This window comes from Panicum virgatum, chromosome 6K (genome assembly GCF_016808335.1).
Source record: "Panicum virgatum strain AP13 chromosome 6K, P.virgatum_v5, whole genome shotgun sequence".
NCBI classification, from domain to species: Eukaryota; Viridiplantae; Streptophyta; class Magnoliopsida; order Poales; family Poaceae; genus Panicum; species Panicum virgatum.
In genome coordinates this window covers 13,962,872-14,107,050 of record NC_053141.1, presented here as the reverse complement: position 1 = coordinate 14,107,050, position 144,179 = coordinate 13,962,872, and the positions used below count along the sequence as shown (strand labels likewise).

General features: G+C 43.6%; 6 protein-coding genes and 1 pseudogene across 10 annotated transcripts; 2 read left to right on the top strand and 5 right to left on the bottom strand.

Annotated features, from left to right (window-relative positions):
• The first annotated feature begins 16,591 nt into the window (after positions 1–16,591).
• LOC120711831 lies at positions 16,592–20,357 on the top strand. 5 transcript variants are annotated; one of them, XR_005690497.1, is made up of 4 exons: positions 16,599–17,198; positions 17,296–19,245; positions 19,689–19,848; positions 20,079–20,357. XR_005690497.1 is itself a non-coding variant. In XM_039997494.1 (2 exons), exons 1-2 carry the CDS (start codon positions 16,944–16,946, stop codon positions 17,893–17,895), a joined length of 855 nt encoding a protein of 284 aa, XP_039853428.1. In that variant the 5' UTR covers positions 16,592–16,943; the 3' UTR covers positions 17,896–18,511. The 5 variants fall into 5 exon arrangements, 1 of the variants encoding a protein (XP_039853428.1); XR_005690496.1 differs by having other exon boundaries at positions 17,296–19,602; XR_005690498.1 differs by lacking the exon at positions 17,296–19,245 and having other exon boundaries at positions 16,592–17,198.
• A 6,729-nt stretch (positions 20,358–27,086) lies between these two features.
• Positions 27,087–28,913, bottom strand: LOC120639104 (the record flags this gene model as incomplete). The annotated part of the gene is made up of 2 exons (XM_039915143.1): positions 27,906–28,913; positions 27,087–27,503 (listed from the first exon to the last, which is right to left on the bottom strand). Coding segments are annotated over exons 1-2 (1,425 nt in total), but the record flags the coding sequence as incomplete, so codon positions are not given.
• Positions 28,914–41,749: 12,836 nt separating this feature from the next.
• On the top strand, positions 41,750–43,376 carry LOC120713269. Its single transcript, XM_039999259.1, has one exon. It carries the CDS (start codon positions 41,766–41,768, stop codon positions 43,374–43,376), a length of 1,611 nt encoding a protein of 536 aa, XP_039855193.1. The 5' UTR covers positions 41,750–41,765.
• A 20,977-nt stretch (positions 43,377–64,353) lies between these two features.
• LOC120639103 (dirigent protein 11-like) lies at positions 64,354–65,746 on the bottom strand. Its single transcript, XM_039915142.1, has 3 exons — positions 65,410–65,746; positions 64,878–65,079; positions 64,354–64,637 (listed from the first exon to the last, which is right to left on the bottom strand). The coding sequence occupies exons 1-3, from the start codon at positions 65,694–65,696 to the stop codon at positions 64,602–64,604; spliced, it is 525 nt and encodes a 174-aa protein (XP_039771076.1). The 5' UTR covers positions 65,697–65,746; the 3' UTR covers positions 64,354–64,601.
• Positions 65,747–80,287: 14,541 nt separating this feature from the next.
• On the bottom strand, positions 80,288–81,191 carry LOC120713267 (annotated as a pseudogene).
• Positions 81,192–99,694: 18,503 nt separating this feature from the next.
• Positions 99,695–120,113, bottom strand: LOC120713266. Its single transcript, XM_039999258.1, has 4 exons — positions 120,023–120,113; positions 103,160–103,954; positions 100,226–100,416; positions 99,695–100,057 (listed from the first exon to the last, which is right to left on the bottom strand). The coding sequence occupies exons 1-4, from the start codon at positions 120,111–120,113 to the stop codon at positions 99,695–99,697; spliced, it is 1,440 nt and encodes a 479-aa protein (XP_039855192.1).
• A 480-nt stretch (positions 120,114–120,593) lies between these two features.
• On the bottom strand, positions 120,594–121,985 carry LOC120639102 (dirigent protein 11-like). Its single transcript, XM_039915141.1, has 3 exons — positions 121,649–121,985; positions 121,117–121,318; positions 120,594–120,876 (listed from the first exon to the last, which is right to left on the bottom strand). Exons 1-3 carry the CDS (start codon positions 121,933–121,935, stop codon positions 120,841–120,843), a joined length of 525 nt encoding a protein of 174 aa, XP_039771075.1. The 5' UTR covers positions 121,936–121,985; the 3' UTR covers positions 120,594–120,840.
• Positions 121,986–144,179: the final 22,194 nt, after the last annotated feature.

Sequence of the window (144,179 nt, the reverse complement as noted above, 5' to 3'; positions counted from 1 at the left end):
GAGGGACAGACGTGACAGGAGTCGAGTCTGGCTGAGTGGGGCGAACAGCGGATGGACGGAGCACCTCAGGCTGTGAGGGTGACTTGAAAGTGAGCGACTGAGCTGACGGGTGCTGAAGCTGATGCAGGACCTGCTGCTGCCTAAGGAACTTAGCACGCTGCTCGGCAGTCCAAACACTAGGCTATGGAGCAGGAGCCGGAGCAGGAGTAGAGTAGGAGCAGGGCTGGCAAACACCCCGGTCTGAAGAAGAGGTGACATCGGGAAGGACGCCAAGGGTGTCTACACAAAGATGCCAGCATGTGGAGCAGGAGCAGTAGGGTCGAACTGAAGCTCCTGAGGAGTGGGAAGCTGTGGCTCAGGCAAACCAGTGTGATGATAGAGCTGACCGAAGCATCCCGAGAAGAATGTGAACATCTGCTGCTGAATCTGGGACTGCTACTGAAGCTGTATCCTCATGGCCTCCTGCTGCTGTCGTATCCCCTCAAGCACAAGTGTCTGGGCCTCTCGCTGGCGAGCCTGCCCTGCTTGCATGCTTAGCTGAGCTGCAGCAAATCTGTCCTGCTTGTCAGAGAGCCTCTGAAGAATAGCAACAAGTGAATCAGGCTGAGTGACATGAGCAGCGGTAACTGGAGTAGCAGGGGCTCTGGCTCCGCTAGAGGGTCCTGCCTCATCATCGTGATCACCTCGGGTGACTGAAATAATAAGAATGTAGTCATCCTCGTCCTCCGAGTCCTCTGAGTCTATGACCAGGTAGTGTAGGAGCTGGGCCTCTGCTGCTGCGAGTGAAGCATCCTCAGCTGCCGTGGGATCATCCACAACTTTGCCCTCAGCCAAGGCATGCTCATACAGAATCCGCTGTGCTCTGCGCTAGCCTCTCGGGCCGCGACGTCCGTCTCGAGGAGTAGTAGGTGAGTAAAAACTAAAGTGCGTCCTCGACTGCGCCAGCTCATCCATATGAGCATCCTGACTGAGCTGAGCGAGTATCCAGTAGATCCAATGAGCAAAAGGATGGCGACGGTGAACTGTCATCCCATCCATGATCACGTCCTCTAGCTCGCAGATGAAGAAGTCGACAAGGTCAGAGTCTCGACCTGTCACGATATGCAGTAGTAGCCACTACTGCAGAGCTGTGATCCACTCATTGTACCCGATCCTGAACAACAGACTCTTCCTCAAAGCGAGATGTATGTTGTGAGCCACTGGAGTCAGGTTATCCGGGATCCTCGGAGTGCCTAGCAGGTAGGGCTGCTGAAAGAGGACACTGACCTCCTCGTCAGACGGGAAGTGAGTCTCGTGAGGACGACAAGGAGGCACCGTGTTGCCATATGTCTAATAGTGCAAGTAGTGGGGCTCCTCGGCAATCCGAACTCCAAGCAGGGTAGCCAAACGTGCTCGAGTCGACCGATAGTGTCTGTCCTGGAACATGAAGTCAATGAACTGTCGGTCCTCCTCAACAAATAGGGTAGCGTACCCACTCTCGGATATATCTAGACCTCTCACTGAGTAGTACTGGCAGCCCATCATAGTGCTCAAAGAATGGGAGTACTGGAACTCCACCGGCTGCCACACGCAAAGCGACCCAGTGAAGCATCTTGCGCTCACTGATCTTGATGTCCATCTGGCAGTAAGCGTGGTAAAAAAGACTCCTGGAGCAGGGTGTGAAAATGACGGTCAACTCCAATGTCCCTCTATTTGGAAAACCATGTCTCCGGGGTGACATATCTCAACCCCTTGACCCTAGGTCCTGGAATGCCCCGGAGATCAAGTAGCTCAACCTGTGGAGGCTCCTCCTCTGCATCACTGTCCTGACCAGCTGCCTCTCTATCACTGCCACAACCTGCTGCCTTGTGAGTACCACCACCTCGAGTCCGTGGACGAGAGTGGGACTCAGGTGTGGTCTGAGCTGTCTCTGGCAGACATGTACGCCCTGAGTGACGTAACCGCTGCTGTGGCTCCCCCTGAGCCTGAGGATCCCTAATCTGAAGCGAGTCCTGCCTATCCGCAGCATCTGCAACTGCCTGAGCTCGCTCTCTCTCACCATCCTCACGGGTGCGCTTCTTTCTCTGCTGCACCACCTGCTTGCCCTTACCCTTCTTATCTCCAGCCATCTGTCATAGAGAATCGATAGAAGATAATAGAGTAAGATAAGGAATTACGCATATACGAGATATCCACTAAAGGAAAGAATGTCCTTAAGCAAAGCATGGAATGTTTTGAGCCTATCATGGTGAAATCTAGTGGATAACAACTGAAAGGGCACACTTACATTGATTTCACTAACTCAAGAGCAAGTGTGTGTGTGAGAGAGAGACGCAAGACAAGTGACATGTGAGTGAAAGATGTGAGAAAAGGTGCTACACCACATGCATAGGATGATCAGAAAAGTACCCTTGCAGATCAGAGAAGAAAATCCCGATGAAATCGACAAATCTTCCTGCGGGGCAAAACGTCAAACACCTTGCGTGCACTCAAATCAAAGGGTGGAGAGGGCCGGTCTGTGCACAAGCTCTCGCGTGTGGAGGTCAGGAAGGTGAAGGGGTGCGCGGAGGGAAGAAGTGTCGCGTGGAGGAGGCGCAGCAACCCGGCGAGTTGCGGCGCAGGCGAAAGGCGGCGGCGCGCAGGTGCAGAGCTAAGCGCGCATAGGGCCGGTGTGGTGCGCGGGCGCAGCGAGGCAGGATGCAGTGTGGCGCGGAGTAGACGCAGTGGCGGCAGCGCGGTGGCGCGTGGGCACGAGCGGCGGCGGCGATGCGGGTGGAGGCGTGGAGCACGGGCACGACGGTTCGCGTGGAGAAGAGAAGGTCTGTGAAACTGACACGCGGGGCCTGTGGGCGGGATAAGTGAAACTTAACGAGCGGGCCCGCAAACCCTAAGGGGCATCGGAACGACCGACGGTCCAGGAAAACAGGCATCGGTGTATTGATCGGAGGAAGGGTGACCTAGATCTGAAAAGCTTGAATGCGGTCAATAGAGGGGCACCGGATGATCCGCCATCGGGGCATCGGAGTATCCGATGGGCATCGGTGTAACAGGCGGAGGTTTGTCCAGAGAGACTGCAGGGGTCAAGGAAACTTTGCAGTAGCACCGGAAGAACCGCCAACAGGCATCGGTTAATCCGTCAAGCACCGGATGCACCGGTGGTCGTCAGTGTAACTGCCAGAAATTGTTCCAGAGACGTTGCAAAAATCAAGCCACAAGAAGTTAAGCACCAGTTGAACCGAGGAAGGGGAAAACAGGGCGTCGGTTTAACCGATGGTTAAGAAAAATTTCTGCTGAACTACAAGCTCTACTTCTGATCCAAATATCCAAAACTAAAGCCATAAACACTCAATTTGGACCATTTTCGAGAGACAACTTCACCCCTCAAACACTCATACTTATAGTGCTCGCAAGCTTTTACATAGACATTGGCAAATTAAGATCCAAGCAAGGTTTAAACACAAAAACCAAATGTATGAGCCACTTTGCCTATGAACTTAGAGATTGAAACTTTAAGTTCGATAGGACGTGGCTCAATAGGCATGAAAGCGCAACATTGATCTTATCACCCTTGTAGAGTTGATATATCATATTTAGCATGAATATCTTTCTCGAAGTGTGATTTGCTCCCTTGTGATGCTACTAACGTGATGCAATGCCAATGCAAAGCGAGAAAATAAACATGAATGCATTCTATATGACAAGCACAATGCATTGCAAGAAATTAAATCTATCTTGTCAAGTTTGAACCCTTGGCAAGCTTCTTCATGATGAACCATTCTTCATGCCATGAGTGAAACCAAGACCACCGGCTCATGCAAGACCCATGTTCATCACTATCTTGACAAGGTTAGACAAGCTCCTAGCATATATACATATGAAAGCATCTATATGACAAGGCATTTACATGACGTTAGAAGCATCTAGAATGTTAAGCTCACTTCGCAACCTACAAAAGGTGCTCTCATCTAGAGGTTTTGTGAAGATATCCGCCAATTGATCTTCGGAACGGACACCACAAAGTAGTATATCATTCCTTGCCACATGATCTCTTAGAAAGTGATGGCGAATATCTATGTGCTTGGTGCGAGAGTGTTGAACCGGGTTATTAGCAATCTTAACGGCACTCTCGTTATCACAAAGGAGTGGGATCCTATCTAATACTACACCATAGCCCAAGAGGCTTCGCTTCATGTAGAGGATTTAAGCACAACAAGCCCCGGCGGCAATATATTCCGCCTCCACGGTTGACAAGGCCACGGAATTTTGTTTCTTTGACGACCAAGAGACTAAGGAATGCCCTAGCAAGTGGCACCCACCCGAAGTACTCTTGCGATCCACACGACATCCGGCAAAGTCCGAATCAGAGCATCCCAAGAGTGTAAAACTAGCGCCTTTGGGGTACCACAAGCCTATGCTAGGCGTATGCTTGAGATATCTAAGGATCCGCTTAACGGCACTAAGGTGTGATTCCTTAGGATTAGCTTGAAAGCGAGCGCACATGCATACGCTAAATATGATATCAGGCCTAGATGCGGTTAGGTAAAGAAATGACCCAATCATAGAACGATAGAGTTTGGTCAACCGATTTACCTCCCTCATCTAAGTCAAGATGTTCATTAGTTGGCATTGGAGTCTTGATCGGCTTGCAATCATCCATCTTGAATTTCTTGAGAATATCCTTTGTATACTTTTCTTGATGGATGAAAGTCCCTTCCTTCAATTGCTTGATTTGAAACCCAAGGAAAAAATTGAGCTCACCGATTATGTACATCTCAAATTTCCTAGCCATCATTTCTCCAAATTCTTTGCAAAGAGTGGGGTTAGTTGAACCAAAAATGATATCATCAACATAGATTTGACATACGAATAGCTCTTCATTGATGATTCTTGTGAATAGAGTTGTATCCACCCTCCCGATCTTGAAGCCCTTGTTGAGAAGGAAGTCACGAAGGCGTTCATACCAAGCCCTTGGCGCTTGCTTGAGCCCGTAGAGCGCCTTGTGCAACCTATAAACATGATTAGGATATCTAGGGTCCTCAAACCCGGGAGGTTATTCAACAAACACCAACTCATTAATAAAGTCATTTAAGAACACACTCTTCACATCCATTTGAAAGAGTTTTATGTTATGATATAAAGCGTACGCTAAAAGGATACGAATGGCTTCAAGTCTTGCAATGGGGGAAAATGTTTCACCAAAATCCAACCCTTCAACTTGTGCAAAACCCTTTGCCACAAGTCTTGCCTTGTTGCGAACCACTACACAATGCTCATCTTGTTTGTTGCGGAAAACCCACTTAGTACCAATGACATTCTTGTCTTGAGGATGTTCTTCAAGAACCCAAACTTCGTTGCGAGTGAAGTTGTTGAGCTCTTCTTGCATGGCCATCACCCAATCCGGATCCTCAAGAGCCTCATCTACATTTGTGGGTTCCAAGCAAGAAACAAACGACTAATATTCACAAAAAGAGGTATATTGATGTCTACGAGTTCTTACTCCACCGGAGGGGTCACCCATGACCAAGTCAATGGGATGATTCCTTGAAGTTCTTGTGAGCCTCTCTTGTGATTGAGACGATGAATCTTCTAGTGGTTCGACATCTTGGGCTTGAGCTTGGGCTTATCACTTGTGATGTGTGTGTCATCAAATGGAAGTTGTTCTTCAACCACTTGTTTATCTTGGGTGTCATGAGGAGGATGTGAGGCGCCATCTTCTTCATCGGATGACTCATAATGGTGATGTGATGGTATACTCTTCTCTTCAACCTTGGAGTCATCCTTGGAAGTGGCTTCAACTTGAGTGGATGAACTTGGTAGCTCCTCAACTTTCTCTTTTGGCTTGACTTGCCCAATGGCAATGTTCTTCATGACTTCCCTTAGTGGTTCATCACCTACATCATCACAAGAAAATTCTTCCCCTTGGGAGCCATTAGTCTCATCAAACTCCACATCACAAGTTTCTTCAATCATGCGTGTGGTATTATTGAATACTCGATATGCTTTGGAGTTTGATGAATAACCAACAAGAAAACCAACATCACATCTACTTTCAAACTTGCCTAGGTGCTTCCTTTTCTTGTAGATGTAGCATTTGCAATCGAAGACTCGAAAGTATGAGATGTTGAGCTTCCTCCCAATGAGAAGTTCATAGGGCGTCTTCTTCAAGCAGTGAAGATAGACCCGGTTGGATGCATGACATGCGGTGTTGATGGCTTCCGCCCAAAATCTTTGTGAGATGCCATAATCATCCAACATTGCTCTTGCAATAGTGATCAAGGTCATATTCTTCCTCTCCACCACTCTATTTTGTTGGGGTATATAAGATGATGAGAATTCATGCTTGATACCAATGTCATTGCAAAACTCTTCAACTTGAGTATTCCTAAACTCCGTGCCATTGTCACTCTGGACCTTCACAACACTTGACTCAAATTCATTTTGAGCTTGCTTGACAAAAGTCTTGAAGATCCCCATAGTCTTGCTCTTGTCCTCAAAAAAGAAAGTCCAAGTATATCTAGAGTAATCATCAACAATTACAAGATAATAGAGATTACCAGCAAGATTTTTGTCGGTGGTTGGCCCAAAGAGATCCATGTGTAGTACCTCCAAGCTTCTTGATGTTGACAAATAAGCCTTCATGAGATGTGATGATGCAAATTGCTTCCCGGCTTGACAAGCACTACACAATTTGTTTTTGTAAAATGTAACATCTTTGACACCAACCACCATACCTCGTTTGAAGGCCTTCTTGAGTTGGCTCATGCCAATATGACCAATGCGGCGATGCCAAAGCCAACCCATGGAGTTCATGGAGAAGTGACATGTCGCCAAGCTTGCATCATTAGATGAGAAATCAACAAGGTAAATGTTACCATGTCGAAATCCTTTGAATATTAAGCTCTTGTCCTCCTTGCTTGTCACTACAACCTCACTATCACTAAAGGTGCATATTAGTCCTAAATCACAAAGTTGAGCAATAGATAACAAATTGAAACTAACCGACTCAACAAGCAACACATTGGAGATAGAAAGATCATGGTTATGGCTACCTTACCCAAATCTACCACTTTTCCTTTTGAGTTATCACCAAAGGTGACATGTTCATGATCGCCCACATCTTCATCTAGTGAGGTGAACATCTTTACATAGCCGGTCATGTGTTGTGTACATCCGCTATCAAGCACCCAATGCTTTCCACTGACTTTGTAGTTCATCTACACACAAATGAATCATTTTTGAGGTTTGGCAACCCAAGCAAGTTTGGGTCCTTTGACATGAGTTACTAAAGCTTTAGGAACCCATAGTTGGCGTGGTAGCTTTCCCTTCATTTGAGTGCCAATGAACTTTTCCTCAACCTTGCCACTTTTAAGCTTGCTTAGCAAGAAATGATGTTCATTGAATTGAGACTTGTAATTAGGAGGCAAGGTAGGAGGTGGGCGAGTAGGAATTGGACACTCCCTTGTATGATGTCCGGTGATGCGACAATGTTGGCAAAATGAGCCAACTTCCTTGTTGAAGCATGTCTTGAGTTCCGGGGACATGGGATAATTTTCCGGAGACTTGGGAAATGATCCAAGTCCATTTTTTCCAAAGTGCCTTGCATTATGGAAGAGAATCTCTTTTTGCAAGTATTCTCCTCTTGTCACATTGAACATGCACTTGATCATGCTTTTAAGTTCCTTCTCAAGTTGTTTCTCCCTATCATGGTTAGTCTTTGAACAAGAAGGAGAAGTAAATGCAAACAAGAGCAGGAGCAAGAACACAAGAATTTAATTGCTTGAAGTAAATGCAAAGGACACGAGACAACCGAATTTTTTTCTGTGGTGTCGAGGAGTTAACGCTCCCCCCTAATCGACATTGGAGCACCCACACAAGGGTATCGCTCCCTTGTTTCACCAAGGAGGAAGTGATCACTAAGAATGCTCCTTCTCCATCTCCGGAACGGCGAGCTTCACGCCGTGTACAAACTTCTCTTCTTGGGACTCCCACAAACTCCAAGAGCTCACCAAGAACCTTTTCGATCACCAAGACCGTCTAGGTGCCGTCAAACACCAAGAGTAACAAGCTCCTAAGTCTTCACTTGACCTACACTCAGTTGGCCCTAGCTCAAGCACACTTGCTACACTTGCAAATGTTGAATTCTTCAAGTGTTGAACACTATCAAGCTCTAGATCATCACTCTTTTACTCAATGCACTCTCTCTTCTTCTCAAGGGTGGCCTCAGGTATTCAATGCATCAAAAGACAGCTTAAATGAGCCATGGAGTGTCCTTATATAGAGTGGAAAGGGTCACATAGCCGTTGGAAGTCTACTGCAGAAAAATCGTGACCATCGGAAGAACCGACGGGTTAGAAAGTGAAGGCGTCGGTTCAATCGATCTCTCTGTGTCCAAATAGTAGCCATTGGGGGTTCTGACACAGTATTCAGGCTTGCGTCATTACACCGGTGCATACTCCGAAGTGGCATCAGTTCAACCAGTGCTGAAGAGGTTTACTGATCCACTCAAACAAACTCTGGAACATAGTACGTCCAATGCACCGATGGTAGTTTCTGAAGCGTCGGTTCAACCGGTGCTGAAGGCGAATCACAGTCACCCAAACATGCTCTCTGGAACAAAGTACGTCAATTGCACCGGTGCTTATTTTTTTTGACCATCGGTTCAACCGGTGCTATAGAGATTGTTGACTTGATTTCTGCTTGCATCCAGAGAAGATAGACCGACAGGGCGTCGGTCCTTCCGCCAAGCATCGGATGCACCGATGCAAGGGGCATCGGTTAAACTGGTGCTTCTGTTTTTCTTCGTTTTCAGCTGAATTGACTTGGAGTTGAATGTAACTTCGATTGTTTCTTCTTTCAAGTGTTGTGTCGACTTCTTTTGACTATCTTGAGCTGTTTTTGAGCGAGTGTGCAAGATTTCTAAGGCCAACTCAATTTTAGTCAAGCTACTAACTTAAGAACCCCTCTTAATAGTACGGTCAAGAACTAAAAACTATAAAGCTTAGCTAAATCAAGTGTCATTCATCTCCTTGTGACACTTGAGACTAGGAAGATCCTTAATCTTTCAAATTTTAGTCCTTGGTACGGATGATTGTTTCGAATTTAGGGGTCTCCTTTCATATTTTATATGAGACTAAACTAATTATTGATTTTTCTTTCAAAACACATGTTAGTCACATATGGTTGTCATTAATCACCGAAATTTATCATTAGCATCTATCGGCCTAGATGCGCTTCACCGCGCTATGTCAGTTGGACAAGGTTGCACAACACATGGGATATGAATAGTCATTGTGTCAGTTTGTTTAGATTCTGATTTCATGGCCTGTGTGCAAAAGGAAAAAGATTATACCAGTGTTCTTTTTACTTCACATTTGTTGAGCAAGGAAAAATAGAGAATGGATGGGAGGAACAGACTGGTACGGTGCTGGTAGTAACAGAAACTAAGGAAAGGAATATAACGAACTTGCCATCAAGACATCCGAAATCCAGTATTCCATTCTAGGTTTGGGTATTAATTCCTAGGTGACCCATTTTATTTTGATTATTCCTGACGCCACTCTCAGTTAACCAGACAACACAAAGTCTGGACTTTTTCGTGACCACATGATGCTGTTGTTGCATGAGTTTTACACCCATATCTTTAATTCGGGGACTACTTAGCTAGATTAAACCCTTGGCCGCGACAATGTGCAACCGACCAATAGCCGTTGCTAGGCTTACCATCGCCTATGCCCACCACTTCGCAATACCCCATAGGCATCGATCCTCTATAGCTGCAGCCATTAATTAGGGAGCCAAAAATTAAAATAATTAACCTACTAGTTTGTGACCGAGATTAATAATTATGTGGGATCACTAAATGAGTGATGGAATGATGGTTCAGAAATGGACGGTAGAACTGACTAGTATTCAGTATCTTAATATATGCTAACTGGTATTAATCCTCAAAGGAAACTGTTTCTTGTGGCTATGATATTTATCAACCCTATTTGTAACTGTAGACACTAGTAGAAAACTTCTCATTCGTCGCTGGCGTTAATACTGGCTGCATTTTGAGCTGGTACTAACGAATGAATTTAGTACCGCTGATGATCGAAGAACAGTGCCCAAAAAATCGTTTAGTACCGGCTGGTGGCTCTAACCGGTACTAATTAAATGTCGTATTTTAGTACTAGCTGTTGTTTTGGCCTGGTACTAAAATGACGGGGCCATTTAGTACCAGTCAATAACACCATCAGTACTAAAATATGACATTTAGTACTGGCCAGTGTTTTAGACCGGTACTAAATGGTCCTCCTCGAGTTACTTCAAAAGAAAAGCACCAATCATCCAGTCACATGTGCGACATAGGTGCAATAGTAAGACAGACTCACGCGAGGTTGGAGGTCGCGGGTTCAAACCCTGGGTATGTGCGTGCGGAGCTCCCTTTATTTTTTACAGGAAGCAAATTATTAGTACCGGTGAGGCAGTACCAGTTGGGCAATTGGTACTAAATGGGGTTTCTCAACTAGTACTAAAGTCTCCTTTTCTGACTGTGAGAAGGATGGAGATTATATATGCCCATAACCAATGAATTAAGAAAGTACTTTATCAAATTATTTTCTAGCATTTTACTTTGAATCACATATGCTGGAGTGATATGGTGGACAAAGAGTTTTTTTTCATCTGACCTCCTGCTTGCGACTATACTGGTTGGGATGTATATGCTGAAGCTGTGGATATACTGCTCGACGGGTGTTTGATGAAATGCCTGCTGTGCCTAGCAATAATACATAATTAGGTATGACTACCAAGCAGAGATCAATTTATTGGCTCTGCTTTTATTTAAGCCACAGTGATGCAGCAACTGGTTTGTATAATGATTTATAATCAATATGAAATGTTAGTACGAAAAATGTGGCCTTCTCCTTTAAATTAATATTATAGTGCACAGTATATATCATTGCGAGGAAGTGGTGGATATGACCTGTAAATTGGAGCTTGCTGTATCTAAATTGCACTCCTTTTATGCAAATTAGAGGAATTATTATGCTATGTGCTGGTCAGAACATGAACTCCAGTGCAAAATTTATAACGGCTTCTTATGTCCTATTATCTTTTAACCATGGGCACAAAGCACTACTAGAAAAACAGCCGTAAGCACCGGTTGTAAAGAGGCATAGGTACCGGTTTTTGAACCGGTACCCCGAAACCGCGACCAATGGCCTCCCTCTTTGTCACCGGGTAAATCAACCGGTGCCTAAAGTATTCTTTGGCACCGGTTGAAAATAACAACCGGTACCAAAGACGTCAGCCGGTGCCAAAGACGGTCACCCCGTTCCATCGCATCCTCTCCCGTTCCCTCGTATCCTCTTCCGTTCTCTTCTCACCTTCCACTAATCATTCAAGAATCGATCAACCACAAAATATTGGATCGACATATACAAAATCCATATATAGATTTATCATTCAAAGAATTGATCACAGGATAATACAATCAACACCCATCTCTATTTCATAAAAATAAGAAAAAAATCACCAACGGCTGGGAGGAGCCGCTCGCCGCCGCGGAGACCCTCGCCGGCCGGGAGTTGCTCGCCTGCAAATTTCCGGTGCAGATGGCGCTGCGCAGACGGAGGAGGCCGGCAAGGGAGGGAGCAGGGGGAGGGGCGGCATGGCCGCCGGGATCCGACCCGCCGGCGGCCCCTACTCGTCTCGCCGCCCAACGTCGCCGTGCCGAGGGAGCTGAAGGCCGCCGCCGGGCAGGACCACCACCGAGCAGGGCCACCGCCGAGCTTGAGGTCTACCATGGAGGAGGAGGGCAAGCACCCGGCTGGAGGGAGGAGGGAGCGGCTGCCGCCGTGGAGCTCGAGGCCGCCCGTGCGAGCTCCGCTGGCTGGCGTTGGAGGCCCCTCTCGCCGTGCGCGCCCACCGCTGCCGCCGCAGGCCCTGCGCAGATCCGGCGGCCGCTGTTGTGGCCCCGCGCGGAGGAGGCCAGCCGGAGATCCGCCACCGCAGCAGAGCTCGAGCCGGGCCGCTGCGCCCCGCGAGGGAGAAGCCGGGACGCCCGTCGCTCGAGCAGGGGAGGACCACGGGCCGGAGAGCCGAGGCGGCGGCGCGGCGCATGGGGAGAGCCGAGGCGGCGGCGCACGCCAAATAGGAAGCGACAAATGTGGTAACATCCTAAGGCCGGCCACAGTGTGGATAGGGATGCCCAAAAATTATGGGACCCACAGTCGAAAAATAGGCATCGCTCTTTGGAGCCGCTGCGTGGAGCAGGGCCGTTTAGTTCCCAAAAAATTTTGGGGCAAAAACTTTTGGAGCCGTTTGATTACTAATTAGGAGTATTAAATTACTGATTAGGAGTATTAAATAAAAATTAATTATAAAACTAATTAGACAGATGGACGGAAAATCGTGAGGCGAATCTATTAAGGCTAATCAATCTATCATTAGAGGTGGTTACTGTAGCACAACATTGTCTAATCATTGCATAATTAGATTTATTAGATTCGTCTCGCGATTTCATCTGAGGGTTAGGGAATGAGTTTTGTCGGTTATCCATATTTAATACTCCAAATTAATGGTCAAACGTTGCAAGTTACTGTAACGCATGAAAATTTTTTGGGACTAAACGGGCTCAAAATTAAAAGTGATGCTATCTACTTTTAGATAGAACCCACTAATAATAAATAATTGTAGCGTCTGTTTCCTTGGCGCGGCAGGAAAATCTCTTCTTTCCTTCCTCCTTTCGCCGCTCCCTCCGTCTTCGTCGTTCCCCACCAGAGCGATCCCTGGATCTCGCCATCCGTCAAATAATTCGAGCTCCCTCCTGGTGATATTACTTCAGCATGAGTTCAATTGCTCGGATCTGGTCGAATCAGAAAGAGAGAAGCAGTAGAGCAGGCAGTCACGCGGAGATCGGCGACGCCGTCGAGCAGGTGGCCGCGCTGGAGAAGGAAGGTGCCGAAGAGCAGGCGGCGCTGTAGAGCAGGCGAAGTCAAGCCCGGGGAGAAGGATGGCGCCGTCAAGCCGACAGCTTCGCGAAGAACGGCGGCGTCGAGCATGCGGCCGCGCGGAGAAGGACGGCGCCGTCGAGCCGGCGGCCGCGCAATGAACGGCGGTGCGTCGAGCATGCGGCCGCGCGGAGAACTGCGGCGCGTCGAGCTGCCGGCCGTGCGGAGGACGCGCTGTCAAGCAGGCTGCCGCGCAAAGAACCCCTCCGGTGCATGCTTCGGCCGGCAGTCCACGTCCAGCAGGCATCGAGGATGGTTGGGGGACTTCATCGCTATGGTTCCAATAAGTTTCAGCTTATGCAAATTTCAGTGTGCATGTACCTGTCACCCTCAGGTATAATGGCAATTTGACCATTGCGAGGCCTATGCAGTTTGTTGCGCCCCCTTATCTTCTTTTGTTCTGGCACCTGACCCTCAAAATCATTCAAGGCTTCAGTTGCCCGCGCTTGCTTATCCATCCGAGGATTAAAGGACTGCATCTCCTGCCACAAACCATGTTAGAACAAAAATGTTAGTAAAAGTTTTATTTAAGCTATATAGAGTTGAATTTAATAGTACAAGCAGCAGAAATAGAACAGTTAATACAGAGTTGAATTTAATAGTAGAAGCAGCAAAATTTTAGTAGCACACATCGTACAAGAATAGGATACATAACAGCCCAAACCAGGATGCAGAGCAGTCCAAACTAGGATACATAGCAAACCTAGACAAGGATACAAGGCAGTCCAAAATAATAAAAGATACCGACTAGGATACACTAGCACAAACACAGATGCAGCAAGTATTTTTAGAAATCTTCCTCTTCATAGCAATCTTCATCATAGGATTCTGCATCGTCTTCCTCGCCTTCTTCATCACTTTGTAATGTCTCGTCCTGTTGTAGACCAACACTTTGCTTCTCCAACTCCTCCAGTTCTTTTGCATCAGTTATTTCATCAGAGGCTGCTGATGCAGTTACTTCAAAATCACCTCCTAGATTGATCACAAATGTGCCTTCCAGCCCATCCTCTTGGAAAAATGAGATGTCATCTATTGGCCCTTCAGTTGGATTTGTTGAATCATTGTTGGTGTCAATTGGAGGCAAACGGTCCCGTGGTGCCACATGGTACACTACCCACCAATCTCTCAAATTAGGCTTGTCCACACAAGGATATGACAGATAATAAACCTGTGTAACCTGACTTGCCAACACAAATGGTTCAAAATTTCGAAGTCTTGAGCTATGCTTCACTTCCACCAAACCAAGATTTTCAGTTCGCCTAACACCCCTAGAGGTTGGATCAAACCAACGGCAATAAAATAAAATCAGATCAAGTTGTTCCCTGCCTTCCCAAGAAATTTTTATGATGTCCTCTATAACACCAAAGTACTCAAGAACATTGCCATCACCATCGGTACAAGCCACACAAACACCACTATTGGTCGTAGCTAGTGTCTTGTTCCTCTCATACTTCTCCGATCGAAATCTATACCCATTCACATCATAGCAACCATAGGAGGACACTCTTTTACGAAACCCATATGAAATTTGACGCAGCACATTGTGAACACTTGATCTGATTGCACACTGCAAAGAATTGCATTCTTTTATTACTAAGTATGATTTAAAATGGAACAAATAGCTAGTTCCGACTGAGTAGGGACATTACTATGTTTTTGAACCAATCAAAGAAGTTAGGGCCATTGTAGCTGCCACATGTGCCTTTCGAACCATTTAATCTCAAGCTACTGATTTCTTGTTCAGTTGGGTGTGAGCGGCCCTTCCACTGTTCGTGGTCAAATTCACTACAAAGACATATAGTATGATTTACAAATTCTAAATTAATACAATGATCTGACTATTTTTTAAATGTAAAACCATAAATTATCTGAATAAATTACATACTTGAAGAAATCATCCATCTCTGGAATGTTAGTTAATATGTATAGAGCTGCTGCCTTGACCTGTTGTGTTGTCAGGTCACGAAAACCTTGTGAGCAGAAGCATCTACCAGTGTGTTCAAACAATTCAATCCCACAGGCCCTCATAGAAGTTGAGCCACCATCATCATATCTAGGTGTTTTGTTTCGAATAGAGTGCACTTGTGATCTAAAATACAGTGAAAGAAAGTTTGCAGCCTCTTCAACAAGGTAGGCCTCAACAATGGAGCCCTCAACTCGAGCCTTATTTCGGACTTTTTTTGTAATGCGCTGAATATACCTATATGTAAAAGTACATTAAGTAAATTTCCACGGTAGCATACTAAATAGGTCAGCCGTGGTCAGCCGCATGCAGCCCCTGTTCCAAGGGCACCCCAATCTCATCCGTGATTTCAACGCCTTCCTGCCAAGGGGATACGTGCTCAGGGACAACCAGCAGTGCCTGTAACATCGGTAGTTGTGTGATCCTAAATCCGGACTGTGTCCATTATCATGTGTGCTATTTAATACTTGGAGTGAGAGGGACCTGATCGAGATCATCTTGTTTGCTATATTGACATGCATGATTCTACTTTTGGGACGCGGGAAATAGATTCGGCGCGTTTAAATGGGTAAGGGGATAATATTATTTTTGGTCATATCATACTACGCATAAATGAAGTATTTATTTGAGCTGATAAATTGGAAGCGACCACTACTAGAAAATGCCTCATTCATCCCTGGCTGTTTGTACCGGTCGTAATTTGGTCCGGTACTAAACTTGTCCCGATGCCATTTTAGTACTGGATCTAAATTTGAAAGCCCTTAGAACCAATTTAGTACCGGGCCAAGCCACCGGCCGGTACTAAATGACGCATTTTAGTACTGGTCGGTGTTATCGGCAGGTACTAAATGTACGCGACCATTTAGTACCGGCCGGTAACACCGACCGGTATTAAAATGCATCATTTAGTACCGGCCGGTGGCTTGGCCCGGTACTAAATGGTCCTTCACGGGTTGGTTCAAAAGGAAAACATCTCTCCCCTAGTCACATGTGATGCATATGTGAGATGGTAAGGAAGCAACACGCAAGGCCGGATGTCATGGGTTCGAATCCTCGCGATCGCGCACGCGCATTTACGCGTGAAAAATTCGCATTTACGATGTGCGTGTGCGGGGCCTCCTAGCTGCTCATCCCTTTTTTCTTTAATTTTTGTGTGCAAAACCATTTAGTACCGGTCGGTAACACCGACCGATAATAAACGGTCGCTTTAGTACCGGGTGTTTTGGTCGGTACTAAATGGCAATGGCATGCCATTTAGTATTGACCAGGCGATACCGGCCAGCCGCCCGGTACTAAATAGGAGTTGCTGACCGGTATAAATGTTAGATTTTCTAGCAGTGGACATGCGCCCGGAAAAGATTTGGTTCGTTTCAATGAGTAGGGAGAATATTCTTTTAGGATAGTATATATGTCGTATGTGCACACAAATGACGTCTCCGGTCGAGCTCGACAAATAGGAAGCGACAAATGTGGTAACATCCTAAGGCCGGCCACAGTGTGGATAGCGATGCCCAAAAATTATGGGACCCACGGTCGAAAAATAGGCATCGCTCTCTGGAGCCGCAGCGTGGAGCAGGGCCGTTTAGTTCCCAAAAATTGAAAGTGATGCTATCTACTTTTAGATGGGACCCACTGATAATAAATAATTGGTTCCTTCGCGCGCCAGGAAAATCTCTTCTTTCCTTCCTCCTTTCGCCGCACCCTCCGTCTTCGTCGTTCCCCACCAGAGCGATCCCTGGATCTCGCCATCCGTCAAATAATTCGAGCTCCCTCCTGGTGATATTACTTCAGCATGAGTTCAATTGCTCGGATCTGGTCGAATCAGAAAGAGAGAAGCAGTAGAGCAGGCAGTCACGCGGAGATCGGCGACGCCGTCGAGCAGGTGGCCGCGCTGGAGAAGGAAGGTGCCGAAGAGCAGGCGGCACTGTAGAGCAGGCGAAGTCGAGCCCGGGGAGAAGGATGGCGCCGTCAAGCCGACAGCTGCGCGAAGAACGGCGGCGTCGAGCATGCGGCCGCGCGGAGAAGGACGGCGCCGTCGAGCCGGCGGCCGCGCAATGAACGGCGGTGCGTCGAGCATGCGGCCGCGTGGAGAACTGCGGCGCGTCGAGCTGCCGGCCGTGCGGAGGACGCGCTGTCAAGCAGGCTGCCGCGCAAAGAACCCCTCCGGTGCATGCTTCGGCCGGCAGTCCACGTCCAGCAGGCATCGAGGATGGTTGGGGGACTTCATCGCTATGGTTCCAATAAGTTTCAAGCTTAGGCAGGTACGTACTATTTTGATTTATAGGGTAAATCAAAAATAGCAGGATAAATAGAGCAAAGCAGTTTACCTCCCTTTTTGTCTTGATTTCCAACGTTCAGCTGTCGGCTGACAGCTGTGACTACCGCCATATCCGAGACCTCCCCTCCACGCCTTTCTCCATTGCCATTAGCTACTCCTCCTTCTCCCAACTGGATGATGATACTTTTGCCCCGCATATTTGGCATAATGCGGCCCCCTCGAGATGTCGCTCGTTCCTTTGGCTGGTGCATCACCACAAGCTGAATACCAATGCTCGGCTTCGCGAGCGCCGAGCCAACAACTCTGGTCTGTGCCCCCTTTGTGCCGTTCCTGAAGATGTTCGTCACCTCTTTCTCTTTTGTCCTCGTGCTAAAGAAATCTGGGCCGTTATTGGCCTCCCGGGTCTCTCGGTCGGTGATGTTGAATCTCTCTGGGGCATCTCCCTTCCTGGTCCCAACATCGACAACGGCAAGGTTCGCTCTACACTTTGGAATATTTGGAAGCGCCGCAATGCTCTGGTTTTCAGACTTGAGGAGGAAACTTGCGTCTTCACCTTGCGCCGCTGCTCAGCCGATCTCCAGCTTTGGCGACACAGGGTGCAAGACCGGCGTGGCGTGCTAAGCTCTGTCTGGATGCTTGGAGCTCTTTCTTATGTAATTATTTTTAATCTTTGTTCCTAGTGTTTTTTCTTTTCCTTGCCAGGCGTGTGTCTGGCAACCTTTGTCTTGCTCTGCTCTGCCCCCCACCCTGTACTTCTCTTGAACCGTGTATCCCCCTCTGTTTTTTGGCAATATATGGTTCAGGCTGGCCCAAAGGGCCCGCCGTAGTTCCGGTCAAATAGAGCAAAGCAAAACAAGATAGATCAATCTGAAGTTAACTTAGAAATACTTGACTAGTTGGAGTCTTTATAGAACACAACACGATATGCTTGAGATTAAAATGTGAAGTAAAAAACTAAAGAGGTACATTCAAACACGACATGCCTGAGTAGAGAGCATACATTGACAATACACACATATTATTGAGAAACTAAATAATTATTCTATGCTTGATCACCTCCAAAACGCTGAAATATATGTTCAACCAAGTCTGCTTTGAGACGACCATGCATATCTCGATTCCGAATATCTTCTTCTATCTCTAGAGCTCTAGCAAACCCATGAATTGGCCCATGTCCATAATTTAACAGTGGCGTGGAGGTACCATTGTCATAGTCATACTCGTAGTCATCATCATAGCAAACTCTAAAAGTATCCCTTTCATCCTCCACAATCATGTTGTATAATATAATACATGCATACAAAATCTCAGCGAGTGATTGCACTTGCCACATACGAGCTGGGCTTCTTCGAATGGCGAAGCGAGCTTGCAAAACACCAAATGCACGCTCGACATCTTTTCTTGCTCCCTCTTGACGTTCTGCAAATATTTTGTCTTTGCTGCATTGAGAACAAACAAGTTAATACACTGATAGTAGCGCATTGATACATGATCTGATTCACAAGAGCAGTACAACAATACTCATTTAATTTAGAGAGGTAGTACAAGTGAACTAGTCAAAGAAAAAAGAGAACATTTCAACTAAAAAACTGAGTAGCTAAGTAAGTCAGCACCTCTTCATGTCGTGCCTTGGTAACTTCATCATAGCTTGTAGTGTCTTTATATAGCAACGCCATGTACTTATCCATCATCTGCAGCTTTGTCTTTCCCTTCTCAGCATCTGCCATTTTATTATCAGCTTCAGCTTTGGCTTTGTGCAGCTTGTGCTTTGGCAAGGGTTGCTTCAGCCATTTTTTCAACAGCAATAGCTTTTTTAACTGAAGTTCATTGAAAAGGCTCACATTTTCATTTGAAATAGTGTCTTCTGAATATACTGACTTGCCCTTTCCTTTTTATTGAGCTTTGGATGTATTTCGCCCTGGTGGTCAGCACCTGGCTGCAGGGTCTGCATCTTCGCTGTCTTGATTTGAAGAAGAATAAGCTCCTGATGCATTCAGCATGCTTCTCTTGTTCATCATTTCTTCAATTGTGTAAGCTTTACTCCACTTGGGTTGATCCTTCACTGCTCTCCACCAATACTCCAATGCAAAAGGTCTCTTTTTGTTAACAACTTTTTTGTACTCTTCACGGGCTCTTTCCATGACTTGGTCATCAGATTCGCCACTAGCATGCTCTCTCCTTGCCTTGTCATAACATCCATTGAACTTGGTAATAAAAGGTATAGTCTTGTTCCAATGGTTTTTCAACTTAGCTGTTGTTCTTCTTTGCTCTTCGGGTGCATGCAAATTGTACTCTACTGCAACATCCTTCCAGTACCTATCTCCCCTTCTATCAACTCCTTGAATTGAATCATTAGAACACTTCAACCAAGCACTTACTAACCTAAGGTTTTCCTCCTCTCCCCAATTCACACGCCCTTCTTTCTTTTGGCTTTCGTCAGGGCTGCTATCGCTCTTCTCACTCCAATATGCAGGGTTAGCAGGATCTTCTTGTTGAAGTTGCTCTTGGGACACCGGAGAAGCTGAACCAACAGGGCTGCTCTCATCAGCTCGTGAATCACTACCTTGAAAGAAGGCGATGGATCCAACTGGTGTTGCTTGTCCACCTCCCTGTTGTTGTCGTCTCAGGCCCTGGTAAGTACCCTGATGATAGCTTCCTTGTGTGAATGGGAATTGTGGTTGTGGGTAGCTTGATTGAGCTCCAAATGGATTGAATAGATGTACATACTGAGGGTTGAAATTGGGAGGGTATTGTGGTGGTGGATAATTCATAGGGTATTGGGTTGGAGGGAAATGGTGCTGCTGCTGACTAATTTGCTGCTGTTGACTAATTTGATTTTGTGGCTCACCATTTCTGATTACAGAATTCAAGAGATTTGACAAAGAGGAAGTGTTCTCCATGACTACAATACGAGAGCAATAGATTTGTATGCTCATGTATATGGTCTCTGTGTATATATATAGCACTTTAGTCTAGATGAGCCAACGGTAAAATTCTTGTGTCCGTTGAATGTAGACGTTGGCTGCATGCAGAGGGAGAGAGTCAGGTTTCAACTGCCACTGTTGCTACAGTAAATATATGTTTCTTTACTCTTTGGGCACCGGTGAATGTAGATGCCTTGCTTCCTGGTTTTTGGGCATCACTTTAAGTTAGCTTCACTAGCTGCAAGGGGTGGAGTGATGTCCAAACCTTCTCTCTCATGTTTGGGCATCACTCTAGGAACAACACTGTGGAGGGCCTAACATTCTTAAATTCTGGTTGGAGTTTCTTATATAGTCCGGTAATGATCTCAACAACCAATGCTTCTAGACCTAGCATGGATACCGTGATCAGTTCTGGTGTTTCTGTTCTTACCACGTGTTGTCTCTTGGGCCAGCGCAGACAAGCATTCAAATACCGGTGCGTTGATTGGTTAAGCAGATCGACAAGAATGTGGGTGTTCTGCCGTATAGAGTTCATGTATTAGGAGGAAGTTTTGTTACAAGTCACAATTCACAATACGATGAAGACTTTAAAAATAGAGTTGAATGATAGGCAATAGGGTCAAGGATTAACTGTCCGACAGTTTACACACCCTGGAACCACACGTCAAGGTGTGTATTGACAGTTTCTTCGACCTGTAAGATTATAGTAGGCTATCTTTCACGCTTCTAAATCATTGTTTCACCAAATGGGTGTTCCCAACCATGGAGTCATGACAGATAAACCATACGAGTCATCCACAGCGCCATGTCAGTGCAAGCTAGAAGGCATCCACTGGTTACTTCAAAAGAAAACATTCCTCTCCCAATCACAATTGCTGTGTATGTGAGCTTGTAATTAAGGAAGGTATGTGCAAGGCAAGAGGTTGCAAGTTCGAATCTCATCCACCGTGCACGCATGTGGGCCTCCTTCCGGGTTTAAAATATTTCTTTTGGACACGCGAAGCTTTGGTAACTAGTGGTGTTTCCACCCGGCCGGTACTTTAGTACCGGGTAAATTACCCGGTGATGAATACCGAGGCTTTTTGTGTCGGTCTCGTAGTATTGTTTGAAGAACTGGTACCTATGGCTCTTTTCAACCAGTACCTATGGCCCTTTTTTGCAGTAGTGTCACGGGCTTGCCAATGTGACTAAGAGTATAAGTTGTGGATTTCATCATTTTAAAAATATCAGTTTGTGGTTGGCTTTATAAATCAACAAATAAAAGAGAATTGCCAATGAAACTTCGTTTTGTTTACCAGTTGATGAATAGATATCACTATTGAGAACTGCCCCAATTACCAATAAAAGAGAACTGCCCCAGTTCTTGGGTTAACAAAAAGTGAACTAAAATTGAATGACATAGGAATGAGGTAATTCTCATGATAATTAGCTACACTAGAACCCATTAATATAATTAGTGATATGGAAAATTTTCATGGCTAACATGGTGTGGTGTTTAGCCACCAAGCTCTCTAAAGAATACCCCGAGGAGATTGATTGTAGGCAGGAACTCGCCAAGATCAGAACGCGATGGTGCAAGGAACACAAAGATTTAGACAGGTTTGGGCAGCCGAAGCTTAATACCCTTATGTCCTATGTGGTGGTTTCTATTGCCTTAGGTGATTGTCGATGTTTTGGAGGGGTCCCTGGCCGCCTTTATATAGTCTGGGGGGCAGAGTTATATGGATAGTCCTAGCCGAGTACTAGCAGAGTTCTACTCCAACGAAGTCGAGTAGTTTCCTTGTACATCAACTAGTCCTACTTCCATACGAGTAGTTTTAAAAGAGGTAAAGGACAACCATGTGCTATCCTTTACTATAGAATATTCTATGCCTATGAGTAGTCCTGCTGCCCTGGGTCTAACAAGCCAGCGACCTCTTCGTAGTCGAGTCTTGCAAGCGCCGAGTACTTCTGAAGACGTCACCAAGTGCTTCAAGCGCTTCTAGAATCCTCCTACGCTTCATCGAGTGCTTCGAGTAGTCTTCTGAGTACTTCCTTGGCTGCATCGAGGCTATTAGGTGCTCAAGTCCCGAATCTTCTTTTATATGGTGTGTGATGAAATCGCGCTCTATATGGAGTAGCCCCCGAGCCTTAGGTTGAATCACAGAATCAGGTTGAGGGTCAAACCAGTCTTCACTTGTAAAATCTTTCAAATCACCTTTGAAAAATAAGCCATTTATATTATATGATGGATGATTCACCAGAGTCATGAACCATCAAAGTTGTTACAAACTCTTGAAGGGGATCTACCCATATGTTCGATTGATCCAGGTCCCAGGACATACCTAAGCAAGCTAAAGCATGCACACAACGATTACAAGAACGTGGAACATAATTCATCTCAACACAAGCAAATTGCGTGGATAAAAGAAACTTTGCTTCTTCAAATAAAACATCCCCCGGGACTTGTCAAAATCAATCAAATTAACCAAAATCTTGGAGTCTGATTCAAGTTGAACTCGCATCATACCATGGTCTGTTGCTGTTGTGATGGCTGCCAAGCAGGCTTCACTACTACAAAAACGTTGATTTGTCCCGGTTGGGAAACCGCTGTTGTCCCGGTTTCCCAACCGGGAACGCCTGTCCGGGACAAAAGGGCACCCCCTTTTGTCCCGGTTGTGGCAACCGGGACAAAAGAGGACCTTTTGTCCCGGTTGGTAACACCAACCGGGACAAAAGGTGCAGCCAGCGCCCACGTGGCTGACGCACCCTTTTGTCCCGGTTGGTGTTACCAACCGGGACAAAAGGTCTCTTTTTTTTCATGTTTTTCTTTTCTCAATTCTTTTTCTATTTCAATTATACTTTTGCATTTCAATTAAACTTATGTATTGGAATTCAGTGTGTATGATCTCCACTAATATATACATATATATATAGTTACTTATATAATATTTGTCCTAGATAGTTTTCATATATAAATTATTTCACTTATATATATATGTATACACATATCTATACATGTGAATTCCTTTACATATGAAAATGTCTAGGACCAATATTATATAAATATATATATATACACATATATATTATTGGAGTGCTTATATATATAATACATACATACTCCATCATATTTGCATAGGTATATTCGTTCTTAATTACATAGTAGAATTTGCCTTTTGGAAATTTAATACATACATACATACTCATAAATAGAAATTTAATACATAGACACACATATATATTTACATAGTTATATTCGTTCTTAATTACATATATACGCGTATATTGTCATATTTACTGTGATTGTCAATATTAGATATTCCATCATAGTAGAATTCGGCTTTTGGATCGAGGACTTGCTCAACAATAAATCCGGAGAATTGTTCTTGAATCGCCATAACCTTTTCCTCCGGTATGAGTTTATCGCGCATCTCCCCGACCTATGGAAAAAGGGGATAATTAATTTCGACTAATTAAAATACGAGTTCAAATATTAACAAGTTTTTTTACTTACTTCCTCCTCCCAATCTGTCCAGCCCTTTGGAGGACCTACCAGACCATGGATGTTCTCGCATACATAGTATGCGCACAATACAGTGCCTGGTTTCTGCCTCATACACTTTAAGAGAGAAGAAATTATCAGGTATTTACATGAATATATAATAAAACTAATGAATCGTGCAACGAATCATCCAAGCGCGTACCGGAAAATCTGTCTTGATCTTCAATTCCTTGTCAAATTTGCCTGGATGATTTTTAGCGAATTCTTTCCAAACCCTGTGCATGATTAGAACAATTATAGTCAAGTAACAAAGTGATTCAAATTATCGGTCATGGACGGAGTAGTGGTAGAATTACTTTTTCATCATGTTAAGAAGATTTTCGTATTGTTCTGGAGGTCTCCTCAATGAGTCCATAACCACGAGTAGGCTCTTCTCGGGAATTATGACAATTAGGACAAAGTGTTCACTGCAAGATTATACGGAGGCAGTTCTTGGTAGTTAAGGTTTAAACAATTCGATTATAGAATAGAAAGAGTTAGACGGAAGGAATCACTCACGCAAAGTTGTAAGGAAACAATATCATTTGCTTGTTGTGATGAACGCTTATGTACTTGAACAAGTTTTGGAATATGTCATCGGGATTGTCCCGTAGAAGCCTCCAATTACAAGTAATTGGGTCGATGAAGCCGAGGTGAGAGTATCCCTTTCTTCTGCAAGTATGTATCTCCATTCTACATGATACCGAATAAATCAAGAGATCAGTATGTTGAGATCATGCAAAACAATACGTAAGGACAGTAAAATACTTACAGAACCCACAAGCCGACCATAGAGATGTCGAGGGCCTCCTGATGGAATAGTTGGTAAATTTCTTCCCAGTTTATCCATATAATGGCCTCCCCCCGTAAGAAATCGTCATCTTTAATCTTTGCGCCCTGCATGAAGATGCAATCGGCCATCGCACGCATGTAGTGCTGGTGCAGCTTATACATTTGCGTTGGAAGCACAGACACTACTTCGGGGGGTACAAGAGTTTTGCCGATCTCAAACGTCCATTTGACGACCACATCGGCCTTTGGAATATCTTCTCCCCCTGCAATCTGAGCGGCCGTCAGGTTTGATTCTTTCAGAAATGTAACAAAGTCTTGTTCTTGCGTCGTCTGTCCCACTACGAGAGGCTCTATTGATTGTTTCTTTTGGGCTCCGAGCTGTGGAACGTCGGACGACGACGACTTTGATTGTCTCTTCTTTTTCTCAGTAGTTTTGATAATTGTGCGTTCGTAGTCTGAAGGGGGGTCTCTCGGAATGAATTTTCTCTTATTTGCTTCGCACATTCCCTTAAAAAATTTCAAATCTATCGGATTTAACACTTTCTCGGGCTCCGGCTTCGGCTTCGGCTTGAAGTGCTCTTTAACTCTTTCTTGAGTTATCCGATCGCATTCTTCAAGGCTCATGTCCCAGGGTTTAATAGGAGCCTCCTTGGTTTTCTTCTTCTTTTCCTTCTTCTTTGGAGGCTCCCTAGCCGGTGCAGCTACCTTCTTTGCCGGCGGCCGTTTCTGCTTCTTTGCCGGCGGCGGAGGGGGTGACCATGGAGGCGACGGTGACGCTTGAGTGTTCATCGGCGCATGAGATGATGGTGATGGAGAATGTGCCGGTGAACCTTGCCGAGACAGTGCTGCCCTTGGGGAGTTTTGCGGAGATGCCGGTCTTGGAGAGGCATGCTGAGATGCCGGTCTTGGTGTTTGATCATCCGACTTTAGGACAATGTAGCGCTTATCCCATAGGATGTAGCCATGAATGGCTTCTGCTAGTGTCCTCTCCCCATCGCCTCCAGGAATATCAAGCTCGAGCGTCTCCCAACCCTGGCACACCTGCTCCACGCCAACTCTTGTGTATCTAGGCGGAATTTGCTGCCCGTGGTACACGTCGCCTGGTTCGGTTGGCATGGCGGTACCGTACGCAACAGTGAACATTAAGTTCTTAACGGCAGTCTGCAGGTCACAAGGTGTCCGGTGGGTGATCTCATCCACTGGAAATCGCTGCGGGGCCGATGCTTCAACTGCGGCCTGGATCCCCGTGGGCTCGGCAGCGGCGACGTCTGTGGAAGCGCAGCTGCTTTTCCGCTGAGACAGGTGATCGGCTGCGACACTAGGCTCTGGAGGCAACGTTTGCGCTTGCTGTTGCTGGCTCATTGCTACGGCCACTTGGCGTTGAACCTCTTCCTCCAGTCTTTGATCGTGTTACATGAGCCGTTCCTCTAGCCTTCGCAGGTGCTCCCGCTCATCATTCTTTCTTCTTTGCCGGCTTCTATATGAATCAATGTATTCCCTGAACCCATACTTCCACGGAACCACGCCTTTGCCTCTTGTGCGGCCCGGATGCTCTGGATTCCCAAGGGCGTAAGTCAGCTCGTCCCTCTCTCTATCCGGCTGGAATGTTCCCTCGGCCGCTGCTTGTATGGCCTCCTGTAGTCTCTGGGCTGCTCGCTGGATGTTTGGCCCATAGATGCAGTCACCAGTCAATGGGTCCAAGCTTCCCCCGTGACCATAAAACCAGGTCCTTGACCTTTCAGGCCAGTTCATGGTCGCAGGTCGGATGCCTCTGTCAAGCAGATCCTGCTCCATCTTCTCCCATTTGGGTACTGCAAGCTTGTAGCCTCCTTGGCCTAGAGTGTGATGGTACACTTTCTTCGAGGCGTTGTCTTTGGCCTTCTGCACCTTCTGAAGCCCAAGCTCTGAAGACTTGTATTCCACAAATGCATCCCAGTGACCCCTGAGCTTTTCGAGCTCGCCGGTAAATACGGGTGTGGTCCCGGTCTTGATATATTTCTTCGTCAAAATTTTCTTGAATGATCGCAGTTGTTCGGCCATCTTACTCAGGGTCCAGCGCTTGCATATCTCTTCGGATTCAGCTGGAACCGTGAAGTTTTTCTTAAGCTCCCGCCAGCACCATTCTTTTTCTCTTTCGGGTACCGCATCCCGTTCCTCGCTTGGATTGGAAGCTTTCCAGAGCCTAAAGCTGATCGGGATGTGGTCCCTGACAATACATCCGGATTGTCTTATGAATTTTTTGGCGGCAGCTTCTGGAGCGATCGGTTCGCCATCTGGACCAACTTCCGTTATAATGAACCGCCCTTCCAGTTTTTTTGTTGGGCCTCGCTTCGTCTTTTTCTGCTGCGACGATGATCCAGACGGCTATAAGCTCAGTCATAAGCACATGGCAGTCATCAGGCAGAATCCCCCGCAGCACAACCGGAAGAAGTTCAGTCATAAGCACATGGCAGTCATGGGACTTGAGATTTGTAAATTTCTTCTCTGCCAAATTTAAGATTCCTTTTATATTGGATGAGTATCCAGATGGAACCTTTATACTGCTCAAGCAGTCAAACATGGTTTCTTTCTCTTCCTTGCTAAGAGTATAGCTGGCAGGACTTAAGTATTGTCGTCCATTATCTCGCTGTTGTGGATGTAAGGCATCTCGTTCTTCCATACGTTGCAATTCTTGACGTGCTTCTACTGTATCTTTTGTCTTTCCGTACACTCCCAAGAATGCTATCAGGTTGACGCAAAAATTCTTCGTGAGGTGCATCACATCAATTGCATGACGAACATCTAAGACTTCCCAATATGGTAGCTCCCAAAATATAGATTTCTTCTTCCACATGGGCGCCATTCCATTTTCGTTCGGAACAGGTTGGCTACCAGATCCCTTTCCAAAAACAACTTCTAGATCTTTTACCATGTTGAAGACGTCTTTACCACTACGGTGCATCGGTTTTGTTCGGTGGTCCGCTTGGCCTTTGAAATGCTTGCCCTTCTTTCGTACCGCATGCCTGATGGGAAGAAACCGACGATGACCCATGTATACAACCTTCTTACAGTGAGTCAACCATATATTATCGGTATCATCTAAACAGTGTGTGCATGCTTTGTATCCCTTGTTCGAATGTCCTGACAAGTTACTAAGAGCAGGCCAGTCATTGATCGTTACGAACAGCAATGCTCGTAGGTTGAAGTTTTCCTGTTTGTATTCATCCCACATCCGTACACCTTCATCGCCCCAGAGCAATAAGAGTTCTTCGACCAATGGTCTTAGGTACACATCAATGTCATTTCCGGGCTGCTTTGGACCCGGGATAAGCACTGGCATCATGATGAACTTTCGTTTCATGCAGAGCCATGGTGGAAGATTGTACAGACAAAGAGTCACAGGCCAAGTGCTATGACCACTGCTCATCTCACCAAAAGGATTCATGCCATCCGTACTCAAACCGAACCTTATGTTTCTCGCATCCAAATCAAATTTAGGGTACGTTCTATCTATTTTTCTCCACTGCGACCCATCAGCGGGGTGTCTCAACATCGAGTCTTTCTTGCGTTCCTCTTTGTGCCATCGCATCAACTTAGCATTATCTTTATTTCTAAACAGACGCTTCAAACGTGGTATTATAGGCAAATACCACATGACCTTCGCAGGAACTCTCTTCCGGGGAGGCTCTCCCTCGACATCTCCAGGATCATCTTTTCTAATCTTGTAACGCAATGCACTGCATACGGGACATGCATCCAAATTCTCGTACTCGCCTCGGTAGAGGATGCAGTCGTTGGGGCATGCATGTATCTTTTGCACTTCCAGTCCCAAAGGGCAAACAAGTTGTTTGGCTTCATACGTTGTGGCAGGCAATTCATTGTCCTTAGGAAGCATTTTTTTAACAAGTTTGAGTAATTCACCAAATCCCTTGTCGGATACACCATTTGTCGCCTTCCATTGCAGCAACTCCAAGGTGGTGCCAAGTTTCTTAAATCCATTTTGACAATCTGGGTACAACAACTTATGGTGGTCCTCTAACAACTTCTGGAACTTCAACCTCTCCGTTTCACTCTCACAGTCTGCCTGCACATTGTGCAATGCTTGCCCCAGATCGTCGCTGGGATCATTTTCTGCTACATCTACTTCGGGCTCTTCCATGGGAATATCGTCATCGAATGCACCGATTCCAGCATTCCCGGGAAAGTGGTCGTCAAAATCTTCTTCTTCATTGTCTTCCATGGTAACCCCCTGTTCTCCGTGCTTCGTCCAACAAACATACTTTTTCATGAAACCATTTGCGAAAATGTGGCTGTGTAGGATTCTTGAAGATGAGTAATCCTTGTTATTGTTGCAATGAACACACGGGCAGCACATAAAACCATTCTGCTTGTTTGCCTCAGCCACAGACAAAAAATAATGCAGGCCATCAATGAATTCTTTCGAACGTCGGTCAGCATTGTACATCCATTGCCGGTCCATCTGCATTTTAAATAAATCGATTTGAATTCTTTACACGTATCGAATAAATAAAATATATCAAACCTAAATTAAACTAAATGTAACATAACATGAATAATTAAAAGATATGCAATATCTATCATACATCTTGATTAATTAAAAGGGGTACTTAATCCATTACAGAACTTAACAAAGGAGTACTATACATGAAATTTAAAAATTCGGTCAACAACACATAGGTTTTCAACCGTCCTTGCGTTGGAACGCAGAATGTTGTAACGGATTTCTTGTTGGCGCAGAATAAGATGGCGGAGCTGAAACCTCCGAGTTTGGTGGTGACGAACCGTAACGCCGCAATAAATCCTCAAGATCAAACGGAGGTTCCTCGCCCCTTGCCATGCATTCTCTATATTCTTTTTCCAAATAACGGAGCGCTGCCCTATGAAAAGCACTAGGTTTTTTGGACCGACGACCTACTCGAGTTGTGCCCTTCTCTCCAGAAGGACAACGATCACCCCCACCGGCGCCACTCCCTCCAGCTGTTGAAGCCATATTTTACTGAAAAATACCTTTATTTTCCACAAAATTATAAATTCTTACCATTACAAAGCAAAAATTATTTACTATTACAATTACAATGATCAGATTAATAACTCTTGCAAATAACAATGAAATTATATAAAAAAAGACGAAATGTATCATTAATCCTCAAGAAATCTCTAATTAATTGAAAGAAATCTCTATAACTTCTAATTACTTTGACACCCAGTAACCTCAACCCTGCGGTGATGACACTGCCTTTCGGGGGGACACGGTGCGGTACAAGGATGTCACCAATCGGCTAGTCGCAGCACCAACATTTACGATTAATAGGCACAGCACTTGGCACAGGCAGCATGCTCGTTCATATGCTCTCAGTACAACAACGGCATGCTGACTGCGTCAAATGCTGTCTTCTTATCAATCGGAAGTGCTGGTGATGCGACCAACCGATTTGCGACGTCCTTATAGCGCATCGTGTATCCCTGAAAGGTAGTGCCATCACCGTTGGATGGAGATTAACGATGTATACTTGTTTCGAAATAAAGATTTTTTTAGCTTCTAGATGGTTTCAATGTGAGCCTGATTAAATACATCACTAGAGTGTCAAAATAATCCATTCATAATACAAAAAATTCTATAATATACTCATTTCATTAATTCATTCACGAATAAAAAAATCAACTATCCACAATATGGTCATATATACAAGTACATCACATGAAGTATCTACACTCATTCTAAAAATTTCTACTATCCATATACTCATCTAAATCTAAAAGAAAATTACGCCTACATATGCAATCTAGCTAGCAAAATAATGTCCAAGAAATGAGCTAGCTACACATTTTCTCTATTTCTAAAGTATGAAATGAGCTATACAAGCCAAGGAAGAAGAGAAAAACAAGCCCCAAACCTTTAGAGCAGATGGATGGACGGGGAATCAAAGATCTTCACAAATGTGGTGAAGAAATGAGCAAAACTCCTCTATCCCGAGCCAAGAACAGAGAAAACAAGTGAGCTGAATGGCTCGGGCGGGGGGAGAGGGAAGGGGATAAGGGGCGCAAGGCCTTTTGTCCCGGTTGGAGGCACGAACCGGGACAAAAGGGGGGACTTTTGTCCCGGTTGGTGTCTCCAACCGGGACAAAAGGCCCCCGTCCCCCCCGCTGGCCCGGCTAGCCGTTGGACCCGGGACAAAAGCCACCTATTGTCCCGGGCCCAAAGGCTGCCGGGACAAATGGCCAGGAACAAAGGCCTGTTTTGTAGTAGTGCTTGTGCTCCTGCACAAAGAACGTCATGTACCTTTTCCAATTTTCCTGCCCCGCCAGAACTGTTGATCCTTCCTGGTTCCTGACAATGAAACCCCAAGCTCCGCTTTTGCAATCCTAATGAAAAGCACCATCAAAATTGATCTTAAGAAATTTAGGTTTTGGTGGACACCATAATAGCTTCTCTTTCGGTGGATTGAAGACTTTTTCTTGTCTATTCATGCAAGAGTCAAAGTTTATGGACTGGGCTTTATACACAATCTGCCCGGTTGCAGGCATATTTTCCCCAGAGTTTGCTTTATTTCGTGCATCACACCATGCCCATAGGAGGCCAAACACTCTCAGCCTTGTACTCAGCAGATCCCAGGAAAGACAGTGCATTTTTTTTCTCATTATCCTGTTGGGCCCACCAGAATTTACAAATCGTGGTGCTTATTTCATCACAAAGGCTCTTTGTAAGAACAAAACATGACATCTCATACCTCGGGATAGCCTGTGCTATTGCCTTGGTGAGGATTTCTTTACTGGCCTTTCACAATAGTTTTTCCTTCCATCCTTGAATCCTTTTCCAAACCCTGTCTTTTAAATATGCAAAGGTCTGTTTCTTTGATCTACTCATATAGATTGGTAGACCCAAATATTTCACATTATGAGCTTACGTGGCGATTTGTAAAGTTGACATCAGGTGATGCTTATCAGCATTTCTAGTGTTCTCGCTGAACATGACTGATGAGGATTTGTCTATGTTGATAGTTTGCCCCGAGCAATCTTTATATACAAAGAAAGAATATTTTGTAGATGACACTACTACAAAATTTTATTTTGCGAGGCACTTCAAAATTGCCTTGGAGGCTGACAGGGCTTTTAGCCACCTCAGTTAATGCCTCGGATTAACCGAGGCGGTTATTTTTTATTAACCGCCTCCGTTAATCATTTACGGAGGCGGACAGGGACATATGTAAGGCGACCGCCTTCAAAAAATTAGGCCCAACTCACAGCCCACTCAGTCCCAATTAGTCTTTGAGTATAAATAGCTAGAGGCCTTAGGGTTTCTCTCAGTCTCTCTCCCTCTCTCTCTCTAGGCTGGCGTCTCATGCACTCCTCCTACTCCCTTTGCCTCACGCACTCCTCCTCCCTCTGCCTCATGCACTCGCGCGGGGCCGGGCCCCCTACTCCGGCGGCAACGACGGCCGCGCGGGGTCTGGCCCCCTACTCTAGCGGCGGCGCGCTACCGCGTGGGGCCTGGCCCCTACTCTGGCGGTGCCAGCGGCGCACAGGGCCAGGCCCCTCCTCTGGCGGTGGCGTGCTTGGGTCAGGGACTGGCGGATCCGACTACCTCGGTGGATACGTTGCTCCCCCGGCAGCAGCGGCGCGCGGAGCCCGGCCCCCTTCTCCTGCTCCGACATGCCAGATCCACGCCCATGGCGGCCGGACCGCGGCGAGGGAGGCATGCCCCTCCCGGATCGAGCAGCGGCGGGCTCGTGGCAGAGCCGGCGTCGTGGCGGCGGCGCTTGGCCTCCCCGACGGCGGCGGATCCAGGCGGCGGGGCGAGGCCGGCAAAGCGGGACACGGCGGATGCAGCCTCCACATCAACGCAGACGGCGGGGTGAGCGCAGCGGGCGAGACGAGGCCGGTGGATCCGGAGGTGGCGGCCGATGTGCTCGGCGGGCCCGAGATGGGCTCAGCGGGCCTCGTGAAATGAACATGGCACCATTTATGCCATTTCGAGTGATTTTGATGATCGAATGACAACACAACACTTGGACTTATATGATTGTTAAGATGACCATTCTCAGGCTTTTTAGGTACAAGTGATGACAAAGAGAAAGAGAAGATAGGCGTAGCAAGGCCCGAAGGGAATCGAAGCTATGATGTTTGGTGCAGGAGGGAATCGAAGCCAAGTCAGCCTATAGTCACCGGTTGAACCGACGGTCCTAGAAAGGGCATCGGTGCATTGGGCGTACTGTGTACCAGAGACGATGTCAACTGCCCAGGAGAAGTTTTCTTCAGCACCGGTTCAACCGATGGTGCATCGGAGTATTGCGTCGGTGCATTGACGTCAGCAGAACAGAAGAAGGCTGTGAGTGACCGGTTTAACCGACGGGCAAGCATCGGTTCAACCGGTGGTCACTGTGTCAGCAGTCAGAAGTTCAACGGCTACTTCGTGTCTTAGAGTGACCGGATGAACCGACGCTACCCCTGCCAGAGGCATCGGTTCATCCGATGATACGCAGATTTTCTGCTGACCGTTGGAGCAACGGCTACAAGATTTGGTGGCCTATATATACGCCTCACCCCGGTCATTTGAAGATTGCTGGAGTTGCTGAACATCCCACACACACCCAAGAACATCTCCAAGCCATACAAAAGCATCAAGATCATATCCTTAGCCCTTAGCACACTTTGAGAGTGTTGTGTAAAGGATTAGCTCTTAGTGAGTGAGATTGCAAGGCTTCGAGCCTTTGTGCTGTGGTTCATTAGCGAACCAAAACAAGAGCGTGGTGCGCCGGCACCTTGGAGCGTGAAGCTCATTGGCAACGTCATCGACCCTCCGACTTGGTGTGGAGTGGCGACGACATCTTTGTGCAGGGGACGTGGAGACCCCCATCCTTTGTGGAGAAGCTCCTTAGTGGAACCCCGGGGCCAAGGTGACCGTGATTGTGTTCACGGAAGAGACTTGGTGGCCGAGTAGCAATACTCTTAGTGAGTGCTACAACAATGTGGATGTAGGTGTGCCTTTGTGGCTAACCGAACCACGGGATAAACACCCGCGTCAAGAGTTTGCTGTCTCCTATCCTGCTCTTTAAGCTTCCACATTTCATACTAGCAATTTGTGTGCCTTCTTTCATAGAATAGTTTCTTGATAAGAAAGGCTATAGGTTGCTAAACTCTTTTGGGATAGGGGTTTCACACTAGAACAACCTAGTTGCACATCTAGATAGCATGTTTTAGTTTAAGTTTTGTGCAAACTAGTTGGAGCCATAGGTCTAAGTTTTTATTAGTGCCTAATTCACCCCCTCCCCCTCTTACCGAGACGGTTGAAAATCATTAACCGAGGCAGGCAACCCCAACCGCCTCGGAAAATCTTTTTTGTAATAGTGTGATTTGCACTCCATTCATCTGTTTTCAAGAGTAGCAAAGAATCATCTGCAAACAGTAAGTGATTGATACTCGGTGCTTCTTGGCACACTCTAACTCCAGTCAGTTCCCTTCTTGCTTCAGCTGAAAGCAATAAACATGAGAAAGCTTCTGCACACAATAAGAAAAGATAAACAGAGAGTGGATCTCCTTGTCTTAGTCCACGCTGGGGAATAATTTCTTCACTGATCTCACCATTTACTTAAATGCGATATTTCACTGTGGTAACATATTTCATGATAAGATCTATCCAATCTTCATGGAAACCCAGCCTCCCCATAATTCTTCTTAGAAACTGCCATTCTACTCGATCATATGCTTAGACACCAGCCTTCTACCAGTCCTGGTGGTCTGCTCGCTGTTGCTTCCTAAGTTCCTATTGCCTGGGATGACCTATGGAACGCATGAATGCAATGTGAGAATATTTGGAAACAAAAATCACATCATGGGCTAATCACGAAGATATTGGATGACATGCTCATATATATGGTGTGCTACAGGAGCCAAACGGCTTAGCGAAATCATCCCCGACACTGCTAGAAAACCTAGCATTAGTATCGGTCAGCAACCCCCTTATAGTACCGGGCGGCTGACCGGTACCGCTTGATCGATACTAAAAGGCACGCCATTTAGTACCGGATAAACGATTTTGCGACCAAAAATTAAAGAAAAAAGTGATGAGTAGCTAGGAGGCCCGCATTGTCCCAAGTCGCTAGTCACAAGTCACGCGAATTTCGCGCGTGCACGGTCCATGGGAATCAAACTCATGAGCTCCGGCCTCGCACAAGCCTTGCTTACCATCCCAGCTATGCATCACTTCTGACTGGGTGAGAGATGCATTCCTTTTGAAGTAACCCCTAGAGGACCATTTAGTACCAAGCCAAGCCACCAGCCGGTACTAAATGTCGCATTTTGGTACCAGTCGGTGTTACCGGCCGGTACTAAAATGTAAAATTTAGTACCGGTTGGTGGCTTGGCCTGGTATTAAAATGGTTTTGAGGGCTTTCAAATTTGGACCCGGTACTAAAGTAGCGCCAAGGAAACTTCAGTACGGGACCAAAGCATGACCGGTACTAATAGCCTGGGGCGAATTAGCCATTTTCTGGTAGTGTGAGCTTTAGCCCGAGTCCTTTTCTTTTGGTTTTCTGGTAGCATCGCTCCCCACGAGGTCGCGAGTTCGAACCCCAGCTGGGGCGAATTTCTGCCTATGGGTAAAAAAAGCCTCGCTGTGCTCGCCACAAGACTTGGCCCACTAGGGCATGGGCAGGTTTCGGGGTTTTTTCCGCGGCCGGGAGAAGCCTAGTTATTGCCCCTACTTTAAAATGCAATTGTGGTCTTGACCTCTTTTTTTACTTTTGTGATTTTGCTACTTACTTTCTACTAATCAATATGATTTTTCTCCATGCCTCTAGCCTTTTTTTATTTTCCTATATAGCTTTGAAACTCTATATTCTACCAATACCATGCATGCCGGGTTATGCCAGCAGCTTCCAAAAAAAACTACGGTGAACGAGTGGTAGTGGGCAAATTATGTGAGATTGCAGGCTAAGAGTTATTCTCGAGAGAAAAATAGATGGCTGAATAGACCTGATGGCAAATTACTCCTAGACATGCAAGGCTTTTGGCTTGAAGAGGAATTTGTTTTGCCCAAAAGCAACAAAGAGTATATCCTTACTTTCAATTTTTAGCTTCAAATTCTAGTTCATTGAACCATTCTAGATGAGAAACTATCCAACATCACACATGGTGGAAGAATTAAACATACAACAATATTAACCCATCATTAATATTTCTCTTCTCACTCTATGTGCGAGAAGTATTAAGCAGTCTTAATAACTGTGAGAAATAGACGGTTCGAATCAAATTTCTTAACCTTGCAAGGCAGACCTAACACACACACCCGGGCCCAGATGACTCACCCAAGCAACTTTTTCCCTTTCTTCTCGGGTTGTGGATCAGGGCCACCCCTCTCGAGTACAGACCTCGAGCCCGGTTCCGCACCCACCATGTGCCCATGGGAACGACGTCAAGAGGGTGAGAATAAAGTCCACTCGCCGGTCCAATAAGGTACTCAACCTTACCGATTATCATATTCTTGCCATGTGGCTGGTATGTTCTAAAACTTAACCACCACTAACACACGCTGCGACCTTAGCCATTTTTGCTATCCAATGGGGCATCAACCATCCACATGAACATCGCATCAAGTCCCGTCCGTCGACCTTATGATTGCAGCATGTAGTAATCATTGAACTCCTATTTTCTCGTGGGTGACAGGTAATCACTCGACTTCTACCAGAGTCCTATAAGCATAGCATTTCTAACGAAACCTGCAACATAGAGAGAGTAGAGAGAGGAGTCAACGGGTTTGACTACATTTTTCTCAAAATTTTTAATTGAAACATGAAAAGTTTGTATACGAAAGTTTTGGTAAAGTTTAAAGTCTACAACTTCTGTTTTAGGCATAAGTCCATTTGAAGCCTAGTTTCAAAGTTAATTTTAAACACTTGAAAATGTGAAATATTGCCATATTTGACTTAAAATTCAAGTTTTTCTTTGATTTTTGTGTGGCAACTTGAAAAACCTTGAACAAGAAAATTGTTCCTCATTTGAAACCCTACGACTTTGGTTTTAGGAAAAAGTTCATTTGAGCAAAGAATTAAAAGTTAACTTGAAATTTTGAAAACTACAATCTAAAGGCGTATTTGCACATCCACGTACCTATGCCCGAATACTCCGGGTTTGAGCCCGGATAGTTCGGACTTGTGTTCGAACATCCGATCTATGTCCCGGGTACTCCGAATTTAAGCTCGGATAGTCCGGACATGGGTTCGGACATCCGATCTATATCCCGGATACTCCGGGTTTAAGCCCGGATAGTCCGAGGTTATCTACATTTTGTTCTCTGGAATTGTTTTTCATAATTCTTAAATTTTGTGCATGATGCCAAGTTACTTAGCATTTAGACACGTGGGGTGTCACAAAACTAACATATCAGCTGTGCTCACGATCAAGAGCTGCTCAGACCCTCACATGTCTACTTTATGGAAATCATTGTTTTAATTCACTTATTTAAATAATTTAAATATTCCAAGTTATCTTGTTTATGCATATTTCTACTACTTCTTTTTCATAAATGTGGGATGGTTTCATATATGAATAGTAAATAGCTGTTAATGTTCAATTGTTAATTAAAATTGCTTACAGCTTTATTCCGCCAGCCTTATTCCTTGTTTTAACCCTTTTATGTCATTTATTTCTTAATATACTTGCTGAGTGCGATATGTGCTCACACCTGCTATTATAACACAACTCAGAACAAGAATAAGGCCAGTTTGAGGATTACCCAGAGGATATTCAGGAGTTCTAGTGTATGTTCCCCCAATCAGCTAACTGTGGAGTTCTAGCATATGTTCCCCCAATCAGCTACCTGTGGAGTTGTATAATTCGCTGCTAGAATAAATGCAGACTGAAACACTTATTTATTTATCTATTCATATTCATGACATTTGTTTGGCCTTTAATAAATAACTACGATACTTTATGACATTGCAACTGCTATTTACTATTATCGTCATATGTGTGTAATTTTAATCCTGGCACACAAATAATTTTTTGCTCGGTTATTCCTTCAAAATCGGAAGTGACAGCTACCCTCGTGGTCACAAGGAGCAAGCGGTAAGACACCTATTTCTACTAAAGATATATGTGCATGTGCAATTCGAACCCACAACCTCCCACCGCATGATCTTTCCTTACCACACCCCACATATATTTTGTTGCATCATACAAATTGGAGTCCTACTTATTTTGACCCATTGTTTAGATATTTAAATCACCATAAATCATAGGATTTAACTGCAAGTATCTTGTTCAATCATAGAATTTTCATATAAAGTTTATATCCATACGAGTTCATATGCAACGGATATGAGTTTTTGAATAGAATCTGAAAGTGGGAATATTACCATAACATTTCAGATTTTTTCAAAATATTATTTGCGCAAAAATATGAGTTTTCAAAAACATTTTCGTACATCGTGTGTGTAGCTAAATTGCTATAAGTTCGTCTTTTATGACATTCAAAAATATGTTTTACTGGAAAACTCACCGAGAGATACATTAAGGTGGTTGATTGTAGGCAGGGAGCCGCCGAAAACGATGGTGCAAGCAACACAAGGTTTAGACAGGTTCGGACTGTGAATAGCTAATACCCTATGCCTTGTTGGGTGGTTTGTATTGCCTAAGGGTTGTGTATGATGGTGTATACTTTGGAGAGGTCCCTGTCCGCCCTTATATAGCCCAGGGGACATGGCGACATGAAACCCTAGATCGATATAGCCTAGGAGTCCCTCTCAAATACTACTAGAGTATTTTCCTTCTATATCGCCTAGTCCTAATTATACACAAATTCTTTTCTTGGCGCCTGGGTATGGGATATGCTCCATTCCATATCTCATATAGATCCATGCCACGTCAGGTATCCCGTGTCCTCAGACTCGATAGTTTCTTGAGTCAAAACAACACCAATAATCTTGTATTCAGCAGCCACATAAAGCCTGAAATGAACCCCTCTCTTGGGCGCCTCAAGTACGAGTGGTGAAGACAAACAAAAATTAATCTTCTCAGAAGCCTCTTGCTGTTTTGCCCTCCAAGTAAATTCGGTTTCATCTTTTAAGGTCGAAGAATAGGAGTAAACCATCAATCTTTTCAGACATGTAGATGTAAATCTTCTCAAGAAATTCAACTTGCCCAGTGCAATTCCTTTTTGCATGTAGGAGCTTCTACATTCTTCATAGTCTCAATTTTTTCAGATCAATCTCTATGCCTTTCTCATGCATAATAAGGCCCAAACTGTTGGTATTTTGTAGCGTCACGAATAAAATCCGCAAGTGCACGTATATCATTGTAGCATTCACCCAGGAGTATTCCAAGGTATCATATCCACTGAGGAACGCGAGTACACTATCTACGGGTTTAGACCCGTCCAAGGACACTCATACTCGTGTGGGATAAACAAGGTAGATAGGATTTAGAATCTATGCTTAAAAGAAGAAATAGTTTTTCCTCGTAGTTCGAGCTACCAGTTTCATAGCTAAAAGCCAGACACTCCGATAATTGCGCACGGTTTCATAACTGATTGTGGAGGATTACTAGGCTCTAATAGGGTTGTCACCACCAGCAAGCTACCTCTACAATCTGTGGGTATACAATATAATCAAGTGGTAAAGTATAGCCAAGACACCACATCTACGCTATACCGTACGAATCCTAACCCTGCCAAAGATTATCCGTCTCTATTAGGGGTTTTAAACTAGGATCATTTGCTACTCTAAGCAAATACTCAATCCAGTAAAAGATAGAAACTAGTACTTGCTATTAAACTCTAATTCTAAATAACAAAAGAAGTCACAAACATTTACAATGACTAATAAGTATCCGTCGAGGTACAAGCAGAGAAGAGTGCCAACAAATCTGACACCTCCCCCATCTCCTCCTTACTCTCTCCCTATTTTCCTACACACCTAGGCTGCCTAGAGCACCTAGGATGAGCTCCCAAGCTCCAAATGTAGAAGAGGAAGATTTGCTCCAAGGTGAGGTGTGTTCTCCATTTCCACCCCCTCTACTACTGCCACGAGGATGAGCTTAAACCTGCCTGAACCAACATTCTCCACCAATGAGCTGCTGCCACGTAGAAGATTTGAGGCGGTGGGGCCCACTAGGCGCTCAGACGACCAAACTAGTGGGCCGGCCTGGCCTAGTGACCAACCGCCCCAACTTCGGCTGTGAGGCTGTCCTGGGGGCCCACATGTCATTAGCATATGGCATGGCCCCTGGCTATGCCGGTTCCCTACTCTAGTGGACCCTCCAATCCATGTGATGATACATGTCGCGCTCTGATTGGCTGAAACGTCGTGTCTTGGATCATGCCTCACCATCTTGCTATATTTTTAGCTCGGAATCACATGCACACAATTTGAAACCAACACCTGTGGAATATTTATACTATAAAGATCGAAAACAATTGAAAACTTTTCTCACCCAATCTGGGTCCGCCTTGCCCCACACACCGGACCCGCATGTCAGGGTTGAGGGAGGTGGGAGGGGATGGAGACCCATAGAAATCACGAGTTGGAGAGTGTTTCTGCCAACAAGGTAATTTTTTTCTCACCGTGTCGTTTGCTTACCCGCCCTTGGTACCCGCTGGTCTCACCTCGTCCTTACCATCACCCTGCACGAGCCGCGTCGTCCTCCGCGGCGGCAAAACAGTCACAATCGCACACCGCTATCTATTCAATCCAACTCGACTAGAGGCAGTAGACCCTAGATATCTCCTCAGTACTCAGTTCCTCTTCCTCACCCACGAAACCAGGCGGCGGCGACGCTGGCTTCTTGAACTGGCGGCGGCGACGGCAACTGTGGCCAGCCACCGGAGGGGAGAACCACCTTTTCTAGTCCCTAGTTCCCATCCCTACTCCTCGTCACCTTCAAGATTTGCTCCCCAAGTGGCGATGGCGGCGATGGTATGAGCAAGCAGCGGCGGCGGCTGCTACCTGTCACCAGAGCCGAAGAAGAAGACTTCCCGCTTATAGATCTGCGCAACACTCACCCAGTTAACCTGCTTCTGTCAACAGCAGCTCACCTGACCATGTCTCTGCCTGCGCAAGAGGGACAAACAGGCATGTCTTTTTTTAATTTCCTAAAGTAGAAGTACAGATCAGACAGTGAAGCAATCATTACTATGATCTCTTTTATTCAAGTTGCTTGATCTGTTGGATAGCTAGCTCTGGCTCGTCCTTTCATAGCACATCAGAATATTTGTTTTTCTTTAGCTCTTATCTATCTGATTTGGTAAGCGTAGTAGTACAATAGCTAGATTACTAGAAATATCCTCCTAGGTGCAACATTATTTGCTGGGAAGCTGCCACTGTTTAGAACACGTTGTGTGCCTATATGAAGTGTACCTGATATTTTATTTATAGGTTATTTAAAATTGTGTGTACCTTCTGAAATGCACTCACTACTACAAAATAGGCCTTTCTTCCATGCCATTTGTCCCGGTTACCTTTGGGCCCGGGACAAAAGGTGGCTTTTGTCCCGGGTCCAACGGCTAGCCGGACCAACGTGGGGGACAGGGGCTTTTTGTCCCGGGTGGAGCCACCAACCCGGACAAAAGACCCCCCTTTTGTCCCGGTTGGTGGCTCCACCCGGGACAAAAGGTCCAACCCTTTTTATCCCGGGTGGTAACACCAACCGGGACAAAAGGGTGACCCTTTTGTCCCGGTTGGTGTTACCACCCGGGACAAAAGGCCCCTTTTATCCCGGTTGGTGTTACCAACCCGGACAAAAGGCCTCTCCACGTGATAGTTCAAAAAGAAGTTATTCTATACTGAGTCACGTGTACTACTTAGGTGAATTGGCAAGGAAACCATGTGTTGGGCAAGAGGTCCTGGGATCGAATCCCGTGGTGAGCGAAAATTTTTTTAACGTCAGACACCTTTTGTCCCGGTTCTTCCACCCGGGACAAAAGCCTCGAGAGGCTTTTGTCCCGGAAGCCTTGTCCCGGTTCCAAAACCGGGACAAAAGCCAGTTTGGAACCGGGACAAAAGGCCAAATCTGTAGTAGTGACTTGTTTTGTACTTGTTTGTCAAAAACTCTAAATAAGCTTGACTTATGTGTAGGTAACCCATCAAGTGCAGCTTCTGCCTCGGTAGCAAATGCACCATCACAATCTGTTATCAACTCGGATGACCCTGCATGGGCTCATTGTTTTTGCCCAGATTTAACCAAGAAGCACAGCCTGAAGTGCAAATATTGTGACAAGCTTTGCACAGCTGGGATCACTAGGATTAAGTATCATCTTGCTGGCATTAAAGGCTTTAATGTTAAAAAGTGTCTAAAATGTCCAACTCCGGTGAGTTAAGAGATGTATGCTCTTCTTACAAAGAAGACAGAAGAAAAGGATCAGAAAGCCAAGGAGAAGCAAATGGATAGAGATGGCATTGACTTAGATCCCTCAGAAGATGAAAGTTGTGGTGAAGAAAATTCAGATCATAGGAATCAAGTTCTTGCACTGAAGCAAAAGCCAGCAAAAGGATCTAATAGCACAGTGGTTGGTGGTAGCACTATTGATAATTTCTTCAAACCTCCTTCTGTAGAAGAATCTGTTCAGATGATGCGAAAGGGAATTAGCCTCAAAAACAAGGTTCAGACATCCTTGACGACTCAGAAAAGAGAAGAGAGAAGGGACAGAGCTTGTGAATATATATGTCAGTTTTTCTATGAAGCTAGCATTCCACACAACACAGTCACCCTTCCTAGCTTTGACCACATGCTTGAGGCCATTGGAGAATTTGGCAGAGGTTTGAGAGGGCCTAGTCCTTATGAGATGAGTGGACCATTTCTGCAAAAAAGGAAGAAAAAGGTGTTGGATGGTTTCAAGAACCACAAGGAATCATGGGAGCTCACTGGATGCACAGTTATGACAGATGCATGGACAGATAGAAAGGGTAGGGGAGTGATGAATTTAGTTGTGCATAGTGCTCATGGGGTCTGTTTTGTGGATTCAGTGGACTATTCAGGTGAGAGAAAAGATGGAAAATACATATTTAACCTTGTGGACAACTGCATAGAAGATATCGGAGAGGAAAATGTTGTCCAAGTGGTGACAGACAATGCTAGCGTCAATACAACAGCGGCAAGTTTATTGATAGCAAAGAGGCCCTCAATTTTTTGGAATGGATGTGCTGCTCACTGCATAGATCTCATGTTGGAGGATATTGGGAAGCTTGGACCAGTGGAGCAAACTATTACCAATGCAAGGCATGTGACTGTATTCTTGTATGCTCATACTAGGGTGTTGGATTTGATGAGGAAGTTTCTTAAAAAAGACTTAGTTCGCTCTGGAATTACTCGGTTTGCCACTGCTTACCTGAATCTAAGAAGCTTGCTAGACAACAAGAAAGAGTTGACAAGGTTGTTTAGATCAAATGAACTCAATGACTTGGGCAATTACTTAAAGAAGGACAAGGGGAAGAAAGCCAACAAAGTAATCAGATCTGAAGCCTTTTGGAAAAATGTTGATATGGCTGTTAATTTCTTTGAGCCTTTGGCTAACGTGCTGAGAAGAATGGATAGTGATGTGCCAGCAATGGGCTTCTTCCATGGATTGATGCTTGAGGCAAAGAAAGAAATTTCTGAGAGGTTTGACAACGATGAGAGTCGTTTTAAAGTTGCTTGGGATATCATCGATAAAAGGTGGGACAGCAAGCTTAAGACTCCACTACACTTGGCTGGGTATTATTTGAATCCTTACTTCTATTACCCAAAGAAGTCAGAGATTGAGCATGATGGATCCTATAGAGCAGGAGTGATTGCATGCATTACAAAGATGGTTGATGATGAAGAAATCCAAGATAATATAATTGAAGAACTAAACATGTATCAGGATCAGCAAGGGACATTTGGACATGAAATTGCCATAAGGCAGAGGAGAAACAAGAACTTCAATCTAGATGAAGAAGAGAATCTAATATGATATATAAATGTATTTTTTCTGTTATCTACTCATCAGTGTGTAACTCACTAACTCTTTAACTTGTTTCAGCAAAGTGGTGGCTAAACTATGGCACAGGCACCCCAAATCTCAGGACATTGGTTTCAAGAATTCTAAATTTGACTTGCAGTTCCTCAACTTGTGAGATGAATTGGTCAGTATTTGAGCAGGTATGTGTGCCATCAATGGACTCTTCTGTAGTTCCAAATTGTGCTATCTTTAGCTCTTTAAATTCAATATTTACTCCAATGTTCACATTCCATTGCTGTTTTTATATCATCTACACATGACTTGTGTTTACTACTTCATAGGTTCATACAAAGAGGCGCAACAGGCTACTTCATGATAGGATGAGAGACCTTGTGTTTGTGAAATATAACTCCAAGCTAAGGATCAAGAGGGAGAGAAAAGGCAGAGATCCTTTGGAGAAGGAAGTTAATGATGTCTTGGCTGCTATGAAAATGAGTTCATTACTGGTATTGTACCTTCACAAGATGACCTTGATAATCAATCACCACATGAATCACAAGATGCAGCACCACAAGAGGATTCAACATCACAAGCTCAAGCAGCTCAAGCAAAAAGAAAGAGGCATGCGCCTGTGCGCCCTAGGAGGAAGAAACAAAAAATTAGGAGCTTGCATTCTTTGATGCTTGATCATTCAGTGCAACAATCCTCGTCTAATTCAGAAGATGTCCATGGTGACATCTCAATGAGATCCTCTGATTCTGATAAGTCTCCTTGTTCCTCTGGCTCTGATGAGTAGATGCACTAGCACTACTATGTTTATCAGTTTTATTAGTGTCATGTGATGATGAACTGGTGATCCAGTAATGTTTATGTCAAGTGTCTTGTACTCCTGGGATCAGTAATGTACTGTTGTGTGGTGTATTGATGTATCTGTAGCCTGTCCTGAACTAATGTAGTGTCACAACAAAGATGAAGATTATACGCACTGAAAACAAGAGAAAAAATATGATGGAAAAATATGGAGGAAAAAAAAGTAATCTATAGGTCACAACAACAAAATGCGCAATGGGCCGTGCAAAATGGAATGGGCCCATTCTGGCACACGTTCCCCCTTCCTCTTCCACCGCCTCTTCGTGGCTGGCCTCGCGGCCGCTCTACACCTACCTCTTCGCCATGGCCGCGCTCATTACCCCCCTCCTCGCGCTCCTCGCCACCGCCGTTCTTGACCCAGCTGAGCATCCACAGGGTGGCGCGGCCCTCGTCCTCCATGGCTGAGAATCCACGAGTGGAGGCAGTCTCCCTGCCTCCATCCTCCCCTTGGCGCGAGACCAAGGAAGAAGACTGGCAAAAAAGTCGCGGCCAAACCAAGATGGGGAAGAAGTCGCGACGTACATATATGCGTGCAGAGGGGGGAGGTTTGGGAATTGGTAGTAGATGAGGAATAGATTTGGGAAACTATTGGAGATGATTTTTCTTCATTTTTCCAAAAAAAATGAGATAGGGAATACATTTGGGGAACTCTTGGAGATGCTTTACCGAGCAGAACAGCTCACCGGCGTGGCATCCCCAACAACAGTTGCCCTCGAATCCTCACCACCACGGCCTACATATACTCCCATTTAGCCCCCTCCCCTCCTCTCGGAACCGTTCCATCTTTTCTCTTCTTCTTGCTCCCGTCCCCAAATTTTCCCTCTCTCCTCCATCAAGTTCGGCGGATCGCCGCCAGCCACAATCCTCATCCTTCCACTGTCCCGCAACAAAGCTCCCCAGCACCCCTTCCCTTCCTCCTTTTCTCACCACGGGAGAGACAAGGATAGGAAATACGGCGGTTCTTGGTACTTGGGCAGGCCTGCCACGAACCCAAGAAAGCAAGAACCCAAGAACCAGGGGAGTGGCGATGGCGAAAAGGTCGAAGAGCAAGGTGCGCGAGGCCTCATCGTGGCCGGGACCAGTGTCTCTGGCAGAGCCGCCTGGGCTGGGTGCTCGCCTGACTACCGCCGTGGTCGGGGCTATTGTCCCCAGGTGGCTGCAGCGGAGCAGCATTGTGCGGCTTGTCGGCTACATCTTGGCTTGGCGCAGAGTCAGGCTCCATCCGTTGGCCACATCCCACAACAACTCTGTCCAAGGCATCGACAAGCCGGCCAGGGGCGAAGCAAGCAATTGCGGCAACTGGGGTCAACACTATTTTCTGACAGGTTCATCAACACTAAAAATCATTAGTGAACAGTACTTTGTGTAGGATCTTCGAAATTTCATCGGGGTCGGCTGACCTGACGGCAAGCCTTAGCTTGGTCACAAGACCCAGCCGCAGAGCTTACTGGCATCTTCATTAAGCCTATCTTGGCTATTGAATAGTTAGGTTAGTTACTGGATAGCCTTGGAAGCTCTAAGGCACTTGACCTTTAGGTCTCATAGATCAGTTAGATAAGAAATGATATATTTGTGGGTTCCCAGCCTCACACTATATATTAATTATCAGTGTTTAAAATAGTAGGCTAAGGAAAAAATGATATATTAATTATTAGTGTTTGGTGTTTGTAGAGGCTAAAATGTCAATAGCGGCCTATAACATAGCTAACTCATTTAGCGGTTCTGTAAATACCATGTGTGGAGAAATTGGCGACTCTAACCAACTCTATATGAGAACTCGACTATTTATTCACCATAACTTAATACAACACATGACTCTTACACTCTTTATGTAGCTACTACACTATATGGCAACATTGTCATCTCCTATTTGAGACCTCTTATGCCATGGTATGGCAAGAGGGGAGGAAGCACCCCTATTTATAGGACTCCATGACTTATATGGTTTTGCCTTTTGTCCATTTCTACACACTTCTTTACAAAATATCTAATTTTAGAATTTTCCTCATACTTATCTAACCATACAAGTATCTAATTTCTAGACTATTCTATATTTCACCGTGAAGCATGGTAATCGTGGTTCATGTATGCTCACCGATCTTCTAGAAGTTTCTCACAATTATGCATTTCTACTTCAACACCATGCATAAATCTATGAGTAATTTTGCATATATAAACATCAAATCAACAAAAATTCATATACTGAAGTATGTCTTGGGCTTCATTCCCTTGTTACATCATTGGCAAAATACTAATTTTGTAAATGACGAAGTTCAATACTAAACTAACAATAAATAGAGATTAATTATATGGTTCAGCTAGCTAAATAAATTTTAATTTAGCGGCTATAGCGGGATATAGCCATCTATTAGCGGATTTAGCCTATTAAAGCTAAGAGATGGATATTCTTGCTTTGTCCTCTCCCAAAGGTTATAGTAGGCTATAACAGTGGTTATAGTCAGCTATTTAGAATCTTGCTAATTATGGTAGTTCACTTACATTAGATTATATTTTCCGGTCATTTGCATGGAGGTTAAATTGTTGGACGGTAGGTCATTTCTGCTAGTCAGTTTAATTTTGAGTTCATGTATGTTTGACCATTGAGTCCATAAACTATTTTTTTTTTGTGTGTACCTGGTTATCTTGTTGGTTTCATCATTTAGCAGGTAGTGGGCATCAGAAATTGTTTGGTAAATGCTTCCTGTAAATATCATCCATCTTGAAGGTTGTAGATACCCTACTGCTAAATATACAACTAGACCATAGATAAGATTATGAACCATTGCAACATGGTAGAAAGTTGGTTTCTTCCTTTCCCAAGCCATTCAATCCAATATTGCTTTTCCTTTCATGCAGTTTCAGTGTTAATGTTTGTCATTGCTAATATGCAGTGTAGTACAGTTAGAGGAAGAAATCGATGAAGTGGACAATACTGCTATTGACCTTATAGTGTAGCAAAGTGACTCTCTATCATAAAAAATTAAGCAATGCGAAGGTATAGATTTTTTTTGTTTTCAGCAGGTTTTGAATTCGTTAAGACCATAATTGATAGAAACAATTATTTACATCATGTGACTTAGTTGCAGCTTAATATAAGAAAAGTCAAGCTTGATCCTGCAATTAACAACTTCAAAATAAGAAATTAACCAGTAGGGAGGTATAGTTCTAACAGTTTTTCAGAAGGTATCTTTCTGAAATTGATAATTACCTCATGAACACATGAGAGGATGAATGGATGAATGAGTGGATGAATGGATGATAATTACCTCATGAAATTGATAAGAAATTAACTTAGTCTAGCCTGATGCATGAGAGGATGAATGGATGATAATTACCTCATGAACACATGATAGTGTTTGTCACACCCTGAATTTTTTTAATTTCAGGATGTGAATTAAACTAAAAATAAAACAACAATTTAATTTCTCATAATTGTTAAAATTTTCCCAACATTTATTTTTCTTCACAGGGAATTTAGTGGAAAAGAAATGAGGTTGTTCTGTTTGTGTTGCATCATGCTGATTTTTGCATTGTTTTAGTTCTTGTTGTCGATTTGAATTTGAATTCCGAATTCGAATTTGAATTGAATTGGTATGGAAACATTTTCAAAAATGCAAAACCTTTTCCCGCTTTCCCGGTGGCCCAACCCAACGCCAGCCCAACTCCCTCTCCCCTTCCTCTTTTGTTTTTCTCCACACAGCCCAGCCAACCGGCCCGTTTCCTTTCTCCGGGCCAAGTTCGGGGCCCCCTCTCCTCTGTGGCTGACAGCCGGACTCGAGCTTGAGCAGTTCGACTTGGCACTGCCACTCCGTGCGTTGGCGCGCACGCCAAGGACCCCCGGTCCTCGCCCCTATATAAGCGCCGCCCTGCTCTTGACCCACAGAAGTCGTAGCCCACTACTACAAAAATTGATTAACTGAGGTGCTTTGAAAAGGGCTCGGAGGCGGGCTGGAAAAATAACCGCCTCGTTTAATGGTCCGCATTAACCAAGGCAGTCACTTTTTATTAACTGAGGCGGTTATACAGAAACGCTTCGCAAAATATATTAACAGAGGCGGACTCCCTATAAATGTCTGCCTCGGTTAATAGTCTATTTTCGAAGGCAGACTTCTTATAAAGGTTAATGGTCCAAGACCATACGAGCCCATATGAGGCCCGATAACCATCTTCATATGTGTGTGTATGTGTGTGTGTGTATATATATATATAGTGAAGTTAGGGTTACTCCTCCACTCGGCCACAAATTCCTCCCGTGAGCCCCCTTCGCCCCTCTCCCTCAACTCTCTCTCTCTCTCTCTCTCTCTCTCTCTCTCTCTCTCTCGGGGCTCGTGGATCTGGCCTCGGGGCTGGCGGATCCAGTCGGCAGAGGAGTGGCAGCGCCGGTGGCGGCCTCCCCCGTGGATGAGCTCGGTGAGCTCCTTGATGGACTTGGCGGGCTTGTTCATGGGTTTTCTATTTTTTTGTTTTTTCTACACGATTAACCGAGGAGGGCTGGCAACCGCCTTGGAAAATAGGTCATTTACCGCGACCTTGCCTCCGAGGCGGTTGCGAAAAATGCCTCGGTTAATCGTTTTTGCCCGCCTCGGTTAATAATTATTGTAATAGTGGCTGCCACCATTGGAGCTCCGCTCGAGCTTTGCCGCCGCATGCGTCCCGCCGCTCCGTCACTCCCTCACCACCAAAAGCTGCCAAAGGAGCACCGCGTCATGGTGAGAACTCTCACCGGCCCCTTTTCCCTCTCTCTCGCGTCCTCTCGCCGCCACAGTCGCTCGCCGAAGCGAGATGCCTGCGTGCCGCCGCGGTACGCCCTGTCCTGCTCGCCAAAGCCCCAATCATAGCCCGTGGTCGCGTTCGCCGTCACGCGCGCTTCTCCCGGGCCAAGCCGCACCTAAAATTGAGGCCATAATAGCATTTTCGTGATTCGCCGCCGGCATCATGGCACCGCCGCACGATCCATCCTGGATTATCCGGTCGAGATCCAACAGCCCCGATTGGATCTAAACCGAGTGAACCAGACCAGATACCAGTCAACCCTAGGAGATTTTGCAAAAGAATCCCTTGCTTTTGTGAAAATTGACCTGCAGTCCATGCTGTTCAAATGAACTTACAAAACAATCCCTTTTCTTTCGATTAGCCCCTAAAGTCCATAGGTAATCATGACTAGGTCCCTGTAGCCTTGTTTCTCTCATAGTTTTCACATTTTAGATCCGTTTCATTTCGTTCTTGTTGCATTAGCTTTGTTTTAGCGTAAGCTATGGTTTAGTAGCGTTGTTGCATCATAGTTATTATTTTAAAATTAAATATAGATTTAATTTTATTAATGTTCTCTCATCTAGCTTTCAAATCAAAAGTTAATTAGATATTTACTCCGGTTTTCATAATTAATGTTAACTTGATTAATATCAATTCAAATGTGTTTGTAATTTAATTTGTTAGTTCCACACGAATCATATAAAGTTGTGCGCTTAGATGGTGTCACAAGTTTTTTTCTAACTAATTGTTAAATTAGTAAATTGTACATAGATAATTAAATAAAATTTGACTAAGTTCTACTTCGACTTTGCCAATAAAAACATAATATGAGTTCATAGCTCTTTAAATATCTTTTACATATGGTTTCTACTTAAAATAAAAGAAACTCATAATTCTTTTGTTCAATAATAATACAAATCTTCTGAAACTCATAATTAGTAAGACTCTAGGAATGTAAGCATTATGGCCATCTGTGTCTCCAAGAAGATTGCTTAATGAATGTGAAAGCAAGACAGCATTATATTCTGTTTATACCCCCTCCGTGGGTGTGGTTGGACTTGCTGAGTACGTTTGTACTCACCCCATTTCTTAATTTTTCAGAGGAAGATCCAGATTTTGTTCCAGAAGACGTCGAGTAGGGTACGGTCCTGCACCCAGCCTTGCCTGTGGATTAGGGTCACCCGCAGGAGATACCGCATGGCGCAAGACTCTGATGACCCTATTTTTATAATTAATATCGTTGTGTGGGTGTGGGTTGTAATCCTCGCGATAGTGGCGCTCCTCTGCAAATTACCGCGTAGAGTTGTACGGTGATGAACCATCTGATGTAATAAATGTGTCATCAGCCTCCTAGGACTGATGTTTGTATCACATTTAAGTCTTCTCTTATGAGGGGACGCTTCACCCGGCGTCAGCCTACGACCGTGGCGGAGGGGGGCCCTATAACCGTGGCAAAGGGGGCCCCGGTGGTGGCCTGCGACCAACGGTAGAGGGAGCTCCGGCGGCAGCCTGCGACACACGACGGAGGGGCCCCGGTGGTCGCCTGGGAGTGGCGCCGGCCGGGCAGGACCCCCGTTGGGTGGTGGCTGGCAGCGGGGGTGAGGAGAAGGTGGTGGCGGTGGACGGGAGGATGTCACACCCTGAAATTTTTGGATTTCAGGATGTGATTAAAATTAAAAATAAATCATCAATTTTCTCATAATTTTAAAATTTTCCCAAGATTTATCTTCTTTACAGAGAATTTAGTGAAAAAGAGGTCCTTTTCTAAATGTTGGCTGTTTTTCTAAATTAAATGAAGTCCTTTTGTTTGATTAGGCATTCATGCTGAATTGTATTGTTTCATTGATTGAGTTCAGATGAATTTAAATTCGCCAAATTTAAATTCAAATGAATGTGTTTGAATCCCTTTGTTTCAAAAAGAAAACTAAAGCAAAAACTTCTCTCTTCCCTCTAACCCGTTTTCAACCCAGCCCATCTTCCTCTCTCCTTCATTTTTCCTTTCTCCCGCGGCCCAAAACTCCTCTGCCGGCCCACCTTCCTCTCCCGCGAAGCCCAGCCCGACGCCTCTCCCTTTCCTCTCGCTGCCGTTGACAGGCGGGTCCCGCCTGTCGGGGTCGTCTACCTCGCATGAGCGACGCGGACTCAAGGAGTCCGGCCGCCGCACGCCCTGCGCCGCTCCTTCCTTCTTGGCCCGCACGCCAATGCCCCAGCCCCGGCCTATAAAAGCGATGCACGCGTACCCCTGGAACCCCAACCCGAGCCGCAGCCGTTGCCCAGTTCACGCAAACCCTAGCCGTCACCATTGACGAGCTCGAGCTCGGAGCCCGCCGCCGTGCCGTCGTTCTGCGTGATTACCGCCGTCCCCGAGCCGTCCAAGAGCTTCGTGCCAAGGTTGTGAATCCCGCAGGCCCCTTCTCTCCCTCTCTCTCGCTCTGCTCCGCACGGTCTTGTTCGCCGTCGCCGCCATCTGCCATGCGCCGCCGCGAACTCCGCTCCGCCAGCTCAAGCTCTGCGCCACCGCCCTAGATGAGTTGCCCGCGCCGCGCGCTTGCCCCTAGTGCAAACCGCACTCGAATCGAGCACCGGAGGACCAAACTTGGTCTACGCCGGCAAGGCGATGCCGCCACTAGATCGCCGCCGGTCGCTTGCGCCGCCGCCCTTCGCCCCAACCGACCCGAGCCGTTAGATCGCGATCCGACGGACCGGATAAGATCTGACCCGAGTCAAACAAGCCTTATACCGGTCAACCAGGGAACTTTTACAAAAGAGACCCTCAGTTTAGTGCAAATCAACCCGCGGTCCAGCGTAGTTGAAAAATAAATAGGTTTAAGTCCTTTTATTTCTGTTTTAGCCCCTACGCTTTTGCAATTTTGAACCCGTTGTCCCAGAACTGCAATTTTGCAGGCTAGCCCCTGTAGATTAGGTTTAATCTCATTTTAGTACTTGGTTTCTTTAGATCTAGCCCCTGGAAGTTTAAATCTTTCGCAAACAAGTCCTTAGAACTTTGTTTTAGCCATATTTTTCACATTTCAACTCCGTTTTCAGCGATTCTTGCGCTCACGTGATCCTTGTGACGTGTGCAATAGCTTTATAACCTTTTTATCCTCTGTGAGCACACTTTATTGTGTCTCACAAATATGTTTTTCATTTGTCCTTAACCCTTTGGTTAATCGTGACTAAATCCTTACTCATTGCTTTTCCCATGGTTTCCACGTCCTAGCTCTGTTTTCCGTGTTTCTTGCTCTCACGTAACCGTAGCAGCGAGCCCTATCCTTTAGTCTGTTCTATTAAAGCCTTTCTTTATTTTGGTGTATTGTTCTTAGCTGTATCTTTTGTTTGTTGCTTTGTATGTTTGCCTGAAGATTGTTCCGAGTAGAAGTATCGCTGTTCGAAGATTGAAGATCAAGTTTTCCAAGTGAGCAAAAGCTGAAGAGCAGTAAGAGTAGCTTTTCGTTGGAGAAAGGCAAGTGACCCTAACCATACTTCTATCTATGCTTATTTACAAGAATGCTTGATTTAATTGGAACATGGAGAACCACCCAAGAAAACAGTACAACCACAATACTATATGGCTCTGGTCTTGGCTGATTAATTAGAGACTCTAGCTTGTGACAATCTTACCGAAAGTGCAAGAGGGGATGCATCGATGGGGTATAGCTCGGTCCCCTTGGAGCAATTGGTATTGTTTAATGGTCCTTTGGCAAGGTACCACCTCATTAGGACAGTGTTATGACCACTTTGACTTGAAACCTTAGCGGATTGTCATATGTTAGGGAATCTTTGTAAAGGCCTCGTAGCGTCCCTATGCAATCACACCTCGGAAGTGTGGTATTGTGCCTAGCTAGCACATTGCGTGGTTGGGTTCAAAGTTCTTCAGAACTTTTACGCGAATTGTGGTGAAAGTGTACAACCTCTGCAGAGTGTAAAACTGATATATCAGCCGTGCTCACGGTCAAGAGCGGCTTGGACCCTCACATGATTAATAAACTTAAAGATGGATACAAATCACATTCTGGTTATTTCTTGTGGCCTTACTGAGTACCAACCATAAGTGTACTCACCCTTGCTTACTGCTGCTCAGAAGGAGAAAGTTGTGGTGAAGTCTTTTGAAAATGTTGCCGAGTTCTAGGCGTACGCAACCCCCAGTCGATTGCCTGTGAAGTTTGGAACCTTCGTTTCCAGGATAAGCTGTATAACTCTGATAGTCTTTTATTTGTTGTATTTCTCTTTTTTGTGATACTGTTGCTGATTATTCACTTATAATGTCTCTATATGTATGAAACTTGATCCTGGCATACATATAGCTATGCATTCGGTTTTGTCCTTAAAACCGGGTGTGACAGAAGTGGTATCAGAGCTGTATCGACTGTAGGACGTAAGCATAGATAGCAATGGCCGTGTTCTAAGGTTTCTTTTGATATCAAATCCATTCATACTTATTCCTTGACCCCCTCCATTGAATATTCTCACTCCTTAGTTTTTTCTTCTCTCAATCCGCTTTGATAACTCACCTTTCTAGTCTGACCCCTTCTCATTTGCACCTTATTATTTCGCAAATGTTAGACCCTCAATTCTGGTAGGTCTAATTTCCCCTTCTGGATCACTCCTTGATTTTAATCCTCCTTGATGTATGATTATACAATTTCCATCCTTGGATTTCTTTTAACTTATCTTTCTTGAGCCTATTTTCTTTTAATTTGTTTACAATGTGCTCAGTTTTCACATTGTGCCTCTTCTTTCCAAAATAATAATAATAATAACAATACCACTCTGGAATCATCCCTTGATTTTTGATTCCAAAGTATCTTTCCTGATTCAAGAAAATTAGATGATCCATGCACATATCCTAATGCCTGTCCAAGTCATCTGAAAGTTGGAGCTGCTAGTTCATCATGAGGAGTCAAGTCGAACCAATTGGAATCATACCACTTGCCCACAATCCTGCTCAAGTTGGATGAAAGGATTCAGAGCGCCACCAAAGAATCAAGTCTGAAGCCTGAGCAAGATTATGACACTCCCACTACAATCACGAAGGTGGAGTCAACGCTGGACGAATTAAAGGTGGCACGTGTCATCAACAATGAAGCTGGAAGATATAACCATGCTTAGGAATACCTTTGCAGCCCTATTAACAATGTTTAGTATCGTCTTTTGCTGTGTGCCGACTGGTGGAATTCTGTGTTTGCGTGATGTTGTTTGTCTTTATGATCTTGTCTGATTCATTTCTTTGTAATGATTGTTGGTGTATTGTGGGTCTTCTACCTACAATGACATCAATTGCCTAGATGGGTTCTTCTTTTATACTTCCCCCTCCTTATTATCCTCCGTCTTTCTACCTAATCCTTTCGAGGATGTCAAGAAGGAAGTTCAAGGCAACACTAACAGCAATAGTAGAAACCTCCAAGCATCTACAATGACCAACAAATGCAAGAAGCTGAAGATGGTGAGTCCCAACAGAAATTGAGAAGATAGGACCAATAAAGGAGACCTTAATATCCTAGCACAAACTCAAGGACTGCAAGGAATGGTTCCAACTATGTTCGATACCCAAGAACATGTTACAGAGCAACCCTTATTCCCGGAGAACCGCAACCACATCACTAGTGACAACCATCAGATCTCCACAACTCTGCCACCGATGGATGAAGAGAAGTTAATAACTATGCAAGCTCAAGTCTTACAAAGAAGGATGCAGTCCAATACGGTATCACCTCATCGCATGGTGTTAACCAAAGCAGAGATCCCTACCGGACCAGTGAAGAGGCAATTCGCCGAAGCACAGAAGCCAGTGATATTGGAGCAACATGAGATTAGTAAGACTCCGGGAACGTGCCAATGTTGCGAGCGTTATGGTCGTCTAAGTCTTTAAGAAGATAGCTTAATGACCGCAGAAGCAAGACAACATTACCATTCAGAGATCAACAGAAAGTTATCTGCCCAGGATCTAGTCCTAGAAGAAGTCGTCCAAGGTAGAGATAGTAATCAAACTATAAACCTCGACGATTGGAGTTTCTCTTTCAAAGAATTTCCGCATAAAAGAAGCAAGCAGCCTAAGAAAAAAATTGGTAAAGCAAGCCAAGAGAAGGGCCAACGAAGCCGATGAAGGAATGGATGGTTAAAGTAGGAGTTAGACTGAGTATCTATAAAGTGTTTGATGTGAGCCACGGAGAATAAAGAAGCATGTCTGCAGAGGTATTGTAAGAGAAAATGACCGAAAAGAAAGTTATATGTGTTGGAAGCTACCCACCTAAACCTTTGTCTCTTGCTAGCTTTGTGAATCTCGGGACGAGATTCCTTTTAAGGGGGGAAGTTCTGTCACACCCTGAAATTTTTGGATTTCAGGATGTGATTAAAATTAAAAATAAATCATCAATTTTCTCATAATTTTAAAATTTTCCCAAGATTTATCTTCTTTACAGAGAATTTAGTGTAAAAGAAAATAAATGTTGGCTGTTTTTCTAAATTAAATGAGGTCCTTTTGTTTGATTAGGCATTCATGCTGAATTGCATTGTTTCATTGATTGAGCTCAGATGAATTTAAATTCTCCAAATTTAAATTCAAATGAATGTGTTTGAATCCCTTTATTTCAAAAAGAAAAGAAAAGCAAAAACTTCTCTCTTCCCTCTAACCTGTTTTCAGCCCAGCCCATCTTCCTCTCTCCTTCATTTTTCCTTTCTCCCGCGGCCCAAAACTCCTCTGCCGGCCCACCTTCCTCTCCCGCGAAGCCCAGCCCGACGCCTCTCCCTTTCCTCTCTCTGCCGCTGACAGGCGGGTCCCGCCTGTCATGGTCGTCTACCTCGCGTGAGCGACGCGGACTCAAGGAGTCCGGCCGCCGCACGCCCCGCGACGCTCCTTCCTTCTTGGCCCGCACGCCAAGGCCCCAGCCCCGGCCTATAAAAGCGATGCCCGCGTACCCCTGGAACCCCAACCCGAGCCGCAACCGTCGCCCAGTTCGCGCAAACCCTAGCCGTCGCCATTGACGAGCTCGAGCTCGGAGCCCGCCGCCGTTCTGCATGATTGCCGCCAGCCCTGAGCCGTCCGAGAGCTTCGCACCAAGGTTGTGGATCCTGCAGGCCCCTTCTCTCCCTCTCTCTCGCTCTGCTCCGCCCGGTCTTGTTCGCCGTCGCCGCCATCCGCCATGCGCCGCCGCGAGCTCCGCTCCGCCAGCTCTAACTCTGCGCCACCGCCCTAGATGAGTTGCCCGCGCCGTGCACTTGCCCTTAGTGCAAACCGTTCTCGAATCGAGCACCGGAGGACCAAATTTGATCTACGCCGACGAGGCGCCGCCGCCACTAGCTCGCCGCCGGTCGCTTGCGCCGCCGCCCTCCGCCCCAACCGACCCGAGCCGTTAGATCGCGATCCGACAGACCGGATAAGATCTGACCCGAGTCAAACAAGCCTTATACCGGTCAACCGGGGAACTTTTACAAAAGAGACCCTCAGTTTAGTGCAAATCAACCCACGGTCCAGCATAGTTGAAAAATAATTAGGTTTAAGTCCTTTTATTTCTATTTTGGCCCCTACGCTTTTGCAATTTTGAACCCGCTGTCCCAGAGCTACAATTTTGCAGGCTAGCCCCAGTAATTTAGGTTTAATCTCGTTTTAGTATCTGGTTTCTTTAGATCTAGCCCCTGGAAGTTTAAATCTATCGCAAACAAGTCCTTAGAACCTTGTTTTAGCCATATCTTTCACATTTCAACTCTGTTTTCAGCGATTCTTGAGCTCACGTGATCCTTGTGACGTGTGCAATAGCTTTATAACCTTTTTATCCTCTGTGAGCACACTTTGTTGTGTCTCACAAATATTTTTTTTCCATTAGTCCTTAACCCTTTGGTTAATCGCGACTAAATCCTTACTCATTGCTTATCCCATAGTTTCCACGTCCTAGCTCTGTTTTCCATGCTTCTTGCGCTCTCATAACTGTAGCAGCAAGCCCTATCCTTTAGTACGTTCTATTAAAGCCTTTCTTTATTTTGGTGTATTGTTCTTAGCTGTATCTTTTGTTTGTTGCTTTGTATGTTTGCCTGAAGATTGTTCCGAGTAGAAGGATCGCTGTTCGAAGATTGAAGATCAAGTTTTCTAAGTGAGCAAAAGCTGAAGAGCAGTAAGAATAGCTTTTCATTGGAGAAAGGCAAGTGACCCTAACCATACTTCTATCTATGCTTATTTACAAGAATGCTTGATTTAATTGGAACATGGAGAACCACCCAAGAAAATAGTACAACCACAATACTATATGGCTCTGGTCTTGGCTGATTAATTAGAGACTCTAGCTTGTGACAATCTTACCGAAAGGGCAAGAGGGGATGCATCAATGGGGTATAGCTCGGTCCTCTTGGGGCAATTGGTATGGTTTAAGGGTCCTTTGGCAAGTTACCACCTCATTAGGACAGTGTTATGACCACTTTGACTTGAAACTTTAGCAGATTGTCATATGTTAGTGAATCTTTGTAAAGGCCTCGTAGCTTCCCTATGCAATCACACCTCTGAAGTATGGTATTGTGCCTAGCTAGCACATTGCTTGGTTGGGTTCAAAGTTCTTCGGAACTTTTACGCGAATTGTGGTGAAAGTGTACAACCTCTGCAGAGTGTAAAACTGATATATCAGCCGTGCTCATGGTCAAGAGCGGCTTGGACCCTCACATGATTAATAAACTTAAAGATGGATATAAATCACATTCTGGTTATTTCTTGTGGCCTTGCTGAGTACCAACCATAAGTGTACTCACCCTTGCTTACTGCTGCTCAGAAGGAGAAAGTTGTGGTGAAGTCTTTTGAAGATGTTGCTGAGTTCTAGGCGTACGCAACCCCCAGTCGATTGCCTGTGAAGTTTGGAGCCTTCGTTTTCAGGATAAAGTTGTATAACTTTGATAATCTTTTATTTGTTGTATTTCTCTTTTTCATGATACTGTTGCTGATTATTCACTTATAATGTCTCTATATGTATGAAACTTGATCCTGGCATACATATAGCTATGCATTCAGTTTTGTCCTTAAAACCGGGTGTGACAGAGGAGCGACAAAAGGAGTGATTAGCGATGGCGGCCGAGGTGTCGGGATGGTGCCTGAGCCGGGGGTGGCGGGGGCTTTGGCGTGGGCGATTGGATCAATTCCACGCACATATGTGGGAAATAGATGCCTCCCAAACCAGACATAACCGTCCAGAAGGCGCTTCAACACCTTGTGGACTACCAGCGGACACATATGGGAAGCGCGCAATTCTAAGATCTTCGATCAACGCGACTCCACGTCTGACACCAGTCTTCGAGTGGTAACAGACATCGATACAGTCCCCTTCAAACCAATCTACAAACATGGAAGCTGTGGTTCTTAAGTCTCATTTAATTTTTTTTTCATTTTATGCGGCCAGTTGACTAGTTGAGGAAGAACTTCAGCTAACAAAAGCTCTGCTGAAGTTATTTGGGGTGCTTCTGGTCTACAAACCAACCTTACCAAGAGCTGTGTGATCCCTATTCAGTATGACGCCAACATTGTGGAGGTGGTATCTGGCACATTGCAATGCTCTACATCCTCGTTCCCTTCTATCTATCTAGGTTCGCTGATATCAGACAAAAAGCTAAGAAATAGAGACCTGTTGGCTTGGATTGAAAAAATTGCTAATAAGTTACCAGGGTGTAAAGCCTCGCTCTTAAATCTTGCTGGTCAGGTAGTAGTCGCTTCGTCTTAACTGCTATCGCTATCTAGTTGAAGGTTGAAAATCGGACTTTTGCGATAGTTGGAGGGTGAAAATTGGACTTTTCCCTTAACAAAATTAGAAGGGGGTTCTTGTGGAAAGGAAGAAAGGAGGTAAATGGTGGCTGCTGCTTGGTGGCCTGGGAAAAAGTGATGCGACCTCTTGAGTTGGGAGGATTGGGAATTTACAACTTAGAAGTCATGGGGTGGGCCTTGCAGATGAGGTGGCTTTGTATTGAAAAAAGCCAACCCGGATCGCGTGTGGGCTGGTCTAAATATCCCTGTTCACATGAACACCTCAGCCACATTTGCCATCTCAATTGTGACTTCTGTTGGAAACGGAGGCAATACTCTATTTTGGTCGGACCATTGGCTTCATGGCTGTTGTTTAGAGGACTTAGCACCTAATGTTGTTAAGTGTGTCCCCCCAAGAATAAGGAACATACGAACTATGGGAGAGGCTCTCCACGAGCTGAATTGGGTTGCAGATATAAGTGGGCTCTCGGCTGGCTTGGTCTAGCAGAATATTTAGATCTCTAGGGACACCTTGTCCGGCATTGCCCATCTTGGGAAGTTTGAGTCCTCTGGTACCTTTTCCACCAGGTTGGCCTACGGGGTTTTTTTCACTGGTTCTATCCCTTTTGAACAATGGAAGCGAAATCTTGGGCACCGGGAAAAATGCAAGACCTTCATGTGGTTGTCCATATGAAATCGATGTTGGATAGCTGACCGGTTAAAATAAAGAAAGGACTTCCTCACACACTCATTGCCCCCTTGAGAAGGACTCGTATGAAAACATCGGATGGTTAAGATTTATTTTATATCACCAAACCATTAATCGGTAGTATGAGGTAGTATAGCTAGGTAGTATAGGTAGTATAAGGGTAATATAGGAAAAATTATTAGTGATATCACACTATTTATTTTTATTGTTTTACTTTTACGGTGCACAATACGACCATATACTACCGTTTGAGAAGGACTCGTATGAAAACATCAGACGGTTAAGATTTATTTTATATCACCGAATCATTAATCGGTAGTATGAGGTAGTATAGCTAGGTAGTATAGGTAGTATAAGAGTAATATAGGAAAAATGATCAGTGATATCACACTTTTTATTTTTATTGTTTCTTTCTCTTTCTTTTCGTTTTCGCTTTCATTTCTTCTCTATCCGTTCTGGTGTTCCCCATTCTCACAAGCCCTTGGCAGGAATACTCGTCTCGGCGGCTAGGGTTTCTTTCCTCGGCGGCGATTCCGGCGGTCGGCGCCGGTGAGGTGACGCGTGGCGTGCCCGATGCGCAGTCCCTGGCTGGAGGACGGGCAGCGGAGGGGGGGGGGTCTATTCACCGCGCGCGTGAGTGGAATCGATCCACTCGCAGATGCCGGTCCCCCCGTGTGCCTCCGGTCGCCTCCGCCTCCGCCTCCGCTTCCGTCTGTGCCTCCGCTGCGCCACCGGAGTTCCAATTGACACATTATTAGAAAGAAAGCAAACCATATGGAGCGTACAACCAAAAACAACATCATGCAGAAAATCACTTACGACAACAACAGGATGTGGACGATGGAGAGCAAGGCCCAGAGTAACGCGTCCTCGTCGCTGGCGGCGCCTACAGTAATGCGCGAAGCAAGGGAAGCTGAGGCCCGCGGTGGCGCAAGAATGAGTCTGTTCTGGTGACCTCGACGAGGACTAATGGTGGCGGATGTGATCGGCGTCAGATCCACGAGGGGGAGGGCTGGCGGCGGTGGATGTGATCGGTGCTAGATGCATGAGGGGGAGGGGGCTAAAATGCAAAAAAACTAAATATTCTTCGCAATTTATATGAGTTACTGATGACAATCTTGACCTTTGTAATGGACGGTTGGATCTTTTCTATACTACATACTACCAAGTGGTAGTATTGTGCACCGTAAAAGAGCTCTTTGTGATTAGGATGATGAGACAGTACATCTCCTCACTTCCTGTGACTTTGCTAGAAAATTCTGGTTCAACATCCTTAAACCATTGAATCTAACAAGCCTGGTTCCTGGTCGATGATGTACCTCTTTGGCTGATTGGTGGAAGAAATCCTAGAGGAAAATCCCCAAGCAACACAGGAAAGGTTTCAACTCCTTAGTTATCCTTGGAGCATGGATTCTTTGGAAGCACAGAAATGCTTGTGCGTTTGATGAATCTGCTCCCAACCTACAGTCTGCACTACAAGCCTTTAAAGATGAATTAAATTTATGGCAGGTTGTAGGTGCGAAGGACCTTGCTGAACTCAGTGTTGGTCGAGGGCTTCAGTACTGTGCAGTCCTATATGTGTGTTGGTCAGGTCTAACTTGGCTTTACCAATCCCATTCTGGTCCATGGTGGTTTTGGTTTCTTGTAATTGGACTATTTCTTCTTACAAAGATACGCAGCTCTCCTGTATTTTCGAGAATTTTTTCTGTTTCATCACAACCCCTCTCTTGAAGGGAGCCTTTGTTTCCAGGAGAAGCTGTACATATCTGATAGTCGTTTAGTGTTGTAAGTCTCTTTTACGCGACATTGTTGCTCATTATTCCATTATGATGTCACTATATGTATGAAACTTGATCCTGGCATACATATAATTATCACTACTACAGATTTGGCCTTTTGTCCCGGTTCCAAACTGGCTTTTGTCCCGGTTTTGGAACCGGGACAAGGCTTCCGGGACAAAAGCCTCTCGAGGCTTTTGTCCCGGGTGGAAGAACCGGGACAAAAGGTGCCTGACGTTAAAAAATTTTTTGCTCACCACGGGATTCGATCCCAAGACCTCTTGCCCAACGCATGGTTTCCTTGCCAATTCACCTAAGTAGTACACGTGACTCAGTATAGAATAACTTCCTTTTGAACTATCACGTGGAGAGGCCTTTTGTCCGGGTTGGTAACACCAACCGGGATAAAAGGGGTCTTTTGTCCGGGTTGGTAACACCAACCGGGACAAAAGGGTGACCCTTTTGTCCCGGTTGGTGTTACCACCCGGGATAAAAGGGTTGGGCCTTTTGTCCCGGGTGGAGCCACCAACCGGGACAAAAGGGGGGCCTTTTGTCCCGGTTGGTGGCTCCACCCGGGACAAAAAGCCCCTGTCCCCCATGTTGGCCCGGCTAGCCGTTGGACCCGGGACAAAAGCCACCTTTTGTCCCGGGCCCAAAGGTAACCGGGACAAATGGCCTGGAAGAAAGGCCTATTTTGTAGTAGTGTATGCATTCAATTTTATTTTAAAAACCGGGTGTGACAGGACAAGGTTAAATCAAGAGCAATATCTTCAAAGACCTGGAAATACAAGATGGAGTTCTCATTATAAAACTCTAAAAAGTTTAGTCAACATGTTTCCTACAATAGTTGTAGTGCTAATGGTTGTTGAAAAGGATGACAAAGATAGGCAAAATAGAGATGAAGCATCAAATCTTTGGTATACTTCCAATCTTTTGACTTTTCTTTTATTTGCATCTCTTGTTTACTATTTTGAAGTGCCACAATACATTATCACTAGCATTACAATGCAAGAATTAAGACATTGTAAATGCCATTGGATGTGTGAATTCAACAAGACTCCATTTGGATGATCTTAGAAGAGATGGTTGGGATAAATTATTAGATGAAGTTAATGGGTTTTGTGACTTGCATGAAATAGATAAGAGTCGAAATGGAAAGTGCATATATTGATCCCAAACAGCATAGAAAAAAACAGGAATTACAAACAAGCATCACTATGCAGTGGATTGCTTTAATGATGTTATTGATTGGTTAGTTCAAGAGCTTGACAGCCGCTTTAGTGAGACCACCTCTCAATTGCTTATTTGCTCAGCCGCTTTCAATCCAAGAGAATCATATTTCAGGCTTTCAATGGGCAGACTTTGATGAGCTTAGTCAAACTATTTCCTGATGATTTTAGCAAAGATGATATGAGGGACCTTAGCCACCAACTTCACCTTTACATTGCTGATGTGAGAGCAGATAACAGATTCTCCAACATAAACACTATTGGTGAGCTCTCTCAAAAAATGGTAGAGATAGAAAAACATTGTTTGTACCGACTAGTCTATCGACTTTTGAAGTACTAGTATTGCCTGTCGCTACAACAACAGTTGAGAGATGCTTTTCGGGCCTGAAGATTGTAAAAACGAGTTTGTCTAATCGCATCGGTGATGAACACTTAAGTCATAGACTTATTGGCTATATAGAGAAAGAAGAAATGAAGAAAGTTACCAAAGTGGTTGTGGTTGGTCATTTCATGACAATGGAAGGAAAATGGCGTAAATATGATATCTAAATCTAAGAAGTATTTTAGTCCATCTACTTTAACTTTCAATGGACCATCCTACATTATATTTTCTTTGCTAAATAATGGACCTATTTGTTCCTTTTTCTTTAGGTTGGATCACATATTTTGCTACATCTGTTGTCAACGTTTTGAGCTTTTGGCTGCAGTGATCAATGAACTGTTTATTGAATTATTTTGCTATAGACTACAGATGATGACTGGTGAGTGTTGTTGCCTAGTCTGTACCAATTTGCGCATGTATGGACTAATGACTAAATTGACATTGTCACTATTAGAATATATTATCCTTTTATTTGAATATTATGTAAATCACTGTATTCTTGATGAAGTTGTGCACCCAGCACCCCCAAACAATTGCTCTAGCTTCGCCCCTGCGGCGGGAGCGGCTTGTCCGGCGGCGTGAGCGAGGAAGCACGATAGCACCCCCGGCTGAGCCGGGTGGGACAGCCGGTGGGTGGTGGCCGCCACCGGCAGCTGGTGCCGCTGCGCTCACCAAATCTGCACCGAACAATAAATAGGAAGAATAAAGATAGAGGTGAAGCTAAGGTTGTGAACGATATATCAATCCGGTGGGTTTTTACTACATTATGCTTTCAAATCCAAAGATAGATTCACTATATTTGTCAACTTTTTGTCTGCATTTTTGCACAATTAGGCAGGACGCTTCAATTTGCAGAAACTTGCAGCCAACCTATGACATTGAGACATGGGAGATTACTCGCAAACAAGATGCTACTAGGCTACTCGAGCAGGTCGATCCGAAACGAAGGAGGTTGCTGGCCGAGCAGATCTGCGTGGGTAGAGTCACTTGCCGTTGTCATGGGTCCGCTCACTACCACCATGGAAGTGGTTGCCGTTGTCGCAGATGCATGCACTCGCACACGCCATGGATGTGCCCGCCATCGCAGCCGGGTGCCCATGCGCTCAGATGGGTCCGTCCATCGCAACCACCGCCAATGTGCTCGGATGCGGCCCCATCGCAGCAGCCACCGGTGTGCTCCTCCCTGTGCCGATGGGATCTCTCGAGGAACCCCGCGGTACTGCGGGTGAAGGCTCGCGCACGGGGACGACGCCTCCACTGAGTCGAGCACGGAAGCGATTCTGGAGTGGACTGAGCGGATGAGCCTGATAGTTGTGTTTTTTAATTTTTTGCGTTGGTTTTGGCCTAATCAGAGTGTAATGTTAGTGGGTTTACCATCCATCCAAACAGCATTCTCGGACCTGGACTGTTAAAGTTTTCAGACCTGAAATTTACACGTTTGAGATTCAAAATTTTAGACTTCCAAACAGGCCCTTAGTGTTATTCCTTCACCAAAATAAATAGCCAGTGTATGGTTGCAAGATGTTTGAGACACATAAAAATGCTTGAACAAAAAGAATGTAGAACACAAATGGCGCACACTTTATTGATGATAAGATCTGTTGGGACAAGGAGTTGAACTTGACATAAAATGTAGAACCAATTACAAGGAACATTCCAGCTCTGGAGTAGTAGAAATGTGTATTTTGTCACTCACAACACAGAGGGGTTCATTTATTAAGGATCAAGGATAAAATAGATTGTAGATGTAGTCGTCATGTCGCCTCACACACATGCTCGTGAAGATGTCTGCTTGAAGCTCACTGTCCTCAAGGAAATAGGCCAATATTAATACCACCCAAAAGCTGCATAAAATATATAATTGTGGTCATCCACCATTCGCGAGTATTGTTTTTATATAACATTCATGGAGCTTCATTTATCTCTTCCTATAAATACATATGCATATGCCACACAGTTGTAAGATATACCGTTGGCTGTGCCATTACATTTTATCCAAGGAAAGTATTTTAAAAATGACAAGATAACATTTGTAAGAGCAAATCTCGATTATGGCAATAGATAAAAATGCTTCTGGCACTTACCGGAACAGTAGACTTTGAAGTGTAGAACACACATATGGATATTTCAAAGGTCCTGCTGGTACCATCTTCTTGGGTTATTTTGTAATTTATAATACCTCGTGCCATTGTAAGTTCTCCTGTGCCCCCCATAACACTCCACTGGCCTTGTCCGGTACTCATCCCCCCATGAAGCCCCATCACTTTTAGTGTTGATCCAGCTAGGCTATTTTGTTGACAGAATCACAACATGCAAGCACAATGTCAAAGGCCAGTATCAGCAATGTAGCATTTGATAGTTGCATGACTATGTTATTAATTTCTAGTTCAAAACAGCGTTTTGGACAATGTAACAATAAAAGTTCAGCAATATATCCTTTTAGAGATTCATCTTAGAATTACATTAAAGGTAGCATATTTTAATTGAAATTAGTGTTCAAAGTTATGTCTTAAACCCCAAAGCATCTTCTTTTGGAAGACAAATTAAGTAATGTGACCAACCTACGCATATGTAAATATTACAGCACAAGAAAATGTTTTAGCACAGACTTCTTACCTTCCACCCTCGAACACCATATCAAATATGGTTACCCAGAAATTCGTGGCAAGATTTGCATGGGTTGTCAGGCCCTCTGCGTGCCCGATGGTATTCGCAGCAGCATCTGGCCCATCCTTTATGACCCAATTAATGACGACGGTGTCAGTTCCCACAACTCTTTGGTCTTGGGCATAATTCTGTTTTATGTATAGGGTTGTTTTCAACTCCTGCTCATCCAGTGCATGACCAGCAGAAATGGAAAACACTAGCAGGGAAAGCACAACTATTGCATAGTAGGAGGCCATGGCTGGCTAGCTAGAATACTAGGATATCCCTTTCCTTTCTACCTTATCCTATGTGAAGAGTGATAGGGGCGTCTATTTATAGATGGATCGAGCTACAAGTTCGTATAGCTGGTGACATGGTTTCCAATGGCCCATAGTATGCTGCATTCATGTTTGTTGAATATTTTATATGGGTCATGTGATGGTGGAGCTGGCTACACTGGCTCTCCAGATAATTGAGCAAGTTTTTCTTCACCGACATGAACAAAACTAGAACATGGAAGCGCCAAAATCCAGATACATATGGATAAATTAGGTAAACTGAAATCTATCATTATTTGACGGTCGAACTCAAGTCTAGTTGTGCATAAGAGATCATATCTTGAATTTCAAACCTTTCGTAAACCAAAAACAAAGATATCCCAACTCAAAGGAAGTTCAACAATTCAAAGACTAAGACAAAGTTTGGTTATTTGGAGAACCTATATATATATATATATATATATATATATATATATATATAGTTGGTCCGCACTAGAGATTTCTCTCCACACGCAAGCTGTCCACCTCAATAATGCACTATCACATGCAATTTAAACCCACTATATTAGCATTTTGTTATCCACATCAACATGTTATGCAATAACTAGCACTAATTTATAATATTTCGTTCATTTATAAAAGTAATTAAAATATATATAATTACTTCATCCAGCCACGTCAACATGTGAATCACTATTGGGATCCATAAGGATTTATTACTTTTTCTCTGTTCTTTGAATTAGCCACAACACCTTCATTACTGTAATCGTCCAATCAACTTCGCGCACGTCTTATATCTATGAAATACATATCTTATTCATTTCTTTCTTCTCTAAAAAAAGAATAACTCAAAAATCTATTATTTTTCATCCAAGAGATTTATCATATGGATTTCAACATAATCTCTACAAATGCACCATTTATACGAGCTTTTCTTACTAAAAAATCTATCATTCGGTCTAAGTGCTTATTTATCTTTTTACAAGCTCTCCATAGCATTTTATTTAAAGAATTATTGTATTTTTATAATAGTTTTTTGAAAAGCTCTCTCAAATCCTGCAGCAACACGTGGGGAATCACCTAGTTTCATGGAAGTTAATCCCTTTACTAATTGGAAATAAAACTCAAACTTCTATACAACTAATAATAGATATTACACGGCAATGAAAAGGCAAGTCATAAATCTCATGGATACAAAGCCCCCTCACTTCTAAATAGAAAAGGGGGATTCTCTCAATATCTCCCAGATCATGAATTTATATGTAGGAGGTTGCTTCCACTAAAATGATAGGGATGAAAAATCAAATTATGATTCATCAACGAATATTCATCCAGAAAATTGAAGTACTACACATCAAAATACAATATATTAAAAATTGTATATCATCATCGCCGAAGATGTCAATGAAATCTTCACAGCCGCATACACCGTTAACTGAGACAGCTATGACTGAATGATGTATTAAGAATAGGAAATTCTCATCCTTTAAAGAAAACAACATCCTACATTTTCAATCTTCAGATTGGCCTCTGAATGTTCACTGACTTCATAAAAGTACCTGTCACTAGGTCCTGCCGCTTCCCATTTTTTACCAATAGCTGAAGATGGCAAAAAAAAAAGTTAGCTTCGCAGCAGTCTTCTTCATCATGCAAACGACCTTTATCATCCAAGGTATCCATCTAAGAAATATACCTCATGCCCACCCAAGCACGTACTAGCAAAACCATTGCGTACCATATAATAGCATCTAGCGTTCCCTCAGCTCGCAAATATTGCTTTGCATGCACATTCTACTAGTGGAAAAATCCCTTGCTTTTACTCAAGTGGTCAAACTTCGGCTTGAGCAAACCGATTGGTGAATCAACATTCTCTCATATAGTATACTAACCTATATATTGCCTTTCTTTCTAAAACTCAAGTTCTTCCGGTGATTGCTCAGTTTCTGCAAGGGAGCTAAACCGGTGCTAATGAGAATGTCAAAGCAAAAAGAAAAAAAAAACAAATGGAAGTAGGCTAAGCAAGAAAAAAAAACCAACGGGAATTTAAATATGTCTTCTTCATTGACGGCTGGTATCAAAATTGCGCATTGGAATGCAAAGCTAGTCCAATAGTACTTCATTGACCGTGTTTAGCTAGTATCAAAATTATCACAACTTAGTGTTCATCCAAAATGAATTATATGCATGCTAGTTCCTATGAACTTATCAACTTGTTTGGTTTTTTTGTGTGGTATATATATATGTGTGTGTGTGTGTGTGTGTGTGTGTGTGTGTGTGTGTGTGTGTGTGTCCCTCTGACCGTTATTATTATTTTTCACAAAGAGTATCAGTACCAAAAATAAGTTATTAGTAGATGCTACAGAAATAGTACTTTTGATATAAATATGGTTTCATAGAATTTTTGGCTCATCAATTCACCTATTAGACTGTTTCGATATCTTAAACTATACCTGTATTTTAATCTGGATAAGTAGTACGTTGCTCAGATCTGTGATACCCATTGTAGTTTATTAATTATTGCTGGATTATTAGTTTCTTAACACAGTTTGACAGAACAAACCGTGTCATCTAACGTCTAGTAGGACAAGGTCAATGAACAGATCTGTAATACCCATTGTAGTTTATTAATTAAGATGCTCATTCATGGATCTTCTAGTACCGTTGCCAGTAGTGAACAGAGTAGGAATAATTAACAATGTGTGCTTATCCGGCCTGGATCAAGACATGCGTACTTACTTATTGGAGCCGTAAAATATATGTAGATGAAGCGCTAAAATCCAGGTACATATATATGGATAAATTAGATATACTGAAATCTATCATTATTTGATGGTCGAATTCAAGTCTAGTTATGCACAAGATCATGTCTTGCATCTCAAAACCTTCGTAAACCAAATACAAAGCGATATCCCGACTCCAAGGAAGTTCGACAACTGACAGATTAAGATAGAGGTTGGTTATTTCATGGAAGTTACTCCCTCCACTAATTAGAAATAAAACTTAAAACTTCTACATATACAACTAATAAATTACACGGCAATGAAAAGACAAGTCATAAGCCTTGTCGATACAAAGCCCACTCACTTCTAAAACCAAAAGGGGGGATACTCTCTATATCTCCAAAATCATTAATCTATATATGGTGGTTGGATAAAATAGGAGCCATCCATCGAACGACATTGAATGGTGGAAAATATATATATAGGGAGAATTTTTACAATGATTGAAAAAAAATAAGAGCCATCCATCTGACAGAATCATACGTTGGTCAGGATAGGAAGTACCTGGAACTACCTAGACTAAAGTACCTGGTGCTACAAAAATATGGGACCAAGTATCAAAAATTGGGACCGAATACTAATTTAATATTTTCCATTGATCAATGACTAGAAAAAATTTCAAGACAAAAGTATCTAAAAGTACCCACTGGTACCGCTGGAGTTAACTCGTTATCACTTGCTGTTATTGTAAAAAACCTCCAGTACAAATGGTATCTATACCTGAGGTTTGCAACATAAACCTTCATTAGAAATGTTATCTATACCTAAGGTTTGCAACATAAACCTCCATTACAAATGGTAACTACATCTGAGGTTTGCAACATGAACCTCCAGTAAAAATAGTATTATTTCTACCAACACTCTTATCAACAATCGACAGTAAAAAGTGGGCGCTATTTCAATTTGGCACACATACAGATTAACTTGGTACACATACAGGACAAACACATGAACCAGTTCACATGCAGAATATATTAAGGCACAGCCAAATAGATTTCAGAAAGTTACAGTTCTTTTTGCTCATTCAAGTTACACCAAGTCTCTACCCAAAATAGATCATGTTCAACTACTACTATTAGAGAACTTGAAATTTTCTTCATGACCTGAGTGATCATATGGAAGAATCTCGCCTCTGATTTTGGCGAGCTCGTAGTTACTTCCCTCTTATTAAAATTAAAGGTTGTTTTAATTTTGATTCCCTGCGAGTCAAACTTTCTTCCCTCTGACCATTATTATTATTTTTTACAAAGAGTATCAATATCAGATATAAGTTATTAGATGCTACAGAAAAAGTACTTCTGATACACATAAATACTGTTATGAAAAAAAATATGGTTCCATAGAATTTTTGCCTATCAATTCACTTATTAGACTATTTCGCAACATCCTAAACAACCTGTATATTGAATCTGAATATGTAGTTACTCAGATCTGAGATACCCATTGTAGTTTATTAATTATTTCTGCATTACTTGTTCTTAACATAGTTTGACAGAACAAACCTTGTTATCTAACGTGTAGGAATAATTAACTATGTGCTTATCCTGGATCAAGATACCATGCGTACTTATTGGAGCCGTAAAATATATGTTGACGAATCACAGCAACAGTACAGCCTACACGTGACACACATATTGCTGGCGAAGTTTTCGGTAGTAGTCATCAGGGGAATCGTTCATAATGACAGTATCATGTTCTTGCTTCCTAAATTATTAGTTGATCGGATCATAGGTACAAATCATAGTTTATGACTTGAGTGCTATGTTTTTTTTTAAATCTTGAAAATAGTATCGAACATGTGGTCCAACGTGTAATTGTTCCCATGCATATCTGCTTGCATATAGTTTTCTATCAGTCAACACGAGAATCTCTGGTTATTATTGCTCCATGATGACTGTATCATACCACTGGCACAGTAATATGTAGAGTCAACCCGAATCCTTCGCTATTAGTGCTACATACCGACAATCACTGCTGCATCAAACATTTTTAAGGCCCGTCCAAACTGCATTTGCAGAGGGCCGCAGGCGACCCCAATTTTTTTAAAAAAATTAGGATGTGATTAAGCAACACTAATTAATACGGCAATTTTATTTTATTTTAAGTTTTCCAAACATTTATATTACTTAGCAGAATATTTAGTGTAGGAATAATAATTATTTTCTGAAATTAATTAATGAACCATAGGTTGCATAAATGGTTATGGCATTCATGCCGTTATATTATTTTATTTATTTGGGTGCGCATGCGAAATCGGTTGAGATGGTTTGGATATGTCCAACGGAAGCCTCCTGAGGCACCGGTGTGTAGTGGGGTTCTAAAGTGAATCTATAATGTAAAGAGGGGTAGAGGTAGGCCTGAACTGACTTGAGATGAGTCAGATAAGAGAGATCTTAAGTAGTGGAATATCTCTAAAGAAGTAGATTCGGATAGGAGCGCTTGGAGACTAGCTATCAATTTTGCTGAACTGTGATCTTTGTTTCTTTTTGGGTTTAGCCTACCCCAACTTGATGGGACAAAATCACCTGCACACATTCTCAAACATCATCTGTGGAATTCATTAGTAAATAAATATATCTTAGCATTTATTCCACATTATGGTTCAATTTTGTGCAGGAGTTGACGATGAAAAGGAGTCGTTAGTGACCGTCAACACTTGTTCTTCTGTTCCCCCTTCTTCTGGGAGCCCGAGAGGCACTTCTTGATCAAGCCGCAATCCTTGAGGGCGTGCTTGACGTAGTAGCCATGGTTGGGGCAAGGTTTCTCGAGCATCGTCTCGAAAAACTTGGGGATTTCGCCCGCAGGGGCCTTGCCGGCCTTGCAGTCGACCGCAGCCACACGAACTGTCCCCCGCCCTTCTTCCCAGGATGGTCGGCCTTGCTGCCCCAGGCTCGATCAAAGGTCGCCCCCATCGATTCCTTGATGGAGGCGTGGTTGGTGGCGATGTCAAGGAGTTCCTTCGTGGTCTGCGGGCCCTTGTGGCCTATCTTGTGAACCAGGGACTCACATGTGGTCCCAGAAAGGAACACCCCAATGATGTCGGCATCTTCCACATTGGGGATGGCGTTGCACTCCTTGGAGAAGCACCAGATGTACTCTTGGAGAGACTCTCTCGGCTTCTGCTGACAGTTCTTGAGGTCCCATGGGTTTCCAGGGCGTTCGTACGTGCCCTCGAAGTTTCCCACAAAGATCTCCCTCAGATCCGCCCAGTCATGGATCTGGTTCGCCGGGAGGTGCTCGAGCCATGTATGGGCCGAGTCCGCTAGATACTGTGGGAGGTTGCGGATGATGAAGTCGTCATTCTGGGCGCCACCTGTGCGGCACGCCAGGTGATAATCCTCGAGCCACAGGCCGGGGTATGTATCCCTGGCGTTCCTCATCACGTTCGCGAGCGGGCGGTTCTTCGACGGTACATGCGCGCTGCGAATGTCCAGGCTAAAGACCCAGATGCCCGGAGGCTCAGGGCTCATGCTGCTATCCTCGTCACTGTCGTAGCGACCACCATGTTGAGGGCAGTAACTCTACACCACCGAGTTGGCGGCATCGCCGTACTCGTACTCACAGTGGCGAGCGTTGATGGTGTGACAGGCGTCGTGACCTTGCCCTATTCGTTGTTTGATCGGGGCAGCTTCGTGCTCCCCGTCTCGATGGAGAGATGGGGTGCGGGATCACCACAAGAAACCATTTAATCCATGACGATTAAATTTCGTCACAAATCACTAAAAAACCTTCATAAAATAGTATTTATGACAATCTCAAATTGCGTCATGTATTGAGCGTCACAGATCACATCTAGTGATGTTCTTTAAAATTTTGTCATAAATTGCTTCATCCATGACATTTTGAAACCGTCATATAATGTCCCCGGGCCCCCAAAGCCCAACCCAAACCCATTTCCTATGATGAAAATAAATGTCACAAACAGTATAATTTTCGTCACAGATTTAATTGCCATGTCACACATTGATGACATGGAGGATGATGTGGCTGTTGACTTGGCGATGATGTGGATAGCAATGATGACATGGTCAATAATATGGCTACTGACATGTCAATGACGTGGAAAGTGGTGCTAACATAGCAGGTGACATGGCAATCGGCAGGTGACATGGCGAGTGACATCAGCAGCACAGCCTGGGCCCAATTTAGTGGGCCACCAAATTGGGCCTTATTTTCAACCCTTTTATTAGAATAGTCATGACAGCCCAGAATACATACCAAAATTGTCAGACCATTTACCACAACATCAAATCAAATACAATATCTCGTATTTACATTGAGAAGCACCTCAAAATTTACATGCAAGTTACATTCATCTTGCATCAAAAGCAACACTAGAAACAAAAACAGCAAAAATTCCAATCTCTTCTCACTGTTTCTTCCTTGTTCCATTTCATCCTAACATAAAAAGAGCACATTGCCAAATATTAATCCGAGGACAATATTTGTGATGGAAACTACTGAAACTAGCCGTAATTTACATTGACAAATATTAATCAGAGGGATATTTGTGATGGAAATTACTGATACTAGCACAAACTGGTTCAATTATAACAGTGGAATTAATGTTGTAGACTTAATTAAAATACTATGCTCGACAATTGACACTAATGATAAAAATAATCCATTAGGACACCAAATGAGACCTACTACACACTAGAGTACTGCTACATCTATATATAATCAGAGCTCTGTTCAATCAAGAAGCATGTGTGACAGGATGAGCATCACAATTAAATTGACCGCAAATCAGTAGCAGTGTACTCTTTTTTTTTGTGTTAAAAGCTAAGTGTGGCACTAGGAAATATGTGGCACTCAAGTTGATAGAGGCGTTTCAAAGACATTGCAATCAAATTGTTGAACTACTGCTCACCTAAAAGTAGAGCCTGAGCTGTTTGCTAGGCTTCTGCACCACGCCAAAACAATTACCTGTATCCAAGAGCAGAAGTTGCAGGCACTGCCAGCTAGTTGAAAGCAAACTAGCATCAGGGCAATCTCTATGACTAGCATAATGGTAATCTCTATGCTCAAAAGAAAAGTTTAATGTCACTAGTTATTTGTGACTATATCGTGTTAATGAATTGACATTGCTAGTGATCTAAATGCATGCAAAATAAGTTAAAGGACATCAGCAGCACCCTGCAATAGGCAAACTCATTATAGTTATCACGTGAGCTAAGGATTTGTGGGAAAAATAGCTAAATCAAATGCAGGGGCACAATTATTTCTGAATCATACGTTCCATATCTACGAATTGCATAGGGAAAAAACTAACTGAAGAAACGTTTGTCTGTACGAATTCCATAACTACGAATCCCATATTTACTTATCTGATGAAGTCTTCGAGGGAGGCAAGATTGCCGATGGGACGGAGGAGGAGCGCCTCCGCATCGGAGGAGACGGCCTCCGAGACGGAGCGGTGCATCGCCTGCAAATCGTGGTCCAGCGCCGTCTCCGCCTCCATCACCCACTGCTGCACGCCGCAGTCGCCGATCGCCTGCGGCTCCGTCAGGGGCTCCGCGTGCCGGACAGCTACCTGTGGAGCATATGCGTGCATGGTGGCTAATCAGTTCATCCTCTCTCTCTCGACAACCCAGGCCTCCAAGCTCCAAGCTCCAGGGTGAGAGATGGAAGCCAATTTGGGAAGGAACGGCCATCAGACCGGCCGGCGCCGCTGCACGAGGCGCATGAGCATCGTTCCTTGACTGTGTTGATTGGTGGAGTTTTGTGTTTGCGTGATAATGTTTGACTTTATGACCTTGTCCGATTCGCTTCTTTGTAATGACTGTTGGTATATTGTGGGTTTACTACCTACAATGACACCAGTTGCCTAGATGGGTATTTCTTATGTACCTCCCACCTCCTTGTTATCCTATACGCATTTCTACTCAATCCTTTAGAGGATGTCAAGAAGGAAGTTCAAGGCAACACTAAAAGCAATAGAGATCTCCAAGCATCTGCAATGGTCAACAAATGAAAAAAGCTGAAAACAAGAATGCTCTCTTTTCTTTTTGCTACCTCCATGTCGTCCTCCTCTACACCTTGATTTATTCAGCATTCATGATCACCAAGAGTTGGTCAAGATGGTATTGTGAACTTTACCTTGTTATTCAATCTTTCGTCTCTCTACTGACCTTATCTCTACCACCTGACCAGATGGTGAGTCCCAACAGAAATCGAGAAGATAGAGCCAACAATCCAACACAAACTCAAGGGCTACAAGCAATGGTTCCAATCATGGTCAAAACTCAATAGTGTGTTGCAGAGGAAGCCTCATTCTCGAGGAACCACAACCCTATCAGCAGTCATGACCATCAGATTCCAACCTATCTGCCTCCGTTTGATAAAGAGAAGATATTAGCTATGCAAGCTCGTGTCTTACAAGAAAGGTTGCAGTCTAAAACATCATCCTCAGATAACATGGAGATGACCAGGGCAGAAGTCCCCACCGGACCAGTGAAAAGGAAAGTTGCTGAAGCATGGAACAATGAAAAGCGTAAGAGGAACTATGAAGCACCAAAGCCATTGAGAGAAGAACAACATGAGATTAGTAAGACTCTAGGAATATGTCAATGCTGTGAGCATTATGGCCGTCTGTGTCTGCAAGAAGATTGCTTAATGAATGTGAAAGCAAGACAACGTTATCATTCGGATATCAAGAGGAAGTTATCCACCCAAGATCTAGTCCTAGAAGGAGTCGCCCAAGATGAAGACAATACTCAGGCTATAAACCTCAAGGATTGGAGTATCTCTTTCAAATAATTTCAGCCTAAAAGAAGCAAGAAACATAAGAAACAAATAAGTAAAGCAAGCTAAGAGAAGGTGGAGTTACCACAATCATTGGTAGATAGAAGTGTTCAACCCAGTTCCAACCAACCGCAGCCTAAAGTTGTTCAACCTCCATATGACAACTCTATCATGAAGAATCCTGATGCACAAGCCATTCCACCAAGAGTTGTGGTGAAGCAGAAAGGATGTCAGGACAGACATGTTAAAAGAATAGTGTGCTTTAAATGTAGTGAAAAAGGCCACTATGCCAATAGATGTCCAACAAGGCGTGAGAGGACTAGGTCCCATGATCTTGGATTATATTGCTTCAAGTGTGGAGGAGACGGACATCTTGCCAGTTGGTGTGAAAAAGAGGATAATGATCAACCCCAGGACCAAAATTCCAATAGCCCTGCACTCAGTCAGACATCATTAATTGACTCCCTTGCCAAGACAGATGATCAGGATATCTCCACCAAATGAAAATGGCGTCAGTCTCCAATTCTCATGCCACTGTGAGTCACCAAGATACTAAAGCAAGAAAAGCATGTTTTCGATAATGCAGTGGATGCCTGAGGATATTTGGGAAGATCAAAATTTTATAGTTGGCTTATGTTCGTCGCTTTACTTGAAGGTTAAGGGATGTGTAAGAGGACTTGAGAGGTGAAACAAGACACCTAAGCCAGAGAGAAGCAATCCAGCTCTATTCAAATCACTTTATCAAGGTACTAAGGAAGTCCATCGAGAGATATGCCAACGATGCTGAGGAAAGAATGGATAGTCAAAGGAGGATTTAGACTGAGTATCCGTAAAGTGTTCGATGTGAGTTGCGGAGAATAAAGAAGCATGTTTGAGGAGATATTGTAAGAAGAAATGACCAGGAACAGAAAGGTTAGTATGTGTTGGAAGCTACCCACCTAAACTGTTGACTTATGCTAGCCTTGTGAATCTCGGTACATGATTCCTTTTAAGGTGGTAGTTCTGTCACAACCTAAATTTTTTGAATTTTAGGATGTGATTAAATTAAAAATAAAGCAACAATTTTCTCATAATTTTTAAAAATTTTCCAACAATTATTTTTCTTCACAAGGAATTTAGTGTAAAAGAAATGAGGTTCTTCTGTTTGTGTTGCATCACGCTGAGTTTTGCATTGTTTTAGTTGTTGTTGTCGATTTGAATTTGAATTCCCTGAATTCGAATTTGAATTGAATTGGTTTGGAAACATTTTCAAGAATGCAAAACCTTTTCCCCCTTTCCCTACGGCCCAACCCAGTGCCAGCCCAACTCCCTCTCCCTCTCCCTCTCCCCTTCTTCTTTTCTTTTTCTCCACGCAGCCCAGCTAACCGGCCCGTTTCCTTTCTCCCGGCCCATTTCGGCGCCCCCTCTCCTTTGTTGCTGATAGGTGGGCCCCGCCCGTCGGGTCCACCTCCCACCTCCCGCGCGAGCCGGACTCAAGCTCAAGGAGTCTGACTCTGCCACCCCACGCCTTGGCGCGCAAGCCAAGGACCCCCGATCCTCGCCCCTATATAAGATGCCACCCTGCTCTTGACCCACAGAAGCCGTAGTTTCCGCCTCTGTGCTCACAAACCCTAGCCGCCGCCATTAGAGCTCGACTCGAGCTTGGCTGCCACTCGCATCCCGCCGCTCCGTCGCTCCCTCGCCTCCAAAAGCCGCCGTCGGACTACCGCGTCATGGTGAGAACTCTCACCAGCCCCTTTTCCCTCTCTCTCGCGTCGTCTCGCCACCACAGTCACTAGCCGGAGCGAGATGCTCGAGCGCCGCCGTGGTATGCCCTGTCCCGCTCGCCGAAGCCCCACTCAAAGCTCGTGGTCGCGTTCGCCGTCACGCGCGCTTCCTCCCGAGCCAAGCCGCACCTAAAACTAAGGCCGGAATTGCATTTTCGTGATTTGCCGCTGAGCTCGCCGCCGTCAGCCTCGCCGCCGGTGTCACAACGTCGCCGCCCGCTCCGCCCGATCCATCTTGGATCGTTCGATCGAGATCCAACAGCCCCGATCGGATCTAAACCGAGTCAACCAGACCATATACCGGTCGACCCTAGGAGAGTTCGCAAAAGAATCCCTTGCTTTCGTGAAAATCGACCCACAGTCCATGCTGGTTCAAAATAATTTACAAAACAGTCTCTTTTCTTTCGTTTAGCCCCTAACGTCTATAGTTAATCATGACTAGGACCCTGTAGCCTTGTTTCTCTCATAATTTCCACGTTTTAGATCCGTTTCGTTTCGTTCTTGTTGCGTTAGCTTTGTTTTAGCGTAAGCTATCATTTGGTAGCATTGTTATATCGTAGTTCTTGTTTTAAAATTAAATATAGATTTAATTTGATTAATATTCTCTCATCTAGCTTTCAAATTAAAAGTTAATCAGATGTTTATTCCGGTTTTCATAATTAATGTTAACTTGATTAATATCAATTCAAATGTGTTTGTAATTTCATTTTTTAGTTCCATATGAATCATATAAAATTGTGCGCTTAGAAGCTCTCACAAGTTTCTTTCTTACTAATTGTTAAATTAGTAAACTGTACATAGATAATTAAATAAAATTTGACTAAGTTCTACTCGCCTTTGCAAATAAAAATACAATATGAGTTACCTACAACCAAAGATATTTTCTTTAAATATCTTTTACTTATGGTTTCTAATTAAAATAAAAGAAACTCATAGTTCTTTTGTTCAATAATAATACAAATCTTCTGAAAGCTGTTTCTTTTTAACCCTAGCTCCGTTTCCCGTATTTCTTGCGCTCTCGTAATCGTAGCAGCATGTCCTATCTTTTAGTATGCTCTTTCAAAGTTTTTCTTTTGTTTTAGTATATTGTTTTTAGATGTACTTGTTGTTTGCTTTGTATGGTTGCTCAATGATTGCTTCGAGTAGAAGAATCGTCGTCCGAAGCTTGAAGGTTAAGTTTCCAAATGAGCAAGAGCTGAAGAGCAGTAAGAGTAGCTTTTGGTTGGAGAAAGGCAAGTGACCCTAACCATACTTCTATCTATGCTTATTTATATGAGTATTATAAATTAACTGGAATATGGAGAACCACCTAGGAAAACCGTACAACCACAATACCATATGGCTCTGGTCTTGGCTAAGTAATTGGATGAACTATATGTTGTGATTGGGGGCGCTGGTTTGGTGGATTATGGGTTTGTGTATTGATGGAGGGGAGAGGGTGGGAAGCTTTGTCTTCTGAGGTACTGCAAAAAATTAGGGACCAGTGCATACATATAGTGATTCTTTGGAAATGCCTCATAGCGTCCCTATGCAAAAACACCTCGAAAGTGGGGTACTGTGCCTGATCAGCACATGCATGGTTGGGTTCAAAGTCCTTTTAGAACTTTACGTGAATTGTAGTGAAAGTGTACAACCTTTGCAGTGTGTAAAACTAATATATCAGTTGTGCTCACGATCATGAGTGGCTTGGACCCTCACATGATTAATTTAACTTAAAGATGGATTTAAATTATTATTCTGGTTATTGCTTGTGCCTTTGCTGGTACCAACTATAAATGTACTCACCCTTACTTACTGCTGCTCAGAAGAGAAAGTTGCTATAAAGTCTTCTGAAGATGTTGCTGAGTTCTAGGCTTACACAGCCCCAGTCGATTGTGTGTGAAGTTTGAAGCCTTTGTTTCTAGGATAAGTTATATAACTCTGAAGATCTATAATTGTTTTATTTTTTTGATAATGCTACTGATTATTCACTTATAATTTCTCTATATGTATGAAACTTGATCCTGACATACATATAGTTATGTATTTGGTTTTATTTTTAAAACTGGGTGTGATAGTGTTATACATCGTTTCTCGAATATGAACAAAGACAATCATTGTATAAACCAAACCTCTGTCACATGGAGTGTAACACCCAAAATCTTTTTAGATAGCCTGCCACAAACACAAAACTCCTGGATCAATTTCTATGTAAACCTTCATTCCTCCCCATGTTCTGTGGATTATGGATAACTGGAGTTCAGATAAACAAAGGGCTCAATTGATGGTCTTCGGAGCAGTCCAAAATACCAACAAATTGTTTCAAGACCAAATCTCCAGTCAGATTTCGATTTGCTTAAATAATAAATTCTAACACAGATCCAGACAAAACACATGTCAACCATACTCAAGCCCCTATAAAAGCAATAATTCCATATACAAGCATCCACAAGGCATAGGACCTGACAAATCTGTATTTCAGCAACTTTTAAGTTTAGCATCATAACAAATGTATAAAATGAGAACACAACACAATATAATCAATTTCACAAACAAAGTAATACAAGAGTCATTTTTTAATTAGATGAATTGTAATACATCCATGATGTTACAAAATGAATTGAAATTACAAATGAACACATAGACGCGAAAAACTCAACCCCCATCGAGCCCTCAACACTTTTTTACTCTGTTATCTGAAATAGAGCCTGGTCGGTTACGTAAAATTCACCAATATAATGGTGAATTGCATAATTTCAGTGCATCAGATCAATTAAAAAAGGCTTATTTCCTGAAAGACAAATTCATCTTCGTGAGATTAGGTATTATCCATGCGGGATATGGCAAATCAGACCAAATCTTTGACACAATTTCTTTCCTCTGGTGATTTTTCAAGTTGAGTACTCCTATATCACGACAGGCATCCTTAAGTGCCATAATCAGTTCCTTGTGATCATCGGTTAAGTAAGCATGATTTGCCTTCAATTGTGAGCGAGTGTTCTTCAGCACAAAGACAAAGTGATTGGTTATGCCCAAGAAATAACAAATGGTGTGGCAAGCTGTTAATTTTCACTAGCTCTTTGGCAGCCATGTCCACTTTATATACTAGGATTTTCTGGGTAATGTATTCCATGTGTTGCAGGACCCCGCTCCAGTACATCACCATAGTCACCATCGTGCTCGGAGGCACTTACTATCCCTGGTGCACTGCCATCCTCATCCCCGTGCTCGATTCTGATGGTTTAATATCCCTGGTGCAACACCATCCTCTACCTCAAGGTCTAGATGATTTACTAACCTAAACTTTATGAGGTGGATGAAAAATTATTGCTGGATCATCCGTAACCTCATTCCTTGAACCATCTACTGCCATCCAAACTTGTAGCAGACCACCCCAAGGAGCTGGAATGATGTACACGCTCTCGTAAATAAAATCCTTTAATTTGCCCACAATAGCATTCCTTGTGTTAGTGCAGGTACTAAGATCAAATGCATCAATTTCCCCATGTTCAGTCGTCAATGCATACAATACACCACTCCTGTACATGCAATCTCTGTATCCTGCATTGGGTGGCAGCCAAGTCCACTTATCATCCCCTGGTCGCACAAACAAAAGCTGAAAATATGGATGGTGGATAAGCACCACAATACAGCTTCTAGTAGAACGATCAGGGAACACAAATGCCTTGTAGTAGAGCTCTTCACGGAGATCATTGCGAGTATATATATCTCAGGTGCCGCGTAAACCTTCTCTCCAGTGTAGTATGATAACTCAAACTTGTGAATAGTACCTGAGTCATCAAAGATGGGCTTTACGTGCTCAATGGTGACCACTAAAGGGAGAGCGATCTGTTCACTAGTGAAAGGATCGACAAGGAGCAGCTCAGACCCCTCATCTGCAGTGATCAGCCATCCATTAGAGGACCCGATCAAAATCCAACTACGAATCGGTGGCTCCGGGAGAGTTAACTTGTACACCCTTTTCTCCACGAGACTGTAGAGACAGGCAACATTGTCACCAGTAGATTTGGAGGTGTAGAATAGGCACGGCGTCTGGGACTGTTTGTACCTCCCAAGGTCACGCAGGCGGTGTAGGCATTGCGCCAAGAGCAGCAGACAAAACCAGCATGTACGAGATCAGGAATCTCAAGTTTACCAAGGATAACCTCCAAAACATCCAGTTTGGGCCTTGGTATTTTCATATATATATATATATAATTGAGTTGGGGTTTCTCTCCACCCTACCATCCATCACTCTCCTCTCTCCCCCTCTTCTATCTCCCCACGCAGGCACTCTTATCCCTTCTATCATCTTCTATCTCCCCACGCAGGCACTCTTATCCCCTCTATCTCCCACTCAGGCACTCTTATCCATGCGAGCCGGGGCGGCTGGTGAGCAGGGGCGGCCGGCATGGCGTTGGCGGCTGCACAGCAGCTAGCTCGTCGATGGGCTTGGCGGCTCATGGATGGGCTCAGCGGGCTCGTCGACGGACAATTTCTTTTATTTTTTATTTTTTTATTTAACTACGGGCTGCGCCACAAGCCACCTCCGCCTTGCGGCCTCCATCTCCGGCCACCTCTGCCTCTGTCTGGCGGCCTCCGGCCGCCTCCGGCCATCGGATCTCGCTGGAGAAGAAAAACAGTCGCGGGCCCACCAGCTGCAACTGCGCTTCCTCTTCTGCGACGCGTTGGCCGCGCCTCGCGCGGGCTGAATAGACCCCCCGGCAGTGGATGCCTCCTTGGCGGCAGCTCGGGCCCCGCCCATCGATCGCACAGCGGCAGATCGGCTCCCGCCCTTCGCTCGCCACTGCGGTCGTGGCTCGCCCTACGGCCGTCCACTGGGGCGATGGATGGCAGGCAGCTGTCCCCAGAGCCCATGCTCGCCGGCGGGTACTCATCCATCCGGCGGATCAAGGCCCTGCCCGGTGCTCGACTCCGGGAAGACTGAACAGTATTTGTCTTAGCCCCATGAAGCTGGCCAACGGGAGTCGTCCGTGGCTGCGGTTCAGCGCCGATGCGTGCCCCAGTTGTCGCATGCGACGCTCACCGCCCTGAGCCGCCTCAGATATATGTTTGACTCCGTGCTCAACTTCGCGGCGTCGGCGGCGTGGACGAAGGGGAGGTTGAGAAGGAGGGGAGGCTAAGATGGTGCATGACCTGTCGGCGGGCAGCGACGGCGGGGCGCGGGCCGTGGCTCGGCGGTGTGCGGCCCCTCGCGAGAAGGGGCACCGCGCAAGGTTCTGGGATATGTAGGCTATAGCCACCATCCTCATCCTCACCAGGTGGAGGCGGCAAAGGCAACAAACCACTTGTTTATTAATCATTATTATTTCCAGTCTTTGAGACTTGGTTCATACTCTCTTCGTTTAGAAATGTAAGACGTATTTTGCTCGGGAAAAAACTATTTTGAAAGATATTTCCTCCATAGTATATGAGTAACAACAAGCAGGCTGCCTAACTTTAGTAGTTTCCTTCTTTGCTAACTTGTGAATTGAATTCTCAGTGTGCTTGTATCATCCTTCAAGTGACGAAGCAAGCAGTCTCCACATCAAGTGCTGCAACAGGTTCCAATCGGAGCCGCGCTCTATTGCTAGTTGTACATTTGAGGCACTGGCATGCTTATGGACGACCCAGCAGAACAACAGAGAGTAGATCTTGTTTTCCTCTGGCAGAGCTCTGTGCAAGGATCAAAGCATTTTGCACTGAATGAGCAGATGAGCAGTGCAATTAGGAGGCTGCTACATTTATTTTTACACATGTTTAGGACTAAACAACAAGATATGATCTAAATGAGCAAATCAGTGATCCTATCTCCCATTGAAAAACTAATGAAAGGAAATCTAGATGGTTACATCGGGTTATGCCACCTCTTTTCCAATATGAATTTGATTTGCTTGCTTGCTTAAAACTGATGTGCTAAACATGGAATCAGAATATGTTTTATTTTACACTGCTTGCTACCTAATTAGCTAGTACATGGCAACTGAACTGAAGCAGAAAAATATGCTATGTCATGCAAAAGTATCATCAAATGTTCTGAGGAGCAATCAACCTGTAAGTTGTAAATTTAACCTTTGTGGAACCATCAGCGAAGCCACCAATAAAGCAACATGGTTTGACTTATCAAATACAAAAGAAACTAAAACTAAATCTGTGGCCCATACATATTCTTATCTGCAAATTCAAACCATAGAACTCCTTTATGATCCATTCAGAAACACTTGTACTTTGCTTCTCCTTGGGATAACTTTTCCTTGATGATTTTGATACCTTCATCATGTAATTGTGCCCTGATGATGCTATCATGAAGTGTAGGCTCGACAGCTATATGGTTCAGACTTCCTTGAGGTACCATTTCTAGATTTAGTTTCATCATTTCCTGGCATAGAGTTTCGTTGAATGGCTCTACAAATAGACAATGGCATTGTGACTTGCAGCTGAGTGCATCCGCAACCACATTAGCTTTTCCTGGATGATAGTGCACTTCTAGATCATAGTCTTTTATCAATTCTAGCCATCGTCTCTGTCTCATGTTGAGATCAACTTGGGTGAAGATATACTTGAGACTCTTATGGTCAGTATGTTGGCGCTCCTTAAGTATCCATTTTATCCCCTGTTTAACTTTGATAATGGCATGAATTTAATATCAAAATCACTAACCATCCTAACCTCGGCCCAATTATTGGTCATTTTCGCGTTTGCACATATATTTTGGAGGTACTTCATTTTTGCAGGGTTTTGACCAATTTTGGAGCATGAAATGACGAGGCCCACGATCACGCGATGACACGAAGAAAGACGAAGGCCAAAGCCCAAACAAAGGACCGAAGGCCATGATGATTAAAGGCCCGTTCGTGCACATCCACCCTCCAATGAAGCCCAACGGACAAAGCCCACAAGATAAGATCAAGATACTTCGGGCTAAGCAAAGCAAAGAGAGATTTAAGGAAGGATTTTCCATCCTATCCTTTTCCTCGAAGAAATCTCGAAGATAACGACGTCTAATGGGGTGCAATCGTGAAAGACATAAACTCTAGAAGACTCTAGGAGACTTGGGGAGAAAGGAGGACACGAGGCGGCGAAGAAATGGGCCAGGCCGGCTGGCCCAGCCCCTTTTTGAGGCGGTTCGGCCTCCCCTTTGACCTAGGGTTTCCTGAGGCTATTTAAAGACCCCTCCCCAAGGTTCACGCAGAGATCAATTCGGGAGACGACGCCAAGGAGCAAAGAAGATAGAGGGACACCTCTCGGAGAGCCGAGGGTCGTGCTAGTTGTCTAGGGTTTGCCCTAGCCGACGTGGGAACCTTGCAAGGAAGACCACGTCGGAGTTCTGGAGCTAGGATCATCAAGATCAAGGTAGGGCCCCGGTTGTGATCTTGTGATGTACAATCATTCATGGTGAAGTTATTTGTGATTACGAATGTTTAGCGACCATGTTCTCTCTTTCGATTTCGTTCTTTTCTTTGGGTTTGCTTCATCCTAGATCTATTATCGAGATAGATCGCTTAGCATGATCTTGTAGTCTTGGTGGCTAGAGGTTGATGGCGAAACTACCAAAGGGGGTTCGACTTGCTTCAGGGTACTTTCGTCCAAAGGGGCGGCGTCGTGACAGGGCGTTGCCACTGAGTAGGTGGGGTATCGAGGGATCGGATTGGAGATTTTGAGTTTAAAGATGCTTTTCATTGAGATTCACATCTATCTTACTTCACTACATCTAGCTGGAACTACAACATATGCATGATCTAGGTGATCTAGATTGGTTATCTCTAACTTTCTCTTGCTACCTTCGGTGTTTGTCGTTTTTAGTAGATTAGATTCGTTTTTCACCATCTCAACACAAAGGAATCTCTATGCTAGTAGATTGTTTCTTGTATCTTTGGTTCCTTGGATTGATAAACCTTGGGGGAATACTCTAAGGGAAAAAGCTACACGAACCGTGCGCTTGCGGTATACAAATCGGGGGCGCTAAGGAGCGTCAACACAGTATAAATGTTACAATGCGTTCCCATAAGATGATGTCTCCAGAGCTTAAGAGCATGAATGACAGCTGCTAACTCCAGATCATGTGTTGGATAGTTCTTCTCATGATTCCAGAGAGCTATTGATGCATACGCGATCACCCGGTTGTCTTGCATAAGTACACAACCAAGTCCGATACCAGAAGTATCACAATAGAAATCAAAAGGTTTGGTACTGTCCGGTGTAGCCAACACTGGAGCAGTAGTCAATCGTGCTTTGAGAGTTTGAAAGGCTTGTTCACATTTATCATCCCAAACAAATTTCACTCCTTTCTTTAATAACTCCGTCATAGGCTTGGCTATTCTGGAGAAATCAGGAATGAATCGACAATAGTATCCAGCTAAACCGAGAAAACTGCGAATCTGATGGACTGAAGTAGGAGGTTCCCAATCCATCACTTCTTGCACTTTAGTTGGATCAACCGATATACCTTCACTAGAGATAGTATGGCCTAAAAATTTCACACTATCCAGCCAAAATTTACACTTGGAGAATTTGGCATAAAGATGATGATCTCATAATTGCTGAAGAACGATACGTAAATCGGCCGCAAAACCTTTTCCCCCTTTCCCTACGGCCCAACCCAGCGCCATCCCAACTCCCTCTCCCTCTCCCCTTCCTCTTTCCTTTTTCTCCACGCAGCCCAGCCAACCAGCCCGTTTCCTTTCTCCTGGCCCATTTCGGCGCCCCCTCTCCTTTGTGGCCGATAGGCGGGCCCCGCCCGTCGGGTCCGCCACCCACCTCCCGCGCGAGCCGGACTCAAGCTCTAGGTGTCCGACTCTGCCACTCCGTGCCTTGGCGCGCAAGCCAAGGACCCCCGATCCTCGCCCTTATATAAGTGCCGCCCTGCTCTTGACCCACAGAAGCCGTAGTTGCTGCCTCTGTGCTCACATACCCTAGCCGCCGGCATTAGAGCTCCACTCGAGCTGGGTTGCCGCACGCGTCCCGCCGCTCCGTCGCTCCCTCGCCTCCAAAAGCCACCGTCAGACCACCGCGTCGTGGTGAGAACTCTCACCAGCCGCTTTTCCCTCTCTCTCGCGTCGTCTCGCCACCACAGTCGCTAGCCGGAGCGAGATGCTCGAGCGCCACCGTGGTATGCCCTGTCCCGCTCGCCAAAGCCCCACTCAAAGCTCGTGGTCGCGTTCGCCATCACGCACGCTTCCTCCCGAGCCAAGCCGCACCAAAAACTGAGGCCGGAATTGCGTTTTCATGATTCGTCGCTGAGCTCGCCGCCGTCAGCCTCGCCGCTGGCGTCACAACGTCGCTGCCCGCTCCGCCCGATCCATCTTGGATCGTTCGATCGAGATCCAACATCCCCGATCGGATCTAAACCGAGTCAACCAAACCAGATACCAGTCAACCCTATGAGAGTTTGCAAAAGAATCCCTTGCTTTCGTGAAAATCGACCCACAGTCCATGCTGGTTCAAAATAATTTACAAAACAGTCTCTTTTCTTTCGTTTAGCCCCTAACGTCTATAGTTAATCATGACTAGGACCCTGTAGCCTTGTTTCTCTCGTAGTTTCCACTTTTTAGATCCATTTCGTTTCGTTCTTATTGCGTTAGCTTTGTTTTTAACGTAAGCTATCTTTTGGTAGCATTGTTATATCGTAGTTCTTGTTTTAAAATTAAATATAGATTTAATTTGATTAATATTCTCTCATCTAGCTTTCAAATTAAAAGTTAATTAAATGTTTATTCCATACTTCTATCTATGCTTATTTATATGAGTATTATAAATTAACTGGAATATGGAGAACCACCCTGGAAAACCGTATAACCACAATACCATATGGCTCTGGTCTTGGCTAAGTAATTGGATGAACTATATGTTGTGATTGGGGGCGCTGGTTTGGTGGATTATGGGTTTGTGTATTGATGGAGGGGAGGGGGGGGGGGAAGCTTCGTCTTCTGAGGTACTGTAAAAAATTAGGGACCAGTGCATACATATAGTGATTCTTTGGAAATGCCTCGTAGCATCTCTATGCAAAAACACCTCGAAAGTGGGGTAATGTGCCTGATCAGCACATGCATGGTTGGGTTCAAAGTCCTTTTAGAACTTTTACGTGAATTGTAGTGAAAGTGTACAACCTTTGCAGTGTGTAAAACTAATATATTAGTCGTGCTCACGATCATGAGCGGGTTGAACCCTCATATGATTCATTTAACTTAAAGATGGATTTAAATTATTGTTTTGGTTATTTTTTGTGCCTTTGCTGGGTACCAACTATAAATGTACTCACCCTTACTTACTGCTGCTCAGAAGAGAAAGTTGCTATGAAGTCTCCTGAAGATGTTGCTGAGTTCTAGGCCTACGCAGCCCCCGTCGATTGTGTGTGAAGTTTGAAGCCTTCATTTCTAGGATAAGTTGTATAACTCTGAAAATCTATAATTGTTTTTTTATACTATTACTGGTTATTCACTTATAATTTCTCTATATGTATGAAACTTGATCCTGACATACATATAGTTATGTATTTGGTTTTATTTTTGAAACTGGGTGTGATAGTGTTATACATCATTTCTCGAATATGAACAAAGACAATCATTGTATAAACCAAACCTCTATCACATGGAGTATAACACCCAAAATCTTTTTAGATAACCTGCCACAAACACAAAACTCTTGGATCAATTTCTATGTAAACCTTCATTCCTCCCCATGTTCTGTGGATTATGGATAACTGGAGTTCAGATAAACAAAGGGCTCAATTGATGGTCTTCGGAGCAGTCCAAAATACCAACAAATTGTTTCAAGACCAAATCTCCAGTCAGATTTCTATTTGCTTAAGTAATAAATTCTAACACAGATCCAGACAAAACACATGTCAACCATACTCAAGCCCCTATAAAAGCAATAATTCCATATATAAGCATCCACAAGGCATAGGACCTGACAAATCTGTATTTCAGCAACTTTTAAGTTTAGCATCATAACAAATGTATAAACTGAGAACACAACACAATATAATCAATTTCACAAACAAAGTAATACAAGAGTCATTTTTTAATTAGATGAATTGTAATACATCCGTGATGTTACAAAATGAATTGAAATTACAAATGAACACATAGATGCGAAAAACTCAACCCCCATCGAGCCCTCAACACTTTTTTACTCTGTTATCTGAAATAGAGCCTGGTCGGTTACGTAAAATTCACCAATATAATGGTGAATTGCATAATTTCAGTGCATCAGATCAATTAAAAAAGGCTTATTTCCTGAAAGACAAATTCATCTTTGTGAGATTAGGTATTATCCATGCGGGATATGGCCCTATAACCGTGGCAAAGGGGGTCTCGGCGATGGCCTGCGACCAACGGTAGAGGGAGCTCCGGCGGCAGCTTGCGACACACGACGGAGGGGGCCCCAGTGGTGGCCTGGGAGCGGCGCCGTTCGGGCAGGACCCCCGTTGGGTGGTGGCTGGCGGCGGGGGTGAGGAGAAGGTGGTGGCGGTGGACGGGAGGAGCGACAAAAGGAGTGGTTAGCGATGGCGGCGGATGTGTCGGGATGGCGCCAGAGCTGGGGGAGGCGGGGGAAGGCGGGGGCTTCGGCGTGGGCGATTGGATCAATTCCATGCGCATATGCGGGAAATATATGCCCCCCCCAAACCAGACATAACCGTCCAGAAAAAGCGATTCAACACCTTGTGGACTACCAGCAGACACATATGGGAAGCGCGCAATTCTAAGATCTTCGATCAACGCGACTCCACGTCTGACATCAGTCTTCGAGTGGTAACAGACATCGATACAGTCCCCTTCAAACCAATCTACAAACATGGAAGCTGTGGCTCTTAAGTCTCATTTAATTTTTTTTCATTTTATGCGGCCAGTTGACTAGTTGAGGAAGAACTTCAGCTAGCAAAAGCTCTGCTGAAGTTATTTGGGGTGCTTCTGGTCTACAAACCAACCTTACCAAGAGCTGTGTGATCCCTATTCAGTATGACGCCAACATTGTGGACGTGGTATCTGGCACATTGCAATGCTCTACATCCTCATTCCCTTCTATCTATCTAGGTTTGCCGATATCAGACAAAAAGCTAAGAAATAGAGACCTGTTGGCTTGGATTGAAAAAATTGCTAATAAGTTACCAGGGTGGAAACCCTCGCTCTTAAATCTTGCTGGTCAGGTAGTAGTCGCTTCGTCCTAACTGCTATCGCTATCTAGTTGAAGGTTGAAAATCGGACTTTTGCGATAGTTGGAGGGTGAAAATTGGAATTTTCCCTTAACAACATTATAAGGGGGTTCTTGTGGAAAGGAAGAAAGGAGGTAAATGGTGGCTGCTGTTTGGTGGCCTGGGAAAAAGTGATGCGACCTCTTGAGTTGGGAGGATTGGGAATTTACAACTTAGAAGTCATGGGGTGGGCCTTGCAGATGAGGTGGCTTTGTATTGAAAAAAGCCAATCCGGATCGCGTGTGGGCTGGTCTAAAAATCCCTGTTCACATGAACACCTCAGCCACATTTGCCATCTCAATTGTGACTTCTGTTGGAAACGGAGACAGTACTCTATTTTGGTCGGACCATTGGCTTCATGGCTGTTGTTTAAAGGACTTAGCACCTAATGTTGTTAAGTGTGTCCCCCCAAGCAGTGGCGGAGCTTGAGCAAAATCTCAGGGGGGCAGACTGCCAGAGTTTAGTACTTAAAGTGTTCAATAGAGATATTGCACGGTAACTTGTCCACATTTCAGTTACAATAATACAATATAGCATGGATGTCAAGGATGCACTAATCTATAAGGCTATATACATATATATGCTTCATACAAAAGGAAGTTGTACCAAAATATGGCCCCAAGAATAAGGAACATACGAACTATGGGAGAGGCTCTCCACGAGCTGAATTGGGTTGCAGATATAAGTGGGCTCTCGGCTGGCTTGGTCTAGCAGAATATTTAGATCTCTAGGGACACCTTGCCCGGCATTGCCCATCTTGGGAAGTTTGAGTCCTCTGGTACCTTTTCCACCAGGTTGGCCTACGGGGCTTTTTTTCACTGGTTCTATCCCTTTTGAACAATGGAAGCGAAATCTTGGGCACCGGGAAAAATGCAAGACCTTCATGTGGTTGTCCATATGAAATCAATGTTGGATAGCTGACCGGTTAAAAGAAAGGACTTCCTCACACACTCATTGACCCCTTGAGAAGGACTCGTATGAAAACATCGGATGGTTAAGATTTATTTTATATCACCGAACCATTAATCAGTAATATGAGGTAGTATAGCTAGGTAGTATAGGTAGTATAAGAGTAATATAGGAAAAATTATTAGTGATATCACACTATTTATTTTTATTGTTTTACTTTTACGGTGCACAATACGACCATATACTACCGTTTGAGAAGGACTCGTATGAAAACATCGGAGGGTTAAGATTTATTTTATATCACCGAATCATTAATCGGTAGTATGAGGTACTATAGCTAGGTAGTATAGGTAGTATAAGAGTAATATAGGAAAAATGATTAGTGATATCACACTTTTTATTTTTATTGTTTCTTTCTCTTTCTTGTCGTTTTCGTTTTCATTTCTTCTCTATCCGTTCCGGTGTTCCCCATTCTCACGAGCCCTTGGCAGGAATGCTCGTCTCGGCGGCGATTCCAACGGTCGGCGCCGGTGAGGTGACGCGTGCTGTGCCCGATGCGCTGTCCCTGGCTAGAGGACGGGCAGCGGAGGGGGGGTCTATTCACCGTGCGCGCAAGTGGAATCGATCCACTAGCAGATGCCGGTCCCCCGTGTGCCTCCGGCCGCCAACATCTCCGCCTCCGCCTCCGCCTCCGCCTCCGCCTTCGCCTGTGCCTCCGCTGCGCCACCAGCCACCTCCGCCTTGCGGCCTCCGTCTCCGGCCACCTCCGCCTCTGTCTGGCGGCCTCCGGCCGCCTCCGGCCATCGGATCTCGCTGGAGAAGAAAAACAGTCGCGGGCCCACCAGCTGCAACTGCGCTTCCTCTTCTGCGACGCGTTGGCCGCGCCTCGCGCGGGCTGAATAGACCCCCCGGCAGTGGATGCCTCCTTGGCGGCAGCTCGGGCCCCGCCCATCGATCGCACAGCGGCAGATCGGCTCCCGCCCTTCGCTCGCCACTGCGGTCGTGGCTCGCCCTACGGCCGTCCACTGGGGCGATGGATGGCAGGCAGCTGTCCCCAGAGCCCATGCTCGCCGGCGGGTACTCATCCATCCGGCGGATCAAGGCCCTGCCCGGTGCTCGACTCCGGGAAGACTGAACAGTATTTGTCTTAGCCCCATGAAGCTGGCCAACGGGAGTCGTCCGTGGCTGCGGTTCAGCGCCGATGCGTGCCCCAGTTGTCGCATGCGACGCTCACCGCCCTGAGCCGCCTCAGATATATGTTTGACTCCGTGCTCAACTTCACGGCGTCGGCGGCGTGGACGAAGGGGAGGTTGAGAAGGAGGGGAGGCTAAGATGGTGCATGACCTGTCGGCGGGCAGCGACGGCGGGGCGCGGGCCGTGGCTCGGCGGTGTGCGGCCCCTCGCGAGAAGGGGCACCGCGCAAGGTTCTGGGATATGTAGGCTATAGCCACCATCCTCATCCTCACCAGGTGGAGGCGGCAAAGGCAACAAACCACTTGTTTATTAATCATTATTATTTCCAGTCTTTGAGACTTGGTTCATACTCTCTTCGTTTAGAAATGTAAGACGTATTTTGCTCGGGAAAAAACTATTTTGAAAGATATTTCCTCCATAGTATATGAGTAACAACAAGCAGGCTGCCTAACTTTAGTAGTTTCCTTCTTTGCTAACTTGTGAATTGAATTCTCAGTGTGCTTGTATCATCCTTCAAGTGACGAAGCAAGCAGTCTCCACATCAAGTGCTGCAACAGGTTCCAATCGGAGCTGCGCTCTATTGCTAGTTGTACATTTGAGGCACTGGCATGCTTATGGACGACCCAGCAGAACAACAGAGAGTAGATCTTGTTTTCCTCTGGCAGAGCTCTGTGCAAGGATCAAAGCATTTTGCACTGAATGAGCAGATGAGCAGTGCAATTAGGAGGCTGCTACATTTATTTTTACACATGTTTAGGACTAAACAACAAGATATGATCTAAATGAGCAAATCAGTGATCCTATCTCCCATTGAAAAACTAATGAAAGGAAATCTAGATGGTTACATCGGGTTATGCCACCTCTTTTCCAATATGAATTTGATTTGCTTGCTTGCTTAAAACTGATGTGCTAAACATGGAATCAGAATATGTTTTATTTTACACTGCTTGCTACCTAATTAGCTAGTACATGGCAACTGAACTGAAGCAGAAAAATATGCTATGTCATGCAAAAGTATCATCAAATGTTCTGAGGAGCAATCAACCTGTAAGTTGTAAATTTAACCTTTGTGGAACCATCAGCGAAGCCACCAATAAAGCAACATGGTTTGACTTATCAAATACAAAAGAAACTAAAACTAAATCTGTGGCCCATACATATTCTTATCTGCAAATTCAAACCATAGAACTCCTTTATGATCCATTCAGAAACACTTGTACTTTGCTTCTCCTTGGGATAACTTTTCCTTGATGATTTTGATACCTTCATCATGTAATTGTGCCCTGATGATGCTATCATGAAGTGTAGGCTCGACAGCTATATGGTTCAGACTTCCTTGAGGTACCATTTCTAGATTTAGTTTCATCATTTCCTGGCATAGAGTTTCGTTGAATGGCTCTACAAATAGACAATGGCATTGTGACTTGCAGCTGAGTGCATCCGCAACCACATTAGCTTTTCCTGGATGATAGTGCACTTCTAGATCATAGTCTTTTATCAATTCTAGCCATCGTCTCTGTCTCATGTTGAGATCAACTTGGGTGAAGATATACTTGAGACTCTTATGGTCAGTATGTTGGCGCTCCTTAAGTATCCATTTTATCCCCTGTTTAACTTTGATAATGGCATGAATTTAATATCAAAATCACTAACCATCCTAACCTCGGCCCAATTATTGGTCATTTTCGCGTTTGCACATATATTTTGGAGGTACTTCGTTTTTGCAGGGTTTTGACCAATTTTGGAGCATGAAATGACGAGGCCCACGATCACGCGATGACACGAAGAAAGACGAAGGCCAAAGCCCAAACAAAGGACCGAAGGCCATGATGATTAAAGGCCCGTTCGTGCACATCCACCCTCCAATGAAGCCCAACGGACAAAGCCCACAAGATAAGATCAAGATACTTCGGGCTAAGCAAAGCAAAGAGAGATTTAAGGAAGGATTTTCCATCCTATCCTTTTCCTCGAAGAAATCTCGAAGATAACAACGTCTAATGGGGTGCAATCGTGAAAGACATAAACTCTAGAAGACTCTAGGAGACTTGGGGAGAAAGGAGGACACGAGGCGGCGAAGAAATGGGCCAGGCCGGCTGGCCCAGCCCCTTTTTGAGGCGGTTCGGCCTCCCCTTTGACCTAGGGTTTCCTGAGGCTATTTAAAGACCCCTCCCCAAGGTTCACGCAGAGATCAATTCGGGAGACGACGCCAAGGAGCAAAGAAGATAGAGGGACACCTCTCGGAGAGCCGAGGGTCGTGCTAGTTGTCTAGGGTTTGCCCTAGCCGACGTGGGAACCTTGCAAGGAAGACCACGTCGGAGTTCTGGAGCTAGGATCATCAAGATCAAGGTAGGGCCCCGGTTGTGATCTTGTGATGTACAATCATTCATGGTGAAGTTATTTGTGATTACGAATGTTTAGCGACCATGTTCTCTCTTTCGATTTCGTTCTTTTCTTTGGGTTTGCTTCATCCTAGATCTATTATCGAGATAGATCGCTTAGCATGATCTTGTAGTCTTGGTGGCTAGAGGTTGATGGCGGAACTACCAAAGGGGGTTCGACTTGCTTCAGGGTACTTTCGTCCAAAGGGGCGGCGTCGTGACAGGGCGTTGCCACTTAGTAGGTGGGGTATCGAGGGATCGGATTGGAGATTTTGAGTTTAAAGATGCTTTTCATTGAGATTCACATCTATCTTACTTCACTACATCTAGCTGGAACTACAACATATGCATGATCTAGGTGATCTAGATTGGTTATCTCTAACTTTCTCTTGCTACCTTCGGTGTTTGTCGTTTTTAGTAGATTAGATTCGTTTTTCACCATCTCAACACAAAGGAATCTCTATGCTAGTAGATTGTTTCTTGTATCTTTGGTTCCTTGGATTGATAAACCTTGGGGAATACTCTAAGGGAAAAAGCTACACGAACCGTGCGCTTGCGGTATACAAATCGGGGGCGCTAAGGAGCGTCAACACAGTATAAATGTTACAATGCGTTCCCATAAGATGATGTCTCCAGAGCTTAAGAGCATGAATGACAGCTGCTAACTCCAGATCATGTGTTGGATAGTTCTTCTCATGATTCCAGAGAGCTATTGATGCATACGCGATCACCCGGTTGTCTTGCATAAGTACACAACCAAGTCCGATACCAGAAGTATCACAATAGAAATCAAAAGGTTTGGTACTGTCCGGTGTAGCCAACACTGGAGCAGTAGTCAATCGTGCTTTGAGAGTTTGAAAGGCTTGTTCACATTTATCATCCCAAACAAATTTCACTCCTTTCTTTAATAACTCCGTCATAGGCTTGGCTATTCTGGAGAAATCAGGAATGAATCGACAATAGTATCCAGCTAAACCGAGAAAACTGCGAATCTGATGGACTGAAGTAGGAGGTTCCCAATCCATCACTTCTTGCACTTTAGTTGGATCAACCGATATACCTTCACTAGAGATAGTATGGCCTAAAAATTTCACACTATCCAGCCAAACTTTACACTTGGAGAATTTGGCATAAAGATGATGATCTCATAATCGCTGAAGAACGATACGTAAATCGGCCGCAAAACCTTTTCCCCCTTTCCCTACGGCCCAACCCAGCGCCAGCCCAACTCCCTCTTCCTCTCCCCTTCCTCTTTCCTTTTTCTCCACGCAGCCCAGCCAACCAGCCCGTTTCCTTTCTCCTGGCCCATTTCGGCGCCCCCTCTCCTTTGTGGCCGATAGGCGGGCCCCGCCCGTCGGGTCCGCCACCCACCTCCCGCGCGAGCCGGACTCAAGCTCTAGGTGTCCGACTCTGCCACTCCGTGCCTTGGCGCGCAAGCCAAGGACCCCCGATCCTCGCCCTTATATAAGTGCCGCCCTGCTCTTGACCCACAGAAGCCGTAGTTGCCGCCTCTGTGCTCACAAACCCTAGCCGCCGGCATTAAAGCTCCACTCAAGCTGGGTTGCCGCACGCGTCCCGCCGCTCCGTCGCTCCCTCGCCTCCAAAAGCCACCGTCAGACCACCGCGTCGTGGTGAGAACTCTCACCAGCCCCTTTTCCCTCTCTCTCGCGTTGTCTCGCCACCACAGTCGCTAGCCGGAGCGAGATGCTCGAGCGCCACCGTGGTATGCCCTGTCCCGCTCGCCGAAGCCCCACTCAAAGCTCGTGGTCGCGTTCGCCATCACGCACGCTTCCTCCCGAGCCAAGCCGCACCAAAAACTGAGGCCGGAATTGCGTTTTCATGATTCGTCGCTGAGCTCGCCGCCGTCAGCCTCGCCGCTGGCGTCACAACGTCGCTGCCCGCTCCGCCCGATCCATCTTGGATCGTTCGATCGAGATCCAACATCCCCGATCAGATCTAAACCGAGTCAACCAAACCAGATACCAGTCAACCCTATGAGAGTTTGCAAAAGAATCCCTTGCTTTCGTGAAAATCGACCCACAGTCCATGTTGGTTCAAAATAATTTACAAAACAGTCTCTTTTCTTTCGTTTAGCCCCTAACGTCTATAGTTAATCATGACTAGGACCCTGTAGCCTTGTTTCTCTCGTAGTTTCCACTTTTTAGATCCATTTCGTTTCGTTCTTATTGCGTTAGCTTTGTTTTTAACGTAAGCTATCTTTTGGTAGCATTGTTATATCGTAGTTCTTGTTTTAAAATTAAATATAGATTTAATTTGATTAATATTCTCTCATCTAGCTTTCAAATTAAAAGTTAATTAGATGTTTATTCCATACTTCTATCTATGCTTATTTATATGAGTATTATAAATTAACTGGAATATGGATAACCACCCTGGAAAACCGTATAACCACAATACCATATGGCTCTGGTCTTGGCTAAGTAATTGGATGAACTATATGTTGTGATTGGGGGCGCTGGTTTGGTGGATTATGGGTTTGTATATTGATGGAGGGGAGGGGGGAAGCTTCGTCTTCTGAGGTACTGTAAAAAATCAGGGACCAGTGCATACATATAGTGATTCTTTGGAAATGCCTCGTAGCGTCTCTATGCAAAAACACCTCAAAAGTGGGGTAATGTGCCTGATCAGCACATGCATGGTTGGGTTCAAAGTCCTTTTAGAACTTTTACGTGAATTGTAGTGAAAGTGTACAACCTTTGCAGTGTGTAAAACTAATATATTAGTCGTGCTCACGATCATGAGCGGGTTGAACCCTCATATGATTCATTTAACTTAAAGATGGATTTAAATTATTGTTTTGGTTATTTCTTGTGCCTTTGCTGGGTACCAACTATAAATGTACTCACCCTTACTTACTGCTGCTCAGAAGAGAAAGTTGCTATGAAGTCTCCTGAAGATGTTGCTGAGTTCTAGGCCTACGCAGCCCCCAGTCGATTGTGTGTGAAGTTTGAAGCCTTCATTTCTAGGATAAGTTGTATAACTCTGAAAATCTATAATTGTTTTTTTATACTATTACTGGTTATTCACTTATAATTTCTCTATATGTATGAAACTTGATCCTGACATACATATAGTTATGTATTTGGTTTTATTTTTGAAACTGGGTGTGATAGTGTTATACATCGTTTCTCGAATATGAACAAAGACAATCATTGTATAAACCAAACCTCTATCACATGGAGTATAACACCCAAAATCTTTTTAGATAACCTGCCACAAACACAAAATTCCTGGATCAATTTCTATGTAAACCTTCATTCCTCCCCATGTTCTGTGGATTATGGATAACTGGAGTTCAGATAAACAAAGGGCTCAATTGATGGTCTTCGGAGCAGTCCAAAATACCAACAAATTGTTTCAAGACCAAATCTCCAGTCAGATTTCTATTTGCTTAAGTAATAAATTCTAACACAGATCCAGACAAAACACATGTCAACCATACTCAAGCCCCTATAAAAGCAATAATTCCATATATAAGCATCCACAAGGCATAGGACCTGACAAATCTGTATTTCAGCAACTTTTAAGTTTAGCATCATAACAAATGTATAAACTGAGAACACAACACAATATAATCAATTTCACAAACAAAGTAATACAAGAGTCATTTTTTAATTAGACGAATTGTAATACATCCATGATGTTACAAAATGAATTGAAATTACAAATGAACACATAGACGCCAAAAACTCAACCCCCATCGAGCCCTCAACACTTTTTTACTCTGTTATCTGAAATAGAGCCTGGTCGGTTACGTAAAATTCACCAATATAATGGTGAATTGCATAATTTCAGTGCATCAGATCAATTAAAAAAGGCTTATTTCCTGAAAGACAAATTCATCTTCGTGAGATTAGGTACTATCCATGCGGGATATGGCAAATCAGACCAAATCTTTGACACAATTTCTTTCCTCTGGTGATTTTTCAAGTTGAGTACTCCTATATCACGACTGGCATCCTTAAGTGCCATAATCAGTTCCTTGTGATCATCGGTTAAGTAAGCATGATTTGCCTTCAATTGTGAGCGAGTGTTCTTCAGCACAAAGACAAAGTGATTGGTTATGCCCAAGAAATAACAAATGGTGTGGCAAGCTGTTAATTTTCACTAGCTCTTTGGCAGCCATGTCCACTTTATATACTAGGATTTTCTGGGTAATGTATTCCATGTGTTGCAGGACCCCGCTCCAGTACATCACCATAGTCACCATCGTGCTCGGAGGCACTTACTATCCCTGGTGCACTGCCATCCTCATCCCCGTGCTCGATTCTGATGGTTTAATATCCCTGGTGCAACACCATCCTCTACCTCAAGGTCTAGATGATTTACTAACCTAAACTTTATGAGGTGGATGAAAAATTATTGCTGGATCATCCGTAACCTCATTCCTTGAACCATCTACTGCCATCCAAACTTGTAGCAGACCACCCCAAGGAGCTGGAATGATGTACACGCTCTCGTAAATAAAATCCTTTAATTTGCCCACAATAGCATTCCTTTGTAATGGATGGTTGGATCTTTTCTATACTACATACTACCAAGTGGTAGTATTGTGTACCGTAAAAAAACTCTTTGTGATCAGGATGATGAGACAGTACATCTCCTCACTTCCTGTGACTTTGCTAGAAAATTCTGGTTCAACATCCTTAAACCATTGAATCTAACAAGCCTTGTTCCTGGTCGATGATGTACCTCTTTGGCTGATTGGTGGATGAAATCCTAGAGGAAAATCCCCAAGCAACACAGGAAAGGTTTCAACTCCTTAGTTATCCTTGGAGCATGGATTCTTTGGAAGCACAGAAATGCTTGTGCGTTTGATGAATCTGCTCCCAACCTACAGTCTGCACTACAAGCCTTTAAAGATGAATTAAATTTATGGCAGGTTGTAGGTGCGAAGGACCTTGCTGAACTCAGTGTTGGCCGAGGGCTTCAGTAATGTGCAGTCCTATATGTGTGTTGGACTGTTGGTCAGGTCTAACTTGGCTTTACCAATCTCATTCTGGTCCATGGTGGTTTTGGTTTCTTGTAATTGGACTATTTCTTCTTACAAAGATACGCAGCTCTCCTGTATTTTCGAGAATTTTTTTCCGTTTCATCACAATCCCTCTCTTGAAGGGGCTCCTGTACTCTCTCACTTTGGAGTCCCAAGGACCTTAACCTGTAACGCCCAAGTTCTCGATCAATTAAAGTAGGTGGGGATCTTCGTTCTCCCCTGATATTGCTCGAAAAAGAAAATGTTTCAACATATTTTATGAGCAACATTAGGTTACTTTCTGCCAAGCATTCTGACAAAACTATTCAACAACTGAATAAAAAAAAATAGCAGTGTTGTTACAGAATCACTTCAAGCTCAGGCAACACAGATAGAAACAAGGGCATTTTAAGATAGCAAGACAGGTTCAAATTACAAGACATAGGATTCTGAAACCAAAGGTATGCTGCTACGGATCTGGTAGATAGCTTGCCACAAACACAAACTCCTGGATGAATTTCTGTGTAAACCTTCATTCCTCCCCCATATTTTATGGATAGGGATAACAGAAGTTCAGATAAGCAAAGGGCTTCAAAATTGATGGCCTTCCGAGCAGTTCAAATACACCAACAAATTATTTCAAGACCAAAAAGGTCCTTGTGCATCTCGTGGTAGATTTCTATTTGCATAAGTAACAAATTCTGACTGCCACACTCAAGCTCTTAAAAAAGCAATAAAGCCACAAGACATAAAAAATGTCAAGCTAACATAAATTTACATAAGTAATATAATTAGACCAAACTGTGAACAAATGAGTGGCACTCTGCTGTGCCCAAGTAATATACCACCTGATGATATCATCATTTCAGCTATTTTTCAGTTTAGCATCACAGATAAACCCGAGCATTCATGATGTTTCTACTTGTAACAAACATTTTTTTTCGGATATCCGAATCACAGACTTGTTCGATATGTAAAATTCAACGATATGAAGGAGAACTGCATAATTTCAGTACATGGGACAAATTAAATGAGAACTTATTTAGCAAATGAAAAATTCATCTTTGTAAGATTGGGTACTATCCATGCTGGGCACAGCAAGTCGGACCAAATCTTAGACATAATTTCTTTCCTCTGGCGATTTTCCAAGCTGAGAACTCCTATATCACGATTGACATCCTTATATGACAAAATCAGTTCCTTGCGATCATCGGTAAAGTAGACATGATTTGCCTTCAATTGTGGGTGTTCTTCAGCACCAAGACAAAGTGACTGATTATGCCCAAGAAACAACAAATGGTGTGGTAAGCTGTTAATTTTCACTAGCTCTTTGGCAGCCATATCCACTTTATACACTAGGATTTTCTGGGTAATATAATTCACGTGTGTTGCAGGGCCATGCTCCAGTGAATTTACATCGTCCTGCTCTGGAGCACATACTATCCCTGGTGTATCGCAGTCTTCATGCTCCTGCTCTGGATGGATTAATATCCCTGGCGCATCACCAGTCTCTAACTCATGCTCTAGATGATTTATTACCCTCCAACCTTTAAGATCTGAACGATAAACTATTGATGGGTCGTCCCCAACCTCATGCCTTGGAACATCTACTACCCTCCAAACTTGCAGCAGACCACCCCAAGGAGCCGGAATGATGTACATGCTCTCGTAAACATAATCCTTTACCTCCGTCACAATAATCTTCCTTGTGACAGAAGAGCCACTGAGATCAAAGGCATCAATTTCTCCCAGCTTAGTGTGAGGAACCAGCCCAAGTTGATTCTGTTTAATCAAGTTATCGTCCATTAATCAGCTAGATTAAAAAGGGCCAACTCCGATAGTCCTTGGAATGTGTCATGAACTCCGTCCAGGATTTAAACACACCCCACTTGCACAACATGTGGACATCATCACACAAGCACAACCATACATAGAGTTTAGATTACATAAAAGAGGTTCAAGTACAAAGACATCAAGTTTTAGAGTTTTGCAGCATAAAGTTCCGCATCACATTCACTCCATACATAGTACAAAATAGAAGGTTAACACTATATGCTGATAGTGCCATTCTCATAGCCACCGCCCATCTACTCCTCACCCGCACCTCCGTCCGCGGGGTAGAAGTACCCAAAGACGGCCTCCGGCTGTTCCTCACCTGCAACAACTTTAACGATAGCACCGTGAGTACAAATGGTACTCGCAGGGCTTATCCAATATGGATATATACTAGCCCGACCTCAAGGAGAATGCATTTGGTTAGTAGCTAGCAAGGATAGGTCATGGCAATTGATTTTGCATAAAAAGCATCTACTTTGATCAAGTTATAATAAGCAAAAGATATAGCATCTATGATCTCTACAACATACATCAATACAATTGCATAAGTAAGGTGATCATGAATCATAAGCTCAATCTTCCATGAAATTCCTCGGTAACTCTACGTTAAAGTCAAAGTACAAGAGTGTGCTCAATGACCGAGAGCGCGGCTATTACAATAGATCAAAAACCCTGCAGGGGTGTACAACTTTTCCCACACGAGAACAAGACCAACGACCATACCCACAGCTAGCGATAAGTATTGATTCATGCCTCAACCTTTCACACAAACACAACCGGGTATGAGCGAACGGTCGGGAAGGACAAGTACACCGGACCCGCCGATCACACTCCATCACAACTCGCACCGAATTCGATCAAGGCAAGGTGTGACTCATGCTAATTGGCTTACTGTCCCAATATAAAGTATGGGGTTTGTACGGAAAGGTGCTCAAGTATCAAAGCGATTACGCATCGGTCCTTAATCGATTCAAGCAAGTCTAACCATTTGAGCTCCATCCCAAAATGGCCCTACCATACTTGCCCAACTCCAAATCATCCTTCATAGTTGCTCAACTTTTATCCATTCTTGACTAATCATGTGAAATTAAACATACACCCTATAGCTCGAGAGTGGTGGTGACCTTGCCACCTCTCGTCTTGTACCGTAGCTAAGAATGGCTAAGCATATAATTCATGACACCTATTCAAGCATACTAATCTAAGGATGATATCCTAATTAAGATTGGTAATACATCAAATAGGTTCTAAGCAATCAATGATATATATAGTAACTCATGCACAAACAAGACACATATACTTCATTGATCCAAAATAGGGTGTAAGAAATGCTTAGGTGCATGCCTTGAGTCTCAATGGAAGTGTGGTCTCCAACGAACACCGGCTCACCCTCCACTTGCTCCGGCGTCACAGTCTCTACATGAGTGCAATGATGCTTGATAAATACACATTTCATGAATGATGGTTATGATATGCAAATGATATGAGGAGGTATGATTTAACATTGCAAAACTATGTTAAAAGAGACTAGACATGTAGTACATATGTGGATTAATCATAGCTAAGTGTAAGGGTAAAGAACAACTAAATGTGGACCGTTCGGCTCTAAATGGCGGACCATTTGGCGGACCGTCCGCTGGCCAACCGCAGATCATTCTGGGTCAAAAATATGGTTTCTCTGTGGTTCTAAGTAAGGCTGAAAAATGACCTGCGGACCGTCCGCCCCATGGGGGAGACCGTCCACCTCACTAATTTTTTGGAGGCCAGAAAGTGTCCAGAAGCGCTATAGGTCGGGTCGGGTGACTAGCGGACTGTCCACCCATGATGGGGAGACCGTCTGCACCCGGCTGAGGCTCACCGGTGAGTTCGCCGCCGGCGATTCCGGCCACGGTTTGGGATGGGGTTTTTTTCTAAAGGTTCTGGGGAGTGTAGGGAGTTCATTTTGGTAGCTAAAACCCGCATGCATTAAGGCCTCAAAGCTCTAGGTCATCAATGGTGAAAGTGCTCTAGGAGGGCTTCATGGCTTTCAAACCTAGGGCAATGGGGATAGATCGGGGAGGGAATGAGCTTACCACCGACGAGTGGAACACCGACACGAGCTTGAAGATGGGGTAGAGGGCTTGGTGAAACTCGAGCTCGTTCTCCTTGCTTGAAGCTTGAGGAAGAGGAAGGAGATGGAGGGAGAAGCTTGGAGAAGCTCCTAGCTCCAAGGAAGAAGATGAAGTAGAGGTGTTGCAGCTCGTTGGCGTCGATCTCCGGCGTCCTCCGACGATGCTCCGGCGAGGTGAGATCTTCAATGGTGGAGGAGGAGCTGGTGAAGCTCCTCCATGGCTTTGGTAGAGAGAGTGAGGTTTGAGTGAATGAGGAGGTTTCTGCGCGTTGGACACGCACCGGACGTGCACTGGCAGACCGTTCGTGAGTGGGGCGTGGACCGTTCGGGGTGTTGTTGTAGTAAGGCTTGACTTGGTCGTCATTGACTAGAGTGGGCTGTGCTGTAGAACTGAGGACGGTCCGCCCTATAGGGGGAGACCATCCGCCCTTATAAATTTTAAAGGGCTTATCCCCAAAGTTTTATCACTCCTAAGAGCAATATAATCATGGTTAATGCTTGATGATGCCTATGATGACATGTTTAACCTTTAATTAGTTTAGGGATGTTACACTCAGTCAATGCATACAATACACCATTGACGTACATGCAATTTCTGTATCCTGCATTGGGTGGTAGCCAGGTCCACTTATCATTTCCTGCTCGTGCAAATGAAAGTTGATAGTACGGATAGTGGATGAGCACCACAATGTAGCTGCCAGTAGACAGATCAGGGAACACAAATGCCTTGAAGTAGAGCTCTTCACGGAGATCATTTCGAGCATATATCTCAGGTGCCGTGTCATCCTTCTCTCCAATGAAGTATGATAACTCAAACTTGTGGATTGTACCTGAGTCATCAAAGATGGGTTTTACATGCTCAATCGTGACCACTGAAGGGAGTGCGATCTGGTCGCTAGTGAATGGATTGACAAGTAGAAGCTCAGATCCCTCATCTGCAGTGATCAGCCATCCATTTGAGGACCCGACCAAAAATCTAGTACGGATCGGTCGCTCTGGGAGAGTTAACTTGTACACCCTCTTTTCCACACGACTATAGAGACAGGCAAGATTGTCACAAGTAGATTCCGAGGTGTAGAATAGGTAAGGCGTTTGCGACTGTTTGTACCTCCTGAGGTCACGCAGGGTATCATAGGCGGCTCGCCAAGAGCAACAGACAGAACCGGCACGTACAAGATCAGGAATCTCAAGGTTACCAAAGATAACCTCCAAAACATCCTGCAGTAGACTCGGCAATGTGACCACCAGAGTGTTCGATTCGATCGGTGGTGAATCAACATGCTTGAATCTCTTTAGGGCGAAGCTAGTGTTGAATCGAGGGGGGTGCCCTGTCCATGGTTCTGCTACTAGTTCTATAATTTATGAAGTTAAAATTTGATGATTAACACTGAGTTTTCATTTTGGCGTGGGTGCCCGGGCACCCCCCGGACTCAACATAGCTCTGCCCAGTGACAAGTTTATTGCTAAAGCCCATAGGCTTCTCGTAGTCCCAGCTACGAAGATGAAGAGTTGCAAGAACAGGAGTTGAAAACTTTAAGCAGTTATTATCTAGATTTAAGGCAAGTATATTCTTTGATCATACTTTGTCCTAATAACATTTACTTCAAGCTTGCATGCATTAAATTGATGGGTACCAATTATCCTATTTGATTATCCATGTCCTTGAATAGCCGGGTTTCTTTTATAAAATTCTTTTGGGTAGTTTGCTTAGCCGATGAACAATGGTTATGGGTTGTTTTACAATAATGCTACTTGAGATATGAAGCTTATTTGTATAACATTTGGAACAATATGATGAATTGGTAAACTTGATTAAAATCAACCATGAAGCGACCACCCGGGAAAACAGCGCAACCACAAGGACTATATGGCTCTAGTTTTGGCTGATTAATTAGATGTCTCAAGCTTGTTAGTAACTTATCGAAAGGCACATAAGGAGGGCCTGTGATGAGGGGTTCGCTGCCTGCCAAGGGTGTATTTTGTTTGGTTTTGGTCATGTCTTGGGGGAGTTCACTCACGCAGCTGCTGAAACCTTAACGGGATACTACTGGCTTGGGAGTCTTTATAAAGGCCTCGTAGTGAATCCCTGCCACTCACCAAACTCGTAGTGAATCCCTTCCACTCACCAAAGGATGTGTTTAAGGGCCTTGCAAACCCGGGCACAAAGGGAGACATGACTTGTGGTGAAAGTGTGCAACCTCTACGGAGAGAAAATGTAACACCCCGCCCCCAACACCGCACAGCCCAGCCCTTCCGAGAGGCGAGCCCGCTTACACATAGCACCCCACTTACGCTTTCGTCCTCGCTTGTCATAAAGGAGTCAACCCGAAGGTGCTATGGCTGGAGGACAAAGGCTTATAAGTTGGCTCCACCCTTGCTCAACTAGCAAGATGGTAATAAACATGTGCACGCAGCACTCATGGGCCACAACAAGGCCACATCTAAATTGGGCCGGATGTCATAGAAAACTGATAGATCAGCCGTGCTCACGGTCAAAAGCGGCTCGGATCCTCATATGTCTACTTAATTGGAATTCATAATTTAATTCAGTTATTTAAACATTCCAAGTTGATTGTTTTCAGAATTATACTTCTTTTTCATAAATGTGGGATAGTTCATACATGATTTAGTAAATAGGATTTAATGTTCAACTGCTCATTAAAATGCTTACCGCTTTAATCAGCCAGCATATATCCTTGCTTTAAGCCTTACATGTCATTTATTTTCTTAATATACTTGCTGAGTACGACATGTGCTCACCCTTGCTATAACCACACTGCTTAGAAAAGAAAAAAAATGCCATGAAGTTTTCTGAAGATGCTGCTGAGTTCTAGGCTTACGCAACCCCTGGTCGATAGCATATGAAGTGTGGAGCCTTCGTTTTCAGGAGAAGCTGTACATATCTGATAGTCGTTTAGTGTTGTAAGTCTCTTTTACGCGACATTATTGCTCATTATTCCATTATGATGTCACTATATGTATGAAATTTAATCCTGGCATACATATAGTTATGCATTCAATTTTATTTTAAAAACCGGGTGTGACAGGATGTCACACCCGGTTTTAAGGACAAAACCGAATGCATAGCTATATGTATGCCAAGATCAAGTTTCATACATATAGAGACACTATAAGTGTATAATCAGTAACAGTATCACGTAAAAGAGAATTACAACAAATAGAAGATTATCAGAGTTATACAGCTTATCCTGGAAACGAAGGCTCCAAACTTCACAGGCAATAGACTGGGGGTTGCGTACGCCTAGAACTCAGCATCATCTTCAAAATCTTTATACACCTTCTACTTCTGAGCAGCAGTAAGCAAGGGTGAGTACACTTATGGTTGGTACTCAGCAAGTCCACAAGAAATAACCAGAATGTGATTTATATCCATCTTTAAGTTTATTAATCATGTGAGGGTCCGAGCCGCTCTTGACCGTGAGCACGGCTAACCGGTTAGTTTTAACTCTGCAGAGGTTGTACACTTTCACCACGATTCGCATAAAAGTTCCGAAGAACATTGAACCCAACCACGCAATGTGCTAGCTAGGCACAATACCTCACTTCCGTGGTGTGTTTGCATAGGGACGCTACGAGGCATTTACAAAGAATCCCTATATGTATGTATTGGTCCCTGCCGTTGCGGTCCCTCAGAAGACACAGCTTCCTTCACCCGCTCCACAACACAAACTCATAACCACCAAGCGAACAACCCCAACACAACATATAGTTCATCTAATTACTTAGCCAAGACCAGAGCCATATAGTATTGTGGTTGTACGGTTTTCTTGTAAATAAAGCATAGATAGAAGTATGGTTAAGGTCACTTGCCTTTCTCCAACGAAAAGCTACTTTTACTACTCTTCAACTTTTGCTCACTTGGAAAACTTGATTCTTCAATCTTCGAACAATGATCCTTCTACTCGAAACAATCATCGGGCAAACATACAAAGCAAACAAGAAGATACATCTAAGAACAATATACTAGAACAAAAGAAAGGCTTTAAAAGAGCATACTAAAGGATAGAGCTCACTGCTATGATTACGAGAGCGCAAGAAACATGGAAAACGGAACTAAAACAGCGATTCTATAGACTAAACGGTGCTTCATAGATCTAGTCGCGATTAACTAAAAGGTTAAGGACTAACAGAAAATATTTGTAAGACACAACAAAGTGTGCTCACAGAGGATAACAAAGTGATAAAGCTATTGCACACGTCACAAGGATCACGTGAGCGCAAGAATCGATGAAAAAGGAGCTAAAACGTGAAAGATATGGCTAAAACAAGGTTCTAAGGACTTGTTTGCGATATATTTAAACTTCTAGGGGCTAGCTCTAAAGAAACCAGGGACTAAAACGAAATTAAACCTAAACTTCAAGGGCTAGCTTTCAAAAGAAAGGGTCCTGGACGGCGGGTTCTAATTTGTAAAAGAACAGGGTTTAAAACAGAAGAAACAGGGCTGATTTGTGAATACTTTTGAACTAGTTAGGACTGCGGGTTGATTTTCGAAAAATGGAGGGATTCTTATGCAAAACAACCACACGAACCGGTATCTAGGGATCTGGGGCGTCAGATCTGGATCTAACGGCTTGGATCGATCGGAGAAACCAATCTAATCTACACCGTAGAAAGCGGATCGGGCGGCCGGATCAGGTCGGGGACGCGGCGGCGGCGCGCGACACCGGCGGCGAACGGGGCGCGGCGGCGATCATGCCGGAGTAACGCGAACTCACGTTCCGGGCATGATTCGACTCGGGTTTTTTGCACGGGAAGGTTGTGCGCGATGCCAGGAACTCGATTGTGGCCTCTACATGGGCGGAGCGGGGCGGGGAGATGGCTCTGCAGTGAGCGGCGGCGAAGCAGAGCCGGCGGGCGCGGGCGCGCGCGCAGGAGCGAGAAGGGGAGGGGAAAAAAAGGGGTCAGAGAGCTCCCTTGCTACCTTGCGAAACTTCTGGGGCAGTGAACTTGTCAAGGAGAAGGCACGGGGTCGACGGCGAAATGGCGACGACTCGCGAGAAGGAAGACACCACGACAAAGAGGACGACGAGCTGAGCACTAGGGTGGTGTCGGATTTCACCGGAGATGCACGGATGCGGAGGATGGTGGGATTCTATGGAAAAGATTATTTTTGAGACTCCCAAACAAGGAGCGTCCCTATGGGTGGTCTATATTTTTGTGTGGAGTTGCCATGAGAGGTTGGTTTAATATATAGGGAGAAAAGTCTCACCATCCCACATCAACTTGCAATATGGTACTAAACCTCCCTCCCATGCTAATGGGTTTTACGTGCTTTTAGCCCATTAGGGAACACACGAATGGGCCCTTGAGGTCCATTAGAGATTTATGTGTTTTTGATAGACTTAGACCATTTAAAATTCGGAATTAATTATTTTCAAAATTAAAATAATTCTAGAAAAATCTAGAATTCATATTTAAAGTCCAAAAAATATTCCAAATGGCCCGAAAATTCTAGGAAAAATCCTAGAAATATATTGGGACCCAACGAACTTAAATAAAATATTTGGAGCTCATGAGAAGATTTGGAAGAGCCTCTAAAAATTATATTTTGCTCTAAGGAAAATGGGAAAAGAATCCAGAAAAATACGGAAAATTCCCGGGAAGAACTTTTGATGATAGAACACGTTTTGAAAGGTTTTCACACTCAACAACACTATGCATGTGACATGAATGCATTACCAGAAGAACAACATCATTTAATTTGAAAAACAACCAATATTTATTTTCTTTACACTATATTCTCTGTGAAGAAAAATAAATGTTGACAAAATTTTAAAATTGCGAGAAATTGTTGTTTTATTTTTAATTTTAATCACATCCTGAAATTCAAAAAATTTCAGGGTGTGACACAGGACAAGGTTAAATCAAGAGCAATGTCTTCAAAGATCCGGAGATACAAGATGGAGTTCTCATTATAAAACTCTAAAAAGTTTAGTCAACATATTTCCTACAATAGTTGTAGTGCTAAAGGTTGTTGAATAGGATGACAAAGATAGGCAAAATAAAGATGAAGCATCAAATCTTTGGTATACTTCCAATCTTTTGACTTTTCTTTTATTTGCATCTCTTATTGACTATTTTTAAGTACCACAAATACATTGTCACTAGCATTGCAACGCAAGGATCAAGACATTGTATATGCCATTGGATGTGTGAATTCAACAAGACTCCATTTCGATGATCTTAGAAGAGATGGTTGGGATAAATTATTAGATGAAGTTAATGGGTTTTGTGACTTGCATGAAATAGATAGAGTGGAAATGAAAAGTGCATATATTGATCCCAAACAGCATAGAAAAAAACTAGAATTACAAACAAGCATCACTATGCAGTGGATTTCTTTAATGATGTTATTGATTGGTTAGTTCAAGAGCTTGATAGCCATTTTAGTGAGACAACCTCTCAATTGCTTCATGTTTAGGATAGGTTCGATAGGTTAGATGGTAAACCCTAGTCGGTTCGCTTCTGATCCACGGATGATGAACCTTGGGGGAGTACTCTAATGAAAAAGCTACCACGATCCGTGCGCTTGCGGTACGTAAATTGGGGCTCTAAGGAGTGTCAACAAGCTTTTCTGGCGCTGTTGCCGGGGATCGGCAACTCGAACCCTAGGGAGATCTATCTATCTTTTTGGACTAACCCTAATTTTATTATTGCATATATCCTATGTTTCTTGTTTGTGTCCATGAATGAAGGTAAAACCCTAGACACAAAGCGAATGAGAAGTTCTCAACGTCCGTACTTTTACAAGTCCAATCTCACTCAAGCAAGTTGATGGCTACGTGAAGACCCGCTCTTTAGTGGTAGGTGCTAACTTTTGTTAGTGGCGCAGCATCCGCTATCGAGTCCCCACTCCCCAAAGCAAAAGATGATAAATAAGGTACACCGCCGTGTCAATTGATTTTAAAGACTGATGTTTTTGGGAAGAATTATTTGTTCAAGCAATAGGTATGAAGCATTCCCGCGAAGAAAATCGTGCGATCGGATCATCATCTCCAAAGTGCTGCTGTTGTGATGACATTTTCGTCCATGATCAGAGAAGTACCATGAGAGAAAATTTTATATTGTAAAGCTCCATCAAGTCTTCTTTTCAACACATTAATAATCATGAATTTTGGAGATCGGTGTGAAGAGTTATGGTAAAATCTTTCAATGCTGCGCGTTCTGAAATGTCTCGGGACAGAGCGTAGTGCCGGAGTAAAACGACCATAAGTTCTTCATCCGGAGTCCGTTTGGGATCAATGACCACTCGTTGAAAAGGTAATTTCATAAGGATTTCCATGGAGTAGAATTTTGGTACATGTTCTATGCAGGATAATCAAGTAATTCAACGAAGAAGAGGCAGAAACAAACAATGGAGAAAGTGATGACGATGTCGCAAGATGTTTGGAGGACCTTGTGCACAAAAGTTGATGATTTGAAGTTGGCCAATGCTGGAGGCAACAAGATTAGAGGAACCATGATGCCACCCATCTTCTCCATGGGATGCTCAAGAAGCTTCTAGTCGAGTACAATCAAAGAAAGAGACCATTCTGATCATCGACACAAAGCACGGGAGCCTCCTTCGATCCCGACACCTCAGGCAAAGCAAGAACCATGGAGACAGACCATTGGAGCCATGCTAATCGCTGGTGAATCAATGGTGATGGCCTTGAAGCCAAGGACACACAACAAGACGCTCCGAAGACCACAAGATCAAGATCATCGACATCTTCGGATCGATTCGTAAGAAGACATTGTTATCATCAATATTATGCTCGACCTCAGAAGAAAATTGCAGTATATTTTTGGATATTCAAAAGCCCCATGAAGTTATGGTTCCAAAGAATCAAGAATGAAGTCAATCGAAGTTTCCTACAAGAAGTTATGGCCAAAACATCGAAGGTCGTGCACTCTGAAATTTTCTGGACAGCACGCAGCGCTAAAGTAAAACGGTCATAACTCTCTCGTTTGGACTCCGTTTAAAGCGAATGACCACTTGTTGGAAAGGTAATTTCATAAACTTTTCAATAGAGCTATATTTTGGTATATGTTCTGTTGAGTATATAGGAGAGATTCCACGAAGAAGAGGCAGGAGCAACGCGATGAGAACAAGATAGAGAAGATGACGATGACAACAATGAAGGGGAGCTTGGGCGATGCTTTCATCAAGCGTACATGATAAAATTCAGAGGCTTGGAGCAGAGGAAGAACCCCAATGACATTGGCAAATGAAGGCACAAGCGGTCGACCTTCGACAAACGAAGATGTTGCAAACAAACCACGACAGATTACAAGAGCGCAACAATCAACACATGGAGACGTGAGAAGCAAACCACGACGGACCACGAAGAGTGCATCAAGATGACATCTCGCACAAAGCACCACGACTCCAATGAGTATGAAAAAGCTCCGAGGCTAAGGTATACATTGAATTCTCAAGCTTCTATTGGTTTTGTTGATAATCTTTAAAAATCTCATGCTCGAACCGATAGTCGGAATGAAAGTTTAAATTCTATGTCTTGTTCTTTTCATGATGATAGGCTAGAGTTTCTTGAGAATGTTGATTTCATGCTTAAAGAACCTATGCCTAATAATGAGCTCCGCGCTATGCAAGAAACACATGCTGCATTTAATTACACTATGCCTTGTTGATGAAATTTAATTGAGGATGTGATTATGTTGCATATGTTTACAAATAATTGCAAATCTCGATTTTGCTTTGCGCTTGGTCAAGCTCATGACCCTAAAAGAGCACATGTTGGGAGAAGCCCCAAATTTCACTAACCATGCAGGACATGAAACTCAAATGATGAGGAGGGAAACCGTGCCCAAAATTTTGATCACCATCATCAACATCTTAAAGTTTCAAGAACGGACGTCGCTAAGCCTCATCAATTTTGTGCACTAGTCCAGAGATTTACAATGCAAGAAAGTTGAATATTCAGGATCTCCATCAAGTCCTCGGTTCAACGTATCCATGATCGATACAATTGAAGACCCATGGGAGGAGCTATGTCTCAAACATCGGAGATGCACGTGCTGAAATCAGCACGGGGCAGATTGCAGTGACGGGGAAAAAGGGGCATAACTCGCTCAATTGGAATGCGTTTTGGGCAAATGAAGACTTGTTGGAAAGAATATTTCGTGCACCTTTCATTGGATCAATTATTTAGTGCAACTCCCAATCTGGACAGAGAGGAAAATCCGTGAAAAGAAAGGTAGCGACGAAGGACAACAAAGAAGGAGGTGACGATGATGTGAGAGACGATTGGGCAAGTTTTCCATTAAGCGTGATTGATCATGTCCAACATGGGAAGTGGAATAAGAGCTGCATGGAACAACTTCACCTCTTGCATTAAGGACCATGGCTTCGCATCAATTTGAAGGTAAGAAAGTCGAGCTCTATGACTTTAAATGAAGCTCTTTGCGGGAGGCAACCCGATCTTGTTAATATGACCGTCTACATTCCACTCTTTAATCGGAATATCAAGTAACATTGTACCATTGCTCTAACAAAAACCACAACTTCATGTTCTTCTTTCTAATTGTTATTGAGGGAGCACTTTGTTATTTGATCATGGGAAACTTGTTGACCTTTTTGTGTGCCTATTAGTGTTTAGAGTCTTTTTCTTTGTGTCTTTTTAGAGAGATTTATGAAGCTTTGCACCACCCTTCGATTCTAAACTTGTGGCTAGTTAACTTAGGCTAACTTTTTTTTTGTTTTAGACCACCTCATCATGTCATATCATTTTGTTCACCCACCCCGTGTTGCATTGCATACCATGTTGTTCGTCTCACCCTTGCATTGCATTGCATTGCATGTTACATTTAACAAAAAAAACTTTTTCTAAAAACATTGATTAGCCTCGCTTTTGAGATCCTAAAACCCTTAGGAAAACCACTCATAGAGCAATCCTAAAACCATAGGTTATGTTTTTCTTTCAAAAAAAAAATCCAACTTTTATTTCTCTCTAGTTTTTTTAAAACCACATTAGATAGAATTTCTATACCCAACACTCTCTCTTCAAAATTTTTGTTTTAAGACAAAAAAAATATAGGAAACCCATAAACCTACTTCTAAGATCTTTTTAGCTCGGTTGCTTGGTCCTTTTCGATAAATAACCTTTTCATTGACAAAAGCCTCACTTCTTATGAAGTGTCGCGAAGGTTTTTTGTCACTCTTAGCAATTATTTTTGAATAAGCTAGTTGCGGAACGACATCGAAAGGTCCTTTCGACCTTGCTAACTTTGCATTTGCACTTTGCAACCATTCCATTGTTCATGCCCTCATTTTACTAGCTTGGTCTCAATCTTATTGATGTATGCTTTCCTATCCATTTAATGCTTATCATGATAGCATTTACCTTTTGCAATCTTGTGTAAATGTAGTGTTTAAACTTGTTTGCGGACCTCCATCTTTAAGCTCTTTTGACCAAGATAGCAATCTATTTTACTCTCATTTGCATACACACACCTCCCACTTGCATTCACATACACCCATTAGGTTTAATTTTCACTAGACTAACTATGCCACAAGTTACGTATCTTAGGGGATGTTTTCGGTTTGTTGGCAATTGTTTCTACTCCCAACTGTCACCTTGGGGGTAGATTGTGCACTTGAACTATTTTTCAGGTATGACAAAGCGTTCCCATGAATTCGTGATCAAAGAAGAAATCAAATTCGTCAACACCTCCAAAGTTCGAGAGCAAGCCCCGCTGTTTTCATCAAATTTTGCATATGGACAGAGACGTACAAGGAAGAAAAGGTTGATATTCAAAAGCTCCATGAAATTTCCGTTCCAACGCATCCAAGATCAATGAATTTGAAGACCCGTACAAGGAGATATGGCAAGAACATTGGACGTTGCGCGTTCTGAAATTCGTCGGGACAGATTGCAGCGCTGGGATGAAATGGACATAACTCTCTTGTTCGGAATCAATTTTGGGCGAATGAGGACTCGTTGAAAAGGAAAATTCATGCACTTCGCAATGGAGCAATGTTTCAGTACATGTTCTGTTCTAGAAATTGAAAGAAAAAAATGAGGTAGCAATGGGACAACGAGGAATTGAAGGAGGCGACGACGATGTGAAGCAATGATTGGGACCATGACTTAGTACAAGAAGAAGTTGAAGGAAATTGAGGCAACAAAGGTGAAGACACATTGAAGATGATATTCATACACATGAGGGAAGGACTTCAAGAATTGCAAGATGGTCCATCTTCTCCTTCAACGCCTAGCATCATGCTAAGCATGGGGGTGGATTTCGTGGACAAAGAAGAAACATCTCATGGAGTAAGATAATCATGGTTGCCACAAGATGCTCATGATTCTTTTTCCATGCTTAGCACAATGCTTAAGTATGGGGGAGGCCGTGCTACACTTCATTACGAGCATCGAGAAGGACGGTAATTCTTCTTCAACTCTCTCTTTTTCTAAATGCTTGTACATATATGCCTTCAACCATAGATACAACCTTTGTATATCTCTCCCTATAATAACATGGCTACTAGGAGTACAACCTAGATTTCTTTTTGTTTTCAATGAATGGGCTTGGCGGCTCATGGATGGGCTCAGCGGGCTCGTTGACGGACAATTTCTTCTATTTTTTATTTTTTTATTTAACTAACTGAGGCGGGCATCAAACCGTCTCGAAAAATATATCATTTACCGTGACCTTCCATCCGAGGTGGTTGCAAAAAACATCTCGGTTAATCATTTTTGCCCACCTCGGTTAAGATTTTTGTAGTAGTGCTAAGTCAAACTTAACTAACTTTGACCAAATATATAGAAAAATATAGTAACAACTATACTATCTAACATATTCTTTAATAACATATACATAAAGATGAATTCAATGGAACAAATTTAGTATTGTAAATATTATTATTTCTTTCAATAAATTTGATCAAATTCTGTCAAATTTAACTTAGAACAGACTTAATACAACATTTAAATAAAAACAGTGGGAGTATTACACTTCAATACAAAGTTGTTTACACTTTGGGCTTAGCACCCTCTTTAATGATACTCTTGAACAGCTTGAGGACGTCGAACTCCCTCTCCTGGATTGCCTGTACACCTAGTCTAACAAGCGATCGGCCCCGGTTTTAGCTCGACTGGACCGTGTTTTTGTCAATGCTGCACAATGTGACGCTTTCCCTAATTCATCACTCACCTCCTGGTGCGCTCGACATCTGACCATACTACTGGCCTGTTTGGGAGAACTCCACTTCAAAAAAAACTCTGCTCCACTCCACAAACTCCACTCCGTTTCTTAGCTCCACTCCACCAAAGGTGTTTGGCTAATGTATGGCTCTACTCCACCAGCTGTAGCAGGCCAGCCCAGTGCACAAGCAAACGGCCCAGCTCCTCCAGCCCGTAAGCCCAGCGTGCAAGGTACTTGCCCAGCTCAGCACACCGATCATGAGGCTACATCCAATCGGGACCCACCTACTAGGGGATTCTTCTACCTCGGGCGCAGCTATCCAGGGTGCTCTGGCGACTGGCGCCGACAGCAGCTTAGGCGGCGGGGACCTGACGGTGGTGGGAGCCTCGGTTGCAGCCTGCGACCGCAGCGGAGACAGCCCCGACAGCGGCCTAGAACCACGGCGGAGGGGGCCAGGCGTCAGTCTACGACCGCAGCGGAGGGGGGCCCTATAACCGTGGCAAAGGGGGCCCCGGCGGTGGCCTGCGACCAACGGTAGAGGGAGCTCCGGCTGCAGCCTGCGACACATGACGGAGGGAGCCCCGGTGGTGGCCTGGGAGCGGCGCCAGCCGGGCAGGACCCCCGTTGGGTGGTGGCTGGCGGCGGGAATGAGGAGAAGGTGGTGGCAGTGGACGGGAGGAGCGACAAAAGGAGTGGTTAGCGATGGCGGCAGAGGTGTCAGGATGGCGCCAGAGCCGGGGGAGGCGGGGGAAGGCGGGGACTTCGGCGTGGGCGATTGAATCAATTCCACGCGCATATGCGGGAAAAAAATGCCCCCCCAAACAAGACATAACCATCCAGAAGGCGCTTCAACACCTTGTGGAGTACCAGCAGACACATATGGGAAGCGCGCAATTCTAAGATCTTCAATCAACGCGACTCCACATCTGACATCAGTCTTCGAGTGGTAACAGACATCGATACAGTCCCCTTCAAACCAATCTACAAACATGGAAGCTGTGGCTCTTAAGTCTCATTTAATTTTTTTTCATTTTATGCGGCCATTTGACTAGTTGAGGAAGAACTTCAGCTAGCAAAAGCTCTGCTGAAGTTATTTGGGGTGCTTCTGGTCTACAAACCAACCTTACCAAGAGCTGTGTGATCCCTATTCAGTATGACGCCAACATTGTGGAGGTGGTATCTGGCACATTGCAATGCTCTACATCCTCATTCCCTTCTATCTATCTAGGTTTGCCGATATCAGACAAAAAGCTAAGAAATAGAGACCTGTTGGCTTGGATTGAAAAAATTGCTAATAAGTTACCAGGGTGGAAAGCCTCGCTCTTAAATCTTGCTGGTCAGTTAGTAGTCGCTTCGTCCTAACTGCTATCGCTATCTAGTTGAAGGTTGAAATCGGACTTTTGCGATAGTTGGAGGGTGAAAATTGGACTTTCCCCTTAACAAATTTAGAAGGGGGTTCTTGTGGAAAGGAAGAAACGAGGTAAATGGTGGCTGCTGCTTGGTGGCCTGGGAAAAAGTGATGCGACCTCTTGAGTTGGAAGGATTGGGAATTTACAACTTAGAAGTCATGGGGTGGGCGTTGCAGATGAGGTGGCTTTGCATTGAAAAAAAGCCAACCCGGATCGCGTGTGGGCTGGTATAAAAATCCCTGTTCACCTGAACACCTCAGCCACATTTGCCATCTCAATTGTGACTTCTGTTGGAAACGGAGACAATACTCTATTTTGGTCGGACCAATGGCTTCATGGCTGTTGTTTAGAGGTCTTAGCACCTAATGTTGTTAAGTGTGTCCCCCCAAGAATAAGGAACATACGAACTATGGGAGAGGCTCTCCACGAGCTGAATTGGGTTGCAGATATAAGTGGGCTCTCGGCTGGCTTGGTCTAGCAGAATATTTAGATCTCTAGGGACACCTTGTTCGGCATTGCCCATCTTGGGAAGTTTGAGTCCTCTGGTACCTTTTCCACCACGTTGGCCTACGGGGCTTTTTTTCACTGGTTCTATCCCTTTTGAACAATGGAAGCGAAACATTGGGCACCGGGAAAAATGCAAGACCTTCATGTGGTTGTCCATATGAAATCGATGTTGGATAGCTGACCAGTTAAAAGAAAGGACTTCCTCACACACTCATTGCCCCCTTGAGAAGGACTTGTATGAAAACATCGGATGGTTAAGATTCATTTTATATCACCGAACCATTAATAGATAGTATGAGGTAGTATAGCTAGGTAGTATAGGTAGTATAAGGGTAATATAGAAAAAATTATTAGTGATATCACACTATTTATTTTTATTGTTTTACTTTTACGGTGCACAATACGACCATATACTACTGTTTGAGAAGGACTCGTATGAAAACATCGGACGGTTAAGATTTATTTTATATCACCGAATCATTAATCGGTAGTATGAGGTAGTATAGCTAGGTAGTATAGGTAGTATAAGAGTAATATAGGAAAAATGATCAGTGATATCACACTTTTTATTTTTATTGTTTCTTTCTCTTTCTTTTCGTTTTCGTTTTCATTTCTTCTCTATCCGTTCCGGTGTTCCCCATTCTCACGAGCCCTTGGCAGGAATGCTCGTCTCGGCGGCTAGGGTTTCTTTCCTCGGCGGCGATTCCGGCGGTCGGCGCCGGTGAGGTGACGCGTGCCGTGCCCGATGCGCAGTCCCTGGCTGGGGGACGGGCAGCGGAGGGGGGGGGTCTATTCACCGCGCGCGCGAGTGGAATCGATCCACTCGCAGATGCCGGTCCCCCCGTGTGCCTCCGGCCGCCTCCGCCTCCGCTTCCGTCTGTGCCTCCGCTGCGCCACCGGAGTTCTAATTGACACATTATTAGAAAGAAAGCAAACCATATGGAGCGTACAACCATAAACAACATCATGCAGAAATCACTTACGACAACAACAGGATGTGGACGATGGAGAGCAAGGCCCAGAGTAACGCGTCCTCGTCGCTGGCGGCGCCTGCAGTAATGCGCGAAGCAAGGGAAGCTGAGGCCCGCGGTGGCGCAAGAATGAGTCTGTTCTGGTGACCTCGACGAGGACTATTGGTGGCGGATGCGATCGGCGTCAGATCCACGAGGGGGAGGGCTGGCGGCGGTGGATCTGATCGGTGCTAGATGCACGAGGGGGTGGGGGCTAAAATGCAAAAAAAACAAAATATTCTTCGCAATTTATATGAGTTACTAATGACAATCTTGTCCTTTGTAATGGACGGTTGGATCTTTTCTATACTACATACTACCAAGTGGTAGTATTGTGCACCGTAAAAGAGCTCTTTGTGATTAGGATGATGAGACAGTACATCTGCTCACTTCCTGTGACTTTGCTAGAAAATTCTGGTTCAACATCCTTAAACCATTGAATCTAACAAGCCTGGTTCCTGGTCGATGATGTACCTCTTTGGCTGATTGGTGGAAGAAATCCTAGAGGAAAATCCCCAAGCAACGCAGGAAAGGTTTCAACTCCTTAGTTATCCTTGGAGCTTGGATTCTTTGGAAGCACAGAAATGCTTGTGCGTTTGATGAATCTGCTCCCAACCTACAGTCTGCACTACAAGCCTTTAAAGATGAATTAAATTTATGGCAGGTTGTAGGTGCGAAGGACCTTGCTGAACTCAGTGTTGGTCGAGGGCTTCACTAGCATTACAATGCAAGAATTAAGACATTGTAAATGCCATTGGATGTGTGAATTCAACAAGACTCCATTTGGATGATCTTAGAAGAGATGGTTGGGATAAATTATTAGATGAAGTTAATGGGTTTTGTGACTTGCATGAAATAGATAAGAGTCGAAATGGAAAGTGCATATATTGATCCCAAACAGCATAGAAAAAAACAGGAATTACAAACAAGCATCACTATGCAGTGGATTGCTTTAATGATGTTATTGATTGGTTAGTTCAAGAGCTTGACAGCCGCTTTAGTGAGACCACCTCTCAATTGCTTATTTGCTCAGCCGCTTTCAATCCAAGAGAATCATATTTCAGGCTTTCAATGGGCAGACTTTGATGAGCTTAGTCAAACTATTTCCTGATGATTTTAGCAAAGATGATATGAGGGACCTTAGCCACCAACTTCACCTTTACATTGCGGATGTGAGAGCAGATAACAGATTCTCCAACATAAACACTATTGGTGAGCTCTCTCAAAAAATGGTAGAGATAGAAAAACATTGTTTGTACCGACTAGTCTATCGACTTTTGAAGTTTACTAGTATTGCCTGTCGCTACAACAACAGTTGAGAGATGCTTTTCGGGCCTGAAGATTGTAAAAACGAGTTTGTCTAATCGCATCGGTGATGAACACTTAAGTCATAGACTTATTGGCTATATAGAGAAAGAAGAAATGAAGAAAGTTACCAAAGTGGTTGTGGTTGGTCGTTTCATGACAATGGAAGGAAAATGGCGTAAATATGATATCTAAATCTAAGAAGTATTTTAGTCCATCTACTTTAACTTTCAATGGACCATCCTACATTATATTTTCTTTGCTAAATAATGGACCTATTTGTTCCTTTTTCTTTAGGTTGGATCGCATATTTTGCTACATCTGTTGTCAACGTTTTGAGCTTTTGGCTGCAGTGATCAATGAACTGTTTATTTAATTATTTTGCTATAGACTACAGATGATGACTGGTGAGTGTTGTTGCCTAGTCTGTACCAATTTGCGCATGTATGGACTAATGACTAAATTGACATTGTCACTATTAGAATATATTATCCATTTATTTGAATATTATGTAAATCACTGTATTCTTGATGAAGTTGTGCACCCAGCACCCCAAACAATTGCTCTAGCTTCGCCCCCGCGGCGGGAGCGGCTTGTCCGGCGGCGTGAGCGAGGAAGCACGATAGCACCCCCGGCTGAGCCGGGTGGGACAGCCGGTGGGTGGTGGCCGCCACCGGCAGCTGGTGCCGCTGCGTTCACCAAATCTGCGCCGAACAATAAATAGGAAGAATAAAGATAGAGGTGAAGCTAAGGTTGTGAACGATATATCAATCCGGTGGGTTTTTACTACATTATGCTTTCAAATCCAAAGATAGATTCATTATATTTGTCAACTTTTTGTCTGCATTTTTGCACAATTAGGCAGGACGCTTCAATTTGCAGAAACTTGCAGCCAACCTATGACATTGAGACATGGGAGATTACTCGCAAACAAGATGCTACTAGGCTACTCGAGCAGGTCGATCCAAAACGAAGGAGGTTGCTGGCCGAGCAGATCTGCGTGGGTGGAGTCACTTGCCGTTGTCATGGGTCCGCTCACTACCACCATGGAAGTGGTTGCCGTTGTCGCAGATGCATGCACTCGCACACGCCATGGATGTGCCCGCCATCGCAGCCGGGTGCCCATGCGCTCAGATGGGTCCGTCCATCGCAACCACCACCAATGTTCTCGGATGCGGCCCCATCGCAGCAGCCACCGGTGTGCTCCTCCCTGTGCCGATGGGATCTCTCGAGGAACCCCGCAGTCCTGCGGGTGAAGGCTCGCACACGGGGACGACGCCTCCACTGAGTCGAGCACGGAAGCGATTCTGGAGTGGACTGAGCGGATGAGCCTGATAGTTGTGTTTTTTAATTTTTTCCGTTGGTTTTGGCCTAATCAGAGTGTAATGTTAGTGGGTTTACCATCCATCCAAACAGCATTCTCGGACCTGGACTGTAAAAGTTTTCAGACCTGAAATTTACACGTTTGAGATTCAAAATTTTAGACTTCCAAACAGGCCCTTAGTGTTATTCCTTCACCAAAATATATAGCCAGTGTATGGTTGCAAGATGTTTGAGACACATAAAAATGCTTGAACAAAAAAGAATGTAGAGCACAAATGGCGCACACTTTATTGATGATAAGATCTGTTGGGACAAGGAGTTGAACATGACATAAAATGTAGAACCAATTACAAGGAACATTCCAGCTCTGGAGTAGTAGAAATGTGTATTTTGTCACTCACAACACAGAGGGGTTCATTTATTAAGGATCAAGGATAAAATAGATTGTAGATGTAGTCGTCATGTCGCCTCACACACATGCTCGTGAAGATGTCTGCTTGAAGCTCACTGTCCTCAAGGAAATAGGCCAATATTAATACCACCCAAAAGCTGCATAAAATATATAATTGTGGTCATCCACCATTCGCGAGTATTGTTTTTATATAACATTCATGGAGCTTCATTTATCTCTTCCTATAAATACATATACATATGCCACACAGTTGTAAGATATACCGTTGGCTGTGCCATTACATTTTATCCAAGGAAAGTATTTTAAAAATGACAAGATAACATTTGTAAGAGCAAATCTCGATTATGGCAATAGATAAAAATGCTTCTGGCACTTACCGGAACAGTAGACTTTGAAGTGTAGAACACACATATGGATATTTCAAAGGTCCTGCTGGTACCATCTTCTTGGGTTATTTTGTAATTTATAATACCTCGTGCCATTGTAAGTTCTCCTGTGCCCCCCATAACACTCCACTGGCCTTGTCCGGTACTCATCCCCCCATGAAGCCCCATCACTTTTAGTGTTGATCCAGCTAGGCTATTTTGTTGACAGAATCACAACATGCAAGCACAATGTCAAAGGCCAGTATCAGCAATGTAGCATTTGATAGTTGCATGACTATGTTATTAATTTCTAGTTCAAAACAGCGTTTTGGACAATGTAACAATAAAAGTTCAGCAATATATCCTTTTAGAGATTCATCTTAGAATTACATTAAAGGTAGCATATTTTAATTGAAATTAGTGTTCAAAGTTATGTCTTAAACCCCAAAGCATCTTCTTTTGGAAGACAAATTAAGTAATGTGACCAACCTACGCATATGTAAATATTACAGCACAAGAAAATGTTTTAGCACAGACTTCTTACCTTCCACCCTCGAACACCATATCAAATATGGTTACCCAGAAATTCGTGGCAAGATTTGCATGGGTTGTCAGGCCCTCTGCGTGCCCGATGGTATTCGCAGCAGCATCTGGCCCATCCTTTATGACCCAATTAATGACGACGGTGTCAGTTCCCACAACTCTTTGGTCTTGGGCATAATTCTGTTTTATGTATAGGGTTGTTTTCAACTCCTGCTCATCCAGTGCATGACCAGCAGAAATGGAAAACACTAGCAGGGAAAGCACAACTATTGCATAGTAGGAGGCCATGGCTGGCTAGCTAGAATACTAGGATATCCCTTTCCTTTCTACCTTATCCTATGTGAAGAGTGATAGGGGCGTCTATTTATAGATGGATCGAGCTACAAGTTCGTATAGCTGGTGACATGGTTTCCAATGGCCCATAGTATGCTGCATTCATGTTTGTTGAATATTTTATATGGGTCATGTGATGGTGGAGCTGGCTACACTGGCTCTCCAGATAATTGAGCAAGTTTTTCTTCACCGACATGAACAAAACTAGAACATGGAAGCGCCAAAATCCAGATACATATGGATAAATTAGGTAAACTGAAATCTATCATTATTTGACGGTCGAACTCAAGTCTAGTTGTGCATAAGAGATCATATCTTGAATTTCAAACCTTTCGTAAACCAAAAACAAAGATATCCGAACTCAAAGGAAGTTCAACAATTCAAAGACTAAGACAAAGTTTGGTTATTTAGAGAACCTATATATATATATAGTTGGTCCCCACTAGAGATTTCTATCCACACGCAAGCTGTCCACCTCAATAATGCACTATAACATGCAACTTAAACCCACTATATTAGCATTTTGTTATCCACATCAACATGTTATGCAATAACTAGCACTAATTTATAATATTTCGTTCATTTATAAAAGTAATTAAAATATATATAATTACTTCATCCAGCCACGTCAACATGTGAATCACTATTGGGATCCATAAGGATTTATTACTTTTTCTCTATTCTTTGAATTAGCCACAACACCTTCATTACTGTAATCGTCCAATCAACTTCGCGCACGTCTTATATCTATGAAATGCATATCTTATTCATTTCTTTCTTCTCTAAAAAAAGAATAACTCAAAAAACTATTATTTTTCATCCAAGAAATTTATCATATGGATTTCAACATAATCTCTACAAATGCACCATTTATACGAGCTTCTTACTAAAAAAATCTATCATTCGGTCTAAGTGCTTATTTATCTTTTTACAAGCTCTCCATAGCATTTTATTTAAAGAATTATTGTATTTTTATAATAGTTTTTTGAAAAGCTCTCTCAAATCCTGCAGCAACACGTGGGGAATCACCTAGTTTCATGGAAGTTAATCCCTTTACTAATTAGAAATAAAACTCAAACTTCTATACAACTAATAATAGATATTACACGGCAATGAAAAGGCAAGTCATAAATCTCATGGATACAAAGCCCCCTCACTTCTAAATAGAAAAGGGGGATTCTCTCAATATCTCCCAGATCATGAATTTATATGTAGGAGGTTGCTTCCACTAAAATGATAGGGATGAAAAATCAAATTATGATTCATCAACGAATATTCATCCAGAAAATTGAAGTACTACACATCAAAATACAATATATTAAAAATTGTATATCATCATCGCCGAAGATGTCAATGAAATCTTCACAGCCGCATACACCGTTGACTGAGACAGCTATGACTGAATGATGTATTAAGAATAGGAAATTCTCATCCTTTAAAGAAAACAACATCCTACATTTTCAATCTTCAGATTGGCCTCTGAATGTTCACTGATTTCATAAAAGTACCTGTCACTAGGTCCTGCCGCTTCCCATTTTTTACCAATAGCTGAAGATGGCAAAAAAAAAAGTTAGCTCCGCAGCAGTCTTCTTCATCATGCAAACGACCTTTATCATCCAAGGTATCCATCTAAGAAATATACCTCATGCCCACCCAAGCACGTACTAGCAAAACCATTGCGTACCATATAATAGCATCTAGCGTTCCCTCAGCTCGCAAATATCGCTTTGCATGCACATTCTACTAGTGGAAAAATCCCTTGCTTTTACTCAAGTGGTCAAACTTCGGCTTGAACAAACCGATTGGTGAATCAACATTCTCTCATATAGTCTACTAACCTATATATTGCCTTTCTTTCTGAAACTCAAGTTCTTCTGGTGATTGCTCAGTTTCTGCAAGGGAGCTAAACCGGTGCTAATGAGAATGTCAAAGCAAAAAGAAAAAAAACAAATGGAAGTAGGCTAAGCAAGAAAAAAAAACCAACGGGAATTTAAATATGTCTTCTTCATTGACGGCTGGTATCAAAATTGCGCATTGGAATGCAAAGCTAGTCCAATAGTACTTCATTGACCGTGTTTAGCTGGTATCAAAATTATCACAACTTAGTGTTCATCCAAAATGAATTATATGCATGCTAGTTCCTATGAACTTATTAACTTGTTTGGTTTTTTTGTGTGGTATATATATATATATATATATATATATATATATATATATATGTGTGTGTGTGTGTGTGTGTGTGTGTGTGTGTGTCCCTCTGACCGTTATTATTATTTTTCACAAAGAGTATCAGTACCAAAAATAAGTTATTAGTAGATGCTACAGAAATAGTACTTCTGATATAAATATGGTTTCATAGAATTTTTCGCTCATCAATTCACCTATTAGACTGTTTCGATATCTTAAACTATACCTGTATTTTAATCTGGATAAGTAGTACGTTGCTCAGATCTGTGATACCCATTGTAGTTTATTAATTATTGCTGGATTATTAGTTTCTTAACACAGTTTGACAGAACAAACCGTGTCATCTAACGTCTAGTAGGACAAGGTCAATGAACAGATCTGTAATACCCATTGTAGTTTATTAATTAAGATGCTCATTCATGGATCTTCTAGTACCGTTGCCAGTAGTGAACAGAGTAGGAATAATTAACAATGTGTGCTTATCCGGCCTGGGTCAAGACATGCGTACTTACTTATTGGAGCCGTAAAATATATGTAGATGAAGCGCTAAAATCCAGGTACATATATATGGATAAATTAGATATACTGAAATCTATCATTATTTGATGGTCGAATTCAAGTCTAGTTATGCACAAGATCATGTCTTGCATCTCAAAACCTTCGTAAACCAAATACAAAGCGATATCCCGACTCCAAGGAAGTTCGACAACTGACAGATTAAGATAGAGGTTGGTTATTTCATGGAAGTTACTCCCTCCACTAATTAGAAATAAAACTTAAAACTTCTACATATACAACTAATAAATTACACGGCAATGAAAAGACAAGTCATAAGCCTTGTCGATACAAAGCCCACTCACTTCTAAAAACAAAAAGGGGGATACTCTCTATATCTCCAAAATCATTAATCTATATATGGTGGTTGGATAAAATAGGAGCCATCCATCGAACGACATTGAATGGTGGAAAAAATATATATAGGGAGAATTTTTACAATGATTGAAAAAAAATAAGAGCCATCCATCTGACAGAATCATACGTTGGTCAGGATAGGAAGTACTTGGAACTACCTAGACTAAAGTACCTGGTGCTACAAAAATATGGCACCAAGTATCAAAAATTGGGACCGAATACTAATTTAATATTGTCCATTGATCAATGACTAGAAAAAATTTCAAGACAAAAGTATCTAAAAGTACCCACTGATACTTTACAATCATTGTAAGAAAGATCATATATAGGAGGTACTAGGGAAAAGGTACCGAGAAGTACCAAATTAGTGGGACTAGTACCAAATACGGTGGGATCGGTACCTATTTTAATTTAAATATTTTGATCTGGTAAAGGGTAAATCAGCAAATTCAGTTTCTCTTTTTGTCTCATCCTGGAAAAGGATTTGGTTTCCAGCGTAGCCATGTTTCACTTTAGCCAGTGCTTGCCGGAGTTGTTGACCAAGCTATTAGCACCGGTTCCTAATTCCAAATGAAAAATTCGCATTGTGCTTGCGGCCGATGTGCAGGACTGCAGGCATGCTGCTGGTTGCTGCGGCGTGCTTGTGCTTGAGCGGCTCTGAGTTCTGGTGCTTGTCGCCATCTTCGGCCACAGTGCAACCAATTTTACCAGCGCCTGGGATTGTGGCGGCTTGCAGCTCGTCTATGGAGCAGCACGTCCTTGGCGAAGAAGTATATAGGCGGCAGCCGCTGCAGCACCGCGCACATAAACAGCCCGTAGCTAGACTACAACAGGCATAATTGTTGGCGATTCTATAGGCTTTTTGGTGGAGGTTTTAAGACTGCCATTACGCGTGTGACTGTAGAAGTAGTAATTAGCGCTGGCGGTTATGGTACCGCTGGAGTTAACTCGTTATCACTTGCTGTTATTGTAAAGAACCTCCAGTACAAATGGTATCTATACCTGAGGTTTGCAACATAAACCTTCATTAGAAATGTTATCTATACCTAAGGTTTGCAACATAAACCTCCATTACAAATGGTAACTACATCTGAGGTTTGCAACATGAACCTCCAGTAAAAATAGTATTATTTCTGCCAACACTCTTATCAACAATCGACAGTAAAAAGTGGGCGCTATTTCAATTTGGCACACATACAGATTAACTTGGTACACATACAGGACAAACACATGAACCAGTTCACATGCAGAATATATTAAGGCACAGCCAAATAGATTTCAGAAAGTTACAGGAGTTCTTTTTGCTCATTCAAGTTACACCAAGTCTCTACCCAAAATAGATCATGTTCAACTACTACTATTAGAGAACTTGAAATTTTCTTCATGACCTGAGTGATCATATGGAAGAATCTCGCCTCTGATTTTGGCGAGCTCGTAGTTACTTCCCTCTTATTAAAATTAAATGTTGTTTTAATTTTGATTCCCTGCGAGTCAAACTTTCTTCCCTCTGCCCATTATTATTATTTTTTACAAAGAGTATCAATATCAGATATAAGTTATTAGATGCTACAGAAAAAGTACTTCTGATACACATAAATACTGTTATGATAAAAAATATGGTTCCATAGAATTTTTGCCTATCAATTCACTTATTAGACTATTTCGCAACGTCCTAAACAACCTGTATATTGAATCTGAATATGTAGTTACTCAGATCTGAGATACCCATTCTAGTTTATTAATTATTTCTGCATTACTTGTTCTTAACATAGTTTGACAGAACAAACCTTGTTATCTAACGTGTAGGAATAATTAACTATGTGCTTATCCTGGATCAAGATACCATGCGTACTTATTGGAGCCGTAAAATATATGTTGACGAATCACAGCAACAGTACAGCCTACACGCGACACACATATTGCTGGCGAAGTTTTCGGTAGTAGTCATCAGGGGAATCGTTCATAATGACAGTATCATGTTCTTGCTTCCTAAATTATTAGTTGATCGGATCATAGGTACAAATCATAGTTTATGACTTGTGTGCTATGTTTTTTTTAAAATCTTGAAAATAGTATCGAACATGTGGTCCAACGTGTAATTGTTCCCATGCATATCTGCTTGCATATAGTTTTCTATCAGTCAACACGAGAATCTCTGGTTATTATTGCTCCATGATGACTGTATCATACCACTGGCACAGTAATATGTAGAGTCAACCCGAATCCTTCGCTATTAGTGCTACATACCGACAATCACTGCTGCATCAAACATTTTTAAGGCCCGTCCAAACTGCATTTGCAGAGGGCCGCAGGCGACCCCAATTTTTTTAAAAAAATTAGGATGTGATTAAGCAACACTAATTAATACGGCAATTTTATTTTATTTTAAGTTTTCCAAACATTTATATTACTTAGCAGAATATTTAGTGTAGGAATAATAATTATTTTCTGAAATTAATTAATGAACCATAGGTTGCATAAATGGTTATGGCATTCATGCCGTTATATTATTTTATTTATTTGGGTGCGCATGCGAAATCGGTTGAGATGGTTTGGATATGTCCAACGGAAGCCTCCTGAGGCACCGGTGTGTAGTGGGGTTCTAAAGTGAATCTATAATGTAAAGAGGGGTAGAGGTAGGCCTGAACTGACTTGAGATGAGTCAGATAAGAGAGATCTTAAGTAGTGGAATATCTCTAAAGAAGTAGATTCGGATAGGAGCGCTTGGAGACTAGCTATCAATGTGTCTGAACTGTGATCTTTGTTTCTTTTTGGGTTTAGCCTACCCCAACTTGATGGGACAAAATCACCTGCACACATTCTCAAACATCATCTGTGGAATTCATTAGTAAATAAATATATCTTTGCATTTATTCCACATTATGGTTCAATTTTGTGCAGGAGTTGACGATGAAAAGGAGTCGTTAGTGACCGTCAACACTTGTTCTTCTGTTCCCCCTTCTTCTGGGAGCCCGAGAGGCACTTCTTGATCAAGCCGCAATCCTTGAGGGCGTGCTTGACGTAGTAGCCATGGTTGGGGCAAGGTTTCTCGAGCATCGTCTCGAAAAACTTGGGGATTTCGCCCGCAGGGGCCTTGCCGGCCTTGCAGTCGACCGCAGCTACACGAACTGTCCCCCGCCCTTCTTCCCAGGATGGTCGGCCTTGCTGCCCCGGGCTCGATCAAAGGTCGCCCCCATCGCTTCCTTGATGGAGGCGTGGTTGGTGGCGATGTCAAGGAGTTCCTTCGTGGTCTGCGGGCCCTTGTGGCCTATCTTGTGAACCAGGGACTCACATGTGGTCCCAGAAAGGAACGCCCCAATGATGTCGGCATCTTCCACATTGGGGACGGCGTTGCACTCCTTGGAGAAGCACCAGATGTACTCTTGGAGAGACTCTCTCGGCTTCTGCTGACAGTTCTTGAGGTCCCATGGGTTTCCAGGGCGTTCGTACGTGCCCTCGAAGTTTCCCACAAAGATCTCCCTCAGATCCGCCCAGTCATGGATCTGGTTCGCCGGGAGGTGCTCGAGCCATGTATGGGCCGAATCTGCTAGATACTGTGGGAGGTTGCGGATGATGAAGTCGCCATTCTGGGTGCCACCTGTGCGGCACGCCAGGTGATAATCCTCGAGCTACAGGCCGGGGTATGTATCCCTGGCGTTCCTCATCACGTTCGCGAGCGGGCGGTTCTTCGACGGTACATGCGTGCTGCGAATGTCCAGGCTAAAGACCCAGGTGCCCGGAGGCTCAGGGCTCATGCTGCTATCCTCGTCACTGTCGTAGCGACCACCATGTTGAGGACAGTAACTCTACGCCACCGAGTTGGCGGCATCGCCGTACTCGTACTCACAGTGGCGAGCGTTGATGGTGTGACAGGCGTCGTGACCTTGCCCTATTCGTTGTTTGATCGGGGCAGCTTCGTGCTCCCCGTCTCGATGGAGAGATGGGGTGCGGGATCACCACAAGAAACCATTTAATCCATGACGATTAAATTTCGTCACAAATCACTAAAAAACCATCATAAAACAGTATTTATGACAATCTCAAATTGCGTCATGTATTGAGCGTCACAGATCACATCTAGTGATGTTCTTTAAAATTTTGTCATAAATTGCTTCATCCATGATGTTTTGAAACCGTCATATAATGTCCCTGGGCCCCCAAAGCCCAACCCAAACCCATTTTCTATGATGAAAATAAATGTCACAAACAGTATAATTTTCGTCACAGATTTAATTGCCATGTTACACATTGATGACATGGAGGATGATGTGGCTGTTGACTTGGCGATGATGTGGATAGCAATGATGACATGGTCAATAATATGGCTACTGACATGTCAATGACGTGGAAAGTGGTGCTAACATAGCAGGTGACATGGCAATCGGCAGGTGACATGGCGAGTGACATCAGCAGCACAGCCTGGGCCCAATTTAGTGGGCCACCAAATTGGGCCTTATTTTCAACCCTTTTATTAGAATAGTCATGACAGCCCAGAATACATACCAAAATTGTCAGACCATTTACCACAACATCAAATCAAATACAATATCTCGTATTTACATTGAGAAGCACCTCAAAATTTACATGCAAGTTACATTCATCTTGCATCAAAAGCAACACTAGAAACAAAAACAGCAAAAATTCCTACATTTGCCTTCAAAATTCCAATCTCTTCTCACTGTTTCTTCCTTGTTCCATTTCATCCTAACATAAAAAGAGCACATTGCCAAATATTAATCCGAGGACAATATTTGTGATGGAAACTACTGAAACTAGCCGTAATTCACATTGACAAATATTAATCAGAGGGATATTTGTGATGGAAATTACTTATACTAGCACAAATTGGTTCAATTATAACAGTGGAATTAATGTTGTAGACTTAATTAAAATACTATGCTTGACAATTGACACTAATGATAAAAAATAATCCATTAGGACACCAAATGAGACTTGCTACACACTAGAGTACTGCTACATCTATATATAATCAGAGCTCTGTTCAATCAAGAAGCATATGTGACAGGATGAGCATCACAATTAAATTGACCGCAAATCAGTAGCAGTGTACTCTTTTCTTTGTTTTAAAAGCTAAGTGTGGCACTAGGAAATATGTGGCACTCAAGTTGATAGAGGCGTTTCAAAGACATTGCAATCAAATTGTTGAACTACTGCTCACCTAAAAGTAGAGCCTGAGCTGTTTGCTAGGCTTCTGCACCACGCCAAAACAATTACCTGTATCCAAGAGCAGAAGTTGCAGGCACTGCCAGCTAGTTGAAAGCAAACTAGCATCAGGGCAATCTCTATGACTAGCATAAGGGTAATCTCTATGCTCAAAAGAAAAGTTTAATGTCACTAGTTATTTGTGACTATATCGTGTTAATGAATTGACATTGCTAGTGATCTAAATGCATGCAAAATAAGTTAAAGGACATCAGCAGCACCCTGCAATAGGCAAACTCATTATAATTATCACGTGAGCTAAGGATTTGTGGGAAAAATAGCTAAGTCAAATGCAAGGGCACAATTATTTCTGAATCATACGTTCCATATCTACGAATTGCATAGGGAAAAAACTAACTGAAGAAACGTTTGTCTGTACGAATTCCATAACTACGAATCCCATATTTACTTATCTGATGAAGTCTTCGAGGGAGGCAAGATTGCCGATGGGACGGAGGAGGAGCGCCTCTGCATCGGAGGAGACGGCCTCCGAGATGGGGCGGTGCATCGCCTGCAAATCGTGGTCCAGCGCCGTCTCCGCCTCCATCGCCCACTGCTGCACGCCGCAGTCGCCGATCGCCTGCGGCTCCGTCAGGGGCTCCGCATGCCGGACAGCTACCTGTGGAGCATATGCGTGCATGGTGGCTAATCAGTTCATCCTCTCTCTCTCGACAACCCAGGCCTCCAAGCTCCAAGCTCCAGGGTGAGAGATGGAAGCCAATTTGGGAAGGAACGGCCATCAGACCGGCCGGCGCCGCTGCACGAGGCGCATGAGCATCGTTCCTTGACTGTGTTGATTGGTGGAGTTTTGTGTTTGCGTGATAATGTTTGACTTTATGACCTTGTCCGATTCGCTTCTTTGTAATGACTGTTGGTATATTGTGGGTTTACTACCTACAATGACACCAGTTGCCTAGATGGGTATTTCTTATGTACCTCCCACCTCCTTGTTATCCTATACGCATTTCTACTCAATCCTTTAGAGGATGTCAAGAAGGAAGTTCAAGGCAACACTAAAAGCAATAGAGATCTCCAAGCATCTGCAATGGTCAACAAATGAAAAAAGCTGAAAACAAGAATGCTCTCTTTTCTTTTTGCTACCTCCATGTCGTCCTCCTCTACACCTTGATTTATTCAGCATTCACGATCACCAAGAGTTGGTCAAGATGGTATTGTGAACTTTACCTTGTTATTCGATCTTTCGTCTCTCTACTGACCTTATCTCTACCACCTGACCAGATGGTGAGTCCCAACAGAAATCGAGAAGATAGAGCCAACAATCCAACACAAACTCAAGGGCTACAAGCAATGGTTCCAATCATGGTCAAAACTCAATAGTGTGTTGCAGAGGAAGCCTCATTCTCGAGGAACCACAACCCTATCAGCAGTCATGACCATCAGATTCCAACCTATCTGCCTCCGTTTGATAAAGAGAAGATATTAGCTATGCAAGCTCGTGTCTTACAAGAAAGGTTGCAGTCTAAAACATCATCCTCAGATAACATGGAGATGACTAGGGCAGAAGTCCCCACCGGACCAGTGAAAAGGAAAGTTGCTGAAGCATGGAACAATGAAAAGCGTAAGAGGAACTATGAAGCACCAAAGCCATTGAGAGAAGAACAACATGAGATTAGTAAGACTCTAGGAATATGTCAATGCTGTGAGCATTATGGCCGTCTGTGTCTGCAAGAAGATTGCTTAATGAATGTGAAAGCAAGACAACGTTATCATTCGGATATCAAGAGGAAGTTATCCACCCAAGATCTAGTCCTAGAAGGAGTCGCCCAAGATGAAGACAATACTCAGGCTATAAACCTCAAGGATTGGAGTATCTCTTTCAAATAATTTCAGCCTAAAAGAAGCAAGAAACATAAGAAACAAATAAGTAAAGCAAGCTAAGAGAAGGTGGAGTTACCACAATCATTGGTAGATAGAAGTGTTCAACCCAGTTCCAACCAACCGCAGCCTAAAGTTGTTCAACCTCCATATGACAACTCTATCATGAAGAATCCTGATGCACAAGCCATTCCACCAAGAGTTGTGGTGAAGCAGAAAGGATGTGAGGACAGACATGTTAAAAGAATAGTGTGCTTTAAATGTAGTGAAAAAGGCCACTATGCCAATAGATGTCCAACAAGGCGTGAGAGGACTAGGCCCCATGATCTTGGATTATATTGCTTCAAGTGTGGAGGAGACGGACATCTTGCCAGTTGGTGTGAAAAAGAGGATAATGATCAACCCCAGGACCAAAATTCCAATAGCCCTGCACTCAGTCAGACATCATTAATTGACTCCCTTGCCAAGACAGATGATCAGGATATCTCCACCAAATGAAAATGGCGTCAGTCTCCAATTCTCATGCCACTGCGAGTCGCCAAGATACTAAAGCAAGAAAAGCATGTTTTCGATAATGCAGTGGATGCCTGAGGATATTTGGGAAGATCGAAATTTTATAGTTGGCTTATGTTCGTCGCTTTACTTGAAGGTTAAGGGATGTGTAAGAGGACTTGAGAGGTGAAACAAGACACCTAAGCCAGAGAGAAGCAATCCAGCTCTATTCAAATCACTTTATCAAGGTACTAAGGAAGTCCATCGAGAGATATGCCAACGATGCCGAGGTAAGAATGGATAGTCAAAGGAGGATTTAGACTGAGTATCCGTAAAGTGTTCGATGTGAGTTGCGGAGAATAAAGAAGCATGTTTGAGGAGATATTGTAAGAAGAAATGACCAGGAACAAAAAGGTTAGTATGTGTTGGAAGCCACCCACCTAAACTGTTGACTTATGCTAGCCTTGTGAATCTCGGTACATGATTCCTTTTAAGGTGGTAGTTCTGTCACAACCTAAAATTTTTGAATTTCAGGATGTGATTAAATTAAAAATAAAGCAACAATTTTCTCATAATTTTTAAAATTTTTCCAACAATTATTTTTCTTCACAAGGAATTTAGTGTAAAAGAAATGAGGTTCTTCTGTTTGTGTTGCATCACGCTGATTTTTGCATTGTTTTAGTTGTTGTTGTCGATTTGAATTTGAATTCCCTGAATTCGAATTTGAATTGAATTGGTTTGGAAACATTTTCAAAAATGCAAAACCTTTTCCCCCTTTCCCTACGGCCCAACCCAGTGCCAGCCCAACTCCCTCTCCCTCTCCCTCTCCCCTTCTTCTTTTCTTTTTCTCCACGCAGCCCAGCTAACCGGCCCGTTTCCTTTCTCCCGGCCCATTTCGGCGCCCCCTCTCCTTTGTTGCTGATAGGCGGGCCCCGCCCGTCGGGTCCGCCTCCCACCTCCTGCGCGAGCCGGACTCAAGCTCAAGGAGTCTGACTCTGCCACCCCACGCCTTGGCGCGCAAGCCAAGAACCCCCGATCCTCGCCCCTATATAAGATGCCACCCTGCTCTTGACCCACAGAAGCTGTAGTTTCCGCCTCTGTGCTCACAAACCCTAGCCGCCGCCATTAGAGCTCCACTCGAGCTTGGCTGCCACTCGTATCCCGCCGCTCCGTCGCTCCCTCGCCTCCAAAAGCCGCCGTCGGACTACCGCGTCGTGGTGAGAACTCTCACCAGCCCCTTTTCCCTCTCTCTCGCGTCGTCTCGCCACCACAGTCACTAGCCGGAGCGAGATGCTCGAGCGCCGCCGTGGTATGCCCTGTCCCGCTCGCCGAAGCCCCACTCAAAGCTCGTGGTCGCGTTCGCCGTCACGCGCGCTTCCTCCCGAGCCAAGCCGCACCTAAAACTGAGGCCGGAATTGCATTTTCGTGATTCGCCGCTGAGCTTGCCGCCGTCAGCCTCGCCGCCGGAGTCACAACGTCGCCGCCCGCTCCGCCCGATCCATCTGGGATCGTTCGATCGAGATCCAACAGCCCCGATCGGATCTAAACCGAGTCAACCAGACCATATACCGGTCAACCCTAGGAGAGTTCGCAAAAGAATCCCTTGCTTTCGTGAAAATCGACCCACAGTCCATGCTGGTTCAAAATAATTTACAAAACAGTCTCTTTTCTTTCGTTTAGCCCCTAACGTCTATAGTTAATCATGACTAGGACCCTGTAGCCTTGTTTCTCTCGTAATTTCCACGTTTTAGATCCGTTTCGTTTTGTTCTTGTTGCGTTAGCTTTGTTTTAGCGTAAGCTATCATTTGGTAGCATTGTTATATCGTAGTTCTTGTTTTAAAATTAAATATAGATTTAATTTTATTAATATTCTCTCATCTAGCTTTCAAATTAAAAGTTAATCAGATGTTTATTCCGGTTTTCATAATTAATGTTAACTTGATTAATATCAATTCAAATGTGTTTGTAATTTCATTTTTTAGTTCCATACGAATCATATAAAGTTGTGCGCTTAGAAGCTCTCACAAGTTTCTTTCTTACTAATTGTTAAATTAGTAAACTGTACATAGATAATTAAATAAAATTTGACTAAGTTCTACTTCGCCTTTGCAAATAAAAACTCAATATGAGTTACCTACAACCAAAGATATTTTATTTAAATATCTTTTACATATGGTTTCTAATTAAAATAAAAGAAACTCAAAGTTCTTTTGTTCAATAATAATACAAATCTTCTGAAAGCTGTTTCTTTTTAACCCTAGCTCCGTTTCCCGTATTTCTTGCGCTCTCGTAATCGTAGCAGCATGTCCTATCTTTTAGTATGCTCTTTCAAAGTTTTTCTTTTGTTTTAGTATATTGTTTTTAGATGTACTTGTTGTTTGCTTTGTATGGTTGCTCAATGATTGCTTCAAGTAGAAGAATCGTCGTCCGAAGCTTGAAGGTTAAGTTTCCAAGTGAGCAAGAGCTGAAGAGCAGTAAGAGTAGCTTTTGGTTGGAGAAAGGCAAGTGACCCTAACCATACTTCTATCTATGCTTATTTATATGAGTATTATAAATTAACTAGAATATGGAGAACCACCTAGGAAAACCGTACAACCACAATACCATATGGCTCTGGTCTTGGCTAAGTAATTGGATGAACTATATGTTGTGATTGGGGGCGCTGGTTTGGTGGATTATGGGTTTGTGTATTGATGGAGGGGAGAGGGGGGGAAGCTTCGTCTTCTGAGGTGCTGCAAAAAATTAGAGACCAGTGCGTACATATAGTGATTCTTTGGAAATGCCTCGTAGCGTCCCTATGCAAAAACACCTCGAAAGTGGGGTACTGTGCCTGATCAGCACATGCATGGTTGGGTTCAAAGTCCTTTTAGAACTTTTACGTGAATTGTAGTGAAAGTGTACAACCTTTGCAGTGTGTAAAACTAATATATCAGTTGTGCTCACGATCATGAGTGGCTTGGACCCTCACATGATTAATTTAACTTAAAGATGGATTTAAATTATTATTCTGGTTATTGCTTGTGCCTTTGCTGGTACCAACTATAAATGTACTCACCCTCACTTACTGCTGCTCAGAAGAGAAAGTTGCTATGAAGTCTTCTGAAGATGTTGCTGAGTTCTAGGCTTACACAGCCCCCAGTCGATTGTGTGTGAAGTTTGAAGCCTTCGTTTCTAGGATAAGTTATATAACTCTGAAGATCTATAATTTTTTTATTTTTTTGATAATGCTACTGATTATTCACTTATAATTTCTCTATATGTATGAAACTTGATCCTGACATACATATAGTTATGTATTTGGTTTTATTTTTAAAACTGGGTGTGATAGTGTGAAAGTGATCGGGTGCTCTAGCCTAAGAGGGGGAGGGGGTGAATTAGGCACTAATAAAAACTTAGACCTATGGCTCCAACTAGTTTGCACAAAGCTTAAACTAAAACAAGCTATCTGGATGTGCAACTAGGTTGTTTTAGTGTAAAACCCCTATCCCAAAAGAGTTTAGCAACCTATAGCCTTTCCTATCAAGAAACTATTCTATGAAAGTAAAGGCATACAAATTACTAGAATGAAATGCGGAAGCTTAAAGAGCGGGATAGGAGATAGCAAACTCTTGACGCGGGTGTTTATCCCGTGGTTCGGTTAGCCACAAAGGCACACCTACATCCACGTTGTTGTAGCACTCACTAAGAGTATTGCTACTCGGCCACCAAGTCTCTTCCGTGAACACAATCACGGTCACCTTGGCCCCGGGTTCCACTAAGGAGCTTCTCCACAAAGGATGGGGGTCTCCACGTCCCCCGCACAAAGGTGTCGTCGCCGCTCCACACCAAGTCGGAGGGTCGATGACGTTGCCGGCGAGCTCCACGCTCCAAGGTGCCGGCGCACCAAGCTCTTGTTTTGGTTCACTAATGAACCACAGCACAAAGGCTCTAAGCCTTGCAAACTCACTCACTAAGAGCTAATCCTTTACACAACACTCTCAAAGTGTGCTAAGGGCTAAGGATATGATCTTGATGCTTTTGTATGGCTTGGAGATGTTCTTGGGTGTGTGTGGGATGTCCAGCAACTCCAGCAATCTTCAAATGGCCGGGGTGAGGCGTATATATAGGCCACCAAGTCTTGTAGCCGTTGCTCCAACGGTTAGCTGAGAATCTGCGTACCACCGGAAGAACCGATGCCTCTTGGCAGGGTAGCGTCGGTTCATCCGGTCACTCATAACACGAAGTAGCCGTTGGACTCCTGATGGCTGACGCAGAGACCATCGGTTGAACCGATGCTTTGCACCGATGCCTCACCGGTTCAACCGGTGCTGAAGGAATCTTCTCCTAGACGCTGACGTCATTACACCGGTGGTATGCACCGATGCACCGTCGGTTGAACCGGTGCTGAAGAAACTTCTCCTGGGCACTTGACATCGTCTCTGGTACAAAGGACGGCCATTGCACCGATGCCCTATTTTAGACCGTCGGTTCAACCGGTGCCTATAGGCTGACTTGGCTTCGATTCCCTTCTGCACCAAAGTATCAAGGCGTCGGTTCTTCCGACTACCATCGGATGCTCCGATGCCCTGGCGTCGGTTCTTCCGGTGCTCCCCCTCGACCCCCGTCCGCTAACCGGGTAGCGGAACCCCCGTAGGGGCAGTCCATCGGGCCTTGCTACGCCTATCTTCTCTTCCTCTTTGTCATCACTTGAACCTAAAGGCCTGAGAATGATTATCTTAACAATCATATTAGTCCAAGTGTTGTGTTGTCATTTGATCACCAAAATCACTCGAAATGGCATCAATGGTGCCATGTTCGTTACATAGTGTTATACATCGTTTCTCGAATATGAACAAAGACAATCATTGTATAAACCAAACCTCTGTCACATGGAGTGTAACACCCAAAATCTTTTTAGATAACCTGCCACAAACACAAAACTCCTGGATCAATTTCTATGTAAACCTTCATTCCTCCCCATGTTCTGTGTGAATTAAGACATTGTAAATGCCATTGGATGTGTGAATTCAACAAGACTCCATTTGGATGATCTTAGAAGAGATGGTTGGGATAAATTATTAGATGAAGTTAATGGGTTTTGTGACTTGCATGAAATAGATAGAGTGGAAATGGAAAGTGCATATATTGATCCCAAACAGCATAGAAAAAAACAGGAATTACAAACAAGCATCACTATGCAGTGGATTGCTTTAATGATGTTATTGATTGGTTAGTTCAAGAGCTTGATAGCCGCTTTAGTGAGACCACCTCTCAATTGCTTATTTGCTCAGCCGCTTTCAATCCAAGAGAATCATATTTCAGGCTTTCAATGGGCAGACTTTGATGAGCTTAGTCAAACTATATCCTGATGATTTTAGCAAAGATGATATGAGGGACCTTAGCCACCAACTTCACCTTTACATTGCTGATCTGAGAGCAGATAACAGATTCTCCAACATAAACACTATTGGTGAGCTCTCTCAAAAAATGGTAGAGATAGAAAAACATTGTTTGTACCGACTAGTCTATCGACTTTTGAAGTTTACCAGTATTGCCTGTCGCTACAACAACAATTAGAGATGCTTTTCGGGCCTGAAGATTGTAAAAACGAGTTTGTCTAATCGCATCGGTGATGAACACTTAAGTCATAGACTTATTGGCTATATAGAGAAAGAAGAAATGAAGAAAGTTACCAAAGTGGTTGTGGTTGGTCGTTTCATGACAATGGAAGGAAAATGGCGTAAATATGATATCTAACTCTAAGAAGTATTTTAGTCCATCTACTTTAACTTTCAATGGACCATCCTACATTATATTTTCTTTGCTAAATAATGGACCTATTTGTTCCTTTTTCTTTAGGTTGGATCACATATTTTACTACATCTGTTGTCAACGTTTTGAGCTTTTGGCTGCAGTGATCAATGAACTGTTTATTTAATTATTTTGCTATAGACTACAGATGATGACTGGTGAGTGTTGTTGCCTAGTCTGTACCAATTTGCGCATGTATGGACTAATGACTAAATTGACATTGTCACTATTAGAATATATTATCCTTTTATTTGAATATTATGTAAATCACTGTATTCTTGATGAAGTTGTGCACCCAGCACCCCCAAACAATTGCTCTAGCTTCGCCCCCGCGGCGGGAACGGCTTGTCCGGCGGCGTGAGCGAGGAAGCACGATAGCACCCCCGGCTGAGCCGGGTGGGACAGCCGGTGGGTGGTGGCCGCCACCGGCAGCTGGAGCCACTGCGCTCACCAAATCTGCGCCGAACAATAAATAGAAAGAATAAAGATAGAGGTGAAGCTACGGTTGTGAACGATATATCAATCCGATGGGTTTTTACTACATTATGCTTTCAAATCCAAAGATAGATTCATTATATTTGTCAACTTTTTGTCTGCATTTTTGCACAATTAGGCAGGACGCTTCAATTTGCAGAAACTGGCAGCCAACCTATGACATTGAGACATGGGAGATTACTCGCAAACAAGATACTACTAGGCTACTCGAGCAGGTCGATCCGAGACGAAGGAGGTTGCTGGCCGAGCAGATCTGCGTGGGTGGAGTCACTTGCCGTTGTCATGGGTCCGCTCACTACCACCATGGAAGTGGTTGCCGTTGTCGCAGATGCATGCACTCGCACACGCCATGGATGTGCCCGCCATCGCAGCCGGGTGCCCATGCGCTCAGATGGGTCCGTCCATCGCAACCACCACCAATGTGCTCGGATGCGGCCCCATCGCAGCAGCCACCGGTGTGCTCCTCCCTGTGCCGATGGGATCTCTCGAGGAACCCCGCAGTCCTGCGGGTGAAGGCTCGCGCACGGGGACGACGCCTCCACTGAGTCGAGCACGGAAGCGATTCTGGAGTGGACTGAGCGGATGAGCCTGATAGTTGTGTTTTTTAATTTTTTCCGTTGGTTTTAGCCTAATCAGAGTGTAATGTTAGTGGGTTTACCATCCATCCAAACAGCATTCTCGGACCTGGACTGTAAAAGTTTTCAGACTTGAAATTTACACGTTTGAGATTCAAAATTTTAGACTTCCAAACAGGCCCTTAGTGTTATTCCTTCACCAAAATAAATAGCCAGTGTATGGTTGCAAGATGTTTGAGACACATAAAAATGCTTGAACAAAAAGAATGTAGAACACAAATGGCGCACACTTTATTGATGATAAGATCTGTTGGGACAAGGAGTTGAACATGACATAAAATGTAGAACCAATTACAAGGAACATTTCAGCTCTGGAGTAGTAGAAATGTGTATTTTGTCACTCACAACACAGAGGGGTTCATTTATTAAGGATCAAGGATAAAATAGATTGTAGATGTAGTCGTCATGTCGCCTCACACACATGCTCGTGAAGATGTCTGCTTGAAGCTCACTGTCCTCAAGGAAATAGGCCAATATTAATACCACCCAAAAGCTGCATAAAATATATAATTGTGGTCTTCCACCATTCGTGAGTATTGTTTATATATAACATTCATGGAGCTTCATTTATCTCTTCCTAAAAAATGTATCATTCGGTCTAAGTGCTTATTTATCTTTTTACAAGCTCTCCATAGCATTTTATTTAAAGAATTATTGTATTTTTATAATAGTTTTTTGAAAAGCTCTCTCAAATCCTGCAGCAACACGTGAGGAATCACCTAGTTTCATGGAAGTTAATCCCTTTACTAATTAGAAATAAAACTCAAACTTCTATACAACTAATAATAGATATTACACGGCAATGAAAAGGCAAGTCATAAATCTCATGGATACAAAGCCCCCTCACTTCTAAATAGAAAAGGGGGATTCTCTCAATATCTCCCAGATCATGAATTTATATGTAGGAGGTTGCTTCCACTAAAATGATAGGGATGAAAAATCAAATTATGATTCATCAACGAATATTCATCCAGAAAATTGAAGTACTACACATCAAAATACAATATATTAAAAATTGTATATCATCATCGCCGAAGATGTCAATGAAATCTTCACAGCCGCATACACCGTTGACTGAGACAGCTATGACTGAATGATGTATTAAGAATAGGAAATTCTCATCCTTTAAAGAAAACAACATCCTACATTTTTTACCAATTGCTGAAGATGGCAAAAAAAAAAAGTTAGCTTCGCAGCAGTCTTCTTCCTCATGCAAACGACCTTTATCATCCAAGGTATCCATCTAAGAAATATACCTCATGCCCACCCAAGCACGTACTAGCAAAACCATTGCGTACCATATAATAGCATCTAGCCTTCCCTCAGCTCGCAAATATCGCTTTGCATGCACATTCTACTAGTGGAAAATTCCCTTGCTTTTACTCAAGTGGTCAAACTTCGGCTTGAGCAAACCGATTGGTGAATCAACATTCTCTCATATAGTCTACTAACCTATATATTGCCTTTCTTTCTAAAACTCAAGTGCTTCCGGTGATTGCTCAGTTTCTGCAAGGGAGCTAAACCGGTGCTAATGAGAATGTCAAAGCAAAAAGAAAAAAAAACAAATGGAAGTAGGCTAAGCAAGAAAAAAAAAACCAACGGGAATTTAAATATGTCTTCTTCATTGACGGCTGATATCAAAATTGCGCATTGGAATGCAAAGCTAGTCCAATAGTACTTCATTGACTGTGTTTAGCTGGTATCAAAATTATCACAACTTAGTGTTCATCCAAAATGAATTATATGCATGCTAGTTCCTATGAACTTATCAACTTGTTTGGTTTTTTTGTGTAGTATATATATATATATATATATATATATATATATGTGTGTGTGTGTGTGTGTGTGTGTGTGTGTGTGTGTGTCCCTCTGACCGTTATTATTATTTTTCACAAAGAGTATCAGTACCAAAAATAAGTTATTAGTAGATGCTACAGAAATAGTACTTCTGATATAAATATGGTTTCATAGAATTTTTCGCTCATCAATTCACCTATTAGACTGTTTCGATATCTTAAACTATACCTGTATTTTAATCTGGATAAGTAGTACGTTGCTCAGATCTGTGATACCCATTGTAGTTTATTAATTATTGCTGGATTATTAGTTTCTTAACACAGTTTGACAGAACAAACCGTGTCATCTAACGTCTAGTAGGACAAGGTCAATGAACAGATCTGTAATACCCATTGTAGTTTATTAATTAAGATGCTCATTCATGGATCTTCTAGTACCGTTGCCAGTAGTGAACAGAGTAGGAATAATTAACAATGTGTGCTTATCCGGCTTGGATCAAGACATACGTACTTACTTATTGGAGCCGTAAAATATATGTAGATGAAGCGCTAAAATCCAGGTACATATATATGGATAAATTAGATATACTGAAATCTATCATTATTTGATGGTCGAATTCAAGTCTAGTTATGCACAAGATCATGTCTTGCATCTCAAAACCTTCGTAAACCAAATACAAAGCGATATCCCGACTCCAAGGAAGTTCGACAACTGACAGATTAAGATAGAGGTTGGTTATTTCATGGAAGTTACTCCCTCCACTAATTAGAAATAAAACTTAAAACTTCTACATATACAACTAATAAATTACACGGCAATGAAAAGACAAGTCATAAGCCTTGTCGATACAAAGCCCACTCACTTCTAAAAACAAAAAGGGGGATACTCTCTATATCTCCAAAATCATTAATCTATATATGGTGGTTGGATAAAATAGGAGCCATCCATCGAACGACATTGAATGGTGGAAAAAATATATATAGGGAGAATTTTTACAATGATTGAAAAAAAAATAAGAGCCATCCATCTGACAGAATCATACGTTGGTCAGGATAGGAAGTACTTGGAACTACCTAGACTAAAGTACCTGGTGCTACAAAAATATGGCACCAAGTATCAAAAATTGGGACCGAATACTAATTTAATATTGTCCATTGATCAATGACTAGAAAAAATTTCAAGACAAAAGTATCTAAAAGTACCCACTGATACTTTACAATCATTGTAAGAAAGATCATATATAGGAGGTACTAGGGAAAAGGTACCGAGAAGTACCAAATTAGTGGGACTAGTACCAAATACGGTGGGATCGGTACCTATTTTAATTTAAATATTTTGATCTGGTAAAGGGTAAATCAGCAAATTCAGTTTCTCTTTTTGTCTCATCCTGGAAAAGGATTTGGTTTCCAGCGTAGCCATGTTTCACTTTAGCCAGTGCTTGCCGGAGTTGTTGACCAAGCTATTAGCACCGGTTCCTAATTCCAAATGAAAAATTCGCATTGTGCTTGCGGCCGATGTGCAGGACTGCAGGCATGCTGCTGGTTGCTGCGGCGTGCTTGTGCTTGAGCGGCTCTGAGTTCTGGTGCTTGTCGCCATCTTCGGCCACAGTGCAACCAATTTTACCAGCGCCTGGGATTGTGGCGGCTTGCAGCTCGTCTATGGAGCAGCACGTCCTTGGCGAAGAAGTATATAGGCGGCAGCCGCTGCAGCACCGCGCACATAAACAGCCCGTAGCTAGACTACAACAGGCATAATTGTTGGCGATTCTATAGGCTTTTTGGTGGAGGTTTTAAGACTGCCATTACGCGTGTGACTGTAGAAGTAGTAATTAGCGCTGGCGGTTATGGTACCGCTGGAGTTAACTCGTTATCACTTGCTGTTATTGTAAAGAACCTCCAGTACAAATGGTATCTATACCTGAGGTTTGCAACATAAACCTTCATTAGAAATGTTATCTATACCTAAGGTTTGCAACATAAACCTCCATTACAAATGGTAACTACATCTGAGGTTTGCAACATGAACCTCCAGTAAAAATAGTATTATTTCTGCCAACACTCTTATCAACAATCGACAGTAAAAAGTGGGCGCTATTTCAATTTGGCACACATACAGATTAACTTGGTACACATACAGGACAAACACATGAACCAGTTCACATGCAGAATATATTAAGGCACAGCCAAATAGATTTCAGAAAGTTACAGGAGTTCTTTTTGCTCATTCAAGTTACACCAAGTCTCTACCCAAAATAGATCATGTTCAACTACTACTATTAGAGAACTTGAAATTTTCTTCATGACCTGAGTGATCATATGGAAGAATCTCGCCTCTGATTTTGGCGAGCTCGTAGTTACTTCCCTCTTATTAAAATTAAAGGTTGTTTTAATTTTGATTCCCTGCGAGTCAAACTTTCTTCCCTCTGCCCATTATTATTATTTTTTACAAAGAGTATCAATATCAGATATAAGTTATTAGATGCTACAGAAAAAGTACTTCTGATACACATAAATACTGTTATGATAAAAAATATGGTTCCATAGAATTTTTGCCTATCAATTCACTTATTAGACTATTTCGCAACGTCCTAAACAACCTGTATATTGAATCTGAATATGTAGTTACTCAGATCTGAGATACCCATTGTAGTTTATTAATTATTTCTGCATTACTTGTTCTTAACATAGTTTGACAGAACAAACCTTGTTATCTAACGTGTAGGAATAATTAACTATGTGCTTATCCTGGATCAAGATACCATGCGTACTTATTGGAGCCGTAAAATATATGTTGACGAATCACAGCAACAGTACAGCCTACACGCGACACACA

Excerpts from the sequence above, each read along its gene's own strand:
- LOC120713269 (XM_039999259.1), top strand. The coding sequence starts at position 41,766 with ATGTATGCTCTTCTTACAAAGAAGACAGAAGAAAAGGATCAGAAAGCC.
- LOC120639103 (XM_039915142.1), bottom strand. The coding sequence starts at position 65,696 with ATGGCCTCCTACTATGCAATAGTTGTGCTTTCCCTGCTAGTGTTTTCC. Across the intron at positions 65,080-65,409 it reads ATGGTGTTCGAGGGTGGAAG|CCTAGCTGGATCAACACTAA; the intron begins GTAAGAAGTCTG and ends TCAACAAAATAG. Across the intron at positions 64,638-64,877 it reads CTTCAAAGTCTACTGTTCCG|CTTTTGGGTGGTATTAATAT; the intron begins GTAAGTGCCAGA and ends TATTTTATGCAG.
- LOC120711831 (XM_039997494.1), top strand. The coding sequence starts at position 16,944 with ATGCGGCCGCGCGGAGAAGGACGGCGCCGTCGAGCCGGCGGCCGCGCA. Across the intron at positions 17,199-17,295 it reads TAAGTTTCAAGCTTAGGCAG|CTGTCGGCTGACAGCTGTGA; the intron begins GTACGTACTATT and ends TCCAACGTTCAG.
- LOC120713266 (XM_039999258.1), bottom strand. The coding sequence starts at position 120,113 with ATGGCGGGCACATCCATGGCGTGTGCGAGTGCATGCATCTGCGACAAC. Across the intron at positions 103,955-120,022 it reads TGAGCGGACCCATGACAACG|AACTAGTAGCAGAACCATGG; the intron begins GCAAGTGACTCC and ends CATAAATTATAG. Across the intron at positions 100,417-103,159 it reads TGGTGTATTGTATGCATTGA|ACACTAAGCTGGGAGAAATT; the intron begins CTGAGTGTAACA and ends GGCTGGTTCCTC.
- LOC120639102 (XM_039915141.1), bottom strand. The coding sequence starts at position 121,935 with ATGGCCTCCTACTATGCAATAGTTGTGCTTTCCCTGCTAGTGTTTTCC. Across the intron at positions 121,319-121,648 it reads ATGGTGTTCGAGGGTGGAAG|CCTAGCTGGATCAACACTAA; the intron begins GTAAGAAGTCTG and ends TCAACAAAATAG. Across the intron at positions 120,877-121,116 it reads CTTCAAAGTCTACTGTTCCG|CTTTTGGGTGGTATTAATAT; the intron begins GTAAGTGCCAGA and ends TATTTTATGCAG.